At 46.1% G+C, this 117382-nt stretch overlaps 1 protein-coding gene across 3 annotated transcripts; it reads right to left on the reverse strand.

Annotated features, from left to right (window-relative positions):
* Positions 1-3087: 3087 nt before the first annotated feature.
* gyg1a (glycogenin 1a) lies at positions 3088-95845 on the reverse strand. Of its 3 annotated transcripts, XM_078205467.1 has the most exons (8): positions 95661-95821; positions 70590-70725; positions 57134-57308; positions 52872-53034; positions 18653-18779; positions 8519-8744; positions 4435-4491; positions 3088-3992 (listed from the first exon to the last, which is right to left on the reverse strand). In XM_078205467.1, exons 1-8 carry the CDS (start codon positions 95665-95667, stop codon positions 3828-3830), a joined length of 1056 nt encoding a protein of 351 aa, XP_078061593.1. In that variant the 5' UTR covers positions 95668-95821; the 3' UTR covers positions 3088-3827. The 3 variants fall into 3 exon arrangements, with proteins under 3 accessions (XP_078061593.1, XP_078061607.1, XP_078061600.1); XM_078205481.1 differs by lacking the exon at positions 4435-4491 and having other exon boundaries at positions 95661-95845; XM_078205474.1 differs by lacking the exon at positions 4435-4491 and having other exon boundaries at positions 3088-4016; positions 95661-95818.
* Between the last annotated feature and the right edge of the window lie 21537 nt (positions 95846-117382).

A 117382-nucleotide genomic window follows, 5' to 3' on the forward strand; every position in this document is an offset into this window, starting at 1 on the left:
TCCCTTTCCAGCGAGTTTAAGGTTTCATTTAGAGTTTGAGCTGCTGTTCAGTTGGGTTTTGGAAGGGACATTAAGCTGGAAGGAGGTGTGTCTCTCTCTCTCTCCTCTGGTTTTGGAAATTCTGCTGGTTATCTGAAAGCAAGGTCTTGCCTTTCTGAAGGGGAGAATCTGCTGTTGGTGGCTTGCCTAGAATCCCTGGTGTTTTGGGAAGATGTTCTGACTTCAAATTGCTCCTTGTCTATCAAGAGGACTGGAGACTTCATCCAAAGGACTCAATTCCAGTATCACATGAGCATTAGTCTATGTTGTATTAAACAAGTTTGAGGGGCCTTGTTTATGGGATTGGTTTGATTGGGACAGCTCCTATATTCGTTAAGGGTTATACGTTATTGTGGTTGTTTTGGTGATGTTTGTAATTGATGTAAGTTATTGCTAATATTCTCACTATACATGCTAACTATATTCTTAAATAAACTTTGTTTGATAAAAGCTCCCTCGTGGGTCATTTGAATCATACCTGAAGTGAAACATATCCTGCTTACCCTAGTCAAATTCAAGATGCAAAACATATGATCCAGGCGGGCTCTATAAAACACTTTGGAGTTTCTGACCTGAACCATAACATAATTAAAGTTTATTTCTTAGTATCACAAGTTGGCTTACATTAACACGGCAATGAAGTTACTGTGAAAATTCCCTAGTCGCCACACTCTGGCCCCTGTTCGGGTACACTGAGGGAGAATTTAGCATGGCCAATGCACCTAACCAGTACGTCTTTCAGGCTGTGGGAAGAAACCAAAGCACCCGGGGGAAACCCACGCAGACACGGTGAGAATGTGCGGACTTGGGTAGAAACCTTCGCACAAACTGCACAACTCTCGTGACCCAAGGCCGGAATTGAACCAGGGTCCCTGGCTCTGTGGGGCAGCAGTGCTAACCACTGTGTCACCCTATTCAGAGTGTAGTCACCATGACGATGTAGCTAACACATGCACAGCAAGATCCCACAAACAGGAGTGTAGCAATGATGAAATCACCTGTGTTATTTTTATGGTAATTGAGGATAAGTAGTGGCCTGCACACTGGAGACAGCTCAAGCATCCTTCAGGTGATACGCTGATAATACATGCTGACCCTGAAATATTTGCAGCTATGCCACCCAGTTGGGTTGCCCAATCGCTTCACACCTCGGTCAGTGTAACAAGGCTAGCTTCATAAATGCTGGCTATATTGGACTTTGCTGGCAGCCACACACATCAGGAAACTGCAGTGCACAGTGTTCAGGATATTCTGGCTAAGATTATTAAGGATCAACTGTGGGCATTGCAGCCCCTATTCCTGATGTGTGCTACAGGAGGGGATAGACTCCGAGAATAAGATTAAATCCACAGCTCCAATCCCTATGTGCCTAAAATAGTTTGCTGTGTAGGTACGAGGGCAGGGCCGGTTCATGTAATTGATTTCATTAGTTTTTTGGGACATTTCATTAATTCTGACACATGTTAGCCAGTGAGTCAGTGGCAAGACTCTCGTCTCTCAAGTTTGAAGAGCAAAGCTGTGGGTTGAAGTTCCATGTCAAAGACGTGAACATAAATTGAAGGTTGACACTCCAGTGCTGCACTGAGGGAGTGCTACACAGTCAGAGGTGCCCTCCTCTGATGGTGCCAGAGCGTGGTGACCTCTTGCGAGATGTACCCAGCATACCCTCTAGTTCTCTTGTTCTACACTATTAAAACTCTACTCCAACTCTTATAAACTCTCGAACAATGCTCTACCTTATATTAAGTTATGGACAACACGGTGGCACAGTGGTTAGCACTGCTGCCTCACCGTGCCAGGGACCCGAGTTCGATTCCCGGCTTGGGTCACTGTCTGTGTGGAGTTTGCACGTTCTCCCCGTGTCTGCGTGGGTTTCCTCCGGGTGCTCCGGTTTCCTCCCACCATCCAAAGATGTGCGGGTTAGGTGTATTGGCCACGATAAATTGCCCCTTTAGTCCTCCTAGTGTCAGGGGGACGAGCTAGGGTAAATGCATGGAGTTATGAGGATAGGGCCTGGGTGGGATTGTGGTGTGCACACTTGATGGGCCGAATGGACTCCTTCTGCACTACAGGATTCTATGAAGTTGGTCTTTCTCTATACCCTGGCTATCTCTGTAACAATACATTCCGCACTCTCTCCTTTCCTTCTCCCCGATGCACAGTATGTTTTATCTGTATGGTGCAAGAAACAATACCTTGTTGTATCCCAATACATGTGACAATAATAAATCAAATCAAATCAGGTGAGCCTCAAGAGCCTTTGGAAATATTCTGAAGAATAAGCAGGCCAACTGTCCCCCTGACATCCTCGGTAACATAACTAAAGCAGATTATGTCATTACTGTGGAAGCCTGCTGTACACAAATTGGCTTCTTAATATATTAATACTTCTTTAAAACAAAATAAATGCTTTGCATTGGTTATAAAGTGATTTGGGACATCCTGAGGTTGCAAAGGGTGCTATATAAATGCAAGTCTTTCTTTTTGCTTCTATCCTGTAGCTTTTAAACATTTTTTTAATTAATTCCTGGGACATGGGCATCGCTGGCTGGGCCTGCATTCATTGCCTATCCCTACTTACCTGAGGGCAGTTGAGAGTCAACCACATTGCTGTGTCTCTGGAGTCACATGTAGGCCAGACCAGGTAAGCATGGCAGATTTCCTTCCCTAAAGGACATTCATGAACCAGATGGGTTTTTCCGACAATGGTTTCATGGTCATCAGTAGATTCTTAACTCCAGATATTTTTTATTGAATTCAAATTCCACCATCTGCTGTGGATTTGAAGTCATGATGTGGAGATGCCGGCGTTGGACTGGGGTAAGCACAGTAAGAAGTCTCACAACACCAGGTTAAAGTCCAACATCTTACTGTGGATTTGAAGCCAGGTCCCCAGAACATTAGCTAAGTTTCTGGATTAATAGTCCAGCGACAATATCACTAGGCCATTGCCTCCCCTAGTTTGTAAAACGGCTTGGAAATATAATGCAGTGCAGTGGGATGTGTGAGATAACTAAACGCATGGGAAAGATGTGTCCAGCGAATAAATTCAACAATTTCAAACCAGTAAGTTTATTCTGTGGGTAAAGTGCTATGAGACACATAGAAATCGATGATCAGCAGGTTAATCACAACACAAATACCACGGTGGATGGAGAAGGCCTTCAGTTCTATGTAACAATCTTGCAAGGTACTGGTTATGTACGGTGCACAGACATCCCAGCATACCATTAAGTCTCAAAGATAGAAATTACTTTTTGTCACAGTGGAAAAGGGGGTAAAATGTTTCCTTTGTAAAGCTGATGGGTGGGAGAGGATGGGGGGGGGGGTACATGGATGGGGGGGGGGGGGGGGGAGAAGTTATTGCTCTTCATGCATGTGAAGCGACTTCAAACATCTGTAAAATACTGCGAGCTCTGTTAAACTCAGTGTCTATAACACGGTTTGAAAATTTTAATTAAGTCTCTCTTACTAAGTTAAGCAAAAAGCCTTCTGGAGGTGCATTACAGCAGTAGGCAGTGTGTCCATGTGCAAAAATACTGAATACCGGGAAGAGATTTGACTCAGGTGTTTGCAGGGCGAGGTTTCACGGGCTTTTTTTTGCCACATTTCTTACTACAGACGTTCGTCACCTAGGTGACAGCCAGGTGGCCACACCCATTTCAAACCATGCCGCTAACAGGTTAAGTATAAACCAGCCATGCACTGAACTCCAGCCGAGATGCTATAGACCTTCCATACTCAGTCCCTCACTGGGCAACCACATGGGGAGTTCCGTCCACCTGCCTTCAGTTCAAGTAGGCATCCAGCTTCTTTTGGATGTTCTGGAAAGAATCTTCCCCCATGTAGTCAGCCTGACCCTGTTCCCACTTTTTCCTGCGTTCTTCCGAGGACACCACGGGAGGGGGCGGAGTGAATGATAGCTGCGAAACAGCCTCACTCAACTTTTCTTCCTGGAAATTCGAAGACAGGATTAACTGCAAAATTTCAATCCACAGAAAGGGAACCATTACATTGGAACAATTCTTTAAATTGCTTTAAGACAACTAACTTAACCGCTTTGTCACTGAAATGCTGCGTTATATAACATTCCGCCAGCTACGTTATGCTTATTCTAACTCCGATCAGCAATCTAGCTTTGCGCTGACTGTTATTGAGCAGTAAGTAAAATACAAATAGAAAATTCTCCCATGCACTCGTCAGGGGCTGACCCATTGGCCTTTAACTATAAGATGTCACGTACTTTGCTAGCACAATCTTTAAACAGCATTTACGTCAATACTATCAAGTTAAGCCAGGACTTCCCCCTGATACAAGTGCACATATGTTAGTTAACCAAGCCAAAGTTGAATGAGAACTGATTGTAGGGACAGGGACCTTTGAAATTGAGCATACCTTCCTACAGAATGACAAGCCACAAGAGAAACCCAGTGCATAGGCCAAGCATGACGGCTGAAAGGGTTGCCAGACATATTTGTGAAGACAGAGAAAAAGAGTCAATGTGGGAACTTTCACACATCAGGTTACTTGCACAACAACAACAGCTTCCCATCTCGCCCGCCTTCCAGAGATCCGACATTACAAAAGAGAACAAAAATGGCGGCAAATGCTGAGGAGGCAGCTCGGAGCCACGGCTCTGAATCTTTTAACGGTGATGGCAAGGGTTAGAAAATTACGAGTCAGGTTTTACCTCAGGCAACACCTAAAGGCGGCTGGTGAGCGGCCCCATGTTACAGAGGAGGATTGGATTATCACCCAACTCTCACTGGGTCAGGTTTGGGATGGGTGGGTGGGGGCAGGGAAATGGTTCTGGAAGGCGATCCAAGGGGAAGGTGGGAACACGATAGCAAGATTTCTGCTTTTTACATATTCATTTTTACAGGATGTGGGCGTCGCTGGCTGGCCCAGCATTTATTGCCCATCCCTAGTTGCCCTTGGAGGGCAGTTGAGAGTCAATCACATTGCTGTGGCTCTGGACTCACATGTAGGCCAGGCCAGGTAAGGACAGCAGATTTCCTTCCCCAAAGGACATAAGTGAATCAGGTAGATTTTGAGGACCATCGACAATGGTTTCATGGTCATCAGTAAACTTTTAATTCCAGAATTCTTTTTTAATTCAAATTTCACCATCTGCCGTGGTGGGATGTGAACCTGGGTCTCCAGAGCATTACCCTGGGTCCCTGGATTGCTAGTCCAGTGATAATTCCACTGTGCCACTACTTCCCCAGATCCTGGTCCTCAAAAGAATTGAAGGTGTCTTTGGGGCTTTTCTTTCTGAGCAGCCTCCAGCAGTCCCTTTAAGGAGTGATGCTTCGGTAGCTCAGAGCCCAGTACAACCAAGCAGAGGATGCAAGCTCCACCCATTGGCACCCGGGTATCAATCAGGGACCCACAGTTACAGCTTTTAAAAACAGCCGTACTCCTGTTTCAGGTGGCTGGATTGCTCTCGTATTCACATACCTTTCCGAGTATTTCATCAGGTAGCCTTTCAGCTTCAAGGGAGTGGTATCCCACCCGTCCCTCCTGCCGCCTTCCCCCACACTCACTTCAAAGCCTCAACTGTTCTTTGGATGCAAAACACAAGACTGCAAGTTGAAGTTTTCCTCAAGATTTTTTCTTGAAGAGGGTTTTGGGGTGGGTGAGGAGGACAATTTTGCCTGATTAAGCCGGTTTCCAGGACAACCATGGCCAGATCGAACCAAGATTACACTGCCGCCTTTTTATTGTTCATTTAGATATACATTCACTGCATGACACGGAGCAGAGATCAAGAAGCAGGCAGAAACTGGGCAGGTTATTTTTCTTGTGCAAGGTTTGAACTGGGTCCTAAATCATCACTTGTCCCCTTCACAAGCCTACAATTAATAAATTAAAAGTCACCATTTAATTCCTACACATTAAAGGGTTTAACTCATTCAACTTCAAGGGCAGCATGGTGGCACAGTGGTTAGCACTGCTGTCTCACAGCGCCAGGGACCCGGGTTCGATTCCCAGCTTGGGTGACTGTGCGGATTTTGCACGTTCTCCTTGTGTCTGCGTGGGTTTCCTCCGGGTGCTCCAATTTCCTCCCACGGTCCAAAGATGTGCGGGTTAGGTGGATTGGCCATGGTAAATTGCCCCTTAGTGTCAGGGGGACTAGCTTGGGTAAAACATGGGGCCACGGGGATAGAGCCTGGGTGGGATTGTGGTCGGTGCAGACTGGATGACTGAATGGCCTCCTTCTGCACTGTCGGGATTCTATGAACTCAGTGGTTCCCAAGCTGTGATATGCCTGGGAGTACATAAGACATTTCTGGAGGGTATGCAAGAGAAATTGTCCAATGGGGTAGACTTTTCACCCATTATTTTGTGTGTGTGTATCTGAATTAGAAAAAAAAAAGGATGCTTCCTGTAAAAGCATGGACATGTGCTGTGGTCCAGGGATGGTTCAATGGGTTCTTATCCCAGGGGAATGAATCTCTCTTCCATTTGATCATCAGCACCCCCTTAGCTCACCCCAAGTGTCGGTTTGAGGGCTCAGTGGACAACTAGATTTTTTTCAAACCATGTGGGAGCTGGCAGGGTCACCTGGAGTAATGCACCATCCAGGAAGGAGAAACTTACCCGACTCAATGCCCGGAAAAGTGAGATACTCTGCTAACAGCCCGCAGCTTCCCAAGATGCAAGGCTGTCGGCTAGAGTTAGACTTCATGGGGTCTGGGGTGGGTTTGGGGGGGAGCGGTTGTCAACTGCTCCAGACCTCTGATCTCAACTACTACCATGGGCTTTGAGAGATCCGTGTCTCCCACTCAGGCAGAGAGGAGTGCCTCACCTGCTATCAAGGGAGCCTCTTAGACACCGACAGGAGCGAGGTTCCTTTGAGACTACGGTTCAGCTGATCAGCGTGAAGGAGCTAGGAGGAGCTGGTGAGGCCAGAGGGTTCTTCATGACCAACAATGCAGGGCGGCACGGTGGTACACTGTTGCCTCACAGCGCCAGGGACTCGGGTTCGATTCCCGGCTTGGGTGACTGTGCAGAGTTTGCACATTCTCCCCGTGTCTGCGTGGGTTTCCTCCGGGTGCTCCGGTTTCCTCCCACAGTCCAAAGATGTGCGGGTTAGGTTGATTGGCCATGCTAAATTGTCCCTTGGTGTCCTGGGATGTGGAGGTTAGAGGGATTAACGGGGTAAATATGTGGGGTTGTGGGGATAGAGTCTGGGGTGGGATTGTTGTTGGTGCAGACTCGATGGGCTGAATGGCCTCCTTCTGCACTGTAGGGATTCAATGATTCTATGACAGGAGACCCTGCTGAACACTTCACCAAATTAGGCCAGAACATAAGACTTCCTTGTGAACAAAACTCCAACCCTTGATAGCACAGAATCAGAAAATCTACGCGTCCTCTAATGCTCTATTGGCTAAATGCACCATTTGCTTTTAATACAAGTGTGTGCATGATATTTCCAACATTTAAAGGGATACTGACAAAAGAAATTCAGTTGATCTGTGTGCAAATATAAAACAATAACCCAAAATAGCAAATTGAAACAAAAGGTTACATCTATAGGATGTCTTCAACACCAGTAAAAAACATCCCAAGATGCTTCCCAAGATGGAAGTTGGCAGGGAGATGGAAGTGAGCTGAGGAGGGGGAGGTTAGCAGGAGTGGGCCAAAGCATGGCCAACATGATGTTTAGCAAGAAGCAGAGGTTGGTGGTCATGCAGAAGAGGTTGAAGGAGAGAGAGGAGCCGATATCTACCCAACGCTTCATAACCAGTGAGGGAAAAGGAAGGGAGTTACCCAAAATAAAGAACACAGGAGGACTGAAGGATGCTGTGGAAAAACTTGGAGGACACTGCAGAGGTAAAGGTGCGGAAAGACCACAAAGATAAGAATGAGAAATTTAAATAAAACATGAGGTGGGATAGGGATGGAGGCCAGTGTATGTTAGTGATGGATGAACAGGACTTAGTGTGGAACAGGATATGGGTTACTGCGTTTTGGGCAAGTGGGAGCTTGTGGGAAAAGGCAGGGCATTGGAAAAATTAACGTGACAAACAATGGGTAACTATTTCTGTGATGGGGATGGCAATATTGCACAGGTGGAGACAGACGGTCTTGATGATAGTATCTGGGGTTTTACTATCCAAGAAGGGGCTGATATAATAAAGCTATGCTATTCGGGGTATGTGGGCAGCTGGGAAGTGGATACGCCTTTGGAAAAGTTTGGGAACATCTGAACTAGGGCAACAGCTTAGCATAAAGGACAAATAGGTGCATTTGTTTAATGAATTTATTGGCATTCCCAAAAACTAATAGGCAGGGAGCTACATTTTCCTAATGAAAAAGATCAACATGTCACATTGTTAAATAGGGACCTTTCTTTTTCTACAGCCACTTGTCTACATGTTAGTTGATCTCCAACATGTCAAAATGTCTCAAACATTTTGCCTGATATTACTTCAGCATGCTTACATCTACATTTTCTGTTGCAACGTACCTCTTGCGTGCCAGAACTACGAGGCTCCTTTGAGATACCGTGCTCCGTAAGGAGCGGCGAGACAGATGTCGTGAAGGTGTCCCACCACATATTGAGGAATTCTGGGTGAGTGAGCGATGAATAATCGTGACTATCTCCTATCACGCATCGCGTCTTTGGGTTGTAGGAGAAGTTCCATGGTTTGGTGTTGCCAAGAAAGTGGACCACCTTAGCATCAGCACCGTACCTAGCATTCCACACATTTAACACAAAGCATTAATGATCTGGTTTGTCTAATAATTAAAGATAAAAAATACTCTGAAAATTAGCAGCTCTCCTGCGTTCATGTTCATAGTAAATCAAAGAATCTGCTTCTTTTCAGGACAAGAGCATGCTTTCTTTTTAAATTTATTTATTAGTGTTACAAGTAGGCTTACATTAACCCTGCAATGAAGTTACTGTGAAAATCCCCTAGTCGCCACACTCCGGCGCCTGTTCGGGTTACACTGAGGGAGAATTTAGCATGGCCAATACAGCTAACCAGCACGTCTTTCAGACTGTGGGAGGAAGCCAAGGCACCTGGAGAAAACCCATGCAGGGAAAACATGGGGAAAACATGCAAACTCCGCACAGACAGTGAACCAAACCGGGAATCGAACCCAAGTCCCTGGCGCTTTAAGGCAGCAGTGCTAACCACTGTTCCACTAAGCCGCTCGTGATACTAGTTAATGGAGATTCTATCAAGTCACACAGAATAAAACTGCAAGACAACATCATGTAGTGTGCCATAAAATTAGACTATAACACAGAATAAGAGTATAGTGTATCATGCAATGTACAATAAAGAGAGAGCATTAGAAAGTGTTTATATGGAGTAAGGGGAAATATGAAGACATAAGGCAGCAAATTAGAGGAGTAAATTGGAAGGAGGTATTCTTGTGGGCATGTACTGAAGAGAGGTGGCAGTTTTTCAAGTAATGTCTGTCTAGAGTTCTACAGGACAACGTTCCGAGCAGACAGGGAGGAGTTGGTAGGTTAAAGGGACCGTGGTGCACGAAAGCTGTGCGGGACCTAGTCGAGAAGAAAAGGAAAGCATACAAAAGGTTCAGAGAGCTTGGTGAAGTTAGGGATCTAGATGAGTATACGGCTTGTAGGAAGGGACTAAAGAAGGAAATTAGGAGAGCCAGAAGGGGTCACGAGAAGGCCTCGGCAGGTAGGATTAAGGAAAACCCTAAGGCGTTCTATATATATGTGAAGAGTAAAAGGATGAGACCTGAAGGAATAGGGCCTATAAAAGGTGAAGGCGGGAAAATCTGTATGGAACCAGTAGAAATGGCAGAGGTGCTTAATGAGTATTTTGTCTCAGTTTTCACAGAGGAGGACCTGGGTGGATGTACTGCGGGCTTGCGGTGGACTGAAAAGATTGAGTATGTGGACTTTAACAAAGAGGTTGTGCTGGAATCTTTGAATGGCATCAAGATAGATAAGTCGCCGGGTCCGGATGGAATGTACCCCAGGTTACTGTGGGAGGCGAGGGAAGAGATTGCAGAGCCTCTGGCAACGATCTTTGCGTCGTCGATGGAGACGGGAGAGGTGCCGGAGGATTGGAGGATTACGGATCTGGTTCCTATTTTCAAGAAGGGGAATAGGGGTAGCCCAGGAAATTACCGACCGGTGAGTCTAACCTCAGTGGTTGGTAAGCTGATGGAGAAGATCCTGAGGGACAAGATTTATGAGCATTTGGAGAGGTTTAGTATGCTCAAGAATATTCAGCATGGCTTTGTCAAAGGCAGATCGTGCCTTACGAGCCTGGTGGAGTTCTTCGAAAATGTGACTAAACACATTGACGAGGGGAAAGCGGTAGATGTGGTTTATATGGATTTTAGCAAGGCGTTCGATAAGGTCCCCCATGCAAGGCTTCTAGAAAAAGTGAGAGGGCATGGGATCCAAGGGGCTGCTGCCCTGTGGATCCAGAACTGGCTTGCCCAAAGGAGGCAGAGAGTGGGAATAGATGGGTCTTTTTCTAAATGGAGGTCGGTCACTAGTGGTGTGCCCCAGGGATCTGTTCTGGGACCCTTGCTGTTTGTCATTTTCATAAATGACCTGGATGAGGGAGTGGAGGGATGGGTTGGTAAGTTTGCTGATGACACGAAGGTTGGCGGGGTTGTGGATAGTCTGGAGGGATGTCAGAAGTTACAGAGGGACATAGATAGGATGCAAGACTGGGCGGAGAAGTGGCAGATGGACTTCAATCCAGATAAATGTGTCGTGGTCCATTTTGGCAGGTCAAAAAGGATGAAGGAGTACAATATAAAGGGAAAGACTCTTAGTACGGTAGAGGATCAGAAGGACCTTGGGGTCCGGGTCCATAGGACTCTAAAATCGGCCCCGCAGGTGGAGGAGGTGGTTAAGAAGGCGTATGGTGTGCTGGCCTTTATCAATCGAGGGATTGAGTTTAGGAGTCCGGGGATAATGATGCAGCTATATAAGACCCTCGTCAGGCCCCACTTGGAGTACTGTGCTCAGTTCTGGTCACCTCATTACAGGAAGGATGTGGAAAAGATTGAAAGGGTGCAGAGGAGATTTACAAGGATGTTGCCTGGATGGAGTGGCATGCCTTATGAGGATAGGCTGAGGGAGCTCGGTCTTTTCTCCTTGGAGAGACATAGGATGAGAGGAGATCTAATAGAGGTATATAAGATGTTGACAGGCATAGATCGGGTGGACTCGGAGGCTTTTTCCCAGGGTGGAAATGGTTGCTACGAGAGGACACAGGCTTAAGGTGCTGGGGGGTAGGTACAGGGGAAATGTTAGGAGGAAGTTTTTCACACAGAGGGTGGTGGGCGAGTGGAATCGGCTGCCGTCAGTGGTGGTGGAGGCAAACTCAATAGGGTCTTTTAAGAGACTCTTGGATGAGTACATGGGACTTAATAGGATGGAGGGTTATAGGTAGGCCTAAAAGGTAGGGATATGTTCGGCACAACTTGTGGGGCCGAAGGGCCTGTTTTGTGCTGTAGTTTTGTCTAGGTTTCTATGTTTCTAACATGTAAAGATAGGAGGCTGTAGAACATAATGTAGAAAGATAAGCATCATACAATGTATCACAAAATAACAATGTTGTTCTCTCAATGTCCCATTGAGTTAAGGCTGCCAATTTGAATACTCCAGCTCACCATCAAAAGCCAGGTCCTAGTGTCCATTGCAAATGGGGAATGTTGTGGCTCACCTAAAACAAATTCAAAATGCCCTAAAGACACACAGTTTTCCCTGGTCACATTGGTTGCAGCCACCAACACTTTTCCAACCTGGTAATGTTACTAACCTTTCAGCATTGGAGACAATATAGCTCACAGTTATTATTTATCCCTCAGCCTCTAATAGGTACATTCTGGTAATGAGGTTTAAACCTAAATCTTTACAACGACTGGAGCCAATTATTCTGAACCTTTCCTCAGGGAAGTGTCGACTTACTGGGACAAAGGTCAAGCAAAAGGTACCCGAGTCATGTCATGCTAGGTCTCTCTTTCTTTACATGGCTGCATTTGACAGTTCCAATCAGTTTATCCACTTTTTACGCACATTCATGTCCACTTTTAACAACCTCAAAACCTCTCCCAAAAAGCACTTTCTCTCTCCCCCAAATGGCATGTTACTTCTCCCCTGGGTGGCACAGTGGTTAGCACTACTGTCTCACAGCGCTAGGGACCCGGGTTCAATTCCAACCTCGGGTCACTGTCTGTGTGGAGTTTGCACGTTCTCCCCGTGTCTGCGTGGGTTTCCACCGGGTGCTCCGTTTTCCTCCCACAGTCTGAAAGATGTGCGGGTTAGGTTGATTGGCCATGCTAAATTGACCCTTAGTGTCAGGTGGTTAGCAGGGTAAAGGAGGGTTACGGGAATAGGGCATGGGTGGGATTATGGTCAATGCAACTCTCTTCCTCCTATGTTTACGTCTCATGTCCTCTTACTTTGACCAGGATGATGTTGCCCTGCGTCACTTTGCTGAGTTCTTCAAGGAGCAGTCACATGAGGAATGGGAACACGCTGAGAAACTGATGGAATTCCAGAATAAACATGGAGGCAGAGTCATCCTGGAGGATGTCAAGAAGCCAGAGCAGGATGAGTGGAACAATGGTCTGGAGGCAATGCAGAGAGCTCTGCAGATGGAGAAGGATGGCCAAATGGCCTCCTTCTGCACTGTAGGAATTCTATGGAATCATATCCAAGGGAGTACCTATCATTTCAAAAACTTTAGACTCTAGTCTAAAGTGCACAAGTTCTGTTTTGGATATCTTACCAGCCAAAATCAGATTAGCCTGATGGCAGTGACACTTTAACATGTGCCCCAGTGAACTAAGATGTGCTATTTACAACCCGACCCCATTCCCCAACCCTGTGAAAATGGCAGGTGCTGGGGGGTGGGGGATTACACTTATGAATTGGGGAGTCCACAGCTATTTTGACAGAGAGAGAGTCAGCTGCGCAAAAGCTCAGGCTAAAGATAAACTTCAGGTCACTGACCTTTGGATGAGAGGTGCTGGGCGGACTTTTCTCAAACAAATTCAAAGTGTAAAACGGGCATGGAAACCTCCCGTTTTCTCCTACGTATTTTCAACAAGGTAAGTCGTGGTAATTTACTGCACTCTGTGCTTCACTGGCCTCTTGCCTCACCGGCAAGGCTGTCACATCTGGTTCCTGTTGGTGGGAACCACCTGTGATCCTCGCTGGTGAGGACCTCGACCGGAGTGGGGGCTAAGTTAAGTGAGCCTGGACTATTGCATCCAGGCTCGTTACTGGCCTTGCACCCAAGCTTTCCACGCCAATCGGCTGGCCTGGCGAGTTGGTAAGATCCCGCCCGCTCTGTATTTCCACCATTTTCTGTTTTAAATTTCCTGCTCGGTCAGTGAAGACGATTATTTTTCAATTTCATTGTTGGATCTTTGGGCTTTCACTTTGCAGTTCTCTCATTGCAGGGTGGATGCCTTGAACTGCATTTCTGTTACTTGCCATGTGCTCGGCCTGTGCCGGGGCACGGTGGTACAGTGGTTAGCACTGCTGCCTCACAGCACCAGGGACCCGGGTTCAATTCCCGGCTTCGGGTCACTGTCTGCGTGGAGCTTGCACATTCTTCCGCTGTCTGCGTGGGTTTCCTCCGGGTGTCCCGGTTTCCTCCCACAGTCCAAAGATGTGGGGGTTAGGTGGATTTTCCATGCTAAATTGCCCCTTCGTGTCAGGGGGACTAGGGCCTGGGTGGGATTATGGTCGGTGCAGACTCGATGGGCCGAATGGCCTCCATCTGCACAGTAGGATTCTATGATTCTCTACGATTCTAATGGCCTGCGGCAGGAAGTGTGAGCACACGGCCTATTGCTAAGTGTGTACAAGAGTGTACCGTTCCTGTTTGGCATTGGAGTATGAGTGGGAGAAAATCTCTGTACAACAGCACAGTGATATTGTGGTCGGTTCCACCAGGCCAGTTGAAGGGAAGCCTTTGTTCAGTTTTATAAGGTGGCGGGAGGGGGGGAAATTCATTCATACTTTGATCTTTAAATAAGCCTTCTATTTTTAATTCTGTTATCTCAGCAGATAGCTGGCAGCTGTTCCCTTCAGCTGCAGCACTGGGCCACACTGATACAGAGTGATATTTGCAATTAGACTCATACATTACCATCCTGAAAAGACCTTAAACCTGCGGCTCAAAAGGCAACAATATATTTGCCACTGGCAGGCTCCAAATACACAGGACCATGTGTCAACAAAGAGATGTCATCAGTCAGTGACCCCACGCTGACTTTGTGGATTTTCCACCCCAATCATTTCTTTCACAGGAACAGTACTGCCATATCTGAATAGTAATGTCGGCAAATTAATTTTCATTGCACTGTAATAGAAGTGGGTAAACTTTTTTGTGCCATTTTCTGTCTCTGCTGTGTATTCTTGCTGCCGTTTGGTTCCCAGATGTTGGGTCGGCACGGTGGCACAGTGGTTTGCACTGCTACAGCGCCAGGGACCCGGGTTCAATTCCCGACTTGGGTCACCGTCTGTGCGGAGTCTGCACTTTCTCCCTGTGTCTGCGTGGGTTTCCTCCGGGTGCTCCGGTTTCCTCCCACAGTCCGAAAGATGTGCTGGTTAGGTGCGTTGGCCGTGCTAAATTCTCCCTCATTGTATCCGAGCAGGCGCCGGAGTGTGGCGACTAGGGGATTTTCACAGTAACTTCATTGCAATGTTAATGTAAGCCTACTTGAGACACAAATAATTACACTTAACAATCACATTTTGAGCTTGGAAATGTTGAATTTTTTCATGCTATCTGGTAAACTCCAAGGACCAGACTGAACTGATTCTGTACACATCACATCACTCTCTACTGCAGCCATGAAACGTGGCCCCCGGAACACTTAGATATGAGAGATTAGTTCCTAGCCATTTACAGATAATACGACCATGTTTAACGGTCTTAAATTCTTCCTTTCCATTTTCAAATCACTTAGTTATAAATCTGCCACGATTGGAAACCAGTGTATCTGATAGCCTATCGAAACATGCAACTTGATTAACAAACCTGGTGTCTCGCTGGTCTCCAACAATCCGCATTCAGCTGACAAATTCCACATTCCAAAATAAAGCAATTCGTGCAATCGTTTTGTTATTTTCCAGGACAAATAACAAAAGATATCAATAATGCTAGATTGACTCCAATCACAATGTCATGGTGAGGTTAGTTGTGCTGAATGTTCAGAGAGCAAGAACATAATAACATAAGAACTAGGAGCAGGAGTAGGCCATCTGGCCCCTCGAGCCTGCTCCGCCATTCAATAAGATCATGGCTGATCTTTTTGTGGACTCAGCTCCATTTACCCGCCTGCTCACCATAACCTTTACTGTTCAAAAATTTATCTATCCTTGTCTTAAAAACATTCAGTGAGGTAGCCTCAACTGCTTCACTGGGCAGGGAATTCCACAGATTCACAACCCTTTGGGTGAAGAAGTTCCTCCTCAACTCAGTCCTAAATCTGCTCCCCCTTATTTTGAGGCCATAAAGTAAAGTTTATTTATTAGTCACAAACATTAACACTGCAATGAAGTTACCGTGAAATTTCCCTAGTTGCCACATTCCAGCGCCTGTTCGGGTCAATGCACCTAACCAGCGCAATTTTCAGAATGTGGGAGGAAACCGGAGCACCCGGAGGAAACCCACGCAGACATAGGGAGAATGTGCAAACTCCACACGGACAGTGACCCAAGCCGGGAATCGAACGCGGTTCCCTGGCGCTGTGAGGCAGCAGTGCTAACCACTGTGCCACCATGCCCCCTAGTTCTAATTTCACCCGCCAGTGGAAACAACCTCCCTGTTTCAATGGAGTGCAGTACAATCTGCCTCCTTCACTACTGTAATGTCCATGATTTTAGTGAAGATTCAGGGATCGAGTCCTAAGATCCTGAAAGACATTATATGAATGAAAATGTCCAATTTTTAAACCTCTGTCAGATACAACTGCTGAGCCCTGGCTGAAGAGTCTAAAACACAGGGGGGTACAGTTTTAGGATAAAGGGACAATCATTTAGGGCTGAGCTGAGGAGAAAGTTCTTCACTCAAAGAGTTGTGAATCTTTGGAATTCTCTATCCCAGGGGATTGTAGATTATCCACTTTTGAATACATTTAAGGCAGGGATAGACAGATTTGTAATCACTCGGGGAAAAAAAGAATACGGGAAGCAGGCAGGAATGTGAAGTTGACAGAACCGCAGCACAGGAGACCATTCAGCCCATCATGTCCGCACCAGCTCTCCACATGAACATTATGACTGTCTTTTCCCTGTATCACTGAACATTGTTTCAATTTAAATAATCATCCAATCCCCTCTTCAATGTCTCGATTGAAACTTTTGAGTTCTTGAAAGGTTTTCTCTGTTCTTTGGCAAATCACTTTAAATCTTTGCCCTCTTCTTCTCAATGTCTTTACAAGTGGGAACAATTTCTCTCTATTTACACTATCCTGACCCTTCATGAGTTTGAATATGTCCATTAAATCTCCTCTCAGCCTTCTTGTCTCCAAGGAGAACCAGTCGCAACCTCTCCAATCTATCCTCATAATTGAAGTTTCTCATCCCTGGAACCATTCTTGTAAACCTCCTCTGCACTCTCTCCAATGCATTTACATCCTTCCTATAGTGTGGCACCCAGAACTGTACACGATACTCCAGCTGAGGTCTATTAATAAAGTCCAGGATACTGTATGCTTTATTAAATGCTTTTTCCATCTATCCATCTATCCTTTAATGATCCATGCACCAATACACACACGCAGGGTCCCTCTGCCCCTGCACCACCTTACAAATTGTACCCCTTATTTTAGATTTTTGCTCATGTTTTTCCGATCAAAATGCATCACTTCACACGTCTCCACATTGAACTTCATCTGCCTTCTATCTGCCCATTCCACCAACTTGTCCATGTCTTTTTGAAATCTACACTGTCTTCCTCACCGTTTCAAATACTTCAAGTTTTGTATCATCCACAAATGTTAAAATTGTCCCCTGCACACCAAGATCTGGATCATTAACACATATCAAGAAAAGCATGGATCCTCACAGCGCCAGGGACCCAGGTTCGAATCCCGGTTTGGGTCACTGTCTGTGAGAAGTTTGCATGTTCTCCCCGTGTCTGCGTGGGTTTCCTCCAGGTGCTCTGGTTTACTCCCACAGTTCAAAGATGTGCGGTTAAATGGATTAGCCCTGCTGGATTTCCCCTTGGCGTCAGAGAGGCTAGCTGGGGTAGATGCATGGCATTATGGGGATGGGGTCTGGGTGAGATTGTGGTCGGTGCAGACTCGATGGGCTGAATGGCCTCCTTCTGCACTGTAGAGATCCTATGATTCTGATTCTAACTCCACTCCAAACCTTCCTCCAGCCTGAAAAATATCCGTTAATCATTATTCTCTCATAGAATCACAGAAATTCTACAATGCAGAATAAGGTCAGTTGGCACATCGAATCTGCACCGATTCTCACCCAGGGCCACTCTGCTTTGTATTATTCAGCTAATCCACATTCCTACTGTCCCTTTTATTCCATGAGCTGTAACATTTCTTACAAGTCTGGTGTGTGGCACTGTATCGAATGCCTATGTACAGCACATCAACAGCATTACCCTTATCGACCCCTGCTGTTACCTCTTCAAAAAACTCCATCATGTTAATTCTGATTTCCCCTACAGAAATCCATGCTGCCCCTTCCAATCAACCCACGTTTTTCCATGTGACTACTAATTCTGTTCTGAATTGTTTCTAGAAGCTTCCCCACCAGTCTGGAATTGCGAGACTTAGCCTTACAACCTGTTTGAATTAAGAGCGTAATATTTCATAGAATCAAAGAATCCCTACAGTGCAGAAGGAGGCCATTCGGCCCATCGAGCCTGCACCGACAACAATCTCACTCAGGCCCAATCCCAATAACCCCGCTAATTTACCCTGCTAATCCCCCTGACACTAAGGGGCAATTTAGCATGGCCAATAAACCTAACCTGCACATCTTTGGACTGTAGGAGGAAACCAGAGCACCCGGAGGAAACCCTCACAGACATGGGGAGAACATGCAAAATCCACACAGAAAGTGACCCAAGCCAGGATCGAACCCAGATTTCCGGTGCTGTGAGGCAACATTGCTAACCATTGCGCCACTGTGCCTCCCTATTTACAATTCTCCAGTCCTCTGGAACCTTTCCCGTGTTTCGGGAAGACTGGAAGATTATGGCCAGCGCCCCTGCAATTTCCACCCTCACTTCCTTCAATACCCTTGGACGCTAATCATCCATCCCGGTGCCTTGGCAACCAGCCCATAGTCAGCCATGATTGTATTGAATGGCGGAGCAGGCTGTATGGTCTACAACCGGTCTTCAGTCCTGTTCCTTTTAGGAGTCCAAACGGACTAGATTGGGTAGATTATCATAAGGGGAGGGGTTCCATGACTCAATACTCACTGGCCCTCCTCACACCGAGAGGAATAATCCTTTCTGCGACACGGAACAATGCCACTTGTCCCACTACCCCACGCTCCCCCTGTTGCTCTGAAAAGGTTTGTGCCTCCTGCTTCTTGCCTTTTGAAAGCTACAATTAAATCTAGGTGGCATTGAGAGGAAATGATCCTGTACATACTTACTGTTTGAAAGCAGGAAGGTAGGAATAGATGGCCACGCTGCTCAGATTGTAAATGAAAGGCAGATGTTTATTGATGTCCGCTGTGGCCCAGTTGCTGAAGAAGCTGTTTAATAAGCCCTGGTCCCCTCCTAAATTGAAACAAGAACTTCAAAATATTAAGATGCCATTTTGTCTTTTTTTAACAACAACTTTCATTCTGAGCATCTTTAAAATGGTAAGACGACCGAATCCACTTCATAGAATCATAGAATCCCTACAGTGCAGACGGAAGCCCATCGAGCCTGCACCGACAACAATCTCACCAATCTCACCGAGCCCCGTAACCGCACGTGGGACGGCACAGTGGCACATTGGTTAGCACTGATGCCTCACAGTGCTAGGAACCTAGGTTCGATTCCCGGCTTGGGTCACTGTCTGTGCAGAGTCTGCACGTTCTCCCCGTGGGTTTCCTCTGGGAGCTCCGGTTTCCTCCCACAGTCGAAAGACGTGCTAGTTAGGTGCATTGGCCATGCTAAATTCTCCCTCAGTGTACCCGAACAGGCGCCGGAGTGTGGCGACTAGGAGATTTTCACAGTAACTTCATTGCAGTGTTAATGTAAGCCTACTTGTGACTGATAAATAAACAAAGTTTTGAAAGTAATTACCCCATTAATCCCCCTGACCTTAAGGGGCAATTTAGCATGGCCAAACCACCTAACCTTTGGAGTGTCTGAGGAAACTGGAGCGCCTAAATGAAATCCATGTAGTCACGGGGAGAACGTGGAAACTCCACACCGACAGGTCAGAATTGAACCCTGATACTGAAAGGCAGCTGTGCTAACCGCTGTGCCATTGTACCGCTCTTACTGGAGTGTCATTGAATAAAATGGTGATGTGGAACCACATGGTGGCAGGACAGGTGACCATAGATTTTGACCAAGAGTTAGGTTTTTAAGTGGAGGGTTAGGTAGGCTAAGGGAGGGAATTCCAGAGTTTGGGCTCCAGGCAGATGGAAAGCACTACCACCAACGATGGAGCAATGAAAATCAAGAGGTAGGGTTAGCAGAGATATCTGGGAGGGTTCTGGGGCTGAAGGAGATTATGATGAAGGGGATAAGGAGGGGGGCAAAGCCAGGGGAGGATTTGTAAACAAAAATGACCATTTTAAATTGAGGTGTTTGCCAATCATTCGTATCAAATTAGTTGTTGCGATTAGATCCTCAGCTGTCAAAGCAATGAACTCAGCTCTCAACATTAAAGCCGCAAGCAGCGAAACAAGATGCTAAATCTGACATTAAAAATCTTCCTGTGCAGGATCTGCCGAAAACTGGTCGAGAGGAAGCCTGATGGTAAAACGCTAAAGCAACTCTTAAAACCGCAAAATGCATTTTGCTGATGGCTTGCTTGCATTCCTTAAAGACTCCTCAATATTACGCAGATCACCAGAACGCTGATAGTCCGATTGAACTGAAGATTAAAATGGCCCAATTCCCATCTGATTGAGCTGAATGAGTCTGTATACCCACAGCACAGTGGCACAGTGCTGTCTCACAGAGCCGGGGACCTGATTTGATTTGATTTATTATTGTCACGTGCATTAACATACACTGAAAAGTATTGTTTCTTGCACACTATACAGACAAAACATACCGTTCATAGAGAAGGAAATGAGAGAGTGCAGAATGTAGTGTTACAGTCATAGCTAGGGTATAGAGAAAGATCAACTCAATGCAAGGTAAGTCCATCCAAAAGTCTGACAACAGCAGGGAAGAAGATGTTTTTGTGTCGGTTGGTACGTGACCTCAGACTTTTGTATATTTTTCCCGAAGGAAGAAGGTGGAAGAGAGAATGTCCGGGGTGCGTGGGGTCCTTAATTATGTTGGCTGCTTTGCCGAGGCATTGGGAAGTGTAGACAGAGCCAACGGATGGGAGGCTGGTTTGCGTGATGGATTGGGCTACATTCACAACTTTTGTAGTTTCTTGAGTTCGATTCCCGGCTTGGGTCACTGTTCACAGAATCCCTACAGTGCCATTTGGCCCATCGGGACTGCACTGACAACAATCCCACCCAGGCCCCATCTCCACAATCCGCTAATTCCTCTAACCTACACATCCCGGGACACCAAGGAGCAATCTAGCATGACCTAACCCGCACATCTCTGGACTGTGGGAGGAAACCGGAGCACCCGGAGCAAACACACGCTGACACAGGGAGAACGTGCAGACTCTACCCAGACAGTGGCCCAAGCCGGGACTGGAACCCAGGTCTCTGGAGCTGTGAGGAGTTGTCTGTGTGGAGTTTGCATGTTCTCCCCATGTCTGCGTGGGTTTCATCCTGGTGCTCCGGTTTCCTCCCACAGTCCAAAAGACGTGCTGGTGAGGTGCATTGGCCATGCTAAATTCTCCCTCAGTGTACCTCAACAGGCACCAGAGTGTGGCGACTAGGGGATTTTCACAGTAACCTCATTGCAGTGTTAATGCAAGCCAACTTGTGACACTAATAAATAAACTTTAACTTTAACCCTCTAGACTTGCAGCTTACAGAACCAGCAACATAGTTCCATTTTTCACCTCATGAATTATAGAGAGAATTTCACTTCTTGTGCTTTTAAAGTGCAGATCACGCTAAATACTTAACCTGAGACACTTGGCCTCAAATTCCTGCACTGAACGTTATTTTGCTTTTATCTGATCCACACCATATATGGCAAGGTTGTCCAGCTCAAAAAGCATGGCTTGCACAGCAGCTTTCGAACCTGCGTGTGTACAGACTTCACTTGGGAAGAAATATTTATGGCCGCTTCCAGTGACAACCCTCATTCCATTCTTCCCCCTCCCCAAATATTCGACATTGAAAGGAATCCATGTAACTCGATACAATTATGATCTCCTTTACGACAAAAGGACTTGTACTCAAATCTCATAAGCTATCCCAGACTGTCAACCTGTGCTCCTTTGGAATGTTTTTTAAAAGTGAAGATGAGGGGTGTTACTGACTGGAGTCCCTTCGTGGGTTTTAGACATCCAGTGCAGTAATAAATGCTCTCAGTCATGACATTTATGATACAGAGTAAAAACTGATATTATAATAATATGGATTAGTTGGTAGCATTTTCTGAGTCAAAGGGTGACTCAGAAATGTAGGTGAATGTAGAAGGTCCCACAGATCCCATGTGGGTGGCACGGTGGCATTGTGGTTAGCACTGCTGCCTCACAGCACTACAGACCCGGGTTCGATTCCCGGTTTGGGTCACTGTCTGTGTGGAGTCTGCACATTCTCCTCGTGTCTGCGTGGGTTTCCTCCGGGTGCTCCAGTTTCCTCCCTCAGTCCAAAAGACGCGTTGGTTAGGTGCATTGGCCATGCTAAATTCTCTCTCAGTGTACCCAGACAGTGTGGCAACTAGGGGATTTTCACAGTAACTTCACTGCAGTGTTAATGTACGCCTACTCGCGACACTAATAAATAAACTTAAAAACAAAAGGTATTATTTTGAAGTGTAGGGGAGTTCAGCCACGGGGACCTGGTCAGTATTTGCCTTGATGTGGAGATGTCGGTGTCGGACTGGGGTAAGCACAGTAAGAAGTCTCACAACACCAGGTTAAAGTCCAACAGGTTTATTTGGTAGCACAAGCCACAAGCTTTCGGAGCACTGCCCCTTCACCCAAGTGAGTGGGAGTTGTGTTCACAAACAGGGCAGATGTAAACACAAACTCAATTTACAAGATAATGGTTGGAATGCGAGTATTTGTCTCTCAGTCAACATCACTTGTTTGATTATCATCTATGACAATTTTCTAAATCATGACAGTGGCTACATTTCAACAAGTGAAAAGCACTAAACAGGTGCAAGTCTTTTTTTCCTTTCTGTTAATACTTTTCCCCAGAGCCCAACGTGCAAGTTCCTGTGGTGCTGGCAGCAACTCGCCAGGTTCGCTGAAGGGACTGCTGGAAGCCACATGGGACTGGTCACAGAGAGGAGGTTTCCTCTGGAGCCAAGAGGAGTACACAAAACAAACCTGGCAACCAACCCTCGCTGTAACCTTCGTAGTAGTGGAACTGCGCCATGAAGGGAGCGATTTATGAGAGCGCAACTTGTTCAAAAGAAACATTTGTATTTAAAGTTTTTTATTATTAGTGTTACCCTGGAACACCTAGATAACAAGGACATCTATGTCAGATTCCTATTTATTGACTACAGCTCAGCCTCTAACACCATTATTCCCACGAAACTCATCTCCAAACTCTGTGGCCTGGGCCTCGGCACCTCCCTCTGAGACTGGATCCTGAACTTCCTAACTCACAGACCACAATCAGTAAGGATAGGCAACAACACCTCCTCCACAATCATCCTCAACACCGGTGCCCCACAAGACTGTGTTCTCAGCCCCCTACTATACTCCTTATACACCTATGACTCTGCGGCCAAATTCCCCTCTAACTTGATTTTCAAGTTTGCTGACGACACCACCGTAGTGGGTTGGATCTCAAACAATGACGAGACAGAGTACAGGAATGAGATAGAGAATCTGGTGAACTGGTGCGGCAACAATAATCTCTCCCTCAATATCAACAAAATGAAGGAGATTGTCATCGACTTAAAGAAGCATAAAGGAGAACATGCCCCTGTCTACATTAATGGGGACGAAGTAGAAAGGGTCGAGAGCTTCAGGTTTTTAGGTGTCCAGATCACCAACAACTTGTCCTGGTCCCCCCCATGCCGACACGACAGTTAAGAAAGTCTCTACTTTCTCAGAAGACTAAGGAAATTTGGCATGTCCACTACAAATCTTACCAACTTTTACAGATGCATCATAGAAAGCATTCTTTCTGGTTGTATCACGGCTTGGTATGGCTCCTGCTCTGCCCAAGACTGCAAGGAACTACAAAAGGTCGGGAATGTAGTCCAATCCATCGCGCAAACCAGCCTTCCATCCATTGACTCTGTCTACACTTTCCGCTGCCTCGGCAAAGCAGCCAGCATAATTAAGGACCCCGTGCACCCCGGACATTCTCTCTTCCACCTTCTTCCGTCGGGAAAAGGATACAAAAGTCTGAGGTCACAAAACAACCGACTCAAGAACAGCTTCTTCCCTGCTGCTGTCAGACTTTTGAATGGACCTACCTTGCATTAAGTCAACCTTTCTCTACACCCGAGCTATGACGGTAACACTACATTCTGCACTCTCTCGTTTCTTTCTCTATGAACGGTATGCTTTGTCTGTATAACATGCAAGAAACAATACTTTTCACCGTGTGTTAATACATGTGACAATATGTAGTACATTAACACTGCAATGAAGTTACTGTGAAAATCCCCTAGTCGCCACACTCCGGCACCTGTTCGGGTACACCGAGGGAGAATTTAACATGGCCTATACACCTAGACAGCATGTCTTTCGGACTGTGGGAGGAAACCAGAGCACCAGGAGGAAACCCACGCAGACATGGGGAGAACGTGCAAACTTCACACAGACAGTGACCCAAGCCGGGAATCGAACCCGGGTCCCTGGCGCTGTGAGGCAGCAGTGCTATCCACTGTGCCACCATGCTGTCCGTAAAATGTCCTGCCAGTAGCTACAATTTAAGTCTCAGCTCTTTATCTCGACTTGCCTTGTCCCAGTGTATAACTTCTCACCTTGAGGCCAATCTGTTTGAGAAAGCGAAGCAACTTTCTTGGTAAAATGCCGAAATGTGTGCTCTCACCCAACAGTCCCGCTGGGTTCAGCTGGAATTCTTTAATTAACTACTGGTCAGAGATTTTACCAGGGGCCAGTGCGGCTAAAGGAAAGGAAAAAAATAACAAGGGTAGGGTTGCCAACCCTCCGAGACTGTCCTGGAGGCTTCAATTCTGAAACGCCGCTGCGAGCAATCCAGGGAGAAAAGTCAAAGCGGTGGCACAGTGGTTAGCACTGCTGTCTCACAGCGCCAGGGACCCGGGTTCAATTCCAGCCTCGGGTCACTGTCTGTGTGGAGTTTGCATGTGCTCCCCATGTCTGCGTGGGTTTCCTCCGGGTGCTCTGGTTTCCTCCCACAGCCTGAAAGATGTGCTAGTTAGGTGCATTAGCCATGCTAAATTCTCCCTCAGTGTACCCGAACAGGTGCCGGAGTGTGGCGACTGGGGGATTTTCACAGTAACTTCATCGCCATGTTAATGTAAGCCTACTTGTGACACTAATAAATAAACATTAAACTTTGTGCGTTGCTTTCATTTGTTTAAAGACTTTTGCTTAAGAGTTATAAAAGTATGTTGAACATTTTAGAAGTGTTGGAAAGGAATGGAGAAACGGCTGCTTGAATGGGTGGGAGGTCAGGTAATGGGACATCCAACACCATGTTCAAACAAAGCTGGCAACCCTAGGTGGGTGCACAAGGGTACAATGACTTGTATTTGTTGCACCAATGATAGTGTGTACAATGAGAAGAGGAAATACGCTGTTGCCATCACAACACCACAAAACAGTCCACCCATTTTGTACAAGCTATGCACATCCTGGCCAGTCAGATTATCATCTGTCCTGTTACTCAAGCATGCCAACATCAACTTTGACAACTGCTCCAGCACAGTCAATGTTCGAACACAAGTATGATGCTTGCTGAACACAAAGGGAATCCATCCAGCTCAGTAAATGAGCATACTTACCTTCATCAACTGGGGCACTGAGTACAAGAGTTGGGAAATCATGTTGCAGCTATATAAAACCTCGGTTAGGGCGCATTTGGAATATTGTGTGCAGTTCTGGTCACCACATTACCAGAAGGATGTGGAAGCTTTGGAGAGAATGCAAAGAAGGTTCACCAGGATGTTGCCTGGTCTCGAGGGTGTTGACTATGAGGAGAAGTTGAATAAACTAGGATTGTTTTCACTGGAAAGACGGAGGCTGAGGGGAGACCTGATAGAGGTCTACAAAATTATGAGAGGCACAGACAGGGTGGATAGTCAAAGGTTTTTTCCCAGGGTGGAAGCGTCAATTACAAGGGGGCACAGGTTCAAGGTGAGAGGGGGAATGTTTAAGGGAAATGTGCGGGGGACGTTTTTCACACAGAGAGTGGTGGGTGCCTGGAACACGCTGCCAGAGGAGGTGGTGGAAGCGGGCACATTTAAAAGAGGCATCTGGATGGGGATATGAATAGCGAGGGAATAGCGGGATACAGTGCGAGTAAGGGCAGAATATTTTTTTTAGTTTAGTTAGGGCATCATGATCGGCACAGCTTTGGAGGGCCGAAGGGCCTGTTCCTGTGCTGTACTTTTCTTTGTTCTTTGTTCTGAAATGTTTCATTACAACTTGAATTCAAAGAATTTTACTGGAAAGGGGAACACTTATCAAATAAATTTAGAGCTCAAGAGTAAGGAACTGAAACTAAGTTTGCAATAAACAAAGGTGTCAAAAGTATAGAAACTCAACAACTAATTTCTAACACCTTTAATGTGGTTAAATGTCCCCAGATCTTTCACAAAATCAAATCTGACATATCAGGGCAGGTGACCCAAATCTTGGCCAAAGGGGGTGGGTTTTAAAGCACATTTCAAAGGAGAACAGGGATGTAGAGGGGTGAAGAGATTTAGGGAAGGAATTCTAGAGCTTAGAACCTCGGCACAGCTGCCAATGGTTGTGAGATTAAAAGGGGTGGGATGTTTCATGCCCCCCCCCCCCTCCCCCCCAACACACACACACACACATACCCCACTCAAAGACTATTTCCTCGGGTGGATGGAGCTATTACAAGGGGGCATAACTATAGGGTTCGTGGTGGGAGATACAGGAAGGATATCAGAGGTAGGTTCTTTACGCAGAGAGTGGTTGGGGTGTGGAATGGACTGCCTGCAGTGATAGTGGAGTCAGACACTTTAGGAACATTTAAGCGGTTATTGGATAGGCCCATGGAGCACACTAGGATGATAGGGAGTGGGATAGCTTGATCTTGGTTTCAGATAAAGCTCGGCACAACATCGTGGGCCGAAGGGTCTGGTTCTGTGCTGTACTGTTCTATGTTCTATGTTCAATGGCGTCTTTTGCAGCTGTGGAGGTGGCGGTGGGATTGTTCAGTCCTGCCGCTGTCAACAGCGTTTTGTGTTGTGCACCAGCTACGCCGCAGGGGATGGTGGGGTGGGGTTTGCCAGCGGCAGGACTGGAAGATCCGGCTGGCAGGAAGGGCCAGGAAATACAGCCCTGGGGATATGTGAAAGGCCAGGATTAAAGAGCACAGATGTCTCAGGGGGGCTGGCGAGCTGGGAGAGGTTTATTGGGTTTGGTGAGGGCCAGGTCGCGGAAGGGTTGAGAATTTTAAAAACGGAAGCATTGCCGGAGCTGGAGCCAATTTAGGGGAAGCCGTGCTGTCATGGTATTGTCACTGGACTAGCAATCCAGAGACCCAGGGTGATGCTCCGTGGATCCAGATTCAAATCCCACGACGGCAGATGGTGGAATTTGAATTCAATAAAAATCAGGAATTAAAAGTCTAATGGTGACCATGAAACCATTGACGATTGTCATAGAGTCATTGAGGTTTACAGCATGGAAACAGGCCCTTCGGCCCAACTTGTCCATGCCGCCCCTTTTTCTTAAACCACTAAGCTAGTCCCAATTTCCCGCGTTTGGCCCATATTCCGTAACAACCCATCTGGTTCACTAATGTCCTTTGGGGAAGGAAATCTGCCGTCCTTACCCGGTCCGGCCTACATGTGACAATGTGGTTGACTCTCAACTGCCCTCAAGAGATGGACAATAAATGCTGGCCCAGCCAGCGACGCTCACGTCCCATGAACAGGTGAATACAAGAACACAGGGATGATGGCTGAATGGGATTTAGGTGCGAGACTGACTTAGATCAACTTTTGTTCAAAAGAAACGTCTCTGCCTTGTCATTGGGTTATGAACTAGGGTTTCCCTTTGAAAAATACAAGTGTCCAATGAACTTGGACATCACTTCTCATTATGTGGTGTAACTGTGGCTGCTGCAAGAAGTTGCAAAATGCCATTCTTGCATCGTATTTATTCATTAAATCACACCGCTGAAATATAACCGGAATTTTAAGTCATTTCCTGAGTACTCATTAAAACCGACAGCTAAATGAGGCAACATTTAACTGTGACCCAACTCACTGTGTAAAATTCTGTCAGTATAATGTTGTATCTTCAATGCCTGCACTTATTAATTAGCATTCTGCACCTCATGCTGCAAAACTGGGCTGAGGTTTTCAGAACTATAGCAGCAGCATTGGCAGTTCCCCCCAGTGTTTTGAAATCTAAGCCACACGGTTACAGAATCAAACAGGTTAGCTTCAGGTCAACTCTGGTTAGTGAGGTGGTGATGGCCTAGTGGCATTACCGCTGGACTATTAATCCAGAAACTCAGCTAATGTTCTGGGGACCCCGGATCGAATCCCTTCACGGCAGGTGGTGGAATTTGAATTCAATAAAAAATATCTGGAATTAAGAATTTACTGGATGACCATGAAACCATTGTCGGAAAAACCCATCTGGTTCACTCATGTTCTTCAGGGAAGGAAATCTGTCGTCCTTACCTGGTCTGGTCTGGCCTACACGTGACTCCAGAGCCACAGCAATGTGGTTGACTCTCAACTGCCCTCTGAAATGGCCTAGAAAGCCACTTAGTTGTCAAGAAGGCAGCTCATCATCACCTTCTCAAGGGCAACTGGGGATGGGCAATAAATGCTGGCCTAGCCAGCAACACCCGAATCCCAGGAATCAATGAAAAAATGCTTTCTTGTCATGGGGTATTTAAAAAAAGGTAATTTAATAGAATAATTCAGCAGCAACTCATGATCCCAATGGGTTCATTCACGTTCTTTAAGGGAAGGAAACGTGCCGTTCTTGTCCAGTCTTCCCTGTATGTGACGCCTCTACCGCCACAGCATGGCTGACCCTTGATTGACCTTTGAAGTGGCTGAGCAAGACACTCAGTTACATCGAAACATGTTCGCGCTTCAAGGACACAGCTCACCGCCTTCTTGAGGCAACTAGGGATGGGCAATAAGTACCAGCCTTGCTCAGGTTGTGGACGGAGGGGGAAAGAGGGTGTCCAGTTTAGTGTCACATAACATGATGGAGGGTGTCGACAGTCTGAAGACTGGACTGTTTCCACAAGGACTATATGGTGGACACTCCTATCAATACGGTCACGGGCAAACACACAGTGACAGACAGATTGTTTACGGAAATGGACCCATAACAGTTAAGTTTATGTTCATTTATTTGTCACAAGTAGGCTTACATTAACACTGCAAAAATTACTGTGAAAATCCCCTAGTTTGGGTACTCAGAGGGAGAACTGAGTATGTTCTCCTAACCATATGCACCTAACCAGCATGTCTTTAGGACTGTGGGAGGAATCCGGAGCACCCGGAGGAAACCTACACAGATATGGGGAGAACGTACAAACTCCACACAGACAGTGACCCAAGCCAGGAATTGAACCCGGGTCCCTGGCGCTGTGAGGCAGCAGTGCTAACCACTGTGCCACCATGCCACCCATAACAGTCAGGTTTCCCAGCGTCATATTTGAGGGATAATTCCCCAATAATTAGGGTGGCATGGTGGCACAGTGGTTAGCACTGCTGCCTCACTGCGCCAGGAACCCGGGTTCAGACACTCCTCTGGCTCCAACCCATTCCCTCCCCCACCCCGCCTCCTGGTCCAACCACTCCTACTCCCCATCTGACACTTCATGGTTTGACCCCGCCCCCGGTCCAAACTCACACCCTCCCCAAGCTCCAACCCCACTCCCGGTAAAATCACACCCCCCCCCCCCACCTCAACTCCAGTTCAAACCCCCTTCCAGTCCAACCACGCACCCCACAAACTCCAAACCCCCTTCTGTTCCAAACTGCCCACCCCCCTGCCCCATTTCCCCCCGCCCCATTTCCCCCCACCCCTTCCAGCTCAGAACCCCCTTCCGTTCTATTACCCCCACTGGCTCCGGCCCCCCTCCTGGTCAACCCAACCCCCTCCAGTTCAACCCTCTCGCCCGGCTCCAACTCCTCCCGGTCCAATACCCACCCCCCCCCCCCGCCTTCTCTGGCTCTGACACTACTCCCCAGGTCAAATAGGTTTTTCCGTCATGTTGAGTCCCTACCACCTGCTTCAGGCTCAGTCTGGCAACTATATCCTTCAGGACTTGCCCAGCTACAGTAGTGGTGCCATTGGGCACTGAAATTCTCCATCTTGAGGAACCTTTGTTCCCTTACTACCCTCAGTCCTTCTTTCAAGTGGCGGGTACTGATTCATCAACTGAGGGAGGGTGGTAGGTGGTAATGAGTGGGAGGTTTTTCATGATTGCCTTGATGCTTTGAGACTTTATGGGGTCCAGAATCAATGTTGAGGACTTCCAGGCCCAGCCCTGTTAACTGAATCCCACCCTGCCACTACCCGTAATGCATGCTGGTGGGACAGGACACACCAGGATGGTGAGGGAGGAAACTGGGACATTGGCTAAAATGAATGATTCTCCCATGGGGATATGACTATATCAGGCTGCTACTTGAACAGTCTGACGGACAGTTCTCCAAATTTTGGCGCAAGTCTCCAGTACCACAGAATCATAGAGTCCCAGCAGTGCAGGAGGCCGCCATTTGGCTCATCGGGCCTGCACCGACCACAGTTCCAGCCAGGCGCACTCCCCAGCAGCACTGGGAGTTTGGAAATAATCCTACACTATGCTACACTGCAGAGGGAATGCTGCGTACAGTGTTGAACATGCAATTCTGGAAAAAGATATTAAAGCTTTTGGGGACATGTCAGATTCACTGAGATGATGCCAGGTATGGGAACCTATCGTTCAGAGGGGAGAATTAAGGCACTGGAGTTAATTCCACTGGAGCACCAATGAATAAGAATAAGTTGTTTGTTAAATTATTGATGAGCATTAATAGGAGTTAATGGTGACTGTCTCCTTTGGGGAGTCAGTGATGAGGAGTCATCAAGTCAATAAGAATGAGAAAGTGATTTAAAATAAAAACTCTTGATGCAACTGTTACAGCATTGGACAATTTGCCACAGTGGTGATAGGGGCAGAGACTGTTGCATTGTACAAATGCAAAACATTTGGAGTGGAGGTCGATATGAGACTATAAGGAGAGCACAAGGCAGTGGGATTAGTTTTGGACTGTTGCAATACAGGTCTGACACAAACTCAATGGGCCGAATGGTCTTCTTCTGTGCTGTGAGCTTCTACAAATTTAAAAAGGATCGCACAATCATTGGGCATGATTTTACCTGCCGTTTACGCCACGAAATTGCAAAGTCGGAGACTTTGGCAACCAGCCAGATCTCCGTTCACTGCCACGGGATGGGAAAATTCCATTGGCGTGAATGGTGGTAAGATTCTGGCCATTATCTCCTGTACTAGTGATTGTATCAGTCATTATAATTAGGGTTTCTGGTTACCACATTTTGGTACTTCAATTATTACTGTCAATTATGGTTAGGCAAGTTCACCTCAATGACATGAATCCAGGTGACAGTAGGTTATAATTTGAGTCTAAAATTTACAGTATGAAAAGCAACGCGTGTAACCTCCAGTTTAAGCCAGATCATAGCCCTAAAAGACTTCATGGGGAAGTTAGAACCATGAGATATTGGAAACAACATACTAGATCAGACATATTCTGGGATAATTTGAGTTTTGGAAGAAACAGAGTCAGGTTTAGATTGTTACAACAGAATTTGCAATAACGGTAGAGTATTGATGCACAGAAAAGGCTCACAATTTGGGGCTTATTTAGCCTAGATATAAGAAAGACAAGCTTGGGGAATGCCCTGCCTGCAGCAGTAGTGGACTCTCCAACATTAAGGGCATTTAAATGGTCATTGGATAAACATATGGATGATATTGGAATAGTGTAGGTTAGATGGGCTTTAGATTGGTTTCACTGGTCGGCGCAACATCGAGGGCCGAAGGGCCTGTACTGCGCTGTAATGTTCTATGTTCTATTTCTACAAAGCCTTTCACATTCTCAAGACATCCCAAAGCACTTCATAGCCAGCGAATTATTTTTGAATTAAAGCAAAATACTGCGGATGCTGGAAATCTGAAATAAAGACAGAAAATGCTGGAAAGACTCAGCACGTTTGGCAGCAGCTGCGGAGAGAGAAACAGAGTTAACTTTCTGAGTCCAACATGACTCTTATTCAGATAATTAAGTTTTGAGTTTCACTCACTGTTGCTATGTCGGCAAATGCTACCTTTTGTACACAGGTTTGCTTAAGTAGCAATGAAGTGAATGACCAGTTAATTTATTACCGATTGAGGGATGAACGTTGGCCCAGACAATAAGAGAACTCCGTGATCTTTGCCAAAAAAACATTATTGGGGTCTTTTTATGTTCATGTGAACAGGGAATGGCATCCACTCTGGCCACATATTGGTCTGCACAATGTGGCTGGAAATAAAGAAATAATACACAAGAAAACTGACAGTTTGGAGCATACTATTTTCAGAAGGAATCTAGTCCTCAATGAGGAAAGCCAAATGTGTTTGAACTCGAAATTGTTTAGTCTACCTTCAGAGACAACGGATCATAATTTGTGTGTTGCATACCTTTGATACATCTAGCTGGTTCACGGGAGTGTGGAACCATCACTTATCCAACCTCACTTAAAGGGCGAGAAAGTTTAACATTGCAGAGACAATTATGTTACTCAGATCTCTTTAATAATAGAACCGCCACTTAATTCTAATCTTGTCTGAGGTTATTTCAAATTGGATCTTCATATTAGTGTGTAAGATGCATAGTTTAATATTTCATCTGAAAGACGATGCCTGCGATAATGCAACACACCCTCAATATTGGAATCAAATGTCAATCTAGATTATCTCTGAAGTTTGAACCTTTGTAACCTCAGAGTAATTATAACCTCTTGAACAAAACCACACTGATTTTTACATGATGGAGAAATACTTGCATTTTGATCAAGCCTCATCTTTCAAATATCGTATTGAAGGGGAGATAGTGACACATTGGTAACATCATTGAGCTAGTGTACTAGAGGCCCAGACTCGTGCTCTGGGACGTGGGTTCAAATCCCACCCCGGCAGCGAGTGGAATTCAAATTAATCGAAGTCTGGAATTCAAAGCTAGCCTCAGTAATGGTGACTCCAATGGAGCCATCATTGATTTTTGCTGTTAAGACCCAGACCCAAAACTCCAAGGTGTTTTATGAAGTTAGCCTGGACCCTAACTTTTACATTTGATTTTGGCATTTGGGGGAGCCCAAGGCATTTCACTCCAGGTATGATTCAAGTGACCCACTAGGAAGCTTTTATCAAACAAACTTTGTTTAAGAACACAGTTAAAATATAACAAAATGAATTAGCATAACTTTTACCAATTACAAGACTTAAACACAGTATAACTCCGAACAACTAGCTATCTCTGCTGTTCCAAGTTAAACTCCATCTCACAGATATACACCCTTCTTCAGACAAAAAGCAAGTATGCTCACGTGATGCTGCATCTTCAGTTTTTTTTAAACACCTGTGGACAGAAATCCAGGCCAGCTGTTTGCAGAGAAGGATATCTTCAAAACAGCCAAACGTCAGAGAAATAAACTTAATCTTGGGCAGCTTCCAAAACCAGCCACACAGAGAACAAAAACTCTAACTCCAGAGAGAGGGAAAAAGCGCTGTTGCTTCTCTCCACTTCAAACCACAACTGAAAAAATGAAACTAAAATCTGGACTTTTCTGTGAAGCTTGGGTGTCCCGAGCCACATGACCTACCCTGTCAATCACCCCCAATCAAACTCCACTCTGCAATTCTAAGGGACCATTAAAACCACAGAACACTGAATTAGTCCAAATTGAAATCAACATGATAGCAATTATACTGCCTCAGTAACAATAAAGGACTCCGGCTACAGACAACATGGTGCCAACAAATTGCCAAGGACTGCAGAAACATCCTGCAGAGAAACATGATTAAAATACATTTCTTAAAGGCACAGTACCGTCACATCAGAAGCGCCCATTTGGTTCACTAATGCTCTTTAGGGGAGGAAATCTGTCATCCTTTGCCCATAGCCTGGATGAGTACTTGGCACGCCATAACATTCAAGGCTATTGGCCAAGTGCTAGCAAGTGGGATTAGGTGGGCAGTTCAGGGCATTTCATGCGTCGGTGCAGACTCGATGGGCCGAAGGGCCTTTTCTGCACTGTAGTATTCTGTGATTCTGGTCTGGCCAACCAGCAATGTGGCAGGGTGGCACAGTAGTTAGCACTGCTGCCTCACAGCTCCAGGGACCTGGGTTCGATTCCCAGACTGGGTCACTGACTGTGTGGCGTTGGCATGTTCTCCTCGTGTCTGCACAAGTTTCCTCCAGGTGCTCCGGTTCCTCCCACAGTCCAAAGATGTGCGGGTGAGGTGGATTGCCCCTTAGTGTTAGGGGGCTAGCCAGGGTAAATGCATGGGGTTATGGGGATAGGGCCTGGGTGGGATTGTGTCAGTGCAGGCTCGATAGGAGAAATGGCCTCCTTCTACACTGTAAGATATCTATGAAATATGGCTGACTCTTAACTGCCCCCTGATATGTTGAGTTCAAGGACAATTAGGGATGGACAACACAGCCCAATGCCCACATCCCATTGAAAGGTTTTTTAAAAAATCATTTGGAAGTTTGATTTCTGTTACTACGGAGGCAAATATGCAAAATCTAAAAAGCAATTAACCAAGTATTTATTTATTAGTCACAAGTAGGCCTACATTAACACTGCAATGAAGTTACTGTGAAAATCCCCTAGCCGCCACACACCGACACCTATTCGGGTACACTGAGGGAGAATTTAGCATGGCCAATGCACCTAACCAGCGCGTCTTTCAGACTGTGGGAGGAAACTGCAGCACCCGGAGGAAACCCATGCAGACACGGGGAGAACGTGCAGACTCTGCACAGACAGTGACCCAAGTCCCTGGCGCTGTGAGGCAGCGGTGCTAACGGCTGTGCCACCGCAACCTTAACAGTGAAAATGAAAGTTAGGCAGTTATTGCAATGGAGGCTGACCGACAATGCCAGTGCTATGTTCAGGCAGTGAATTAAAGTGCCAAGATTAAACACCCTGATCCAACCATGCCAATACCTCTGGTTCTTTTTTCTAAATTCCATGCTCTGTAAATCTGACAATAATGATTAGGTACATCTGACCTCAAGCCAGAAAGGACAAAACATGGATTAACCTGAGATGACATTTTAAATTATTCTGCAACACACCAGTAAACTTTTGACAATGGAGCTAAAAAAAAAATGATCTGAAACAGCCTGAAGCTGCATGTCATTCCAGTTGAAAGGGAATCAATGAGAAGCATTGTGAACTGTGAGGAGGATACAGACAGGCTGGTGGACTGGGTGGATACGTGGCAGATGAAATTGAATGCAGAGTAGCGACACATTTTGAAAGGAAGAATGAGGAGAGGGGCAACGTAAAATAAGGGGTATGTTTCCAAAGAGGGCACAGGAGCAGAGGGGACTGGAGGTACATGTACACGTGTACACCATAAGACGTAAGAGCAGAATTAGGCCACTTGGCCCATCGAGTCTGCTCTGCCATTCAATCATGGCTGATATTCTTCTCATCCCCATTCCCCTGCCTTTTCCCCATAACCCCTGATCCCTTTATCAATCAAGAACCGGTCTATCTCTGTCTTAAAGACACTCAATGACCTTGCCTCCACAGCCTTTTTTATATGCCTTTTCTATCTCCTGATTTATTTCCTGACTACTGCTAGAGGAGCTGTACACAACTCAGGGTCTTTTTACCTTTGCGATTCTTCAACTCCACCTGCAGAGATTCAATGCCTTCTGATCCTATATTGCTTCTTACTATCGATTTAACTTCATTCCTTATTAACAATGCAACCCCGCCCCCTTTGCCCTTCTGCCTGTCACAAGAACATAAGAACTAGGAGCCATCTGGCCCCTCGAGCCTGCTCCGCCATTCAATAAGATCATGGCTGATCTTTTTGTGGACTCAGCTCCACTTACTCGCCCGCTCCCCATAACCCTTAATTCCTTTACTGTTCAAAAATTTATCTATCCTTGCCTTCACTGGGCAGGGAATTCCACAGATTCACAACCCTTTGTGTGAAGAAGTTCCTCCTCAACTCAGTCCCAAATCTGCTACCCCTTATTTTGAGGCTGTGCCAGTGGCGGATTAGCTACCACCCGGACCCCTAGGCTGAGCTTTAGTAAGGCCCCCTGACCTTGCCTCCTGCCCCATCCTTCGTTGAATAGAATAAAGTGACGTTAAGTGACGTTAGATAACTTATATCGTTGTACTATGTATAATGTATTACATGTATAATATCATAAAGTTATATGAATCAATTACAACCCTTTTATTCATTTATTTTTCATTTTCTTTACATTTGTACTTTAAAAAGCTTCCGTGTTTTTTGGTTTACAAAAGTGTCGATAACAGCATGTAAATCAACAGATCGAAGCATGTCTGATTCAATGAGCATGAGTGCCAGATGACTAAGTTTCTCATTGCTCACTGTTGAGCGCAAATAGATTTTGATCCTCTTCAGTGCCGAAAATGAATGCTCACCTGAACAGTTAGTGATTTTGTTTGCTCTCGGGGCCCCCCTCCCTTCCAGGCCCCCAGGCTTATGCCTACTCAGCATAATGGTTAATCCGCCACTGGGCTATGCCCCCTAGTTCTAGTTTCACCCACCAGTGGAAACAACTTCCCTGCTTCTATTTTATCTATTCCCTTCATAATCTTATATGTTTCTATAAGATCTCCCCTCATTCTTCTGAATTCCAATGAGTATAGCCCCAGTGTACTCAGTCTCTCCTCCTAAGCCAACCCTCTCAACTCCGGAATCATAGAACATAGAGCATAGAACATTACAGCGCAGAACAGGCCCTTCGGCCCACGATGTTGCACCGACCAGTTAAAAAAAAACTGTGACCCTCCAACCTAAACCAATTTCTTTTCGTCCATGAACCTATCTACGGATCTCTTAAACGCCCCCAAACTAGGCGCATTTACTACTGATGCTGGCAGGGCATTCCAATCCCTCACCACCCTCTGGGTAAAGAACCTACCCCTGACATCGGTTCTATAACTACCCCCCCTCAATTTAAAGCCATGCCCCCTCGTGCTGGATTTCTCCATCAGAGGAAAAAGGCTATCACTATCCACCCTATCTAAACCTCTAATCATCTTATATGTTTCAATAAGATCCCCTCTTAGCCGCCGCCTTTCCAGCGAAAACAATCCCAAATCCCTCAGCCTCTCCTCATAGGATCTCCCCTCCATACCAGGCAACATCCTGGTAAACCTCCTCTGCACCCTCTCCAAAGCCTCCACATCCTTCCTGTAATGTGGGGACCAGAACTGCACACAGTACTCCAAGTGCGGCCGCACCAGAGTTGTGTACAGTTGCAACATAACGCTACGACTCCTAAATTCAATCCCCCTACCAATAAACGCCAAGACACCATATGCCTTCTTAACAACCTTATCTACTTGATTCCCAACTTTCAGGGATCTATGCACACATACACCTAGATCCCTCTGCTCCTCCACACTATTCAAAGTCCTCCCGTTAGCCCTATACTCAACACATCTGTTATTCCTACCAAAGTGAATTACCTCACACTTCTCCGCATTAAACTCCATCCGCCACCTCTCGGCCCAACTTTGCAACCTGTCTAAGTCTTCCTGCAAACTACGACACCCTTCCTCACTGTCTACCACACCACCGACTTTGGTGTCATCAGCAAATTTGCTAATCCACCCAACTATACCCTCATCCAGATCATTAATAAATATTACAAACAGCAGTGGCCCCAAAACAGATCCCTGAGGTACACCACTTGTAACCGCACTCCATGATGAATATTTACTATCAACCACCACCCTCAACCTCGTGAATCTCCTCTGCACCCCTTCCAGTGCCAGTATATCCTTTCTCAAGTAAGGAGACCAAAACTGTACACAGTACTCCAGGTGTGGCCTCACCAGCACCTTATACAGCTGCAGCATAATCTCGTTTTTAAACTCCATTCCTCCAGCAATGAAGGACAAAATTCCATTTGCCTTCTTAATTACCTGCTGCACCTGCAAACCAACTCCTTGAGATTCCTGCACAAGGACACCCAGGTCCCTCTGCACAGCAGCATGCTGCAGTTTTTTACCATTTAAATAATAGTCCATTGTGCTGTTATTCCTACCAAAATGGATGTCCTTTCGATAGGACAGGTATCGTTGGATATTTAGATCCCAGCCCTGATCCCCTTGCAGCCACGTCTCTGTGATGCCCACAACATCATACCAGCCAATTTCAATGTGCACAACAAGCTCATTTACCTTGTTCCGTATTCTGTGCGCATTTAGGTACAACACCCTCAGTCCTGCATTGATCACCTCCCGGGGTTGAAAAAGTGACGAATAAGACATATGGGAATCCTGGGCTTTATAAATACAGCGGTGAGTATTCAAACAAGCAAGTTATGGTGAACATTTATGAAAAACATTGCTTTGCCCTCAGCTGGGTTTGTGCCCAGTTCCGGGCACCACACTTTAGAACCATAGAATCGCTACAGTGCAGAAAGAGGCCATCCGGCCTATCGAGTCTGCACCGAGTCTCTGAAAGAGCATCTTACCCTGCCCCACCCTCCGCACTATTCCCGTAACCCTGTGCATTTCCAATGGCTAATTCCTCCAAGCTGCACATCTTCGGACTGTGGGAGGAAACCGGAGTGCCCGGAGGAAACCCACACAGCCACGTGCAAACTCCTCCACAGAGGCCGGAATTGAGTTTTAAAAATTTTTATTAGTGTCACTAACACTGCAACGAAGTTATTGTGAAAACCCCCCAGTCGCCACACTCCGGCGCCTGTTCGGGTACACTGAGAGAGAATTTAGCATGGCCAATGTATCGAACTAGCACGTCTTTCGGACTGTGGGAAGAAACCGGAGCACCCGGAGGAAACCCACCCAGACACAGTGAGAACGTGCAAACCCCGCTTAGACAATGACCCAAGCTGGGGATCGAACCTGGGTACCTGGTGCTGTGAGGCAGCAGTGCTAACCACTCTGCCACCGTGCCGCCCTGTTGTGAAACGGGAGGGGATTACAGAGGTCGGGAGGGGTGAGGGCATGGGGAGGGGTTTGAAAAAAAGGATTAGAATTCCTGTCTCTTTCTAATACCAGGTGTGGGCTGCTAATGTGGCCTGCAGTAACCACTAACTCAATCTTTGTATACATTGCTTTTTATCCACAGTGTGTTTAGTTTTTGAATATCAAATATCCTTTGGTGGTTAACATTTTTAATCCTACAATTTACACGGACTCTTTGTTTTAATCTTCACTGGAAAACGACCAGTAAAATCCACCTTTTCTTTAATATTCGAATGTTTGTGGATCCTGTAAATCCCTGTTTTGCTCACACAGAGTTAGTATGTGGGAACTCTGATCAAAATGCAAGTATCTAGACGTTTAAAGGAGTTTGTTTTGCAGTTGGTTGAGACATCCTCTGAGAGGCAGTTTGGTATGGGCTTAGAGCCAACAATTCAACATCTTTTTAAATTGTATATTAGAGAGGGAAGTCACTCAGCAATTAAAACAGATTACAGGGGAAGTATATTCTATTTAAATGCACCATCATTTCCTTACAGGAATGTTGCCAGAGCTAGAAGAGCGTAGCTACCATAAGGCCATAAGACATAGGAACAGAATTAGGCCACTCGGCCCATCGAGTCTGCTCCGCCATTCAATCATGGCTGATATTTTTCTCATCCCCATTCTCCTGCCTTTTCCCCATAACTCCTGATCCCCTTATTAATCAAGAACCTATCTATCTCTGTCTAAAAGACACTCAATGACCCGGCCTCCACAGCCTTCTGCGGCAAAGTGTTCCACAGATTCGCCACTCTCTGGCTGAAGAAATTCCTTCTCATCTCTGTTCTAAAGGATTGTCCCTTTAGCCTGAGGTTATGCTACAAGGAGAGATTTGATAGGTTGGGGTTATTTTCCTTGGAACAAAGGCTGAGGGATGACTTGATTGAGGTGAACATTATAGGGGAAGAGATAGAATGAACAGGATAAAATTGTTTCTCTTGGTGGAGAATTCTAGAAACCAGGGGACATAGATTCGAGATAAGTGGCAGGAGGTGTAGCAGGGACACGAGGAAGAACCTTTTTTTTAACACCGAGGGTGGTGGGAGTCTGGAATTCACTGCCCGAGTTGATGGTGGAGGCAGAGACCTTAAACTCAGTACCTGAATTTGCACCTTAAGTACTGTGAGCTACAGGGCTATAGGCCAGGTGCATGAAGGTGGGACTAGAAAGGACACCTGAGTGTCTTCAGGTTGGCATGGACAAGATGGGCCAAATGGCTTCCTTCTGTGCTGCAACTTTTCTATGGTACCTCTCAGTCGCTCCATCACTATGTGCTGTGCTGGTTATGGGGAGCAGTTATAGTGTAGATCTCATCTTGTGTAGCACCTTGACTTAATGAGCAGGAAATGGTTCCCACCACATCCAGGCCCCTGGGGTGTCTCGAAACACCGTTTGGCAGCATAAAACCCAGAAATGTAGACTAATAAGAGACACCATAAAGTTTACAGGTAATTACCCGCGAGATACTGGCGTCCATGGCATTGCCAAAGGCAAAACGGAGTTGCGTCACAGCAAAATTCACCAGGTGAAACAAACCATTTTCAGAAGGAACCTCGTACTCAGAGAGAGAAGTCAAATGTGAACCTATTTGGTCTTGCTTGAGGTAAGTTGGGTCATAGTTAAACTGCACAATCACTTACGTTATTCAGAGCACTTACAATATTGAACTGCACTTGATTATGGACTTCTCAAAATATGAATTGTACTGTAAATGGCAGAACCCTTGGGAATATTAACATACAGAGGGATCTGGGCATGTAGGTCCACAGTTCCCTACAGGTGGCAACACAGGTGGCCAAGGTGATTAAGAAGGCATACGGCATGCTTGCCTTCATCGGTCGGGGCAAGAGTTGGGAAATCACGTTGCATGTTATATAAAACCTTTGGAATATTGCGTGCAGTTCTGGTCACCACATGGAAGCTTTGGAGAGAGTGCACAGAAGGTTCACCAGGATGTTGCCTGGTCTTGAGGGTGTTGGCTATGAGGAGAGGTTGAATAAACTAGGATTGTTTTCACTAGAAAGACGGAGGCAGAGGGGAGACCTGATAGAAGTCCACAAAATTATGAGAAGCATAGACAGGGTGGATAGTCAGAGGCTTTTTCCCAGGGTGGAAGTGTCAATTACAAGGGGGCACAGGTTCAAGGTGAGAGGAGGTAAGGTGAAGGGAGATGTGCGGGGGAAGTTTTTCACACAGAGAGTGGTGTGTGCCTGGAACACGCTGCCAGAAGAGCTGGTGGAAAGAGGCACATTAGACTCCCATCACCCTCGGTGTAAAAAAAGGTTCTTCCTCGTGTCCCTGTTTCACCTCCTGCCACTTAACATTTTAGAGGCGTCTGGATGGATAAATGAATAGGGAGGGAATAGAGCGATAAGCATCGAGTAAGAGCAGAAGGTTTTTTTTAAGTTTAGTTAAGGCTTCGTGATCAGCACAGGCTTGGAGGGCCGAAGGGCCCGTTCCTGTGCTGTACATTTCTTTGTTCTTTGGTATTTATAGGGCTTATTTCAGGATGGATCTTTATACCAGAGTCAGGTAGTTTTAGTTTATTAGTCACAAGTAGGCTCACATTAACACTGCAATGAAGTTACTGTGAAAATCCCCTAGTCGCCACACTCCGGCGCCTGCCCGGGTACACTGAGGGAGGATTTAGCACGGCCAATGCACCTAACCAGCACGTCTTTTGGACTGTGGGAGGAAACCCACACAGACATGGGGAGGACGTGCAGACTCCACATAGACAGCGACCCAAGGCCGGGAATCGAACCCAGGTCCCTGGCGCTGTGAGGCAGCAGTGTTAACCACTGTGACACCGTGCCGCCCACTGTGACACCGCGCCGCCCACTGTGGCACCGCACCACCCACTGTGCCACCGTGCCCCCCCCCACTGTAACACAGAAAACAAATGATCGAATCCACAAGGCAGTCCAACAGCAAGCAAATTAATCCAATTACTCGAACTGTTCCGAGTGAGCAATCAGTGTTGATACCAAAACATTGTGAATATAATCAGTAGCCCCAATCAGAACGCCTCAGTGCGCCCCAGACTTATTGATCTTTCAAAAAGAACTGCAAGCGACACAATCTGGCGAGCCAGGTTCCAGTGGTATTCCAAAGTGCAACTTTCTCCTTCGGATGAACATTGTTGAAGACGGCACCTTCTGGCTCCTCCATCCCAATTAAGGGATTTTGTTTTCCCCTACAAATTCTTTCAAGCTACCTCTCTATGAATGCTGTTGCCCACAGCTTCTGCCGTTTCAGCAAGCGCCAATTAACAACAACATTCCAAATTCCCAAGGCAGAAACAAAAGATTATTGTCGACTGAGATTGAAGCAGAGAATTGTTACTACGTGCCAGACTCCACCATTTCACAAATCTATCAAAACCGCAAAGCCTACCCTTGCTGGAGTACGGAGCTGCGAAGTAACCTTTTGACTCCGGCACCTTGCTTTCTCTCAATATAGGGTGACACAGTGGCACTGCTGCCTCACAGCGCCATGGGCCTGGGTTCAATTCCGGCCTCGGGTTACTGTCTGTGTGGAATTTGCACATTCTCCCCGTGTCTGTGTGGGTTTCCTCTGGGTGCTCCGGTTTCCTCCCTCACTCCAAAGATTGGTTAGGTTGATTGGCCATGCTAAATTGCCCTGTAATGTCAGGGGGACTTGCTAAGGTAAATATGTGGGGTTACTGGGATAGGGCCTGGGTAGGATTGTTGTCTGTGCAGGCTCGATGGGCTGAATGGCCTCCTTCTGCACTGTAGGAATTCTAAGAAGAATTGTGTTGAAACTTTTATGTTTTGATTTGATTTGATTTATTATTGTCACATGTATTAACATACAGTGAAAAGTATTGGTTCTTGCGCGCTATACAGACAAGACACACCATTCATAGAGAAGGAAAGGAAAGGGTGCAGAATGTAGTGTTACAGTCACAGCTAAGGTGTAGAGAAAGATCAACTGAGTGCGAGGTGGGTCCATTCAAAAGTCTGATGGCAGCAGGGAAGAAGCTGTTCTCGAGTCAGTTGGTATGTGACCTCAGACTTTTGTATCTTTTTCGCAAAAGAAGAAGGTGGAAGAGAGAATGTCCGGGGTGCGTGGGGTCCTTAATTATGCTGGCTGCTTTGCCGAGGCAGCGGGAAGTGTAGACAGAGTCAATGGATGGGAGGCTGGTTTACGTGATGGATTGGGTTACATTCACGACCTTTCGTAGTTTCTTGCGGTCCTGGGCAGAGCAGGAGCCATACCAAGCTGTGATACAACCAGAAAGAATGCTTTCTATGGTGCTTCTGTAAAAGTTGTTTCATCCAGAATGTATGATAATGCCATTCCACTGCATTGAACAGAGGTTTGGCTGAGCGCCAAATTCTCCATCCTCACTGGCAGTGGTGGTGTGGTGTGAATGGCCAGTGAATTCCGGCCATTGAACTGATTTGGACATTATGTTGACTTAAGAAAAGCAACGGCAATGCCTGCTTGGCACGACTCATGCAAGTAGCAGCACTATACTCAGATAGAATCATAGAATCATAGAAACCCTACAGGGCAGAAAGAGGCCATCTGACCCATCGAGTCTGCACCAACCACAATTACGAAGGAAGGACAGACAATTCCTGTGTACATTCAGAATTGAACTCACTTCCTACCCAAGTTGTCTAATCGTCTGACGTTCTTTGTGCATGTTGCAATTGTACCTTCCAGTGACTGGCTGATTAAACAGCATGCTCCTTTAGTTGGTTGCAATAGGCAGAGCACAGACTATAGTCACCAGTCTGTACTTGCAAAACCTAAAACGTCTACCGTTAGATGTGATTTGGTGATTGGGCAGCACTTTCTGAACAATCCTGAGTGTGATGCGGAGATGTCGGCGTTGGACCAGGGTGGGCACAGTAAGAAGTCTCACAACACCAGGTTAAAGTTCAACAGGTTTATTTGGAATCACGAGCTTTCAGAGAACGGCTCCTTCCTCAAGTGAGTCAAAACCTGGTGTTGTGAGAATTCTTACAATCCTGAGTGTGTCAATAGTTTCACTAACAACCAATTCAAGATAACCAGTTGAGCTTATAACTTGGCTCATTTAAACTAACTGGAAATGACATTTATTCGTACACAGGGACCTGTTCAATGCAAACAAAAGGAACATGTTCAAGCCTGGGATTTTTTTTTGAATTACCCCTAAGCATGGGGAACCTGTAGTTCATCATTGCTTTCTCTTGGGCACCACCTCAGCCAATCAGAGGTGATTTGCCAACAGATGAGCACCCTTTTTTCCTGTAGTATAAATTGTGATCATTTGAAATTTGGCATTCTTGCGTATGTCCTGATGAGCGCAGGGTGGAAAGCTTCAGCAACATGTTTCTCTCCTCAGCTATATACATATTGTGAATACAGCAAGAGCTTTTCATCCAGCAACTGACAAGTTAGTCATGTGATAAGGAGCATTTCACTACAGTTCGTGATATAGATGGAAACAGACCCATAATGTCAAAATTAACAATGAGGGGAGCACCCTTATTAAACCGACAACAGTGGTTGGAGTAATTTTGACTTTCGACATGAGTGTAAAATAGATAAAAACACAGAAAATAGGAGCAGGAGTAGGCCATTCAGCCCTTCAAGCCTGCTCTGCAATTCATTATGATCATGGCTGATCATCCAACTCAGTAACCTCCTCCCCCGCCCTCCACATATCCTTTGATCCTTTTAGGCCCAAGACCGATGATATAATCCATACAGGGCAGAAGGAGAGCATTCAGCCCACTGTACTGAGTCTCAGGCAGACCATCATACCCAGACTCTATAGCTGCAACCCCACATATCTACCCCACTAATTCCCCTAAACTATACACCTTGGTCAACTAAGGGACAATCTAACATGTCCAATCACCTAACCTGCACGTCTTTAGACTGTGGGAGGAAACTAGAGAACCCAGAGGAAACCCACAGACACGGAAAGAACATGCAAACTCCACACAGTAACCCAAGGCCAGAACTAAACCCATGAGGAAGTAGTGCTAACTACTGTGCCACCATGCTGCCCCATAGCTATGTCTAACTCATTTTTGAAAACATGTTTTGGCCTCAACTGCTTGAGAATTCTACAGGCTCACCACTCACTGGGTGAAAAAATTTCTCCTCACCTCAGTCCTAAATAGTTTACCCCCTATCCTCAAACTGTGACCTCTGGTTCTGGACTCCCCCCACCATTGGGACTATCCTTTCTGCATCTAGCCTGTCGAGCCCTGTTAGAATTTTATAGGTTTCTATGAGACCCCCTTCATTATCCCAAACTTCAGTGAATATAATCCTAACTGACTCAATCTCTCCTCGTACGTCTGTCCTGCCATCACAGGAATCAGCCTGGTAAACCTTCTTTGCACTCCCTCTGTAACAAAAAGCAGTTGCACATCACAACATTCAGGGCTATGGGTCAAGTGCTGGCAGATGGGATTAGGTGGGAGTTCAGGTGTTTCTAACGTGTCGGTATGAATTCAATGGGCCGAAGGGCCTCTTATATGATTCTAGAATTCTAAGAACATTCTTCCTCAGACAAGAAAACCAAAACTGCACGCAGTATTCCTGGTGAGGCCTCACCAAGGCCCTGCATGACTTTAGCAAGACATCTCGGCTCCTGTGCTAGAATCCTCTCGTTTTGAAGACCAACGGGCTATGTGCCTTCTTCACCGTCTGCTGCAGCTGCCTGCTTCAACTGGATTGGCTGACAGGCAGTAGCAAGGACGCTGGCGGGGTGGCATCCTCAGAGAGGAGAGTGGGTCCACGCGCCAGTCGCTCCCCTGGGTGGCACCTCAGCGCTTGTCTGCAGCCTGAAAACCCCTTTTAGCAGCCACAGTGGGAAGCTGTCTGAGTTTGCATGTTTTCAGCCTGAGCTTCCACTGCAGTACAAGGTGTTTGTTCATTTTGACATGTTTGCGACATTCGCCACACGATAGTACACTGCAAGATCCGAACTTTGTGCTGTATTGCGCTCTCTGCTGCCCTCTGTGTTGGGGAGGTGTAAATAAATTTCATTCCATAATGGCTGCCTGCATTTCATAGAAATCATAGAAATCCCTACAGTGCAGAAGGAGGCTATTCGGCCCATCAAGTCTGCACCGACCACAATCCCACCCAGGCCCCTTTCCCCATAACCCCACATATTTACCCTGACACTAAGGACAATTTAGCATGGCCAATCAACCTAACCTGCACATCTGTGGACCGTGGGAGGAAACCGGAGCACCCGGAGGAAACCCACACAGACTCGGGGAGAATGTGCAAACTCCACACAGACAGTGACCCAAGCCGAGAATTGAACCTGTGTCCCTGGCACTGTGAGACAGCACTGCTAACCACTGTGAGCATGTGCTAAAGTTTAAAGTTTATTTATTAGTGTTATGAGTAGGCTTACATTAACACTGCAATGAAGTTATCCCCTAGTCGCCACACTCCGCCGCCTCTTCGGGGTACACTGAGGGAGAATTTAGCACGGCCAATGCACCTAACCAGCACGTCTTTCAGACTGTGGGAGGAAACCAGAGCACCCGGAGGAAACCCACGCAGGCACAAGGAGAACGTGTAGACTCTGCTCAGACAATGACCCAAGCTGGGAATCGAACCTGGGTCCTTGGCGCTGTGAGGGAGCCGTGCCAACCACTGTGCCACCGTGCCGCACATGACGAAGTGGAAAAACACATAGGACAATCATCATGGCTGGCATTTGCAAGTGTTCTCAGAGTTGGCTACCATCTCTATGCTGGAAAGGGGGGATTCCTATGCCCTGTGCAAAGTGGGTACAGGACAGCTGGACAGTGAGCACAGGCTCTCTGGCAGAACTGCTGGTGAATTCAGCGTTTCTGTGTGTATCTTCCTTTTTATTTCCAGTGCACGACTGAAGTCTTCATGAGTCCACTGCAGTAGAACTCTTCTGTGGCCTCATCTTCGAGTGAACTGCCATCTGTGCCACACATTCCCTCTGCCCTGGCTGCAGTCCATTTGTTCTGAGTGTCTAATCATGTGCAGATGCCGAATCTAAGCTCCCCTCTAAATTACATGCAATGTCAGTATCTGAACTGGTGACTGCAAGTGTCAGACCGAGTGACAGTGTTCCTTCAGAGCAGTGAGCTTCGTCCCCGGAATAATGATCGTAGGTTGGAAATGCTTGCTTATCCATTCAAGTTTAAGCGAACCTGAAAATGTTCCTCTTGGTTATACAGCGTGCTAGCAAGCGGTGGCATGGTGGCACTGTGGTTAGCACTGCTGCCCCACAGCCCCAGGGCCCAAGGTTCAATTCTGGTCTCGGGTGACTGTCTGTGTAGAGTTTGCACGTTCTCCCCATCTCAGCGTGGGTTTCTTCCAGGTGCTCCAGTTTCCTCCCACAGTCCCAAAGATGTGCAGGTTAGGTGGATTGGCCACGCTTAGCTGTCCCATCATTATTACTTAAACGTCCCAAGATGTGTAGGTTAGGAGGATTAGTGGGGTAAATACATGGGGCTATGGGATAGGGCCTGGGTGGGATGCTCTGTTGGGAGATGCAGACCCGATAGGCTGAATGGCCTCTTTCTGCACTGTAGGAATCCTGTGATTCTATGAATAGCTGGCAATGTTTGCAAGCTGTAAGAGCGAGCATGATGTTTGCAAGCTGTAAGAGCGAGCATGAGGCTTGCAGCAACGCTGTGTGTGTGACAGTCAGGAGAAGCTGGGAATGTGAGGTCTAAGTCATGGTTCATTTGATTTATTATTGTCACATGTATTAGTATACAATGAAAAGTATTGTTTCTTGCGCGCTATACAGACAAAGCATACTGTTCATAGAGAAGGAGATGAGAGAGTGCAGAATGTGGTGTTACAGTCAAAGATAGGGTGTAGAGAAAGATCAACTTAAAGTTTAAAAGAGTTAGAATGAAGTTTTAGAAAGAAAAAACGAGAGTAAAAGATAGTATTAGAAGGTATGCTGGTCACAGCTTGCAAGAAGTCACCTCGCGCCGGCGCCATCTTGGAAAAAAGAGACTGTTGGTAGATGAGTGAAGGTGTTAAATGTAATATTGTATGAGATAGATGGTTCATTTGTAAGGATGTGGCATTTGGAGGTGCAATCACTGATCTCGATCACTCGTGTGAGGTAATTAAACCTCTTCCTGCACGTTACCCGGGTCCTCAGTGAAACACTACTTGCATTGACAGTAATGGCTGCCTGATCCCACTGTCTCTGTAAAACTGGGAAGGTCTCCTGGATGGAAAACAACTCACCTCCTGTCCCCTGTCAGCACCAAGGCCTCCAGTGCTGCAGCAGAGCAGTCTCTGCGTTGTTACATAACAAGTCACTGTTTTATACAGAGCCGACACACATCCTCGGCTACTTCCTCTATACGAGGCCCAGTCTGCCTCCAAGTAATGCAGGCTAGCTTTAAGTGCTGCTAGCTATGAACAAACCTGGGCTCCATGCTGAGGTATGCAGCACGTTTAGCAGTGGGCGACACATAGCGAGCAGCAGACAGCACAATCTGCATACTACCTGCATCAGAAAGAATGGCTACAGATTAATCTAATCCTGCATTGCCATCCCTTTCTGTCTTTGCCAGGGCCATCCCATTTTGTTCCCGACACTTTCATTATAAACATTTATTTTTCAGTAGTCAAGTTTAAAATACCTGAGAGCTTGAGTGTCAATTCTTGGGAACAACTCTCACTCTGTAATGTGGTTTAAATGTACTCTGATCAGGTAACAGAGTCACGGAGGTTTACAGCATGGAAACAGGCCTTTCGGCCCAATTTGTCCATGCCTGTGTTTGGCCCATATCTCTCTATACCGATCTTACCCATGTAACTGTCTAAACGCTTTTTAAAAGACAAAATTGTACCCGTCTCTACTACTACCTCTGGCAGCTTGTTCCAGACACTCACCACCCTGTGTGTGAAAACAATTGCCCCTCTGGACCCTTTTGTATCTCTCCCCTCTCACCTTAAACCTATGCCCTCTAGTTTTAGACTCCCCTACCTTTGGGAAAAAATGTTGACTATCTAGCTTATCTATGCCCCTCATTATTTTATAGACCTCTATAAGATCACCCCGCAGCCTCCTACACTCCAGAGAAAAAAGTCCCAGTCTATCCAGTCTCTCCTTATAACATCTCCTACTGTCAGGTTAAGCATTGTCACTAGCGGTGCTAACAATTAAAATAAGCAATTTAAATTACTTGCTTTAATAAAAATAGTAGCTCTTCTGTTGCACAGCTTAGGAAACCACTTGCATCACTGTTATCCGGGGATGGCGGGACAGACGTATGAGGAGAGGTTGACTAGGTTAGGATAGTTTTCGCTGGAGTTCAGATGAATGAAGGGGGATCTCACAGAGGCTTGTAAAATTCTAACAGGCCTAGACAGGTAGATGCAGGGAGGATGTTCCCGATGGTGGGGGAGTCCAGAACCAGGGGTCACAGTTTGAGGATACAGGGTAGACCATTTAGGATGGAGATGAGGAGACATTTCTTCACCCAAAGAGTGGTGAGCCTGTGGAATTCATTACCACAGGAAGTAGTTGATGCCAAAACATTGAATATATTCAAGAGGTGGCTGGATATAGCAGTGCTTTTCCCCGGTACCTGTCTAGGTCTCGGGCTCTGTAAGTCTGGTGGGCTGGTTCATTGTCATAATCCAGTCCTGTCTCACACAGGCCCACCTCTTGGAAGGAACTTGTACTGGGAAACACCAGAGGCCTTTCTAATCACATCCAGCCACAGCAAGATTCCTCAAACTTGAAGGAAAGCAGGGAGATTGTTCGAGAAAGGTAGTCCATGCCTTTTGTAGCCTCTCTTGCTTTGACCTTTTTGGGTGCTCTTATTTGAGGTACCCAAGTGCAAGGTTTAAAGCTGGCTCCTTCAACCTCCAGCAACAGGTACCTTTCCATCCTTCAGCTGAAAGTCAAGCAGTTGCATATGATAGTTCTTGACTGCCTGCTTGTGAATCCCTGAAAATCTGTGATGCGCGATATAACTCACGAGGCTAGAGGTACTCGGGGAAATAAAGGCTTTTATTGACTACAACAATAGAGCTACCATATATAATACACGATCCCAGACTAAAGGGTCCCAGACAGAGCAGTGACCTTTATACCTCTCCCAGGAGGCGGAGCCCGACTGGGATGTACCATAAGAACTATATTACAGGTAGAACAGCCCAACCCTAACCCCAACAGTAACATGTAGAACAGCCCAACCCTAACCCCAACAGTAACATATATACAGACTCATAGTACTGGCCAGACCCTGGCTCAGCACTACCTGGTGGGAACCAACAATGGTTCACCACAATCTGCGGGCAACGTGACAGGAGAAAGAGGCAATGACCCAGTATAACTGGCATCTGCACAACACCTTGGAAGTATGCAGGGGAGGAAAGCGTAAACGACAGACGGAGAGTAAGAGTGAGAACGACAGAAGAGTGACAGACAAACACAGACATAGAAACTAGAAGCGGGAGTAGACAATTCGGCCCTTCAAGCCTGCTCCACCACTCATTGTGATCATGTTGACAATCAAATTCAATATCCTGATCCCACCACCCCCCGCCCCCACTTCTCCCTTCTCCCCAGACTGAGAGAAGTGAGATGAACCCAGCAAAAGAGAGAGGGAGAGAGGCAACAAGGGAGACAAAGGAAATTGAGAGGAGACAAATAGATACTACGTCCATTGAATGTTCCTCAAACCTTTAAGATTAGATCACTTACTGATTCCTTGTATTTTTGACCACATTGAATTACCATTTGCACGATTCCTTATTTGGAGAAGGGAGTTCATTGTAATCTGAAGGGGTTTAGTCAACTTTCTTTATATAGTTATGGTTGGAGTGTGATAAGCCTTGGGCACGCAATACCTTATTCATTACTTTATTTATAGTTAGTCCAACATCCAGTTTACTGAGGTGCTCCAACATTTCCATCAGGTAACCAATTGTGCTTGTGAGACGGCATCAAAAATCGTTATTAATAGACCTTGGAGCAAGTGCCACCACGATAGTGTTTTGCCACCAGGTCTAATTTGCATTCGCATCAGGCTTGGCTTTCTACTGCATTCACTGTCTCAAACGTTTAACACTTTACAAGTCCAAATGTGCGATAAAGTGGAATTTATTATCATCTCCCCAATTGGAATCAGGACATTTAAACTATCCATCAGTGAATACCTGGATAATGGGCATAGAGCTGAGTTATACTGCCAAACATACATCATTCACAGACTGCGATAAAAACAGACCTTCAATAGCCAACAAGAACTCTGCAACCTGTGATCCAAAGACTGCTTATATTTTTCCCGTAAAGATCCCACAGAATTGTTGACTCTTACCCATCAAAACTGATCGGAAATGAAACACAATTTAAACTCCCCACCATATGACATCCTAAGAATTGTGGGCGGCACAGTGGTTAGCACTGCTGCCTCACAGCGCCAGGGACCTGGGTTCGATTCCCAGCTTGGGTCATTGTCTGTGTGGAGTTTGTACGTTCTCCCCGTATTTGTGTGGGTTTCCTCTGGGTGCTCCGGTTTCCTCCCACAGTCCAAAGATGTGCGGGTTAGGTGGATTGGCCATGCTAAATTGCCCCCTACTGTCAGGGGAACTAGCTAGGGTAAATGCACGGGATTATGGGGATGGAACCTGGATAGGATTGTGATCGGTGCAGACTCGATGGGCTGAATGCACTGTTAGATTCTATGAATGATTTAATGCTGCATACCATCTGTAGTTATACCACACATAGTGCAATGTTAAAGCAGTCCCAAACCTATAACCTTCACCCCTAGAACAGTGAACGTGCGAACCATCTGAGCTCCAAATGTTGCCTACGAGACATCTTGTTGACCGCTGCCCATGCGCAGGGTTGCCACATTCCACTGATTTCCATCCGTGCAACTTTTTTCTGACCGTTACGACTGAAGTGATACACATGTGAAGCAAGGGTAAGTGAAGTGAGATGCGTGCTGACTGCTCACAACATTGACTGTGAGAGCCGTGCGCTCCCTCTGTGTCCAAAGTGTCAATATTTATTTTGTTCTTACCATTTGAAAGTTATGATAGTTCTATTAAGATGTAAACGAGTAAACGTTTTCTATAACTCATTTTGAAATATTCGGTGTGTATTAAATATTATTCATGAGGCCATGGTTAGTGAGCAAGCCTGATTTCAAACTTGCGGCCCACTGAGAGAGAGGGGGGCCACTCAGGTGGCCCACTCACTAGCCTAGATTGCCCATCACTGCTCTAGAAGAACAAGTAGAGGGTGCATGAGGACTCCATCATCCCCAAGTTCCCCATCATGAGTTGAAATGTATACCATCGTTCCATTATGATTGCCGAGTCAAAACCCTGTAACTCCCACACCGCTAACTCCTCACCATCCTGAAATAGCACATTGGCATTCCCCTCACCACATGGACTGCAGCAGTACAAGATGGAAGCTCAGCACCACCTTCTAGAGGGCAACTAGGGATAGGCAACAGATATTGGCTTTGCTAGCGATGCTCAGATGGTCGTATCACAAGAACGATTTTAAAAATATATAGAAATATGCAGCTCTACACTACAATTCAACTTGGGTGACCTCATACCAGGATTTGCACTAATGCACAGTCTGAATGGGGAGGTGATAGCCTAGGGGTATTACCGCTAGATTATTAATCCAGAAACTCAGCTAATGCTCCGGGGACCCAGGTTCGAATCCCGCCATGGCAGATGGTGGAGTTTGAATTCAATAAAAAAAAAATCTGGGATTCAGGATCTACTGATGACCGTGAAACCATTGTCGATTGTCGGAAAAACCCATTTGGTTCATTAATGCCCTTTAGGGAAGGAAATCTGCTGTATTTACCAGGTCTGGGTTACATGTGACTCCAGAGCCACAGCAATATATTTGACTCTCAACTGTCCTTGGCCAATTAGGGATGGGCAATAAATGCTGGCCAGCCAGCGACGCCCATGTCCCATAAATAAATAAAAAATTAAGAAGCACACAGGGGGGCTGGCCAGTGAGATGTGTCAGTGCAAATGACATTGCAGCAATAGGCCTGGCGCCAGAGATCATGCATAAGGCTTACTTTCAGACAAATGAAACATACCATCAAAGCTGCCCTTCTCTGTAGAAAACTGTAGCAGTTCATTGTAGGTTTCAATGGAAGGGCGGTAAACAAACACTCCTGTATTGAAGCAATCCGGCCAACCAGGATCGGGTGCTGCAGATAGCTCTTCCCTTTCAAAGAGTTCGTCGATGTTGCATAATACCTATTAGAAATATCAGAAGCTCTGGTTACAGGAAATACTCACAAGAGCTGGCACAGATTGCGATAGGCCGAATGGCCTCCTTCTTTGGTGCATCTTTCTGAACATTGTCTAAAGTCAATTGAGGACAACAGCATTATAAACTAGTTTGTGCCTTCCTTTGATAGTCCTTATGAAAGGTGTAGTGACTCAATGTACACTTGAACTGCAAACTGTATAACCCACATATTGACATCTCAGACACGTCTTTTTAAGGCTGTACATGTTTAAAATGGACAGTATTCAGCAAGTTACGCCTTTGTAGAATCAAATCGTTAGCCTACACCATCTCATTGCTGTTTATGGAGGTTATATTACAATAGTAGTTACATTTCAAAATTACTTCATTGGCTGTGAAGTGTATCAGGATTGTCTTGAAGACATGAAAGGCACTATATAAATGCAACCTCCTTCTTTAAGTGATTAATAATAGACCAGTCAGTCACTTTGTAGAGAACTTCTGAAACATAAGGAGGCCATTCAGCCCATCGAGCGTGGGTTTCCTCCAGGTGCTCTGGTTTCCTCCCACTGTCCAAAGATGTGCAGGTTAGGTGGATTGGCCATGCTAAATTGTCCCTTAGTGTCAGGGGGATTAGTGGGGTAAATAGGTGGGGGTTAAGGGGATAGGGCCTGGGTGGGATTGTTGCCGGTGCAGACTCGATGGGCCGAATGGCCTCCTTCTGCACTGTAGGGATTTGATGAAACCGGCCAAGTCTTCAGACACAAAGAATGAGCAGTTTTAGGGTTACTGTCGACACATGAATGGATTCGAGGAATTCCAATGTGCTGTCTCATGGAGCTGTTGGAAGACATTGAAAGCAACAAAATCTAGTTCAATTGGAGGTGACTTTATTGGCATTCTGACAAAAGGCAAATCTTCCCACCCCAATTATAGCTTCAGTAAGTGGAGCTGTCCACCAGCGTTACTCATACCTTTGGCATCAACTCAAGCACATGTGACTACTGCTGATGTTAACCCTTCGTGTGGATATAACCTTTCCTTCCTCCAGTGGAATAAATCAGAGAAGCTGCAGAATGCTAAAGCAATTATTTATCTGTTTTTTTTTGTTTGATCCAATCATTCAATGCATTCCGTAGCAATACAAGCAAGCTAACAAGAATGCGGGAAATATTGAGTGAGTACTCTGGGATCAGGCCACAAGAGTGGCATTGTCCAAGAGTATTTACTCCCAAAGCTATATTTAGATTTCTTATCACGTTATTCATTACTGGTTCCTTAGACCAAGTTTCATTTTGGAACACTGAAACTTGATTCGTCGCTCAGAACCCTACACCCCTCGTGCTCCACACAGTTCCTGTGGGTGATGGGATCCTAGGCTGGGGAGCAAGGTGCTACTCGATCAGAGACATGGGAAGGAGCCAGGGAGCTGTTTGATGTTGGGAAACGCGGAAGTATGGATTGAAATTTAAATTTTATTCTGACTGACGGGTTCGCCCTCTCTTGAGCTGCGAAGTCTACACAGAACGCAAAGCTGCAAACCAGCTGGGCCGAGAGCTGTTATGCCTCGTGAGGCAGGAGTGGGAGAGAGTGCGTGAGGGGGAAGAGAGCGTGTGAGGGAGAGGGAGACCTATCGGGGGAGGGGGAATCAGAGCAGACAGATTACCTTGGGCAGGGGTGAGGGGTGATTATTGAGCAAACCACCAGTCCTCTTGACCCACAAGCAGAGCCATAAGGGTGCTTTCCACATCGATTTGTTTTTCAATACCTTTCACCTGTTGAGTTTCCTCAAGGCTGAGGAATCATGGTTGACTAGTTAAAATTTGAATCAGGGTAGAAATATCAAAATCAAAGGGACATAGATTTAAGGTAGCGGCACAGTGGTTAGCACTGCTGCCTCACACAGTCAGGGACCCTGGTTCGATTCCCGGCTTGGGTCACTGTCTGTGTGGAGTCTGTACGTTCTCCCCCAAAGATGTGCGGGTTAGATGGATTGACCATGCTAAATTGGCCCTTAGTGCTAGGGGGACTAGCTAGGGTAAATGCATGGGGTTATGGGGATAAGGTCTTGGTGGGATTGTGGTCGGTGCAGACTCGATGGGCCGAATGGCTCCCTTCTACACTGTAGGGTTCTATGATTCATGAATGTAAAGAAGGGAAAGTTTAAAGAAGATGTGAGGTATAAATTTTGTTTACACAGAGCGGGGTAAGTGCCTGGAATGTGTTGCCACAGGAGGCAACATAAGCAGATACAGTAGCAACGTTTAAGAGGCATCTTGACAGATACATGAATCGGCAGGGAGGGATACAGACTCTGTGAAGGCAAAAGGTCTTTAGTTTAGAAAGGAGTCATGTTACTGTGAAACTCTGTGAAAGTTTTCACAGTAACTTCATTGCAGCGTTAATGTAAGCCTACTTGTGACACTGATAAATAAACTTTATGTACTGGCGCAGGGTAGATGGGCTGAAGGGCCTGTTCCTGTGCTGCTCTTTGTTGATATGAAGGCATGCAGCTTCTTGAAAATATTTAAATCCTTCTCCCATGGTGGGATTTAAACTCAGATCTCCAGACATCAGTCTGGGAGTGACTTCTACCAGGATTTGATGGGGGATTGGCTATGAGTGTTTTGGGATTGACTATGAGATTATTTTTTAAAAAAGTTAACAACTCACCCAAACCCAACCCACCTGTATTGGAGGATCGGAATCACCCCACTGTGTTTTCACCACACAGTTTCACTAAAAAGCGATGCCCTTGAATATGAGGGGGGAAGAAATGAAGGGACAACTGCAGGAAACTTTAACTTCTGGGATCAGATTCAAATCGGATTTCAACCAAGGCAAGATAAACCATTATCCCTGATAAGATAACGTTAAGTTACAGTCTCTAGCACACACAGAAACATGTTTTATTGGCATATTTAACAGTTTGCTTGCAAATCCTGTCTTGTCATTGACAATGCCGAGCCTACTGTCACTTCCAAAGTCTAAAGTCTGTGCGAGTAATCTGCCCTTCCCTATGCACAATATGGAGAATTCTGCATTTTACTAAATAGATTGACAGGATGGTGTGAGTGTCGCTGGCTGGGCCAACACTTACTGCCCATTCCTAACTGCTTTTCATTTCAGAAGCTCAGCTTCCTTCATAAATCCATTGTGTTGTTTATTAAGCTGCTTCTGTATAACTACTATTCCAAACATTCTTCTTACATTTCTACATTTTAGGCCTGGTGGTCATTGTTTTCCTGGATTCAGTCTGTCAGAATTAACATGAAATAGCAAATCAACCCAGAGCTATAATAGGGATTATTCCAGTTTAGTCACATCCTGCATCATCAGCAGTGTGTGTATGCTGTGCAAACTATATTTGATTGTTTAGGCAGCTCTCGGTCAGTCCGCTTTGGTGGTTATTTTGCAGCTCTTAAGTCATCTACCCCAATATTAGGCGGCACGGTGGCACAGTTATGGTGGGCACAGTGGGTTAGCACTTGGGTGTTTATCTCTTAGTGTCACAAGTAGGCTTACATCAACACTGCAATGAAGTTACTGTGAAAATCCACCAGTCGCCACACTCTGGCACCTGTTCGGGTACACTGAGGGAGAATTTAGCACGGCCAATGCACCTAACCAGCACGTCTTTCGGACTGTGGGAGGAAACCGGAGCACCCGGAGAAAACCCATGCAGACATGGGGAGAATGTGCAGACTCTGCACAGACAGTGACCTAAGCCGGGAATCGAACCCGGGTCCGTGGCGCTGAGAGGCAGCAATGCTAACAATTGTGCCCACTGTAACTGTGCCTCCGTGCCACCCAATATTGGGGTAGATGAGTAAAGAGTTGCGAAATATTGTCTGTGTGGAGTTCTCCCCGTGTCTGCATGGGTTTCCTCCGGGTGCTTCGGTTTCTTCCCACAATCCAAAGATGTGCAGGGTTAGGCTGATTGGCCATGCTAAATTGCCCCTTAGTGTCAGGAAGATAAGCTAGGTAAATACGTGGGGATAGGGCCTGGGTGGGATTGTTGCCGGTATAGGCTCGATGGGCTGAATGACCTCTTTCTGCACTGTCGGGGTTCAATGATTCTATGATCCGAAACCCGTCACTCACCAATGTGTCTGCGTCCATGAATATACATTTGGAATAGCGTGCGAGAGCCCAACAGTGTAGCTTTGTAAACGTCACGCCAAGCTCAGGCCTCTTGATCATAGCCAAGTGAGCTGAATCCTTGCTGTCGAGCACGTTCACTAAAACAACCTCATCAAAGATTTTTCCCAGCACCGCTCTGGAGAAATAAAGGCAGGTTTTAAAACAATAAACACACAGTTTGCATTTGAGATGTGTACAGAACTTACAGAAGAAATTTGTCTAGTATTCAGCTCCAATCTGGTGTCAAAGTGAATGCAACATTTTCAATTAACCCTGTCAAGGGCCTTGCTCCAAAGGCAGATATGCCAAGCAATCCAATAAACGGCCTTGTGGCACAATGGTTAGCACTGCTGCCTCACAGCGCCAGGGACCCGGGTTCAATTCCAGCCTCGGGTCACTGTCTGTGTGGAGCTTGCACGTTCTCCCCGTGTCGGTGTGGGTTTCCTCCCACAGTTCAAAAGATGTGCGGGTTAGGTGGATTGGTCATGATAAATTGCCCCTTAGTGTCAAGGGGACAAGTGGGGTAAATATGGAAGTTGCAGGGATAAGGCCTGGGTGGGATTGTTGTCAGTGCAGGCTCGATGGGCTGAATGGCCTCCTTCTGCACTGGAGGGATTTGATGGTTCTATTTTATGATTCTAAATATTTATTCTCCAGAGATTAAGAATTATTTGTGTTTTAAGTTTCAAGTAGTCCAGAGAAAAATGGCCATTACTATGCAAATTGCACCTATACATGGATGGAAAGAAGGACAGAATTAAAGACATTTATGCTCATTAACAGAATATCCTCCATAATAATTGTGATTTCTCCAGTCTGAAATTCATTACCGTAATGAAATGGCAATGAGATTTCAGTGGCCCTGCTGTTTATGGAGTGAAGTTTCCATGTATTGGTACAGATTTACTAAATAACCCTGCTGGAATTTTACATGCTGAAGTTCTCATGTCAATCAATGTCCTCATGGCAGCTTGGGCCAAGATTTCTACACTGATTTGGATAAACTGTTGCTGCTTTTGGCTCGATTTCTGCCTACAGCCCGCACTAAACTCAGAATCATCGAATCCCTAAGTGCAGAAGGAGGCCATTCAGCCCATCAAGTCTGCACTGACTCTCCGAATGAAGAGGCCCACACCACTCCACCTTATCCCCATAATCCCACTTATTTACCCCACCATTCCTCCTAACCTACACATCTTGGGACACTCAGGGACAATTTTAGCATGGTTAATCCACCCAATATGCACACCTTTGTGGGAAGAAATTGGAGCAGCCGGAGGAAACCCACGCACACATGGGGAGAATGTGCAAACTCCACCAGACAGTGAGCCAAGCCGGGAATCGAACCCAGGTCTCTGGCGCTGTGAGGCAGCAGTGCTAACCACTGTGCCACCGTGCCACCATTAAATGTGCTTTTGATAAGCTGCATACATCATCACTGTGCCTATAAACAATGGCTTAAAGCTAGCATGCATTGGTCTACACGCGTGTACAGTAGCATGGTGATAATACTAGATACTAATAATCCAGGACCCTAGACTGATGTCTGGAGACTGGAGTTTAGATCCCACCATGGCAGCTTTGTTTGGGAACAGGAAGAGGGAGCCTTGGGCTTAATACTTCCTGCAAACAACATCAGCTTGCAATGCAATGCAATGTAGTGTAACAGCTTAGATGATGGAATCAAATCCCTGGCTTAAAGGAGCTGCTTACTTCTGTAAGTTTTTAACTGTACATACATAGCAAGAGGGAACAGGCACGTGGAAACAGTGGTAAGATCATGCACTTGTAATCCAGAGGCCCTGGCTAATGTATGGGAGCACAGCAGCGTTATTTAAAATGAATTGGTAGTCTGGAATTCCGAAACCTCATGGCATTACTGATGATCACTAGTCAGTCAGATTGGTTTAAACAGCAGTCTGGTAGTTCTATGTCCCCCGAGAAAGGAAATCTGCCATCCTTACCCAGTCTGGCTGACATGTGACTCCAGATCCACAGCAATGTGATAACTGCCCTCTAAAATGCCCCAGCAAGTCACCTAAGCTACACCTAATCGAATACTAATCAAACTGAACAGTCAGCTGGCATTAACTCAGGCAGGGGAAATCGCAAAGACACACCCTGCTGTGTAAACATCTGGAGAGCTATGCCAAAATTGCGAAAGGAGTGCTCGAAGCAATATCCCAACATAATAGTCAACAAATCATACTTACAACCACTGTTTCTGACTCCTCTGTTGCCCTACAGTGCAGAAAGAGGCCATTCAGCCCCTTGAGCCTGCACCAACAATAACCCACCCAGGCCCTATCCCCGTAACCCCACGTATTTACCCTGCTAGTCCCCCTGACACTAAGGGGCAATTTAGCATAGCCAATCAACCTAATCCGCACGCCTTTGGAGTGTGGGAGGAAACTGGAGCACTAGGGGAAAACCTACACAGACACGGAGAGTACGTATAAACTCCACACAGAGAGTGAACCAAGGCCGGAATCGAACCCAGGTCCCTGAAGCTGTGAGGTAGCAGTGATAACCACTGTGCTGCCCCATCGTGCAGTGATATTGTTGCTTCAGCTGGACACTGGTCTTCTTGGTAATATTCCTTGTGGCAGTCATGGCTGTGTGTGTGTGTACTGTGCATTTACAAAGCAGCGGCAATGAGCCCAATTGCCACCGTTTACCTGCTGAAGGGCAGCTGACATGTGGACTGCCACAAATTTTTTTTTAAATTATTCAGTTCTGGCATGTGGGCTTTGCTGGCATTTATTACCCATCCCTAATTGCCCTTGAGAAGATGGTGGTGAACTTTCTTCTTCAACTGAGGAAACGGGCATGGAGTCTACGGAAATAGGGCAAACTGGTAGGGAGGCCATGGAACCTTTACAGATTAAAGGGGAGGAGGTGCTCGCTGTCTTGAGGCAAATCAGAGTGGATAAATCCCCAGGACCGGACAGGGTATTCCCACGGACCTTGAGGGAAGCTAGTGTTGAACTTGCAGGGGCCCTGGCAGACATATTTAAAATGTCAGTATTCACGGGGGAGGTGCCGGATGATTGGAGGGTGGCTCATGTTGTTCCGTTGTTTAAAAAAGGTTCCAAAAGAAATCCAGGAAATTATCGGCCAGTAAGTTTGACGTCGGTGGTGGGCAAGTTATTGGAAGGTGTGATAAGGGATAGGATCTACAAATATTTGGATAGACAGGGACTTATTAGGGAGAGTCAACATGGCTTTGTGCGTGGTAGGTCATGTTTGACCAATCTATTAGAGTTTTTCGAGGAGGTTACCAGGAAAGTGGATGAAGGGAAGGCGGTGGATGTTGTCTACCTGGATTTCAGCAAGGCCTTTGACAAGGTCGCTCATGGGAGGTTAGTTAGGAAGGTTCAGTCGCTGGGTATACATGGGGAGGTAGTAAATTGGATAAGACACTGGCTCAATGGAAGAAGCCAGAGAGTGGTTGTGGAGGATTGCTTCTCTGAGTGGAGGCCTGTGACTAGTGGTGTGCCGCAGGGATCGGTGTTGGGTCCATTGTTGTTTGTCATCTATATCAATGATCTGGATGATAATGTGGTAAATTGGATCAGCAAGTTTGCTGATGATACAAAGATTGGAGGTGTAGTGGACAGTGAGGAAGGTTTTCAAAGCTTGCAGAGGGATTTGGACCGACTAGAAAAATGGGCTGAAAAATGGCAAATGGAATTTAATGCAGACAAGTGTGAGATATTGCACTTTGGAAGGACAAACCAAAGAAGAACGTACAGGGTAAATGGTAGGACTCTGAAGAGTGCAGTTGAACAGAGGGATCTGGGAATACAGGTACAGAGTTCCCTAAAAGTGACGTCACAGGTGGATAGGGTCGTAAAGAGTGCCTTTGGTACATTGGCCTTTATAAATCGGAGTATCGAGTATAAAAGTTGGAGTGTTATGGTAAGGTTATATAAGGCATTGGTGAGGCTGAATTTGGAGTATTGTGTACAGTTTTGGTCACCTAGTTACAGGAAGGATGTAAATAAGATTGAAAGAGTGCAGAGAAGGTTCACAAGGATGTTGCCGGGACTTGAGAAGCTGAGTTACAGAGAGAGATTGAATAGGTTGGGACTTTATTCCCTGGAGCGTAGAAGATTGAGGGGAGATTTGATAGAGGTGTATAAGATTTTGATGGGTATAGATAGAGTGAATGCAAGCAGGCTTTTTCCGCTGAGGCTAGGGGAGAAAAAAACCAGAGGGCATGGGTTAAGGGTGAAAGGAGAAAAGTTTAAAGGGAATATTAGGGGGGGCTTCTTCACGCAGAGAGTGGTGGGAGTGTGGAATGAGCTGCCGGATAAAGTGGTAAATGCGGGTTCACTTTTAACATTTAAGAAAAACTTGGACGGGTTCATGGATGAGAGGGGTGTGGAGGGATATGGTCCAAGTGCAGGTCAGTGGGACTAGGCATGAAATGGTTCGGCACAGACAAGAAGGGCCAAAAGGCCTGTTTCGGAGCTGTAATTTTCTATGGTTCTAACCGCTGCAGTCTCTGAGATGTAGGTACACCCACAGTGCTGTTAGGGAGGAAATTCCAGGATGTTTACCCAGCCACACAGTGAAGGAACGGCTGATATATTTCCAAGTCAGGATGGTGAGTAACTTGGTGGTGGTGTTCCCAGGTATTTGCTGCTCTTGTCCTTCTAGATGGTAGTGCTCAAGGGTTTTGGATTGGAAGGTGCTGCCTAAGGTGCCTTGGTGAGTTCCCGCATCTTGTAGATGGTACACACTGCTGCTGCTGTTTGTCAGTGGTGGAGGGAGTGAACACTTGTTAAAAGTAGCAATCAAGCAGGCTGCTTTGTCTCGGATAGCGTCAAACTTCAAGTATTGTCTGACTCCAAACAGCAGAGGGTTTTCTCCCGATTCTCATTGACTCCCGTTTTGCTAGGGCTCCTTGATGACAGACTCAGCGAAATCAAGGGCAGTCACTCTAACCTCACCTCTGGCGTTCTGTTTTTTTGTCCATGTTTGAGTCAAGGCTGTGATGAGGTCAGGAGCTGAGTGATCCTGGTGGAACCCAAACTGAGTGCCCAGCAAAGCCCAAGCATCTCTCCATTGTGCCATGCTAAAGTTCAGGTAGGAGTCACCTGCCGGGAGCTTGCCTACACAGCTGCCTCTTCCAGCAGCTTGCCCTGCTCTGCAGAATCTTTGCTCATTCTGCCAGTCCTGTTTTATTCCCATGGAAAGGCTTACTCGTAAACTTTTTGTCCTGTGTAAAACTGGATTTGCTGGTTCCAAAGTTTCCACACTAAAGTGCCACACACCACTCCCTGGACACGAACCGCAGAAAGCAGTGCTTTGAGCTCACACGGTAGGCCGAGTGTGACAGGGTTGGGAGGGAATTAGCTGGATCGTAGAGTTGCGAAATGAAAGCGCTGCTGCCACTAAGCTATCCTGCAAACTTCCAGCAGCTGTTCACCACACCTGTGAGCGGATGCCTCTACCAAGAGGTTGCCCAGCATGCTTTGCACCTTGCGTGTACCATCGACGCTAAGAGCATCGGGAAAAAAACAGGCCCCAATTTCACACCCAAGGATCTCTTCAATCAAGTACAATCCTATCCTTATCAACAAAAACTACTATCCTGTAGTTCATTTGTTCGTGTCGTCTTCTCCCCGCACAGTTGACTGCCATGGATCTGCACCCTCTGTCCTGCGCTGTCCTTACACATTCTGCATTGGTCAGCAGGTCAGCTGTATCCAATCCATTATATCCAGCATTCATTTCCTCCTCTGATTTCCCCCCTCATAGATTTTCCATCGATCTTCCCCTTCAGTAACCATCTCTGTTCACCGTCTCTTCCAACAAGGTGACCAAAGCATCGTACCTTCCTCTCTTGGATGTTATACGTTACTTTTCTCCAGCCACTTCCAGCGCTTCCTCGTTATATTTTCCTGTCTGTGTCGGATATACGGAACATCCTCCTCAATGCTCTCATCTCAAATGCATTCAGCTTATCAATAGTCTCTATTTTTGTTCTGCAGTAACATTAGGTTAACCTCGCTTACACATAAATACACTGCAGTTTCAGGGCCCGAATCATATCCAATCTTTAAATGAGCAGACGTGGAGTTCCAAAAATAACCTCTCATAATTTAGAACTGCAGGTCCCAGAAAGGTGTTTCCTTGCTCTTCTGTAAATCTTCCCTGGGCTAGTAATCCTTTATATCAGTTTTCCTCACTAAATCCATTTAGGTTCTGCCATCAAAGATGGCGGAGGCAGGAAGGTAGATGGATTACAGGAAGAACTGAAGTAACAATCGAAAATGATTCAGTTCTGAAAAGAATTTAGCACCATGCCAGTCAGATAAGACACTGTGCCTTGATGTACACCCTCAGCTATTAATAGATGTCACAGGGAGCAAAGGCCATTCCCTTAACTGTTAATCCTCTTTAGATTAGCATTGGCTCATGGAACCAGAGGGTGGCAAACGCAGCAGTTCAGTTTCAGGAGGAAGGGAGAAATCTAAACTGGGTAACTACCGGGAAGTTAATCCAACCTCAGGTTATGGATAACATGGAATCCAAATGCAGCATTACAATTTGGGTGGCATGGTGCCTCACAGTGCCAAGGACCCGGGTTCGATTCATGGTTCGGGTGACTGTCTGTGCGGAGTCTGCACATTCTCCCCGTGTCTGCATGGGTTTCCTCCAGATGCTCCGGTTTCCTCCCACAGTCCAAAGGACGTTCTGGTTAGGTGCATTGGCCGTGCTAAATTCTCCCTCAGTGTACCCGAACAGGCTCCAGAGTGTGGGAACTGGGGGATTTTCACAGTAACTTCATTGCAGTGTGAATGTAAGCCTACTTGTGACACCAGTAAGTAAACTTTAACGACCAATTAAAAAGGTGCTTAAAATAGCCAAGTATCAAGCCATGTTTGATATATTTAACAAGTTTCGTTTTGAAGAGGTTATCAAACACCTACCTTAGTTGTAAGAAGTTTATAATAGATTGCGTGTATGGTGTGTGAGGGTGCATGGCAAAAGGGTAGAAGATGACAGAGCAGGCAGTGTGGCAGCATTGGTAGAAATCAAATGATTAAAGGTTGCCCACTTGTTGTCCTCTCTGGAGAGGGTTTTGATGAGTTCCACCCCAGGGATAAGTTCACAAACTACCCAGAGGATTGGATAATTAGACTTTGGCATAACAACATTTATTTGGCTTTTGATCCACAACTATGTTCTCCTTAAAGTCTTTTAATGACCCCTCATTGCCAAACGTGTGTGTGTTATTAGCATATTTTGGCACTGCTGCCTCAGAGCACCAGGGACCCGGGTTCGATTCCCAGCTTGGGTCACTGTCCATGTGAAGTCTGCACATTCTTCCCGCGTCTGCGTGGGTTTCCTCTCACAGTGCAAAAGACGTGCTGGTTAGGTGCATTGGCCATGCTAAATTCTCCCTCAGTGTACCCGAACAGGCACCGGAATGTGGCCATTAGGGGATTTTCACAGTAACTTCATTGCAGTGTTAATGTTACCCTACTTGTGGCACTAATAAATAAACTAATCTAAAAACAGTCATGGACTTCCATTGGGGCAGAGCTGGGAAGACAACCGGGTCCCTCTTCTGCCTGCTAAATGCCCTCCATCACCAAACCTGCACCAGGCGAGGTCACCACCCAAGGGGTGGGAATATACAGTCAGTGGAAAGCTGTTGCAAAATGTGGATGGACAGATTTCAAGACTTTAAATACAGAAACCCTTGAAAGTGCATCGAGATGTTGATAGAAAAGTGGATTTTATAACTAATAGCAGAAGGATGATGTATTTATAAGGCAGTAGCTAGGCCACATTTAAGGGAACAATTTGAAGTTTTGAAATAATTTAGCTTGTCATTAAAGCCACAAAGAAATGAAACATGTGTGAAGAGAAAGAAACATTGGACTATTTGTTAAGGAAAGGAAGATGGATGTTTGATTCTGAGGGAAACAGAGTAAGATCAGCATGATTGGATCTTTCTACCCAATAAAAAACACCTATGAGGTCTTCGCCACTATTGAAAATTCCTTGCTTTCACACTTTAAGGTTGGGCATTAATATTTTGAACCCTACTTTAGCAATAAAATCACGACTAGCCTGAATTTAAAATACAATTCCTGATTCTCAATGCAAGGTGGGGCAAACATTTTCCCCTTAGTGGGGTAAGGATTCAGAGAGAAGCAACTCCACTTTCTTGAGGATGTAGATTCACATCAAAACCCTCTTATTTTAGCTACTTAATGGCACGGTGGCACAGTGGTTATCACTGCGGCCTCACAGCTCCAGGGGCCTGGGTTCAATTCCCAGCTTGGGTCACTGTCTGTGTGGAGTCTGCACGTTCTCCCCGTGTCTGTGTGGGTTTCCTCCGGGTGCTCCGGTTTCCTCCCACGGTCCGAAAGATGTGCTGGTTAGGTACATTGGCCATGCTAAATATTCCCTCAGTGTACCCGAACAGGCGCCGGAGTGTGGCGACTAGGGGATTTTCACAGTAACTTCATTGCAGTTTGAATGTAAGCCTACTTGGGGCTAATAATACAACTTTACTTTATTTTACAGAATACTACAGTGCAGAAGAGGCCCATCGGCCCATCAAAGGTTTATAAAAGTGTATTTATTTATTAGTCACAAGTAAGGCTTACATTAACATTGCAAATGAAGTTACTGTGAAATTCCCCTAGTCGCCACACTCTGGCGCCTGTTCGGGTCAATGTACCTAACCAGCACGTCTTTCAGACTGTGAGCACCCGGAGGAAACCCACGCAGACATGGGGAGAATGTGCAGACTCCACACAGACAGTGACCCAAGCCGGGAATCAAACTCGGGTCCCTGGCGCTGTGAGGCAACAGTGCTGACCACTGTGCCACCGTGCCACCCAAGTCTGCACCGACGCATGAAAGGCCCTGACCTGCCCACTTGCCAGCACTTGGCCCATAGCTTTGAATGTTATGGCATGCCAAGTACTTTTTAAAGGACGTGAGGCACCCCACCTCCACCACCCTCCCAGGCAGTGCATTCCAGACCATCACCACCCTCTGGGTAAAAAAGTTTTTTCTAAAATTCCCCCTAAACCTCCCACCCCTCACTTTTAACTTGTGTCCCCTCGTTTTGAGGTGTCTCATTCATTCCAGATCACTTTGCACACTGCCTTATATATTTCCTCATAGTAAATGTTTTATGCTGCCTGGTTGGGTTTATAGATTCTCCCGTGTCCATTCGAAACATCTTGTTCAATGTCGATTTATTCTCCAGCTATGTCACAGTAGATTTCCACCACCTGGGCATTGCCCATGCTGAGTTTGTTCCTCTTCAGGCCACAGGTCTGGTACAGTATCGATTTTAATGATACTTGGGACATCCAGTAGTAATGGTGTCTGTCCCTGCTTGCTGAAACAGTACGAGTAGAGCTTGGCAAAGTTGAGAGTTGATGTGGAGATGCCGGCGTTGGACTGGGGTAAGCACAGTAAGAAGTCTCACAACACCAGGTTAAAGTCCAACAGGTTGAGTTAAGCATTACAACAGGAATAACAACCATCGAGACACAGGAAATACAAACCAGGCAGAGGAAGTGGACAAAGATGATTTTATTTGCATTCTGATTTGTTGCAGTTTAAAAGCAACCACATGTTGCGTCATAAATAATGAACACCAATGTTCTATGAAAGTTAAAACATGCTGGTGGTTTGGGGCTCTTATCAAATGCCTGGTTCCTGCTGTCACCTTAAGAGCAAAATCAGCTTAAAATACAAAAGGAGTAGACTCCTCAGAACAAACTTGATAATCTAACAGCTTCATGGTCACTGTAATAATTTTAATCAGGCCATTGAGGGTGGCCTATTGGAATATGAACTCCCTGATTAAGGAGTCAATTGATGGGCCAATCAGGGTGTCTTTTCCTTGTATTTAACTGGGAGTGTCAGTTCCTCTGGCACTCCTGAAGATAGACTGCTCACTGATAGCACTCTGTACTGCTGTTGGAATTGTAAATAAAGGGATTTTGGTGAATGGACTTCTGTCTCCACAGACTTGTTACAGTCACGTTTACCAGCTTTTTATTTCCAGTTCTCTTCGAAAAAGAAATCAATCCACTTTGGTAGGATTTGAACTCGTGGTCAACTCATGGTGGCACAGTGGTTAGTACTGCTGCCTGACAGTGCCAGGGACCCGGGTTCAATTCCTGGCTTGGGTCACTGTCTAAAAGCAAATTACTGCGGATGCTGGAATCTGAAACTCAAAGAAGCTTTGACAAAAGGTCATCTGGACTCGAAACGTCAGCTCTTTTCTCTCCTTACAGATGCTGCCAGACTTGCTGAGATTTTCCAGCATTTTCTCTTTTGGTTTGGGTCACTGTCTGTGCAGTCTACACATTCTCCCCGTGTCTGCGTGGGTTTCCTCCGGGTGCTCCGGTTTCCTCCCACAGTCTGAAAGATGTGCTGGTTAGGTGTATTGGCCATGCTAAATTCTCCCTCGGTGTACCCGAACAGGTGCTTGAGTGTGGCAACTAGGGGATTTTCACAGTAACTTCATTGCAGTGTTAACGTAAGCCTACTTGTGACACTAATAAAGAAACTTAAACCAAATTTTAATATTACTAGCTCAGTAGCAATCTTCTTTGCTTACTGTTGCAATGTTTTCACATTTCACCCCCCCCTGCCCCCCCATCACAACACCCTCCGTGGCCCACACCCACACGACCCCCCTGCTTGCATAGCCCCTTCCCCGCATGGCCCCCCCCGCCCCCCCATGCGACTCCGTGAGGTCACGCCAGCGAGGCGGAAGATTCCAGGAGGTGGGAAAAAGCCATGCGAGTCAGTTCTTTTAACTTTCATCAGTTCTACGAAAATGGTGCAAAGCAGTTCTCACCGGCTAAACAGGGCCGGGGAGGATGCAAAGCCGATTCGTGTCCGACTCACCACGCCAAACGGCCGGCGCAGCGAGCCAGTAGATCGCGCCCCTTCTCTCTTTTCAAAGTTTGCTGGAGCAATTTCCATTCACAGAATCATAGAAACCCTCCAGTGCAGAAGGAGGCCATTCGGCCCATCGAGTCTGCACCGACCACAATCCCACCCAGGCCATACCCCCACATATTGTACCCGCTAATCTCTCTAACCTACACATCTCAGGACTCTAAGGGGCAATTTTTAACCTGGCCAATCAACCTAACCCGCACATCTTTGGACTGTGGGAGGAAACCGGAGCACCCGGAGGAAACCCACGCAGACACGAGGAGAATGTGCAAACTCCACACAGACAGTGACCCGAGCCGGGAATCGAACCCGGGACCTTGGAGCTGTGAAGCAGCAGTGCTAACCACTGTGCTACCGTGCCGCCCATAATGAGCCCATCATGAAACTGGCCGTGTGTGTGGATAACTGACTCACCTTTGAACTCATGTGCATATTTGTTAGAGCTACTTAAAACGTTAAAGTATAAAGTCTTTTGACAATCAGGAAAGTAAGCTCATCCCAGTTCCAAGGAGTTCATTCTGTTAACCGTGGCCACTGGGGATTTTCTCCAATTGGGCGGGGAAGGTGGAGTTGAGGCCGCTGACGGCAATGGCGGCTCTCTCCGCTATAGCATGCCGCTTAGAAATAAATTGGAAGTCACGGGTTCCAAGATGTATCACTGGCTGGGGGGCCTCTGATTTGCCCTCCCCACCAGCCACTCAGACTCTATGACCAGGGTGCCATTATTAAAGATCGCCTCACCACACACCAGTTCACCCAGGTGCACTCCCCTGGCACCCTCCTTAACCCCAGGGTGCTGCACCCACCGAGCTCCCCTGGAAGGTCTGCTCGCCAGGTGCACACCTTCTAATATCAGTTGTGCTTTACATCGTTCCGATGTTATGCCATCATAGCGTGAGGCGGGGGGGAGGGGGATGATTCCAGTGTACAGTTCTGGAATTTATTACAATGAAGTTCCCAATACTGAACATCAGGAAACTCAGCCCATTGACGGTGGGGGTCGCTTCCTGCTTTGATGTTAGGGTAAGGGTTGGTGCAGACTCGATGGGCCGAATGGCCTCCTTCCACAATGTAGGAATTCGATGATATTTTCCGCTCCCATCGTCGAACTTGCCTGAGGTGAACAGGCGCGGAAAATCCCAGCCTCTCATTTATTTCTCCACAGATGCCACCAGACATCACTGTACTTATTTAAGTTAGTATCTCCTTGGGTTCAAATTAGCAGGTATTCGTGCTGAGGAATTTTGTCTTTTACTTTTTGGCATCAAGTATCTCAGTACAAATATAGAGTTAGTATCCCTACGGTGCACAAGAGGCCATTCGGCCCATCAAGATCAATCCCACCCAGACCCTATCCCTCTAAACCCACATATTTATCCTGCTAGTCCCTTTGACACCAAGGGGCAATTTAGCATGGCCAATCCACCTAACCCGCATGCCTTTGGACTGTGGGAGGAAACCGGAGCACCCAGAGGAAACCCACGCAGATACGGGGAGAAGGTGCAAACGTCATACAGAGTCATACGAGGCCGGAATTGAACTCGGGTCCCTGGCGCTGTGAGGCAGCAGTGCTAACCACTGTGCCACCCATATAGAGTTGTATGTCCCGAATGTAACTTGCTAGCCTGTTCTAATAATGCAGCATTAAGATTCATAGAGCTTTTCCCAAAAGAGGAAACCTTGCAGCTTTTCCACCAACGTAACAAGATGACAAATTAGGCAGAGGTTAATACCAGTTCAAGGCTACCCAAACCAGATTGCTCACATTCCTTGTTATCAGTGATCATTGCATTCCATTAATCCCTGCTGGATTCTAAACTAGACTCCGGGGAGTTCTAATCAACTGGATTACTTGGACCATTTACTTTAGGATATTGTTGCATTTCGTCAGGAAGATATCCAGTCTCCTCAGGGATTTATGGCCACGCACTTAAGTGTGCACAAAGGGACAATGCAATTATTTACACGCCACAAGTGGAGAAAACCCATTTACAAGACTTACACTCAAGTGTCCTACTCAACTCATTAGAATTTCCATTAAATGGCCACAGAGGATTTGGTAAAGTGAACGTAGCGAGAGCAGACAGGTTAAAATACTGTTCAAGAAAATGACTATACCTCATATTGGGTGGCCACCACACTCAACCAAGCTGAAGGGCCAATGTCATCCACACACAAAAATAAAATTACACCCTCAAACTTAAAGGGTGGGATTTTCCAGCCACGCTCGCCCCAAGACCGGAAATCCCGCCTGAGATCAACGGACCTTTGCATGGTCCTGCCATAGAGTCATAGAGAGCTTTAACCTTTTAGAGCCCTGTACATAGCTATGATTCCCGTGGTGACGGGACGGAAAAATTCCACCCAAAACATCAGGAAAATATTGACCCAACAGTTCCAAATGAGTTGGGTCAAACTATGCTAAGATGGAGAACAACCAAGTATAAATAAATACCTCATATTGTTCGATACTTGGGGACTAACAAGAACCACCAGTTGTCTTGTAGTTTTGTGGTTTCGCAATGAAGTTCCTAATACCAAGGCTCCTTTTCCATATAGGTCATTGGTTGCTAACGTTACAAAGGCTTGATCTAGAAAAAGAAGAAAAGTAAAATGAATAGAAGGCAAAGACATTTCATCCAGTCCCAGTTCAAGATCAGATTTCAATACTTTGCCTTATTGTTCGTGAGTCCTCAGGAGGCAAGGCATATCCAGAAGAGGAAAGTTTATTTATTAGTGTTACAAGTAGGCTTACATTAACACTGCAATGAAGTTACTGTGAAAATCCCCTAGTCGCCACACTCCATCACCTGTTCGGGTACACCGAGGGAGAATTTAGCATGGCCAAGTCACCTAATCAGCACGTCTTTTGGACTTTGGGAGGGAACCAGAGCGGCTGGCAGAAACCCACGCAGACATGGGGAGAGCGTGCAGACTCCAAGCAGACAGTGACCCAAGCCAGGAATCAAACCCAGGTCCCTGGCGCTGTGAAGCAGCAGTGCTAACCATGACAGTAGGCAGTAGGTTGTCAGAATGTGCTACACAACAAAAACATAAACACTCTACACTCTCCCTTCAAGACACATAAATTTAATTGGGAAAGTAAATTTCCCATTCGGTGTTCCTTTATTCTCGGGAAGTAAAGCAGGCAGTGAGTTACACACTCAATAAAGGAAATGGGTAATGTGTTTAATCACAGCTAATATTAAAAATCTGAACCGTTGTAAGGATCATTCATGTAGTGCTGATTGCTGCCGAGAATTATGTTCGCCGAAAATCTCCATCCCTGCTCGTGGCTGGGATTCTCCGTTGCCGCTGAAAGTGAATGGAATTTTGGCTGGAACGCCCAATTCTCCGTTCTCACTTGCAGCGGGACAGGCACGGAAGAAATCGGAGAATCCCATCCACTATCTGTAAAAGGAATCACAAAACCAAATTCGCCGGGGAAAAAAAAAGTTAGCGCAATCGTCACTTCCTTTTAACCACCTTTCGCAAAGTGGCCTGGATCTCTCTCTCCATTTTTCTACCTGATATTTATTTATCTACTGTTGGGGAAGGTCACTTTAGATTACAGACGTGGTAGCACAATAGTATTATCGCTGCATCCAGAGACCCAGGGTAAAGCTCTGGGGACCAGAGTTCGAATCCCACCATGGTAGATGGTGGAATTTGAATTCAGTGAAAATCTAGAATTACAAAGTTTGATGACGACCATCAAACCATTGTCGATTGTCGCAAAAACCCAGCTGGTTCACTCATGTCCTTTTGGGAAGGAAATCTGCCATCCTTACCTGGTCTGGCCTACATGTGACTCCAGTCAGTCAATGTGGTTGGCTCTTAACTTGCCCTCTGAAATGGAGGGCAGTCAGGGGATGGGCAATAAATGCCGGCTCAGCCTGCGATGCCCACAGTCTGCAAATGAGTAATTTTTAAAAATCCCCAATGTCTATGTTTCAGGAGATGAAAGCAAAAGCTGGACTTCAGAGTTTAATTTTCTCAAATCTATTTAGGGAAACTGTAATGCTGAGAATGAATGACAGAAGGATTACTGCCTGACTGATGTTTTGAACATGTAAACCCTCAAGCCAATCTTTTGGTAGCTGCAATGCTTCCATTCTGATTTAGAAATTAGAAGCAGGAGTAGGCCATTCGGCCCTTCGAGTCTTGATCAATTGGGCCAGTGGGCTGACGAATGACAGATGGAGTTTAATTTAGATAAATGCGAGGTGATGCATTTTGGTAGATTGAACCAGTGCAGGACTTACTCAGTTAATGGTAGGGTGTTGGGGAGAGTCACAGAACAAAGAGGTTGAGGGGTACATGTTCATAGCTCCTTGAAAATGGAGTCACAGGTGGACAGAGTGGTGAAGAAGGCATTCGGCATGCTTGGGTTCATTGGGCAGAACATTGAAGTGGAGATGCCAGCGTTGGACTGGGGTGAACACAATAAGAGTTTTAACAACACCAGGTTAAAGTCCAACAGGCTTATTTGGGAGCAAATACCATTAGCTTTCGGAGCGCTGCTCCTTTGTCAGATGGAGTGGAAATCTGCTCTCAAACAGGGCACAGAGACACAAAATCAAGTTACAGAATACTGATTAGAATGCGAATCCCTACAACCAACCAGATCTTAAAGATACAGACAATGTGGGTGGAGGGAGCATGAAGCACAGGTTAGAGAGATGTGTATTGTCTCCAGACAGGACAGCCAGCAAGTCCAGGAGGCAAGCTGTGGGGGTTACTGATAATGTGACATAAATCCAACATCCCAGTTTAGGCCGTCCTCATGTGTGTGGAACTTGGCTATCAGTTTCTGCTCAGCGACTCTGTCCTGTCATGTGTCGTGAAGGCTGCCTTGGAGAACGCTTACCCTAAGATCAGAGGCTGAATGCCCGTGACCGCTGAAGTGCTCCCTCAGCGGTCACGGGCATTCAGCCTCTGATCTTCGGGTAAGCATCCTCCAAGGCGGCCTTCACGACACACGACAGCGCAGAGTCGCTGAGCAGAAACTGATAGCCAAGTTCCACACACATGAGGACGGCCTAAACTGGGATGTTGGATTTATGTCACATTATCAGTAACCCCCACAGCTTGCCTCCTGGACTTGCTGGCTGTCCTGTCTGGAGACAATACACATCTCTTTAACCTGTGCTTAATGCTCCCTCCACTCACATTGTCTGTCTCTTTAAGATCTGGTTGGTTGTAGGGATTCGCATTCTAATCAGTATTCTGTAACTTGATTTTGTGTCTCTGTGCCCTGTTTGAGAGCAGATTTCCACTCCATCTGACGAAGGAGCAGCGCTCCGAAAACTAATGGTATTTGCTACCAAATAAACCTGTTGGACTTTAACCAGAACATTGAATACAGGAGTTGGGATGTCTTGCTGAAGTTGTACAAGACATTGGTAAGGCCACACTTGGAATACTGTGTACAGTTCTGGTCATCCTATTATAGAAAGGATATTATTAAACTAGAAAGAGTGCAGAAGAGATTTACTGGGATGCTACCGGGACTTGATGGTTTGAGTTATAAGGAGAGGCTGGATAGACTGGGACTTTTTTCTCTGGAGCGTAGAAGGCTGGGGATGATCTTATAGAGGTCTATAAAATAGTGAGGGGCACAGATCAGCAAGATAATCAATATCTTTTCCCAAAGATAGGGGAGTCTAAAACTAGAGGGCATAGGTTTAAGGTGAGAGGGGAGAGATACAAAAGGGTCCAGAGGGGCAATTTTTTCACATGGAGGTTGGTGAGTGTCTGTTACAAGCTGCCGGAGGTAGTAGTAGAGGCAGGTACAATGTTGTCTTTTAAAAAGCATTTAGATAGTTACATGGGTAAGATGGGTATAGAGGGATTTGGGCCAAATGCGGGCAATTGGGACTAGCTTAGGGGTTTAAAAAAAAGAGGGCGGCATGGACAAGTTGGGCCGAAGGGCCTGTTTCCATGCTGTAAACCTCTATGACTCTATGAGCCTGCTCCGCCATTCATCTTGATCATGGCTGATCAGCGAATTCAATATCCTGATCCCCCATTCTCCCCCCCCATATCCCTTGATCCCTTTAGCTCAAGGGCTATATCTAATTTCTTCTTGAAATCAAACGACGTTTTGGCCTCAACTACATTCTGTGGTAGTGAATTCCGCACAGTCACCACCCTCTGGGTGAAGAAATGTCTCCTCACCTCAATTCTCAAAGATTTATCCCTTATCCTGAAACTATGACCCCTAGTTCTGGATTCCCCCACCATCGGGAACATTCTTACTGAATCTACCCTGTCCAACCCCTGTCAGAATGTTTTAAGTTTCAAAAACCATTGCTTCCTTTTTGATTGATGCTGCATCCCATGATTGACACAACACAATGTTTTCCCAAATTAGGACTTTTTACATTCCACGGCAGCCCACTTTCAAGGCATTTTCTTAAAAGTCAAATGTTTTCCCCAAGCAGCAAATTACTATTCATCAAATCATATAAATTCCATCAGGAAACCCAGCCTCCAATCTCTTTAATGGGACAGTAAATCTCATGTCCAAGTTATAGAACATAGAAAGCCACAGCACAAACAGGCCCTTCGGCCCACAAGTTGCGCCGATCACATCCCCACCTCTAGGCCTATCTATAGCCCTCAATCCCATTAAATCCCACGTACTCATCCAGAAGTCTCTTAAAAGACCCCAACGAGTTTGCCTCCACCACCACCGACGTCAGCCGATTCCACTCACCCACCACCCTCTGAGTGAAAAACTTACCCCTGACATCTCCTCTGTACCTACCCCCCAGCACCTTAAACCTGTGTCCTCTCGTAGCAACCATTTCAGCCCTTGGAAATAGCCTCTGAGAGTCTACCCTATCCAGACCTCTCAACATGTTGTAAACCTCTATCAGGTCACCTCTCATCCTTCGTCTCTCCAGGGAGAAGAGACCAAGCTCCCTCAACCTATCCTCATAAGGCATGCCCCCCAATCCAGGCAACATCCTTGTAAATCTCCTCTGCACCCTTTCAATGGCTTCAACATCTTTCCTGTAATGAGGTGACCAGAACTGCGCGCAGTACTCCAAGTGGGGTCTAACCAGGGTCCTATAAAGCTGCAGCATTATCTCCCGACTCCTAAACTCAATCCCTCGATTAATGAAGGCCAGTACGCCGTACGCCTTCTTGACCGCATCCTCCACCTGCGAGGCCGATTTAAGAGTCCTATGGACCCGGACCCCAAGGTCCTTCTGATCCTCTACACTGCTAAGAATGGTACCCTTCATATTATACTGCTGCTTCATCCCATTGGATCTGCCAAAATGGATCACCACACACTTATCCGGGTTGAAGTCCATCTGCCACTTCTCCGCCCAGTCTTGCATTCTATCTATGTCTCGCTGCAACTTCTGACATCCCTCCAAACTATCCACAACACCACCTACCTTGGTGTCGTCAGCAAACTTACCAACCCATCCCTCCACTTCCTCATCCAGGTCATTTATGAAAATGTGAATAATTTTAGATTGCTGGTGATCTATGAAGAGTTTTGTATATGCCAGTGAATGGAAGAGGGAACAAGTGTGACTTTCTTCATTTTTACACACTCCCTCCCAATGAGGAAGGGTAAAGTGGGACGGGATGCAAAACTGAGAAGCAGGTTGAACAAAAAGTGCTTGTCACACCTATGGCGACTGACTGTAGTCTGGTGCTTACACCTACCTTACTGAAAGGACTGGATAACTTGAGACTAAGCTCCACTATTAATTCAGCCTTTCCATGACCTTGGCTAGAATTCAATGAGTGAGGACAGTTACCATTTTAACCATCATTCTCTTTACAGGCAGCTGAGTAGAAGAAAATGATATGTATATATGGTTAGTCATCATTAATGGAGTTCAGTACTGCTTGGATATTAAAAAAGTGTAACTGGATGCAAGTTCTTCCTAGTAAAGGCAACTAACTTTCTGTATTAAGTTTGGTGTCAACTGCCCAAAGTTTCTATATGTTGCTTGGAGGGACATGAAGGCATGGAGAAGGTGCTTTCGGTTCCGGGAAGGGAAGACGGATTAACCCAAGATAAACACAAAATACAGTGGATGCTGGAATCTGAAACAAAAATAGAAAAATGCTGGAAAATCTCAGCAGGTCTGACAGCACCTGTGGGGAGAGAATAGAACCAACGTTTCGAGTCTCGATGACCCTTCGTTCATGAAAGGTGGATTGATTGTCAAAGCTGGTGCTGTTTTCATAGAATCTCTGCAGTGCAGAAGGAGGCCATTTGGCCCATCGAGTTTCCACCAGCCCATCGAGTTTGCCCCAACTCTCCGACAGAGCATCTTACCCAGGCCCTATCTCTGTAATCCCCACATATTTACACCCCACTAAATTCCCCTAACCTACACATTTTAGGACACTAAAGGACAATTTAGCATGGTCAATCAACCTAACCTGCACATCTTTGGACCGTGGGAGGAAATCGGAGCATCTGGAGAAAACCCATGCAGACACAAAGAGAACATGCAATCTCTACACGGACAGTGACCCGAGGCTGGAATCGAACCTGGGCCCTTGGTGTTGTGAGGCAGCAGTGCCACCATGCCGCCTTGGAGAAGAGCAAGTTGAGAGGCGATATGATGGATGTGTTCAAAATCCTGAGGGAGCCTGGACAGTGTAGTTAGTTAAAAAGAAGCTGTCTCTACCTGGATGCCATGGTGTTCAACGTTCAATCATAGCTTTCAATAGGGAATTGGTAATTACCTGATTTTGCAGGACGATGGGGAAAGAGCAGGGCGGAGAGTGGGGCTAGCCAAGTTAATCTTGCACAGACAAGACCAGCTAAAGCTGAATGGTCTCAGGCTATAGCTGTAACAATTCTGCAATTGTTACCCAAGCAGCAGTTACAAACGCTACGCCACATATAATCAAGTAGGGAAATGTGTTCAGTAAGATTCCACAAACTGCACATGATAAAGAAGCAAAAATTCTGCTTGTGATGTGGATGAGATAAATGTTGGTCAAGAAACCAGAATTCCTTCTTTGAGGAGTGCCATTGGATTGATTATATCCAGCCAAGACGACAGAATGGGCTTCACTTAATTCTCACTGGGAAGAGTGCCAGCCTGAACTAAGTGCTGAAATCTCAAATGGGTTTTGAACCATGCTGTTCAGACTCTTGAGGCAAAAGGGGAAGGCAGTGGTATTGTCACTGGACTGGTCATCCAGAGATCCAGCATAATCCCCGGCAGATAGTGGAATTTGAATTCAATAAAAATCGGGAATTAAAAGTTTAATGGTAACCATAAAACCATTGTCGATTGTCATGAAAACCTATCTGGTTCACTACTGTCCCTGAGGGAAGGAAATCTGCTGTCCTTACCTGGTCTGGCCTACATGTGACTCCAGACCCACAGCAATGTGGTTGTTGCTTAAAATGTCCTCTGGGATGGACAACAAATGCTGGCCCAGCCAGCGACACCCACATCCCATATAGGAATAAGAATACGTGTCACAGTCGGAAAGACGTGTTGGGTAGGTGCATTGGCCATGCCAAATTCTCCCCCATCGGGAAAAAGGTACAAAAGTCTGAGGTCACGTACCAACCCACTCAAGAACAGCTTCTTCCCTGCTGCCATCAGACTTTTGAATGGACCTACCTCGCATTAAGTTGATCTTTCTCTACACCCGGGCTATGACTGTAACACTACATTCTGCACCCTCTCCTTTCCTTCTCTATGAACGGTATGCTTTGTCTGTATAGCGTGCAAGAAACCATACTTTTCACTGTATGTTAATACATGTGACAATAATGAATCAAATCAAACAGGCACCAGAGTGCAGCGGCTAGGGGATTTTCACAGTAACTGCATTGCAGTGTTAATGTAAGCAGACTTGTGACACTAATAAATAAACATTAAACTTAAAACTTTAGTATTGAGTCAGGGCATACAACTATCACATTCATGTAGAAATCATGCTTTGCTTGGGTTTCCCCAAATACCAACAGTACGGTGTCAATGTGCGATAGGAGAAGAAACATTAATCTGAATGCAAAGAACGTGTTGTGGGTAATAATACTATCAGCTATAGTGCAGTCGAATCACCAGTTCAATCAGGGAGAGAACCTAAATAATGCCCAGGCCAAGAACAGAATGAAAGGCCGAGCTTGCTGCCAAAATGGTGCATGCACAGTTGCACCACCTCATTCCATGACTTTACTGCAAGTGACAAGAGATCAGAACCGAACTCATTCTCCAACCACAGTGTGATACTCACCCTCTCCATTTGGTTTCTTGCTTTATTTAGGATTTGGGAATCAGAAAGGGCTATTTTAATCAGAACAAAACACAACGCCCATTTTTGCCTCGGTAATTTTCTTTAGCTTTACTTTTTTCCCGATGGCATGCAGCCATTTCAAACAAGCGAGCATGTACGTACAGGCTGGAGACTTCAAACACCCTTTACAATGCAATGGGGCAGGTTTTTCATGTCCTTCCTTCTGAAACACCTGGGTATAGACACAAAGATTTCAAATGGGTTGGGAAATTGGCTGCCTGCCTTCCTTGTGGGTATGGGATCCTCCTCACCTGATTTTTCCTCTTATATTCTGTACCATAGGAACATAAGAAATAGGAGCAGGAGTAGGCCATCTAGCCCCTCGAGCCTGCCCCGCCATTCAATAAGATCATGGCTGATCTGAAGTGGATCAGTTCCACTTACCCGCCTGATCCCTATAACCCCTAATTCCCTTACCAATCAGGAATCCATCTATCCGTGATTTAAACATATTCAATGAGGTAGCCTCCACCACTTGAATGGGCAGAGAATTCCAGAGATTCACCACCCTCTGAGAGAAGAAGTTCCTCCTCAACTCTGTCCTAAACTGACCCCCCTTTATTTTGAGGCTGTGCCCGCTAGTTCTAGTTTCCTTTCTAAATGGAAAGAATCTCTCCACCTCTACCCTATCCAGCCCCTTCATTATCTTATAGGTCTCTATAAGATCCCCCCTCAGCCTTCTACATCCAACGAGTACAAACCCAATCTGCTCAGTCTCTCCTCATAATCAACACCCCTCATCTCTTGTATCAACCTGTTGAACCTTCTCTGCACTCCCTCCAAGGCCAATATATCCTTCTGCAAATAAGGGGACCAATACTGCACACAGTATTCCAGCTGCGGCCTCACCAATGCCCTGTACAGATGCAGCAAGACATCTCTGCTTTTATATTCTATCCCCCTTGCGATATAGGCCAACATCCCATTTGCCTTCTTGATCACCTGTTGCACCTGCAGACTGTGTTTATGCATCTCATGCACAAGGACCCCCAGGTCCCTCTGCACGGCAGCATGTTGTAATTTCTTTCCATTTAGATAATAATCCAATCTGCTCTTATTTCTTCCAAAGTGAATAACCTCATATTTGTTAACATTATACTCCATCTGCCAGATCCTCGCCCACTCACTCAGCCTGTCCAAATCTCTCTGCAGACCTTCTAAGCCCTCCACACGATTCACTTTTCCACTTATCTGCAAACTTTGTTACCCTACACTCAGTCCCCTCCTCCAGATCGTCTATATAAATAGTTGAGGCCCCAGTACCGATCCCTGCGGCACGCCACTAGTTACCATCCGCCAACCAGAAAAGCACCCATTTATTCTGACGCTCTGCTTCCTGTCGGATAGCCAATCCCCAATCCACGCTAACACCCTACCCCCAACTCCGTGTGACCCAATCTTCTTCAGCAACCTTTTGTGAGGCACCTTATCAAACGCCTTTTGGAAATCCAAAAACACCGCATCCACCGGTTCCCCTCCGTCAACCGCACTAGTCACATCCTCATAAAAATCCAACAGGTTTGTCAAGCACGACTTTCCCCTCATGAATCCATGCTGCGTCTGCTTAATCGAACCATTCTTATCCAGATGGCTTGCTATTTCTTCTTTAATGATGGATTCCAGCATTTTCCCAACTGTAGACGTTAAGCTAACCGGCCTGTCGTTACCCACCTTTTGTCTATTTCCTTTTTTAAACAGCGGTGTAATATTAGCCGTTTTCCAATCCGCAGGCACTACCCCAGAATCCAATGAATTTTGATAAATAACCACTAACGCATCCTGGAGGATTCACTTTTAAAGTTTATTTGTTAGCGTCACAATTAGGGTTACATAAACACTTCAATGAAGTTACTGCGAAAATCGATATGCACAAGTTAGGAAAACCAAAGCGGCAATTCAAATTTCTGCATCTGTTTTCCAACATTGGCAAGATTCAGGTTTTCTGTGCATACCGGGGGCCATCTTTTGTTGGCTGGAGACACAGTGGGCAGAATTCTCCCAACCAGCCCACGGTGGGTTTGGTGGCAGGTGGGCATGGTGAGTCTGGCAGGAGACAGAAAATCAGAAACTCACCGGCGTACAATTGCGTGGAAAACAATTAGGGTGGCACGGCGGTTAGCACTGCTGCCCCACAGCGCCAGGGGCCCGGGTTCCTTTCCTTGGGTCACTGTCTGTGCAGAGTCTGCACGTTCTCCCCGTGTCTGCGTGGTTTCCTCCGGGTGCTCCGGTTCCCTCCCACAGTTTGAAAGACGTGCTGGTTAGGTGCATTGGCCATGCTAAATTCTCCCTCAGTGTACCCGAACAGGCGGCAGAGTGTGGTGACTAGGGGATTTTCACAGTAACTTCATTGCAGTGTTAATGTAAGCCTACTTGTTACACTAATAAATAAACTTTAAGCTTTAATTCTTCCAATGGCAGGTCGCTCTTCCTGCTGGCAGGTGTGGCAAACGCCATTTGCCACTCATGAATGTTCATTAAACAGCTTCCCACCAATATCCTGTCAGGCCTTCCAATCCTGTGTCATGCCTGTAGGAATTGACACTGGCGTCAAACCTGATTGCTAATGAGTGGTTGGCACGAGGAGGTCCTCAGTGCACAGACTGACTTTGGGATGAGTGCAACAACTTTTCGCCATAGTGTGGTGTTGCCCAACACTCTGCCGGGGTAGATTGGTTCCTGCCCCCAACTCCATGCCAAGCTGGTCCTTATGGACAGCACCATGGGTGCTGCTAAACCCACGGGCCCTGCTTGCTTCAGTACTGCGCCTGGGTTTGGGGGGGTATAGGGGTCTCCTTGCCACTGGTGCCACATGCCCAGTGTCTATCTGGACAGCCCTGTGCTGCGGGACCCATGCATTCACTGCAACACAAGGTCTGAAGTTCAACAGAGGGTGGGGTATGAGGTGAGGTTTGGGAGGGAGGCAATGTGGAAGGAGGGCTGCGCAAGGGGGACGGGAGCCCTCGGGAGGATGGAAAGAGGTGGAAAAAAAATGATGACCAATGGGAGGCAGAGGAGAGAGAAGTTGGCCCTCACCAGGCTGAATGAAAGAGGGTGAATGGGACACCATTTACTGGAAGGAGATGGATGAAGACTCCAAATGCAGTGGGTAGAGGTCCAAGTAGGACATGGGTGGTTGAATTAACGAACAGACATCTTCTTGAAGCTGCTCGCTTTTCCCTCGGGGTTGCTGATACCCTGCACAATCTGGTGAAGACAGCTGGGCTGCAGTGAAGGATAGGAGTGCGCTGAATTGATATTTAAATATGATGCCAGGAGCTTCAAAGCCATCAGCTGAGGGCAGGCAGACAAATTAGCTGCCATCTCGCCAGTAGAGAGCGAGAAGGGAACTCACTGAGGTATAATTAATCACTTTCCAAGCACAGAATCTGGTGCAGGGCCCTGCTGTTCTGGTTGGCGGGGCCGGTCTCCACACTTCAAAATGGGAGGATTCCACCCAGTGTTAATTAAACGATGTTTCACACACAGCTCAGTAAGGTGAGCAAACTCATCCAGGGCTAATCGTGCAGGCGCTTTGTATTCCAATCCACTTGACTCAGAGCTCAAGGGCTTAAAGTTGGATCTTCATCTGTTATGATCTGGCACCAGATGGGATTTACCCATTGAAATAGTTTAACAATCAAGAGGCAACAGAAAGCATCCCTCTGGAGTGAAAGGTGTCCAGCATTTTGTGTCAGTTCAACAAAGGTCAGTTATTGATTGTGTTCTAACTCATTAACGGATGGAGAGTCATGCACAAACTCTCTGATACAGCACAATGACAGGGACATATTACAGTTGACATTCAATCTGGAGTACTGTTTTTAAATTTAAGCTAAACTTAATTAAAAACCCACAGACCTCAAGGCAAAAAGGTCTTTGTGAAATTATCGATCACACTTAGCAAACAAGCCGCTCCCGACACAACTACATTCAGGTTTATGCTATAGAGTGCTTATAACCCTGTGAAGTGGCCATGATTCATGGATTTGTCTTGGCGGATAATAGCGGGCAGTTCAACATTCGCAAAAGTAGAAGAAGGCATCATCACTGATTGGTGACATAATGTTTGTATAATAACAGAACAAGAACAAATTCACCCTGCCCAGTGAGATTCCCAATTGGCATGTCAACTACAACTCCCACCAACTTTTTACAGATGCTTCCTTTCTGGTTGTATCACAGCTTGGTATGGCTCCTGCTCTGTCCAAGACCACAAGAAACTTAAAGGAGTCGTGAATGTAGCCCAATCCATCTCGCAAACCAGCCTCCCATCCATTGACTCCATCAACACTTCCCGCTGCCTCGGAAAAGCAGCCAGCATAATTAAGGACCCCACGCTCCCCGGACATTCTCTCTTCCACCTTCTTCCATCGGGAAAAAGATACAAAAGTCTGAGGTCACGTACCAACCGACTCAAGAACAGCTTCTTTCTTGCTGCCATCAGACTTTTGAATGGATCCACCTTTTCCAGCCGCGCTCACCCCAAAACATGAAAATCCTGCCCGAGGTCAATGGACCTTTGCATGGTTCACCGCCCCCTCCCCCCCCCTCCACGTCCGCCACGATGCCCGTGCCGGGCGGGACGGGAAAATTCCTCTGATCAGGTCAGTGTCAAGATGAGGGAGTGCCACGATTAACCTGAGCGAGCCCAGATTGCTATACAGCAATGCGGCTGAGATGTAGGTGTATGGACATTACATCCCATCACAGCTCACCCACTAACCATGGCCACTTGTACATGGCAAGAAATGAAGGCATTTTGCATACATGATACGGGGCGGCACGGTAGCACAGTGGTTAGCACTGCTGCTTCACAGCTCCAGGGACCTGGGTTCGATTCCCGGCTTAGGTTACTGTCTGTGTGGAGTTTGCACATTCTCCTCGTGCCTGCGTGGGTTTCCTCCGGGTGCTCCGGTTTCCTCCCACATTCCAAAGATGTGCAAGTTAGGTTGATTGGCCATGCTTAAATTGCCCCTTAATGTCCTGAGATGTGTAGGTTAGAGGGATTAGTGAGTAAAATATGTAGGGATATGGGGGTAGGGCCTGGGTGGGATTGTGGTTGGTGCAGACTCGATGGGCCGAATGGCCTCTTTCTGTACTGTAGGGTTTCTATAATTTCTAGGTTAAAAGGTCTGCAGAGAATATCAGAAAATTCCTACAAATCAAAAACACCTCGAGAAAAAAAAATCTTTCAACCATTAATAAAATGTCACTCCCAATTCACTCATCACGGATACTGCAAAGTGGAAACAAATAGTTGCACGGTAATCCAGAAAACTAGCATGGCAGGGAAAAAAGGGACTTGCTCGCAGCTTTTCATCTTGGTTCTCATCAGGACAATTCGCAATAAATATAAAACGCAAGGGGAACCAGTTTCTTCTCATCAAGGCAGCATTTGACCGAGTGTGGCATCAAGGAGCCCTAGCAAAACACTGGAATCGATGGGAATCAAGGGGAAAAGCCTCAGCTGGCTGAGGTGATGCCTGGGCACAAAGGTAGATGTTTGTGGTTGTTGGAGGTCAATATTCAGTTGCTTCATCAATGACCTTCCTTCCATCATAAGGTCAGAAGTGGGGATGCTTGCTGATGACTGCACAATCTTCACTATCATTCATGACTCCTCAGATGCTGAAGCAGCCCAAATGCAGAAAGATCTGGAAAATATCCAAGTGGCAAGTAACATTCACACCACACAAGTGCCAGGCAATGACCATCTTCAACAAGAAGAATCTAACCATTGCCCCTTGACATTCAATGGCATTACCATCACTGAATTCCCCACTATTAACATCCTGGGGGTTACCACTGACCAGAAACTGAACCGGCTGGACTAGCCATTTAAATGCAGTGGCTACAAGAGCAGGTCAGAAGCTAGGAATCTTGCAGCGAGTAACTCACCTTCCAAAGCCCGTCCACAATCAGCAAGGCACGCATAGGCTGTGACTGGCGGTGATTTTAACCTGAGGATCACCACACCTCAGGCGAGGGGCAAGGTTGAGAAGGCAGGGACTTCATGAATAATCTATCGGTACTGGAATTGAACCCATGCTGTTGGTGTCGCTCTGCATCATTAACCAGCCAACTGAGCTACATTGACCCATCTAGAAGGACGAGGGCAGCAGATACATGGAAACGCCACCAGCTGGAGGTTCCCTTCCAAGTCAGTCATCATCCTGACTTGGAAATATGACACCATTCCTTCCATGGTTGGGTCAAGATCCTGGAATTCACTCCCTAACAGCACTGTGGGTATACCCACACCTCACACAGCGGTTCAAGAGGCAGCTCACTAAGGGCAAATAGGGATGGGCAGTGAATGCTGACCTAGCCAGCAATGCCCACATCCCTTGAATAAATAAAAAAAATGTAGAAATTGTAAATAGAAAAACAGGAAATGCTGGAAAAACTCAGCAGGTTTGTCTGTGGAGAGAGAAACAGAGTTAATGTTGAGTCTGTATGACTCTCTCAGGTTTGCAGAAAGCACAGTATTTTGCTTTTATGTATAAATTGTCATCCCCTTCACATTTGGTATTCTTGCTGATCAGAGCAAGGCAAAAAGCTTTAAAATTAAGTTTGTTTATTAGTCCCAAGTAGGCTTACATTAACACTGCAATGAAGTTACTGTGAAATTCCCCCAGTCGCCATAGTCCAGCGCCCGATCGGGTCAATGCACCTAGCCAGCAAGTCTTTCGGACTGTGGGAGGAGACCGGAGCACCCGGAGGAAACTTACGCAGACACGGGGAGAATGTGCAGACTCCGCACAGACAGTGACCCAAGCCGAGAATTGAACCCAGGTTCCTGGCTCTGTGAGGCAGCAGTGCTAACCACTGTGCTAACCATTGTGCTTTGACAAATGTGACAGTGGGAACACGTTACTAACATCTTCATCTTGGACACGATTCAATTCTTCAAATCATGCTTTAGGCTTACATTTGTTATGTCGGTCCAACTCAATTCATTTCTTTATGACAATAAACTCTCACATTATATCAAAGTAACTTTTATTTATCAGTGGCCTGCAGGTAGTCCGATGTGGCAATCATAGGCATCTCAATAAATTACAAGTTTCCTATAAGCCTGTATTATTTATGATCCTGCAAGAGCTTCTTAGAATGAAATCTCCACATAGAAATAGAGAAACATAAAAGATAGGAGCAGGAGGAGGCCATTTGGCCCTTCGAACCTGCTCCGCCATTCATGGCTGATCGCCCAACTCAATAGCCTCATCCTGCTTTCTCCCCATAACCTTTGATCCCGTTTGCCCCAAGTGCTATATCCAGCTGCCTCTTGAAAACATTCAATGTTTTGGCATCAACTACTTCCTGCGGTAATGAATTCTACAGGCTCATCACTCTTTGGGTGAAGAAATGTCTCCTCACCTCCATCCTAAATGGTCTACCCTGAATCCTCAGACTGTGACCCCTGGTTCTGGACTCTCCCACCAATGGGAACATCTTTCCTGCATCTACCCTGTCTAATCCTGTTAGAATTTTATAAGTCTCTATGAGGTCCCCCTTCATTCGTCTGAACTCCAGCAAAACAATCCTAATCTCGTCAATCTCTCCTCATACATCAGTCCTGCCATCCCCGGAATCAGCTTGGTAAACCTTCGCTGCGCTCCCTCGAGAGCAAGAACATCCTTCCACAGAAAAGGAGACCAAAACTGCACACAATATACGGTGCAGGAGGAGGCCATTTGGCCCATCAAGTCTGCCCTGACCACAATCCCACTCATAACACCACTTATTTACCATACTAATCCCCTGACACTAAGGGGCAATTTATCATGGCCAATCAACCTAACCCACACATGGACTGTGGGAGGAAAGTGGAGCACCCGGAGGAAGCTCGCGCAGATACGGGGAGAATGTTCAAACTCCACAGTCACCCAAGGCCGGAATCGAACCCTGGCGCTGTGAGGCAGCAGTGCTAACCATGTGCCACTGCGTCGCCCTAGATGTATTATTGAATTGGACTGCACCTTTGCCAAGCTGCAGATTTTGTGACAGGACAGTGTACAACTGAGATTTAGCATTCAGCCGTGTAAAAGAGGCTCCAGTGGTAATGGAGATGATATCCTAGGGCAATTCCATGACCTTAAATTCTGAATGGCAACATTGCTGTCCTGTAGAGCGGCTGCTTTCAAGCTGTAGCTATCCTGCAAATATCGACATCAATGTCAAATCCAAACCTGAACATTAGACTCAGATTGGGCAGAGATTACTTAGCCAATAGCCACCCATACATCCCCTATTTTACACCATTGGTGTCACAACACCATCCACACAGTTTAATTCAGAGCAAAGAAAGACACACGACCAGCTACATCAATAGCTGTTCACCTTATATATACCCTGACCCCTGACAAAAGGTGAGAAGTTCTACCAAATTCTGTGATCAAGCAGAGGGACTGTTTCCCTAAACAGTGGTCCAGCTGATGCATATGAAAATCAAGACCCTCTCCACGCAGTCATACAGTGATACAGTGGATGTGAGGAAGATGTTAGGAGAGACTAGGATCCAGGCCACAGCCTCAGATTAAAAGACCCTTTAGAACCGAGATGAGGAGGAATTTCTTCAGCCAGAGGGTGGCGAATCTGTGGAACTCTTTGCCGCAGAAGGCTGTGCAAGCCAGATTGAGTGCTTTTAAGACACAGAGATAGATAGGTTCTTGACTGATAAGGGGATCAAAGGTTAGGGGGAAAAGACTGAAGAATGGGGTTGAGAAACATGTCAGCCATGATCGAATGGTGGAATGGGCCGAATGGCCTAATTCTGCTCTTATATCTAATGGTCATCTCTGCGTTGCCTACAGCTGGTGTTGAGTAATGGCTGTCAACAAAATAATAAAAGGGGGGGACTTCGGTGCGGCACGGTGGCCCAGTGGTTAGCACTGCTGCCTCACAGTGCCAGAGACATGGGTTCGATTCCCGGCTTGGGTCACTGTCTGTGCGGAGTTTGCACGTCCTCCCCGTGTCTGCGTGGGTTTCCTCCGGGTGCTCCGGTTTCCTCCCACACTCCAAAGATGTGTGGGTTAGTTTGACTGGCCATGCTCAATTGACCTGTGTTGGGGGATTGGCAGCGTAAATGTGTGGGGTTGCGGGAATGGGGCCTGGGTGGGATTGTGGTGGGTGCAGACTCGATGGGCCAAATGGCCTTCTGCACTGTAGGGATTCTATGAATCTATTCTATCATTCTATGAGGTGACCAAAGCTAATGTCAAATGATCACACTACGAGTTAATACCCAGTGGAAAATCAATACAGCTAGTCTGTCCTTCTCAGTTTATTAGCCAATATATCCATGCAGCCCCAGGCAAGGTTTCCACAACAGCACATCAGAACAAAAACTAAACATGATAACATGGAAATACCTTAGGCACAAGCAACGTCTCACAACAACTTGATTGTTCCAACTATTCTAAGAATTTGTCTTTCAAATTCCATACTTGTACAAGTTATCCCCCTGACACTAAGGGAAAATCTCACCCAAACCTGTTCCCTGTAATCCCAAGTACTTACCCCACTAATCCCCCTAACCTACACATCTTGGGACACTAAGGGGCAATTTAGCATGGCCAATCCACCTAACCCACACATCCTTGGAACGTGGGAGGAAATTGGAGCACCCGGGAGAAACCCACGCAGACACAGGGAGAACGTGCAAACTCCACACAGTCACCCGAGGCCAGAATCGAACCCGGGTCCCTGACACTGAGAGGCAGCAGTGCTAACCACTGTGCCATCGTGCCGCCTGTATTGACAAGGCGGACATGGAAAGGATGTTTCTTCTTGTCCAGAACTAGTGGGCACTGTTTCAAAATTAGGAGTTGCACTTTTTGAACAGTGATGAGGAGAATTTTTCTCTCTCAGAGGGTTGTGCAAATTTGGAACTCTCTGCCTCAGAAGGCAGTTGGGGCAAGGTCCTTGAATATTTTTAAGGTGGAGATAGATAGATTCTAGTTAGGCAAAGGAATCAAAGATTATCAGGGGTAGATGGGAATGTGGAATTTGAAACACAACACATCAGCCATGATCTTGTTGAATGGTGGAATAGGCTCAAGGGGCCTTACTTCTGCTCCTATTTTGTTGTGTACTGAATTTATCATGAGACAGGGTACCTGAATTTTTTTTCCTGCCTCTCACCCCAACTATAAACTTATCTTCAAGAACACGAGAAATAGAAGCAGGAGTGGGCCACCAGGCCCTTCAAGCCTGTCCAGCCATTCAACACGATCATGGCTGATCTATGCCAGCCTCAACTCCTTTTCTGTACCATTTCCCCGTAGCCCTCTATTCCTCGATCGATCAAATATTTATCTAACTCCACTTTAAATACTTCTAATGATTCAGCCTCCTCCACCCTTTGGGGCAAGAATTCCAGAGATTCACCATCCCCTGCGAGGATAAATTTCTACGCACCTCAGTTTTAAATGACCGGCCCTTTATCTTGTAGCTGTGCCCCCTTGTTCAAGACTCACCCACGAGTGAAAACATCTCACCATCGACCCTGTCAATCACCCCTCAGGATCTTATATGTTTGAATAAAGTCACCCCTCACTCTTCTAAACTCCAAGGAATGCAGACCCAGACTATTTGGTCTTTCTTGATTGGACAACCCTCTGATCCGAGGAATTAGCCTGGTGAATCTCCTTTGGACTGGCTCCAATGTTACTATATCCTTTTTAAGCTTCAATACATCCTGCTCTTAACCACATAACCATAACACTTCTACTTTTAAAGAAGATTATGTCACCAGATACTTTTACTGGACGTCTTGTAATTGAGGATTTACACAATCGTGGATTGCACAAGGTTTCATTTTGCATTGTAACATTATATCCATTTTGTTCAGATAACAAAGTTATCTGGGGGAGAATGTATCGTTGCTGGTGTTGCAAACATTTACACTTGAAATGACAACTGGTGTTTATTTGCAACAAACATTTCAAATTTGACTTTTTTCACCTCAACAATTCTCTAAAATTAAAACTTGCATCCGAGAACATCCATCCCAAGTGTTTATTGTTCATTCAATCAGGACACTTTAACTAGGACCCAATCCGATTCCCAAAATATTTAACTTCTTCTGGTGTTTATGGTCGTATCAATCACATTCTTACCAGAAAAAGGTCCAAGCCTACTCACCTCTTGCAAAACAAAATCCAAATTTTTACGGGGATTTAACCGAAAGTAAACATCCATCTAATTTCTCCAACAAATTCACAACCAGCCCTTACACTCTTGTTGATACCCCACAGGGTCTCAACATCAGCCTCAACTCCTTTAAAATGAACAACAGCACATTCACACCCCATACCCCACAGTGCCTAACGTGGAACCTTCCCCATCACCCAAGTTAAAGTCTAATACAATCAACATTTGCACAACAACTCAAAGGGATGTAATGGGGCTGTGTCCCTGTTTGCACACTCCCAGTGTTGGGCACTCAGGAAGAAATAGTATAGAACTAGAACTAGAAGTAGGCGGCATGTCCTCAAAGTAAGGGGGAGCAGATTTAGGACTGAGTTGAGGAGGAACTTCTTCACCCAAAGGGTTGTGAATCTGTGGAATTCCCTGCCCAGTGAAGCAGTTGAGGCTACCCCGTTGAATGTTTTTAAGGCAAGGATAGATAGATTTTTGAACAGTCAAGGAATTAAGGGTTATGGTGAGCGGGCGGGTAAATGGAGCTGAGTCCACGAAAAGATCAGCCATGATCTTATTGAATGGCGGAGCAGGCTCGAGGGGCCAGATGGCCTACTCCTGCTCCTAGTTCTTATGTTCTTATGTATAGGGGATGGTGCAGCTCTGATTCACCCCAATAATACTGGGGCCAAAAGGGTTAAATTATGGAAGAGGGGTTGGGTGGAAGAGGCTTGTATTGTTTTGAATGTGGAAGATTTAAGGGATAATTAAATTGACAGCTTACAAACTGCCAAGAATTCCAGGATAGAAAGCAGAGGTTGGGGGGGGCAGGGGGAAGAAAATAGGACCAGGATATTCCGGCGCTGGTGTGGCAGGACCCACTGCAGGGGTACGCCAGGTCAGTCAAAAGTCCATTGACTTTCAGTGATACCAGAAAATCCTGGCCCGAATCCAGAGCAAGCTGCAGAACATTATTAGATTTTGTCTGTTTGCACTGTTTGAGAGCACATTTCCACTCCATCTGACGAAGGAGCAGTGCTCCGAAAGTTTAAGGTATTTGCCACCAAATAAACCTGTTGGACTTTAACCTGGTGTTGTGAGACTTCTTACAACATTATTAGAGCCGGGGTAATTTCATCATTGAATCCCTACAGTGCGGAAGGAGGCCATTCAGCCCATCGGGTTTGCACCAACAACAATTCCACTCAGGTCCTATCCCCGTAATCGCATGTATTTGCCCTCCTAATCCCCCCTGACACTAAGGGTTAATTTAGCAAAGCCAATCAACCTAACACGCACATCTTTGGACTGAGAGAGGAAACCGGAGCACCCAGGGAAAACCCACACAGACACAGGGAGAACGTGCAAACTCCACACAGTCACCCAAGGCCAGAATTGAACCCGGGTCCCTGGCACTGTGAGGCAGCAGTGCTAACCACTGTTCCACCGTGCCGCCCGGAAGCAGTTCACACCAAGGACAGTGGAAACTTGGAACTCTCCCTCCCAGTAAAGGTTTTGAGACTGGGGCAGGGGTCAACTGAAGGTTGTGATCGCGTAGACTTTGGTTAGGCAAGAATATCAAGTGTCAGAGGACCAAGGTGGGCAGATGCAAATCATCCACAATCTAAATGAATGACAGGCAGGTTTGAGGGGCATCGTGGCCTATCTCCATGCCCATCACTCAATCACTCCAAAGTTCCACATCACCAGTTGAATTTAGACAAATGTTGGGCACAATGGAAACATACAAAGATACACGCTTCTTTATGGGCCCCAGATGTTCCAGTCAGGGGGCAGTTTTAAATGTAAGAAGTTGCCGACTTCCCACTGCATCCTGCAGCCCACGTCTTGGGCTCATTCTTGGGGCAGTGGATGGCACAGTGGTTAGCACTACTGCCTCACAGCGCCACAGACTCGGGTTTGATTCCCGGCTTGGGTCACTGTCTGTGCAAACTCCACACATTCTCCCCGAATCTGCATGGGTTTCCTCCGGGTGCTCCAGTTTCCTCCCACAGTCCAAAGATATGCGGGTTAGGTGGATTGGCGATGCTAAATTACCCCTTAGTGTCGGGGGACTAGCTAGGGTGAATGCATGGAGTTATAGGGATAGGGCCTGGGTGGGATTGTGGTTGGTGCAGACTTGAAGGGCTGAATGGCCTCCTTCTGCACTGTAGGATTCTATGATTAAAGCTACTCTGCTTTCCTTCTGCGCGTCATCATCAAGGAATGCAAGCAGGCCATTCAGCCCCTTGTTCCAGCATTCAATGCGATCATGGAGGATTTTGTACAGCTCCATTCTGTACCCTTGTCTAACCAAAGTCTGAGCAGATGAGTGAATAAGATAGACAATTGGCAGCATAAAAAATGAAATAAAGAGGAAAATAACACGGACACAATGTTCGAAAAGTACACAGAAATATCTAAAAATTGTGCCCTTCATTTGTCAACTTGGAAACTCCCAAATTTCTCATCATTGCCTTCAGTATCCCCATGTCCCAACTCATTCGAGTCATCACTTTCCATCTCCAAAATATCATCAGCTGGCGAACCCTTATCCATGTCTTTTCTTACCTCTAGACTTGACAGCGCACTCCTAGCTGGTCCCACAAATTCTACCCTCCGCAAACTTAAGATCGTCCCAAACTCTGCTGCCCATCAAGTCTCATTGCCCATATCACCCGTGTGCTCCCTGATCTACACTGGTTCCTGCTCAAGCAACACCTCTAGTTTAAAACTCTCATCATGCTTTTCAAATCCCTCAATGGTTTGGCCCCTTCCCATCTCTGTAACCTCTTCCAGTCCTACAACCGTCAGAGATATTTGCAATCCTCTAATTCTGGCTTCTTCTGCATTCTGAATTGCTCTACTACTTGTAGCAATGCCTACTGCTGCCAAGGCCCGAAGCTCTAGAGCTCCTCCTCCTCACTTTAAGACACTTCTTAAAACCTACATCTTTGACTAAAGTTTTGGTCGTCTGTCCCAATGTCTCCTTGTAGTCCGTTGTCATACATTGTGCTCCGGTGAAGCACCTTGGGATATCACATAAATACAAGCTGGTGGATTCTGCTCCCATTGTGGATGCCTTCATGTAACTCCATCCCCTAATTTGATCCACAAGGAATAAGATTGCCTGCTGTAATTAAATGTATTCCAGGAGCTTTCATCACATGACTTGCCCCCACACTTCAGCCATCTTTGTGATGCACTGCCTTCCTCCACCATTGGAAAGCAACACCCAATTGGATGCTGCTTGATGAATACATGAATAGGATGGGACTGGAAGAAAACACACTCTGTAAATGCATACGGTTTTGGTTTAGGCAGGCATCATGATAGGCACAGGCTTGAAGGGCTGAAGGGCCTGTTCCTGTGCTGTACTGTTCTTTGTGCTTCAACTGTCAGCCAAACAGTCTTTTTCCCCTCCCATTTTCAATATTTTTCCAACTGGTAAATGTTCATAGAAAACAATAATGTCCCGATGATGTTTTTCCAGGGTTGGACGCAGCAGTGCTCTGGCGATTGATTTTTCTAATTCATTCATGGGATGTGGGCATCACTAGCCCAGACATCATTTATTGCACATCCCCAGTTGCCCTTGAACTAAATGGCTTGCTAGGACACTTTAAGAGGGCATTTAAGAGTCAACCACATTTGCTATGGGTCTGGAGTCACATGTAGGCCAGACCAGGTAAGGACGGCAGATTTCCTTTCCTAAAAGGACATGAGTGAACCAGGTGGGTTTTTACAACGATGGTTTCATGGTTATCGTTTTAATTCCAGATTTTTACGGAATTCAAATTTCGCCATTTGCCCTGGTGGGATTCAAACCCCGGTCCCCAGAGCATTACCTTGGGGGTCTCTGGATTACTGACCCAGTGGCAATAAGTTACTGCCTCCCTGGAAGATTGGCAACCCCAATGAGGAATGTCACAGGAGATGGAACAACTTTCACTTGTAACAAAATAAACAAAAAACAAAGTGTTTGCTTCGGAGAGTCCATCACACAAACCAGCCTCCCATCCTCTGACTCTATCTGCACTTCCCGCTGCCTCAGAAAAGCAGCCAGCATAATCAAGGACCCCACACACCCAGACATACTCTCTTGCACCTTCCAGCGGGAAAAAGATACAAAAGTCTGAGATCACATACCAACTGAATCAAGAACAGCTTCTTCCCTGCTGCCATCAGACTTTTGAATGGACCTACCTTATATTAAGTTGATCTTTCTCTACACCTTAGCTATGACTGTAACACTACATCTGGCACCCTCTCCTTTCCTTGGAATCATAGAATCCTACAGTGCAGAAGGAGGCCATTCAGCCCATCGAGTCTGCACCAACGACAATCCCACCCAGGCCCTATCCTTATAACCCCATGCATTTGCCCTCGCTAGTCCCCTTGACACTAAGGGGCAATTTAGCATGGCCAATCCACCTAACCCGCACATCTTTGGACTGTGGGTGGAAACCGGAGCACCCGGCGGAAACCCATGCAGATACGGGGAGAACGTGCAAACTCCACACAGACAGTGACCTAAGCCGGGTCCCTGGTGCTGTGAGGCAGCAGTGCTAATCACTGTGCCACCTTGCCTTCTCTATAAAACGGTATGCTTTGTCTGTATAGCACGCAAGTGACAATACTTTTCGCTGTATACCAATACCTGTGACAACAATAAATCAAATCAAACCAAAGCCATCAAACAAAGGTAGGGGGAAAAGAGTTATGATCAAAAAAGTGGACTTTGACAAGGCTACAGAAGGAGAAGGGGGTTCAAAGAATGTTTCTTATTGTGTGACCAAGTGATAACTGAAGGCTGACTCAAGTGGGAAGGAATGCAGCAGAGGCCAGTCTCGGAGGGAGGGAGGCAGGTGTGGAAACTCGAGGCTGCGAGAGGTTGCAGGCGGGGTGAAAGGTGGAGTAGGCCAAGGGAGGGGGGTTGCAAATGACTGGTGAAGTCAAGTTAGGAGAGCCCGGGCGACGGTGGGGGTGGGGGGGGGGGGGGGGGGTGGGAGCACAGTGAGAAGGAAGATAAATGAACATTGCAGTCTTGGATGAGTTTTCTGAAGTTGAGACTGATAAGCAAGTCGATATTTAACAAAAAAGTGTTCATGGAGAAGGATTTGAATTAAATTGTGTAAGTTTTTTTTCCCCCTCTAGTGGCAGACCGGCGGCTCACACAGATAGTCCAAAGAGATAAGAGGAGTCACTATCAAAGGAAGACTTCAATCACGGTGAAACTGACCCGGCTCTTCAATCATTGACAAAGTTATCAATGAAAAAAGTAAACCTACTGTTCCAGCGAACACTGCCAGCTACTGGCCAGCTCCAGAAAGTGGAAACAGATACATTATAAACTAAATGGAAACAAGAAACACAAGGCGGTGCAGCTAAAAGTTCTAAAAAGGTTACAAGCTTATTTTCCTTCGATTTAAATGCCCACATGAATGGATACAAAAACGGATGGATGCAAACGCCTTCAGCCTAGACTGATGCACAAGGAGTATTTCTCTGATTAGGTGGAATGTTATAATCACAGATATGCAACTTGTTTTGCGACAAAACTTGAGAGGAATGTAAAACTCCCTGGGTAGACAGAGCTGGAGGGAAAATCCTGTACAGCAGGCAGCTTTTGGGACACCAGATCCAAATTTAGTTGGTCCTTTAAAAAAAACACTGAAAATAAACAACAGGCCAATCAGATACCCGCCACGCAGTTTTAAAATAATTCTTTTTTTGGCAAGGATCGCAGGCTGGAAATGGTACATTTCAGATCAGACCAGGTCAATTTCACCCGGAAGGAGAGAAAGCGGAAAGAGATTGGGAAGAATAAAAATAGAAGGGTTACATTTTCAAATGAAAAATCAGACAGACATCAGCAAAGTGATGAAGTGCAGTTTGATCGCAGTGAGAGAGAGGAGCAGAAGTCCTCTGCGCTAGTCCAGGGACACGCTCCACTGGGCTGACACTGGGCTGCAGCTCTCTCCTCTCTGCATTAGACACAAGCTGCATTCTGCATATCCACAGTACACCATTGACAACCCCTCTGAAGAGGGAGAGAGAGAGGCGCACCACTCACCCGACATGTTGCCTGTGCGATCTGTCCCCGGCTCTCAGGAGCGATGCTACGGGATGGTGCTGCTGCCAGTGGGAGGGAGGGAGAGAGAGGGAGCTAGGACAGGACAGAGTGAGGGGGGAAGGCGCTACGTCTCTCCGCTGACGCTGAGCCACACGCACCGCTCTCTGTCTGAGCCGCCCAGTCTCTTCTATATAAGGCAGCCGCCACACGTAATAGTGGCAGGGAGCCAGGCCTCCACACCAACAGTGTACGTGTGGTGTGTGTGATACGCTTATTTATTAGTGTCACAAGTAGGCTTACATTAACACTGCAATGAAGTTACTATGAAACAGTATGTCAGTGTTCATTTCTATATGGTGTTTCAGTGTGTGTTACTGTTGGATAAATGTACCAATGTGTGTACATGTGTGTGATATGTCAGTGTTCATTTCTATATGGTGTTCCAGTGTGTGTATTACTGTGTGATATAGACTCCAGTAAGAAGTCTCACAACACCAGGTTAAAGTCCAACAGGTTTATTTGGTAGCAAATACCATAAGCTTTCGGAGCGCTGCTCCTTCGACAGATGGAGTGGAAATGTGAATTTCCCATTTTCCTGCACTTGTCCCATATCCTTGAACGTTATGATATTTCAAGTGCTCATCCGAATGTTTTCTAAAGGTTGTAAGGTTTCCAGCCTCCACTATCTTCCCAGGCAGCACATTCCAGATTCCCACCACCCTCTGAGTGAATAATTTTTTTTAGATGGGATATCATTGGCCCATAGCACACCATAACATTCAGGGCTATGGGCCAAGTACTGGCAGATGGGATTAGGTGGAAGCTCAGGTGTTTCTAATGTGTTGGTACAGACCCGATGGGCCGAAGGGACTCTTCTGCACTGTATGATTCTATGATAATTGAAATCTAGAACCCTATCCAGTAGGCTAACAAAGTACATAAGAAATAAGAAAAGACAACGCAACCTTGTCAGTGTTCATTTCTATATGGTATTTCAGTGTGTGTTATTGTTGGATATGTGTACCAATTTGTGTACATGTATTTGTGTGTTTATGCATGTATGTGTACCCTTTAATGTATATGTGTTTGTACATCCATGCATCTCTGTAAATGCATTAACATGTGTGATTTGTTCATGTACAAATATGGAAGGAAAAATAAGTGCAGTGTTTGCTCCTATACACTTGTACCGGTATGAGTGATATTTGTGAATGCATTGTGCTATGTCAGCCCTGGACTGTGAGAAGCCTGAAGGTGTCAGACAACAAAACTAGGCTGATCCTCCAATGTGGTACTGAGGGAGTGCTGTGCTGTTGCCTTTCAGATGGGACATTAAGCTGAGGCCCCAAATACTCTCCCAGGTGGGTGTAAACAATCCCATAATTCAGAAAAGGGCAGGAGGAGCTTTCCCTTGTGTCCTGACCAAAATTTATCCCTCAACTTACATCACAAAAATAGATGGCTATTGCTGTTTCTGGTCCAGATGCCAAGACCAGTGCAGGTCCTCTAACATCTGTCCAAATTCCATGCCAATTTTCTCAACAAACTATCCTCACTGCTTTCCTCACTCAATATCAAAGCTTTTCATCCTCGGTGATTTTAATCTCAATGTCAATTCATCTCTCTCTACTGCTCCTCCTGTAGCCCATAATCTCACCCACTGTGCAAACCCACTGGGCGGCACGGTAGCACAGTGGTTAGCACTGCTGCTTCACAGCTCCAGGGACCTGGGTTCGATTTCCGGCTTGGGTCACTGTCTGTGTGGAGTTTGCACATTCTCCTCGTGTCTGCGTGGGTTAGAACATAGAACATTACAGCGCAGTACAGGCCCTTCGGCCCTTGATGTTGCACCGACCAGTGGTACCAATCTAATGCCCCTCTAATCCACACTATTCCAATATCATCCATATGTTTATCCAATAACCACTTGAACGCTCTCAATGTTGACGAGTCCACCACTGCTGCAGGCAGGGCATTCCACGCCCTTACTACTCTCTGAGTAAAGAACCTACCTCAACATCTGTCCTATATCTCTCCCCCCTCAATTTAAAGCTATGTCCCCTTGTGCTAGCCAACACCATCCGAGGAAAATGGCTCTCACTATCCACCCTATCTAATCCTCTGATCATCTTGTATGCCTCTATTAAGTCACCACCCGGTTTCCTCCGGGTGCTCCAGTTTCCTCTCACAGTCCAAAGATGTGCTGGTTAGGTTGATTGGCCATGTTAAAATTGCCCCTTAGTGTCCTGAGATGCGGAGGTTAGAGGGATTAGCGGGTAATATGTGCAGGGATATGGGGGTAGGGCCTGGGTGGGATTGTGGTTGGTGCAGACTTGATGGGCCGAATGGCCTGTTTCTGCACTGTAGGGTTTCTATGATTTCTATGAACCCCCCAACCCATTGTTACAGCCACCCACTTGACCTTACCATAGAGTCATACAGTAAAGAAGAGGCCCTTTGGCCCATCGCATTTGCACTGATAAATTATAGTTGATACAACAATACAGTTCAGTTGGCTAACAGCATTCAATAGAAGAAGTTTAAGTTTATTTCTTAGTGTCACAAGTAGGCTTACATTAACACTGCAATGAAGTTACTGTGAAAATCCCCTAGTTGCCACACTCTGGCAGCTGTTCAGGTACACTGAGGGAGAATTTAGCATGGCCAATGCACCTAACCTGCACGTCTTTCGGACTGTGGAAGGAAACCACCCAGACACAGGGAGAATGCACAGACAGGAATCAAACCCGGGTCCCTAGCTCTCTGAGGCAGCAGTGCTAACCACTGTGCCACTGTGCCGCACCCTTGAATGGTGTCTAATCACACGTCCCAGCGTTTGGCCGATCAGCTTGAACGCAATGACATTTCAAGTGCTCATCCAAATATTTTTTAAAGGTTATGAGGTTTCTATCCTCTACTACCCTCCCAAGCAGTACAGTCTAGACTCACATCACCCTCTGGTTAAAAAGATACTTCCTCAAATCCCCTCTAAATCTCCTGCCCCTTGCCTTAAAATTATGCCCCTCGTTATTGACCCTTCAACTAAGGGGAATAGCTGTTTTCTATCCACCCTGTCTATGCCCCTCATAATCTTATACACCCAATCAGGTACCCCCCTCAGCCATTTCTGCTCTGAAGAAAACAACCCAAGCCTATCCAGCCTCTCTTCATAGCTCAAATGCTCCACCCCAGGCAACATTGCGGTGAATCTCCTCTGCACCCTCTCCGGTGCAATCACATCCTTCCCATAGTGAGGCGCCCAGATCTGCACACACCACTCCAGCTGTGACCTAACCAACATTCTGCACAGCTCCAACATAACCTCCGTGCTCTTATAACCTATAACATGACTGATGAAGGCAAGTGTTCTGCATGCCTTCTACTCTATTAACCTGTCCTACCGCCTTCTCGGATTTGTGGACAAACAAACCCAGATCCCTCCTTTCCTCTGAGCTTCCCAGTGTCCTGCCATTCATTGAGTATCCCCTTGTCTCGTTACTCCTTCTTTGTTAAGGTGCCAATGCAGCATGGGGTTGGCACCTTGAATGTTCCCACTGTTAGGGTTCCAATCTTGGAACTAAACTCCGGCTCAAGATGTAACAGGAATTGACTCTTCGAAGGTAACCTTTGCACTGGTTACTTATCAATATCAGTTAGTTAAACAATAAGGAATTGTGACATTATCTGCGACTAAGATGGAGTTTATAGGTTCAGTTATATGTAAACAGTTACAAGGGCAAATAGGAATGAAAATAAGTTACCTGCCTGATTCGTTAGCTGGCAATTGGGCCACAATATAAACTAGCCGAGAACCTTAGGAATGGAAGTTGAACCCGAGAGAATTTTTACTCAGATCGGATTGGGAGATGGCTTGGACATTGTACATTTTAATGTGAGGTAGTTAATATTAGTGACCAAATCCAACTGCAGACTAAGCAGGTTGCAGGTGATGAAGCTGACAAGATCTGTCAAATGGTGGAAAGGATGTCAAAAGGCAGGTCTTTGCAACAATGTTGAAAGTGTGATTTGCCTCGGAAAAGCAGCCAGCATAATCAAGGACCCCAGGCCCACCCCCCCCCCCCCCCCCCCACCGCCCCCCCCCCCCCCCCCCCCCCCCCGCCCCCCCGACATTCTCTCTTCCACCTTCTTCCGTCAGGAAAAAGATACAGAAGTCTGAGGTCACGTACTCAAGAACAGCTTCTTCCCTGCTGCTGTCAGACTTTTGAATGGACCTAACTCGCTCGAAGTTGATTTTTCTCTACACCCTAGCTATGACTGTAACACTACATTCTGCGCCCTCTCTCCTTCTCTATGGTATGCTTTGTCAGTGCGGCGCGCAAGAAACTATACTTTTCACTGTATACTAATACATGTGACAGTAATAATTCAAAATCATTATCCAAAATCAAAACTTATTGGGGGGAGGGATGGGAGAATCTGCTGAATTTTGCATTGGCTTTTGGTGAGTGAATGTCGCAAGTGAGCTTTCCATTCTGTCTCCGCGGTCTTCTTTTGAAGACTTAATAGCGCTCGGAAGGACCGGGGTGGGGGGGGGGGGGGGGGGGGGGGGGTGGGGGATAATAGCCGACCAATAGATGGGACTGACCATAAGCTTTGCAATGAAGTTGAGCAAGGAATTCCATTTGTTAAAAATGTAGCTTATTTTGATGCCCTCAAAATGGAAAAGGAAATAGCATAAGGGTATGCATTGATTAATTTATTGGATTATGGGACTCGGGCCAGACTACTTTTAGCAGCATCGTCACTGCATTAGAGGTGGAGGAGCCTGATGCAATTCTATGATTATTGAACTTTGCTCAACATTATTCCACTTTGTGAATTTTTAGTGGCACACACTGTAATGGGAGAAAGTTACACGGTGGGCCTCCATTGAGGCTAGCAGCCTCAACAATTGAATTCAGGCTGTGTGATATCAGTAAAACTGGAGTTAGAATCATAGAATCCCTACAGTGCAGAAGGAGGCTATTCGGCCCATCAAGTCTGCACCGACCACAATCCCACCCAGGCCCTATTCCTGTAACCCTTCATATTTACCCTGCTAATCCCCCAAACACTGGGGTTAATTTAGTATGGCCAATCAACCTAACCCGCATATCTTTGGACTGTGGGAGGAAACCAGAGCACCCGGAGAAAACCCACGCAGGCATGGGGAGAGCGCGCAAACTCCACACAGACAGTGACGTGAGGCTGGGATTGAACCCGGGTCCCTGGAATTGTGAGGCAGCAGTGCTAACCACTGTGCCACCGTGCTGCCCCAAAATTAAGCATTATAAAGTAGTTGAATACAATTGCAGAGTGGCACAGTCGTTAGCAGTGTGCCTCATAGCGCCAGGGACCTGGGTTCGATTCCCGGCTGGGTGACTCTCTGTGCGGAGTCTGCACGTTCTCCCCGTGTCTGCATGGGTTTCCTCTGGGTGCTCTCGTTTCCTCCCACAGTCTAAAAGAAGTGCTGGTTAGGTGCATTGACCGTGCTAAATTCTCCCTCAGTGTACCCAAAGAGGCGTCAGAGTGTGGCGGCTAGAGGATTTTCACAGTAACTTCGTTGCAGGGTTAATGTGAGCCTACTTGTGATGCTAATAAATAAATAAATAAACTTAAAGTGTTACTTGACTTGTAATCTAGAATGCTGGTGTAATGATCTGGAGACACAATTTCGAATCTCACCATGGCACAGGGGAATTCAAATCCAATTATTTAATTAATATGTGGGCAGCACGGTGGTACAGTGGTTAGCACTGCTGCCTCACAGCGCCATGAACCCGGGTTGAATTCTGGCCTTGGGTGACTGTGTGGAGTTTGCACATTCTCCCTGTGTCCATGTGGGTTTCCTCCGGGTGCTCCGGTTTCCTCCCACAGTCCAAAGATATGCAGGTTCAGTGAATTGGACTTGCTTAATTGCCCCTTCGTGTCTGGGGGATTAGCAGGGCAAATACATGGGGTTACAGGGATAGGGCCTGATTGGGATTGTTGCCAGTGCAGGCTCAAAGGGCCAAATGGCCTCCTTCTGCACTTCAGCGATTGTATGATTCCATGAAATATAATAAATATCCTGAATTTGAAAATCTGGTATCTGTAATGATGAGAAACTATCAGGTTGCCATAAAAGCTCATCTAATTGACTAACTGATAAGGAAGGAAATCTGTCAACTTTTCACAGTCTGAACTAGATGTGACTCCAAACCCACAGCATTGTGGTTGACTCCTCTCTGCCCTTCGAAGTGTTTAAGTGAGTCACTCAGTTGTATTCAAGAAGGCGGTTCAACATTTCAAGGGCAATTAGTGATGGATAATAAATGCTGGCATAGACAGTGACGCCTAAAATCTGATGAATAAATAAAAATGAATGTTCAGCTTGATGTTTACCTTGTTAAAAGAGCAGAGGACGGAATTGCATCTACACAACATCCAGCATTGGGCTGATATAGAAGGGCCTGCATTTTATACGGGGATTTATTAAAGCATAACCCAGTCCATCACATGTGAACATATTCCAGTCCATCATGCAAAACCAGCCTCCCATCCATTGACACTGTCTACACTTCCCGTTGCCTAAGAAAAACGGCCAGCACAATCAAGGACTCCACGCACCCCAGACATATTCTCATCCACTTTCTTCCATTGGGAAAAAGATACAAAAGTCTGAGGCCATGTACCAACCGACTCAAGAACATCTTCTTCCCTACTGCCATCAGACTTTTGAATGGGCCTATTATATATTAAGCTGATCTTTCTCCGTAACCTAACTTTGACTGTAACACAATATTCTGTACCCTCTCCTTTTCTTCTCCCCTATGTATTCTACGAACAGTATGTTTTGTCTGTATAGCGTGCAAGAAACAATACTTTTCGCTGTATCCCAATACATGTGGCAATAATAATTTAAGTTCAAAGTCATTATCCACTGCTGTCACCCCTGGAAGAAAGATTGGTCCCAAACAGTCCAATATGAAACAAGATCACTCCACAGGATGATGCTCTGCGAATGGCCATCAGTACCTGAGAGTGGACTTCTGCTCCGCCATGGGAGAAAGCTCCATCCAGGAGAACTACCAGGGAATCAGATTGGCTGGCAGCTCTAACAGTCTCAGCAGCGCCACAAATCTGCAGTGGGCACTGCTGGTAGTGCAAGAAGGCCCGAGGATTAAGACAACATGGATCCCAGGTCGAGATAAGTTTGAGGAGAGGTTGGGGAGCTTGAGAAAGTGGGTGAGGGAGGTGACCCAGGAGAAAAAAAAACAATTCAGCCCAATGTTCTTATTTCCCCATTTTACTGGGGTTCCATTTTAAAGTATACAAGACCAGTTTGGATCATAGAATCCCTACAGTGCAGAAGGAGGTCATTTGGCCCATCGAATCTACACCGACCACAATCCCACCCAAACCCTATTCCCATAACTCCATGCATTTACCCTAGCTAGTCCCCCTGACACTAAGGGGCAATTTAGCATGGCCAATCCACCTAACCTGCACATCTTTGGACTGTGGGAGGAAAAGTGTAAAGTTCAGTTCAGTTCAGCTCAGTATTCTTATTTCCCCGTTCTACTATTTTTTGCCTTCTGGGAAGGATATGGGTTTTGGTGGCCAGGTGGGAAATGACAGAACAGGTGGGGCGGGAGGCGGGGGAGCACCATTTGCACAGGGCTCCACTCAGAGGATGTAATCCTCTCTTCCCACATTTTAACCAGTTTGGTTTAAATAAAAACAGCCAACCTACTCGCATGCACCTGTCCACGCCAATCATATTACAACACGGGCAGCCTAATATTCGGGTCACTTGGCTCTTTAGCAAGTTCAATTGTCCATTAATTATTTAAAAGAACTAACAGGTGGGCTGTCGATTTTGACACCTGTTCGCTTACCGTTATATGGGGTCGGGGCCGGGGTCGGGGTCGGGGGGGGTGGGGGGGGGGCGTTAGGCAAGAAGGCTGTAGGCTGGCTACCACTTACATTTTGCATGACCCATCACTCTGCCTAAGGCACGACCAGCTGTAAAGTCAAATCCAGTCCAAAATATGTGATTTGGTATAACATTGATTGAAATAAAATGATTCGCTCCACCAACTCTCACCAGCTGACATGTAAGTTACTACCTTTTCATATTTTCATTTGTGAGGCAAGCCACCTAATGGAATGTTCAATGTAGTTGTGCTTATTAAGTGGCGTAGTAGTTATCTCCACATCATAGTTATAGGAACTCAGCCAACATTATTTCCAATGGTGCTAACAGCAACTTTCATTTATGTTTCACGCATGGTTGACACAGTGGCACATTGGTTAACACTGCTGCCTCACAGTGCCAGGGACCCGGGTTCAATTCCCAGCCTTGGGTCACTGTCTGTGTGGTGTTTGCATGTTCTCCCTGTGTCTGCGTGGGTTTCCTCCAGGTGTTCTGGTTTTCTCCCATTGTCCGAAAGATGTGGTGGTTAGGTGCATTGGTCGTGCTAAATTCTCCCTCAGTGTACCCAAACAGGCGCTGGAGTGTGGCGACTAGGGGATTTTCACAGTAACTTCATTGCCGTGTTAATGTAATTGTGGCACTAAGAAATAAACTTTAAATTTCAAACCTTTAACATTAGCAACTGTCCCAAGGGTCACTGCAGCTGGTGTCATGGAACAGACACAAAGCCACAAAGGAGACATGAGAAAGTGGGATGAGTGGGGGCTGTTGGGATTGGTGTGTGTGACAGAAAACCTCGTCAAAGATATGGGGCTTGAGTGAAACATTTTAGAGAGGAGAGAAGGAGAGATAAAAAGGAACAGTTCTAAATAGCAGGAAAGGAGCAGTGCCACACTCTGAGTGGGGAAAGAGATTACCCATCTAGGAAAGGGGTAGAGTTGAAGAGATTTGCAAAGATAGAGTGAGGTAAACCCTTGGGAGACTTTATAGGCAAGGACAAGGATTTTAAAGTTGATTCTTTGGGAGACAGGGAACCATTGGGGTTGGCATGGCGGCACAATGGTTAGCACTGCTGCCTCACAACGCCAGGGACCCGGGTTCAATTCTAGCCTCGGGTCGTTGTCTGTGTGGAGTTTGCACGTTCTCCCCGTGTCTGCATAGGTTTCTTCTGGGTGCTTCAATTTCCTCCCACAGTCCAAAGATTGGTTAGGTTGATTGGCCATGATAAATTGACCCTAGTGTGAGGGGATTAGCAGGGTAAATATGTGGGGCTACGGGAATAGGGCCTGGGTGGGACTGTGATCGGTGCAGACTTGATGGGCCGAATGGCCTCCTTCTGCAGGGGCTTGTCCCCCATTATGCTTCCTGAAGTCAATGACCAACTCCTTCGTTTTGTCTCCAAAGGACAGGGTCTTGTATGTGAATATATGTGGTGTCCAGCATGCACAAGTGAAATTATTTTTCTTAGCAAATTCTTAATAATTCTTAGCAAAATCAGGATTGTTTAGCAAGTGTCTGATCACAGAACATCGAATGCCGTACATGATATTTGGAGCCTAGCATGCACAGGTTGTCTGGCATGGACAGTACTTTGTTATGTTGTGAACAGCCGAAGCTATTTGATACAGATTGTATCAGGTCACCAGTCGCTGGGACATTCGGTCTACATACCTGGCATCACACTGGTTCTGAAATTCATATCACCCGTTACTCATTTTTGTGACAGATGGACTGTCTTATTGACTTGACGGCAGCATCCCATTAGTGGTGAATACCACTCGTGTTGTTACTGCATAGCTTCACCTGTTACTCAAATTTTTGAAACGCCTTACATTTCAAGATAATCTGAGGGAGACCAAGCAGTGGGATTCCCCATTGAATCCACCCCACACTACTGGGAAACCTGTCAGGGGGGCTGGAAGATCTCACCCCGAGGTCTTATCCTAAGGTTCGGTTCTCTACTTCCAGTCTCCCACATGACAGGAAATAATTTCTCTCTATCTACCCTTAATATCTCTACAATTTGCACATTTCAAGTGTTGTATTCAAAGATAATTAAAGATGTATGTTAAATTGTTAAAATTTTATATACAGTGTAGTGACGAAAGTTTGAAATAACAGTTTGCAACTGGCATCTTTAAAGTTGAAGATGTCTCAAGGTGTTTTAAAGGAAAGTTAAAGTTTATTATTTGTCACAAATAGGCTTACATTAACACTGCAATGAAGTTACTGTGAAAATCCCCTGGTCGCCACACTCCAGCGCCTCTTTGGTTACATTGAGGGAGAATTTAACACAGCCAATGTATCTAACCAGCGCGTCTTTCGGACTGTGGGAGGAAACCGGAGCACGCAGAGGAAACCCGCGCAGACACAAGGAGAACATGCAAACTCCACACAGAAAGTGACCCAAGCCAGGAATCGAACCTGGGTCCCCGGCGCGGTGAGGCAGCAGTGCTAACCACTGTGCCACTGTGCCGCCCATAGAAATAACAGAGAAATTTACAGAAAAATGATAAGGACAAATTCTGAGCCAAGATGACTGAAGAGTGAGTCAAAGAAGATGGGTTTAGAGATTTAAAAAGGAAAGAGAAATAGAGGGTGTTGGGGAAGGAGTTTAGTCTGAGGTGACCACATGCTCTATAACTGATGGTGAGGCACAGGGGAGGAGGGATACACAGCAATCCAGAGTTGGGAGACTGGAGGGTGTGGGAAAGGTTATCTATTCCTTGCATATTCATGTGTTTATCTAAAAGTCCCTTTAATCCCCCTATCGTATCTGCTTCCATCACCATCCCTGGCAGCACGTCCCAGACACCTACCACTCTCTGTGTACAAAACCTCGCCCCTCATATCTTCTTTGAACTTTCCCCTTCTCACCTTAAGTGCATTGCCCCCTTGTATTAGACATTTCAACTCTGGGAAAAAGATTCTGACTGTCAACTATAGAATCATAGAATCCCTACAGTGCAGAATGAGGCCATTCAGCCCATCGAGTCTGCACCAAGAACATCCCACCCAGGTCCTATCCCCGAATCCCCATGTGTTTACCCTGCTTGTCCCCCTGACACTAACGGACAACTTACTATGGACAATCCATCTAATGCGCACATCTTTGGAGTGTGGGAGAAAACCGGAGCATCCTAAGGAAACCCACGCAGACGCCGGGAGAATGTGCAAACTCATAGAATCATAGAATCCTACAGTGCAGAAGGAGACCATTCATCCCATCGAGTCTGCACCGACCGCAATCCCACCCAGGCCCTATCCCCATGACCCCATGCATTTACCCTAACTACTCTCCCTAACACTAAGGGGCAATTTAGCATCGCCAATCCATCTAACCCGCACATCTTTGGGATGGGAGGAAACCGGAGTATCTGGAGGAAACCCACGCAGACATGGGGAGAATGTGAAAACTCCACACAGACAGTGACCCAAGCCGCATAGACAGTCGCCCCAGGCCAGAATTGAATGCCGGTCCCTGGTGCAGAGAGGGAGCTGTGCTAACCACTGTGCCACCTTGCCATCCCTAATAAGATGTGTAGATTAGAGCGGCTTTAGATTGGTACCACTGGTCGGCGCAACATCGAGGGCCGAACGGCCTGTACTGCGCTGTAATGTTCTATGTTCTATGTTCTAAGATGGATTCTGGCCAAGTTAGAGTTTAAGGAAGATGAATAATGGCGGACCAACACAAGATGGTCAGGCGTAATTGAGTCTGGAAGTGTCAGAAGTGCAGTTAATAGGGCAGTGATGGGAACACTGACTGAAGCACCTCAGAGTGTACCTAGATCTCTGGAGAATATCATTGCATTTTACTACTATAACAATTGGAAATCTTTTGTAATGATGTCTTTCAGATTATATATGAATAAAATATATTTTTGCAAACAATAAAGTGTGGGAGCACTGAGATAGGCACATTGTCACTGAGGTGGAAGTGATGGACAGGTGGCCTGTGAAACTCAGCCTATTGACCTGTGCACCATTTTGTTCTGCTCGAGTGAGTGGCCAGGGAGGAGACTGAGCGTGTAAGTGATAATGAAACGTTGTGACAGCTGCTATATCAACAGCTACTAAATTCCTGATGTCCAGCTGAATGAAGCTTTAAATCAGCCAGGATTACACACGTCATGTCAGACCCAATCCAGTGGTCTTGGAGTCTACAACGTCCGTGCTGTAAATCATTATGTACCGTTAACATTCCTGGAAATACTCCATCACTATCAAACAAGCTTCAAGTATTCACAGGTTTTCTTTAAAAGGCTCTTTGATGTGACATCTTTTCATTGTAGTTGTTCAAAATTCACAGCTTGGTATGGCTCCTGCCCTGCCCAAGACCGCGAGAAACCACAAAGGTTGTGAATGAAGCCCAGTGCCATCACGCAAAACAGTCTCCCATCCATTGACTCTGTCTACACTTCCCGCTGCCTCGAAAAAGCAGCCAGCATAATCAAGGACCCCACGCACCCCGGACATTCTCTCTTCCACCTTCTTCCATCGGGAAAAAGATACTAAAGTCTGAGATCACGTACCAACCGACTCAAGAACTGCTTCTTCCCTGCTGCTGTCAGACTTTTGAATGGACCTAACTCGCATTAAGTTGATCTTGCTCTACAGCCTAGCTATGACTGTAACACTACATTCTGTACCCTCTCCTTTCCTTCTCTATGAATGGTATGCTTTGTCTGTATAGCGCGCAAGAACCAATACTTTTCACTGTATGCTAATACATGTGACAATAATAAATCAAATCAAATCAAAATTCAGTGTCCAGCTTGAATTAAAATAGCTTTGTACTTCGATTCAGACAACAGGATTTATCTTAAACTTTCCTTGGGTGAAATGCATACACAGCTGGTGCTACCAAGTTCCTGATTATAACAGAGGATCTATTTTTGACCATATACGTTTTGGTGTCAGTTCCAAACTCAGCTGTTTCAGCAAATAAGACATCCAGATTATTTTAATGCCCAGGACCCATCAATAGGCTGGACCAGCTCGCCGCCTGTTAATCCAGAATATTACTCTGAATTAAACCATGGGGTATAGAACAAAGCTCACCGGCCGTTCACGCCACGCTCCTGCCGCAGCGAGGTCGGAGAATTTGGCACCCAGCCAAATCTCCATTCACTGCAGCAGGATGGGAAAATCCCGCCGGCGTGAACGGTGGTAAGATTCCGGCCACAGCCTCAGTGTTGAGCTTGGAGATGCTCCTTGTGATATCAGGAATATCTTCCTCACACAGAGGTGGAATAGTGGAGGCAAAAATGTTGGTTTTACGACAATGGAGTTTTACAACAATCATTTCATGGTTACGCTTATTGAGACTAGCTTTTAATTCCATGTTAATTGAACTTAAATTCAACCAATTGCTGTGGTGAGAATCTAACCTAAGTCCCCAGAGGATTAGCCTGGGCCTCTGGAATGCCCAACCAGTGACATTACCATTGTGCCCCCGGCCTCCCCTCTACTCTAAACCACAGGTATAGATCACTGCTGCCTCACAGCACCAGGGACCCGGGTTTGATTCCCGGCTCGGGTCACTGTTTGTGTGGAATTTGCATGTTCTCCCCGTGTCTGCGTGGGTTTCCTCTGGGTGCTCCGGTTTCCTCCCATAACCAAAGATGTGTAGGTTAGGTGGATTGCCCATGCTAAATTTTTGATTTGATTTGATTTGATTTATTATTGTCACATGTATTAACATACAGTGAAAAGCATTGTTCCTTGCGCGCTGTACAGCCAAAACACACCGTTCATAGAGAAGGAAACGAGAGAGTGCAGAATATAGTGTTACAGTCACAGCTATGGTGTAGAGAAAGATCAACTTAATGCAAGGTAAGTCTATGCAAAAGTCTGACAGCAGCAGGGAAGAAGCTGTTCTTGAGTTGGTTGGTACGTGAAATCAGACTTTTATATTTTTTTCCCGACGGAAGAAATCATAGAAATCATAGAAACCCTACAGTGCAGAAGGAGGCCATTCGGCCCATCGAGTCTGCACCGACCACAATCCCACCCAGGCCCTACCCCCACATATTTTACCCGCTAATCCCTCTAACCTACGCATCCCAGGACTCTAAGGGGCAATTTTTTTAACCTCGCCAATCAACCTAACCCGCACATCTTTGGACTGTGGGAGGAAACCGGAGCACCCGGAGGAAACCCACGCAGACACGAGGAGAATGTGCAAACTCCACACAGACAGTGACCCGAGCTGGGAATCGAACCCGGGACCCTGGAGCTGTGAAGCAGCAGTGCTAACCACTGTGCTACCGTGCCGCCCCAAGAAGGTGGAAGAGAGAATGTCCGGGGAGCGTGGGATCCTTAATTATGCTGGCTGCTTTGCCGAGGCAGCGGGAAGTGTAGACAGAGTCAATGGATGGGAGGCTGGTTTGCGTGATGTTTCACGACATTTTGTAATTTCTTGCGGCCTTGGGCAGAGCAGGGGCCATACCAAGCTGTGATACAACCAGAAAGAATGCTTTCTATGGTGCATCTGTAAACGTTGGTGAGAGTCGTAGCTGATATGCCAAATTTCCTTAGTCTTCTGAGAAAGTAGAGGCGTTGGTGGGCTTTCTTAACTATAGTGTCGGCGTGGCAGGACCAGGACAGGCTATTGGTGATCTGGACACCTAAAAACTTGGAGCTCTCAACACTTTCTACTTTGTCCCCGTTGATGTAGACAGGGACATGTTCTCCTTTACACTTCCTGAAGTCGATGACAGTCTCCTTCGTTTTGTTGACGTTGAGGGAGAGATTATTGTTGCTGCACCAGTTCACCAGATTCTCTATCTCATTCCTGTACTCTGTCTCGTCATTGTTTCAGATCAGACCCACTACGGTGGTGTTGTCAGCAAACTTGAAAATCGAATTGGAGGGGAATTTGGTCACAGAGTCATAGGTGTATAAGGAGTATAGTAGGGGGCTGAGAACACAGCCTTGTGGGGCACCGGTGTTGAGGATGATCGTGGAGGAGGTATTGTTGCCTATCCTTACTGATTGTGGTAAATTGCCCCTTAGTGTTAGGGGGACTATCTATGTAAATGCATGGGATTATGGGATAAGGCCTGGGTGGGATTGTGGTTGATGCAGAGTTGATGGGCCGTGTGGCCTCCTTCTGCACCGAAGGATTCTATGGATTCTAAGGTCACAAACTCAACGTAGAGTCGGGGGTGGTTTTAGGAATATCAGAAATATCTTCATCACATAGAGATAGAAGGATGGAGGCAAGAATCCTGGAAATGCCTTACTGACGAATCAGATTGCACGATGGGGCTCGGATAAGAACCATCTGAATGGATCAAGCAAGGTCGGCTTTCGCCCCCTGGATTCATCTTGTGACCGGGTGCGGATGGACATTCTCCTCAAATATTAAAATAGAAGCAAAACACCCTGTATGCTGGAAATCAGAAATAAAAACAGAAAGTGCTGGGAATGTTCAATCAACGTGGCAGCATCTGCGGACCAAGGAAAGGTTTGGAGTTGAATTTGACTCTTCTTTGGAGAGTTAAAGCATAAATTCTACTGTTCAATGTGTTCCAGCAGAGGGAGGTACAGAGACATGTGGAAATGTGCATTCAGATCAGGTCAATGCTTCTCCTTTTGGCTGAAGGATGCTTTTTCAAATTTTTCAGTAATCCTGAAATCATCAGAGAATAGAATCTTTACAGTGCAGAAGGAGGCTATTTGGCCCATCAAGTCTGCACTGACTCTCTTACTCTAATGGCTTTAATCAGGTAATTGATTACCAACAGGCTAATAGGCTGGAGGAAATAGATGTTCGGAGGGAGGATGTCCTGGCAGTTTTGAATAAACTGAAGGTCGATAAGTCCCCTGGGCCTGATGAAATATATCCCAGGATTCTTTGGGAGGCAAGGGATGAGATTGCAAAGCCTTTGGCTTTGATCTTTGGGTCCTCGCTGTCCACGGGGATGGTGCCAGAGGACTGGAGAATGGCGAATGTTGTTCCTCTGTTTAAGAAAGGGAATAGAAATGACCCTGGTAATTATAGACCGGTTAGTCTTACTTCGGTGGTCAGTAAATTGATGGAAAAGGTCCTTAGGGATGGGATTTACGACCATTTAGAAAGATGCGGATTAATCCGGGATAGTCAGCACGGATTCGTGAAGGGCAAGTCGTGCCTCACAAATTTGATAGAATATTTTGAGGAGGTAACTAAGTGTGTTGATGAAGGTAGAGCAGTTGATGTCATACACATGGATTTTAGTAAGGCGTTTGATAAGGTCCCCCATGGTCGGCTTATGATGAAAGTGAGAAGGTGTGGGATAGAGGGAAAGTTGGCCGATTGGATAGGTAACTGGCTGTCTGATCGAAGACAGAGGGTGGTAGTGGATGGAAAATTTTCGGATTGGAGGCAGGTTGCTAGCGGAGTGCCACAGGGATCGGTGCTTGGTCCTCTGCTCTTTGTGATTTTTATTAATGACTTAGAGGAGGGGGCTGAAGGGTGGATCAGTAAATTTGCTGATGTCACCAAGATTGGTGGAGTAGTGGATGAGGTGGAGGGCTGTTGTAGGCTGCAAAGAGACATAGATAGGATGCAAAGCTGGGCTGAAAAATGGCAAATGGAGTTTAACCCTGATAAATGTGAGGTGATTCATTTTGGTAGGACTAATTTAAATGTGGATTACAAGGTCAAAGGTAGGGTTCTGAAGACTGTGGAGGAACAGAGAGATCTTGGGGTCCATATCCACAGATCTTTAAAGGTTGCCACTCAAATGGATAGAGCTGTGAAGAAGGCCTATAGTGTGTTAGCTTTTATTAACAGGGGGTTGGAGTTTAAGAGCCGTGGGGTTATGCTGCAATTGTACAGGACCTTGGTGAGACCACATTTGGAATATTGTGTGCAGTTCTGGTCACCTCACTATAAGAAGGATGTGGAAGCGCTGGAAAGAGTGCAGAGGAGATTTACCAGGATGCTGCCTGGTTTGGAGGGTAGGTCTTATGAGGAAAGGTTGAGGGAGCTAGGGCTGTTCTCTCTGGAGCGGAGGAGGCTGAGGGGAGACTTAATAGAGGTTTATAAAATGATGAAGGGGATAGATAGAGTGAACGTTCAAAGACTATTTCCTCGGGTGGATGGAGCTATTACAAGGGAGCATAACTATGGGGTTCGTGGTGGGAGATATAGGAAGGATGTCAGAGGTAGGTTCTTTACGCAGAGAGTGGTTGGGGTGTGGAATGGACTGCCTGCAGTGATAGTGGAGTCAGACACTTTAGGAACATTTAAGCGGTTATTGGATAGGCACATGGAGCACACCAGGATGATAGGGAGTGGGATAGCTTGATCTTGTTTTCAGATAAAGCTCGGCACAACATCTTGAGCCGAAGGGCCTGTTCTGTGCTGTACTGTTCTATGTTCTATGTTCTAATTGAGGTGGGCCTGTTAGAATATGAACTCCCTGATTAAGGGCCAAATTGATGGGCCAATCAGGGAGCCTCTTGCTTTGTACTTAACCAGGCATGCCAGTTCCTCTGGCACTCCAAGTGTAGACTGCACAGTGAGAGCACTCTGTTTGCTGTTGTCAGACTTGTAAATAAAGGGATTTTAATGAAGAGACTTCTGCCTCCGAGGACTTATTACACTTACCCAGGCCCATTTCCCCCGCCCTGTCCCGATCCCCATAACCCCACACATTTCCCATGGCTAATCCACCAAACCTACGCATCCTGGGCACTAAGGGGCAATTTATCTGGCCTGGCCTGCATGTGACTCCAGAGCCACAGCAATGTGGTTGACCCTCAACTGCCATCCAAGGGCAACTAGGGATGGGCAATAAATGCTGGCCAGCCAGCGTCGCCCATGTCCCATGAATGAATAAAAAAAAGCATAGCCAATCCACCCAACTGCACAACATTGGACTGTGGGAGGAAACCGGAGCACCCGGAGGAAACCCACACAGACACGAGGAGAATGTGCAGACTCTGTACAGACAGTGACCCGAGACTGGAATTGAACCTGGGCCCCTGGCATTCTGAGGCAGCAGTGCTAATCACTGTGCCACTGTGCATAATATGGTGCATAGTACAACAGTGCTGTGTATATAGAGTACTTTATTAATGCCATTAAGGACAGGTAATTACTTAGAATAGCAATCTGAAGACTATTTCAGTGATGAGCCAGGCCTAACAATCCAGAGATAAAAGATAAGTGCGATTCCATTAACATTCTAGTGTCGGCCAACTGGAAACCCTTTTATGTAATTAAATTAATGGCACAAAACGTAATCAGTTTGCAGATCACATCCATTACAATTGTCTATTTAATCCAATCAGTATTAACAACACTTGCACCTGATTTAGAAGGTTAACAGGGTCAAAGCAGGTTGCTGTTGTAATTTTAAAACAATTCCCGTAACTATTTCATCTTCCTTTCCTCCACAGAGTATTCACTTTGGACATGTCATTCCTGAGAATATTTTACAGATTTGTACAAAGCAGTCCTTGGGCATTATTTAATTATGCAAACAAATTACATTATTATAACATGGTGGAGGATTGAAAGTTTTTCCATGGTCGGAAGTATTCAACCAGCAAGAGTTTACTATGAAGGTGGCACAGTGGTTAGCGCTGCTGCCTTTCAGCGTCAGGGACCTGGGTTCGATTCCCAGCTTGGGTCACTGTCTGCGTGGAGTTTACACATTCTCCCTGTGTCTGTGTGGGTTTCCTCTGGGTGCTCCGGTTTCCTCCCAAAGTCTGAAAGAGGCATGGGTTAGGTCGATTGGCCATGCTAAATTGTCCTTAATGTCAGGGGGTTGGCAGGATAAATAAATGGGGTAATGGGGATAGGGCCTGGGAGCGACTGTGATCGGTGCAGACTCGATGGGCCAAATGGCCTCTTTCTGCATTGTAGGGATTCTATGATTCTATAACTATTGTCATTATACATAGGTGACAGCTTACCTTTTTTCCCTTCCTTCCTTTTTCCACTCCTGTTTGTTTTACCTGCTGGACAGATTATTTCATGGGCCCCATCATGGTGGTACAGTGGTTAGCACAGCTGCCTCACAGTGCTAGGGAGTTGGGTTCAATTCCGGCTTTGGGTCACTGTCTGTGTGGAGTTTGCACATTGTCCCCTGCGTGTCTGCATGGGTTTCCTCTGGGTGCTCCCGTTTCCCCCCACAGTCCAAAGATGTGCGCGTTAGGTGGATTGGCCATGCTAAATTGCCCCTTAGTGTCAGGGGGATTAGCAGGGAAAATGCGTGGGGTTATGGGGATAGGGCCTGGGTGGGGTGGTTGTTGGTGCAGGCTTAATGGGCCAAATGGCCTGTTTTGCACTGCAGGGATTCTATAATTCTATGACTCTATGAAAAGGCTTGATAAAGACCTCTGTAGACAACATCATATTATTCCACCTCAAAGTGTTCTACCTGGTCCTGACAGTTCTACTGGTGCATTTGTCAAAAGGCCACTCATTAAGGACAGACATTAAGAATGGACACTCAACCTAATCATAGAATCCGACAGTGCAGAAGAAGGCAATTTGGCCAATTGAGTCTGCACTAACCACAATCCCACCCTACCCCCATAACCCCAGACATTTACTCCAGCTAGTCCCCCTTGACATTAAGGGCCAATTTAGCATGGCTGATTCACCTAACCCAAACTTTGGACTTTGGGAGGAAACCAGAGCATCCGGAGGAAACCCGCAGAGACACGGGACAAATGTGCAAACTCCAATACAGACAGTGTCCCAAGCCGGGAATCGAACCCGGGTCCCTGGTGCTGTGAGGCAGCAGTATTAATCACTGTGCCACCGTGCCGGACATTTGCTCGATGAATCAGATGCCAGATATCTTACATTCCCACAGTTGCATGATACAATGATAAAGTAGTTGTTGACTAATCAGAGTAATTAATCTCTGTTAAATTAATCGCAATGGCCTAGCAAGCCACTCAGTTCAAGGACAATGGAAATGGGAACCAAACAATCCACTTGTCACTGATGCCCCCATCCATGAAAGAATACATTTTACAATATTACAATGCACCAAGCTGTTCGGCAGTAAATGAATGCTAGCACAAACATGGAGGAGGTCCCGAATTCTGAAACTCCTCCGCTGGCACAGTGATTAGCACTGCTGCCTCACAGTGCCAGGGACCCGGGTTCGATTCCCGACTTGGGACACTGTCTGTGTGACATTTGCATGGGTTTCCTCCGGGTTCTCTGGTTTCCTCCCACAGTCCGAACGATGTGCTAGTTAGGTGGATTGGTCATGATAAATTCTCCCTCAATGTACCTGAACAGGTGCCAGAGTGTGGTGGCTAGGGGATTTTCACAGTAACTTCATTGCAGTGTTAATGTTAAGCCTACTTGTGACAGTAATAAATAAACTTTAAAACTTCAAAAAAAATTCCTCTGCCCCTATTATATATTTAGAAAGATTGCAGGCTGCTTTAAGAGCTGAACACATGATCTGATGGTGATGTCATTGGGGTGTGTGTTCAGGCTGCTGTTTTACTTTCAGTTTTGTATTCTGCAGTGCACAGAGAGCAGCTCCTCAATAAAACCTGTTGCGTCATTGTTTGAATCTACATGTGTAATCCACAGCTTTTTTTCTGAGTAAAACCCACAACCCCTGACATAGCTTGGACATTATAGCCTCGTGCTTAGGAATCATTCAAGTGCTGAGGGGAAAAATCAACTCTTTGCTGACATGAAAATTTTAAAAAAAAATTCACTTTCACATTGCCTGGATACAGCCACATTTTAACTGGCGTGAGACTGTCATGGGATCGGATCCTTTACTATGGTGGTCCCGCATTGTTTGCCATATGCAAGAAAAGAAATTATTGCAGTTAAACGGCAGCTTTCCACCTCAGTATATCCCAAAGTATTCTAAAGCTATCAAAGTATTTTTTTGGAATTGTAGACACTATTGGAACCATAGAACCACTGAAAATGTACATTTTCTTTGCTCAAGATAGCACCGGAGTGATGCAACCTCTTGCAAGCTGTGCCCAGCATACCTTCCAATTCTACCTCCTACTCTCGTTCTATGTTTACATCCTAACTATGACTGTAACACTACATTCTGCACTCTCTACTTTCCTTCTCTATGAATTGTATGTTTTGTCTGTATAGCATGCAAGAAATAATACTTTTCACTGTATACTAATACATGTTTTAAAGTTTACTTATTAGTCACAAGTAGGCTTACATTCACACTGCAATGCAGGTAATGTGAAAATCCCCTAGTCGCCACACTCCGGCACCTGTTCGGGTACACTGAAGGAAAATTTAGCATGGCCAATCCACCTAACCAGCACGTCTTTGGACTGTGGGAGGAAACCGGAGCACCCAGATGAAATCCACGCAGACACGGGGAGAATGTGCAAACTCCACACAGACAGTGATCGAAGCCAGAAATTGAACCCGGGTCCCTGGCAGCACTAACCACTGTGCCACTTGACAATAATAAACCAAATAAGTCAAATCAAATCACAGAAAGAGGCCAGTTAGCCCATTGTGTCTGCACCAGATGAAGTATTTTTTTGTTCATTCAGGGGATACGGGCAGCATTAGCTGCATTAGGCAGCATTAGGGGACCATATCCTTCTATTCCCATCCTATTCATGTATTTGTCCAGACACCCCTTAAAACTCACTATCGTATCTCGACAATTTATCTCACTATCATATTTCTATATTGGGTTATACAATGGTTCCCTTCTAGAAGATGAAATCCTCCAGGCAACTTTTATTTTGATTTGATTTGATTTATTATTGTTGCATGTATTGGGATACAGCGAAAAGTATTGTTTCTTGCATGCTATACAGACAAAACATA

Source organism: Mustelus asterias, chromosome 3 (assembly GCF_964213995.1).
Source record: "Mustelus asterias chromosome 3, sMusAst1.hap1.1, whole genome shotgun sequence".
Classification (NCBI taxonomy): Eukaryota; Metazoa; Chordata; class Chondrichthyes; order Carcharhiniformes; family Triakidae; genus Mustelus; species Mustelus asterias.

What these genes read in the sequence shown, in the direction of transcription:
- gyg1a (XM_078205467.1), bottom strand. An exon ending in TCATGGACGCAGACACATTG is followed by an intron (nt 53,035 to 57,133) that starts GTGAGTGACGGG and finishes TATTTCTAATAG; the next exon opens with GTATTATGCAACATCGACGA. An exon ending in GTAGTTCTGGCACGCAAGAG is followed by an intron (nt 4,492 to 8,518) that starts GTACGTTGCAAC and finishes CAACCCTTTCAG; the next exon opens with CCGTCATGCTTGGCCTATGC.